Here is a 139865-nt window from a genome sequence, read left to right as displayed (position 1 = left end):
CATCGAGAATGCCTTTGCGAGAACAAGCGAAAAGCAGCTGAGGCTGACTCAAGAGAGCGAGGTCAACATTTTGCGGAGCGTGATCAATGTCGATGCTTTCCGAGAGGCACAGATGCTACTTTCCGCGAATAGGCATCTGCCACTGAGCTGCGCGACGTGGCCAGAGTATCAGGCACTTTTGACCGCGATCAACCCCGCAGTCGAGGAGTTCCTCGTCGACTCTAGCAACACGGTCGCTTCGGATCTAGATAGGGCGTACGATACGCATCAACAATCCGTCTGTCGGTGGCTCGAAGGCGCTCGGAGTCTTGTGCATATCGCAATGGATGTATGGTCTTCTCCTCAACGCAAGGCATACATCGCTGTTCATGCGCAATGGGTCGACGAGGCATACAAGCCTCGCAAGGCATTGCTGGGATTGCCAAACCTGCGACGGTCGCACGCGGGCGCAGCGATGACGCCGCACCTACTGAAGATCATCCGGAGATACGGCATCACACAGAAACTCGGCTATTTCACCGGAGACAATGATGCGAAAAATGACACTTGCCTCCGTCAACTTTCTGCTGATTTATCGCAAGAGCATGGGCTGACCTTTGATCCGATATCGTCTCGAACACGATGCGCTGGCCACATCATTAACCTTTCCTGCAAGCCTTTCTCTTTGCGACCAGCGAAAGTGCACTTCAGGCCGCCGTTGAACAGGCGGACGACGAACTGAATCAAACTACTGTCGCAGATGCCTTGCATGACCACCTCCATTCAGAATCTACGCCAAGAACTCACGCCAAGCGCAGGAAAAGAAATGATACTGCCGGTTGGCGGAGCATCGGTCCAATGGGGAAACTTCACAACATTGCTGTGTTCATTCGCAACTCTACAATTCACAACGATGCATGGGACGACATTGCGGGGAAAGCCCTCGGTATCGACAACATCACGCGCTGGAACTCGTGGTTCAAGCTGCTTGATGCCGCCATCAGCCAGGAAGGCCCATTGTCGGTCTTCGTCAATCAGTATCATCGAGAGCTTGAGGACGACATCCTGACTCACGATGACTGGCAAGTATTGAAGATGACACACGAGTTTTTGCAGCCGTTTCACCAGGCCACCTTGGAGCAGCAAATGGCCTGGGCTTCAATAGATCAGGTGCTAGAGAACATGGACATCCTCTTCGTGCAATTCGAAGACGCAAAGGTCAGTCGTAGACTCTGCAAGTATTGCCTTCGGGCTGAAGAAAAGAAGCTCAACTTCGATGCAGGTCAAGTATGCCGAAAACGCCCACATGGTAAGCTCGATTCACATGGGCTGGTGGGTTCTTTCAAAGTATTATGAAGAAACCGACAAAAACCCCGTGTATGCCACGGCACTTCTGCTCCATCCAGAAAAACGGCGGAGGTATCTCGACCGTCATTGGGCACCAGAGTGGCGGCAGACAGCCATTGCTGCAGCACAGCGGCAATGGGCGAAGTATAAGGACAGACCAATTTCTTCGGAGAGAACCGTGCGACCCAGTTGTGAAGCGCGAGAGGTCGCTTCTTACGAGCGCATAAGGCAGTCAATGAGTGTCCTGGATGAACCTGGCGATGAAGACGAGTTTGAGAAATTCATCAATGCTCCTCCGAGACATATGCTGACTGCCAATCCGCTTGAATGGTGGTGTCGTGAGGAACAGAGAGCCGAGTATCCACGCTTGCATCAGATGGCTCTTGACATACTCAGCGTCCCAGCGATGTCGGACGACCCGGAGCGGGTGTTCTCTTGCACAAGGCGGACACTTTCTTGGGATCGAGCTCGACTTTCCGCGGACAGGACTGAAAAGCTGCAATGCTTGAGTAATTGGGTGAGGAACGACTTGATTCGCAAACTGTACGTTGCGGTTGATGACGAGATCATGGATGTGGGCGGCGGCAACGGAGACGGAGACGAGCATTCGACGTTATATTAATAATTATTGATAAGCTTAACAATACATATCAATATAGCCACACTCTTAACAATACATAACAATATGCCAAAAATATGTATTTATTTATTATTGCAATGTCTGATTGGGTGGTTTGGAATAGATGAATCTCAGAAACAGTCCGCCACCTGCAGCCTGCACTCGATCAGGTGCTCTTTCATTCTTATCTGCTTTCTCCATGCCTTCAGCTCTGCAGCTAGCCCGCTGTTGCATTTCTCCATTTCTTGGGTTATCAGGTTATGAGGCGCAGCTCAGTTGGCGTTATATAAAACAGCATTCATCCTCCTGATTCATGTTATGTAACTTTTATTCAAGTTCAATTACTTTGACTCTGAATCTTCACTACCGACAAGACTGTCATTATGCGCTTCATCCCATGTACTGTTCTGGGACTTGCCGCCATTGCGCTTGCAGGCGGTGGTTCTTCTGTGAAGAATACTGCTATTACGCCTTGTTCATCTGGTTACAATTATTGTGGGTGGTATCTCCAAGATACTCTAGGTAGGTTTTTATCCTAGCAAATAAATGGAGACATTCAATTCTTACTTTGACGAATGAAAGGTTTCGTTGTCAACGACAGGAACGCTATCTATTACTGCGCTTCTGAGTACAGAGTGCAGCAAATTGAGCATTGTCAACGAGGTTGTGCTGGTCCAACTGCCCATTGTGCCTGACGGAGAGAACGTTTTCATGTCACTGGATTGGGGATCTCATGAATGGTTCTGATCAGAGAACCCAAAACTATCCTGGCGTGGGCCTTCCTTTCAACTGAATTCCTAAATAGATGAATGCAAATGCAAATTTATACATAAATTACGGGATGGCTCCGGATCTTGCGAAGAGAGATAATAAAAGTGGACATAAAAGTGGATAAAGGGACGTTCGAAGGTCGAGTATCATCCGATCAGAGGGTATGTGAAATGCATGTGTTCATTGCTCTTTTTCTTTTTCCTTTATCCGTCTAACCCTCCCCTTTTGTATCCCTCTATGCCTTCCCTAAGTTAATATCCCGTTTTCAGGTATAGTATACTTCTATCAGCAAGAGGGCACTTCTTGTCGAGAAGAAGGTCCGAACGAAGTGAGGCCTCTAGGTTTCTCTAGGTAATACAGCTTGAAACCAGGTAAGAAGGGAAGTCTGCAGACTGTTATTTCTTCTTCCCAGACCACTGAGGGGTCCGGAGGATCTCCTATTCGAACGGGGACCTTCTAAGGAGCCCGGTATATCTCTTACTGGCTCGGGGACCTCGAAAGATTGAACTATTGATCTAATAGCTAGAAGAGCTATTTGATTGGGGAGATGGAGCTGAAGGTGCTGACGTAGATGACTTACGTGGCCTTCAGTAAGTGGCAAGAAGTGCCCTCTTCCTGATAGAAGTATATTATACCTGAAAACGGGATATTAACTGAGGGAAGGCATAGAGGGATATAAAAGGGGAAGGTTGGACGAAAAAGGGGGAACTGGACAGAGCAATCAACACATGCGTTTCACACACCGTCTGATCGTATGATACTCGACCTTCGAAAAGTCCCTTTATCCACGTTTATCCCCACTTTTGCTCTCTCCTTCGCGACAGTCGTACCTTCACAGACGTCTTCCCTTTGTAGTTGTTGAAAAGTAGGGTCACGATCCAGGCTTGAGGGACCAAAAGGAGTGAGATGCAAGGAGGATGACTGAGCTTCTGCTGGAAGAGACTGGTTGTCTTTAGAAGGTTCTAGGTCATGTCGGATTTGTCAGCTATGTCTGTATAAGACGTAGCCTTCCACTCTTCTCAAGAACAAGAAAAAGAAAAAAGGAGATGTTTTTGACCTCGCACTTCGCGACAGCTGTGGCCCCACACCAAGACCAACGGGTAATCTTTTTACCAATTTTAGGCGTCTCCAGATAGATCATCATGACGTACCAAAATGTGTAATCGTGCCCGAAAGTGGGGGCGGGCACGATTACTGTCCTCGTAACCACGAAGGCTGCTTCACATCTTCCGACAACCGCTCTACCAAATATAAGTCGAACTCGCGACTTGTCTCCGTGGGCAATCGAAGCACAATGGATACAGTCAGCCGCATCAACAGGTTCGTCACATGCACGTCGTGCGGCAGAATGATCATGGCCAGGGACCCGCGCGTGGTCGGGACCACCAGCGGCCCCGGGGTCGTCACCGGCTTCTGGGGCGGGAGCACGTTCCACCTCGTGGTCTGCAGCTTGTGCGAGCACATCGGCGTGCTCCAGGTTGTCACCGGGGTGGAGGTCTACACCGACTACCCGTTCGCGAGTTCCACGCACGTGGCGACGACCGTGGTCAAGGCCTCCGACGCGTACATGAAGGCGTGCGACATCACAGGCTCCTTCGCGAACCTGGGCGACTTCATGGACAAAGTCCCGATCGTCAACAGGGACGCGCTGGAGAAGAGCTTCCCGTACAAGACCTGGGTCAACTACGTGTCCATGAGCGACAAGAGCCTCCCGACGCTGGGCATGCGCCCGTACATGATCACGAACTTCCTCTAGACGATGGTGCCATCGGCTGGGGGCACCGGTGTCGAAAACCACGACGCGGATGATCATGTTGACGACCACGAGCTGGATCATTGGCGGTGGTTAAGCCACTCCTCGCCAAAGAAAATAGTTTCGCAGCAATCAAAGTGCGCCTTCTTCCGATGACTTCTGTGGCCACTTTCTGTATAGAGTTGTCCACAAATGCAGAGCACGGATGCCATGATAGCAAGCTCCGATCTCGTATCCGTGGTCGAGAGGAGACTCGCACGTGCTGGAGGGGGTCGCTAGTCGCGCGAGAGAGTATGTGTGATTGAATGAGCGTCGCGTGAGCGTTGCGCGGACGGGGAAACGTTCCGTGGAAGGGAAAATGTTGCGTGGAAGGGAAAATGTTGCGTGGAAGGGAAAATGTTGCGTGGAAGGGAAAGCGTTGTGCGGAAGGGAAAACGTTGCGTGGAAGGGAAAATGTTGCGTGGAAGGGAAAGCGTTACGTTGCTGGGAGAAGTGAGTCCAAGCCACCTCGTTGATCCTAGCCCGTTGGCTCGTGAGCTTCGGCGGGCCGCAAGTGCCTGCATGCTGGCCAAAACCCAGTGCGTGACATGGCGCTACGCTACCCCCAGAGCACTGATGTTGACGACCCGTCAGACGAAGCACACAGTCTGCGCGGCACGGCCGGTGCTTCGCGTACTCGGGTCTACCCCCGCCAGCCAGCCCGGCACCACAATCAGGGACCTGTGCCTGCACCACTGCTCCTCCGACTCGCACGTCGTCGACGCTTTCCTCGGCCGCTGGCCCTTCGACTCGCTGCTGTGGCGCCATCTCTACCTGTCCATGCAGCCCCTCGTCCTGCTCTTCCGCAACGCCGTCGCCCGCGACATCTTCGCAAAGGACTGCATGATGATGCGCCACGGCTGCCACACCTTTCCCATATGCGGCCTCCTGCTCCAGGCCACCCAGGCCTTTGCCTGGGCCGTCGACCAGCCCTTGCCGGACGAGGCCCGCCCCTACCTCGAGGGCTGGACCAGGGAGGAGTTCACCCCCGGCGACTTGCCCGTCAGCTTCGCCTTGCCGCAGCAAGACGACATCAAGGACCTGATGACGGCCGCCCGCGGCGACTCCGCCAACGAGGACGAGCTCGGCTCCCTGATGCAGAGGTGGGCGCTCGAGTAGGCTGGCGCGAGTCAAGGCGGCGATGCGGCTGTTTCGAGTCTGTCTTATTGATGTAACTACGAGGGGCGAATTTGAGATCACCAAGCAAGGGGACCGGCTTTTCAACTCGCCCTGACCTTGCGACGCTATATACAAAGTCAACTGCTTTGCAATACAGGACACCTGAATTGATCCTTACAATACTGTATTCATTCCCTCAAAACATTTTGAAGCTCTTCAAGGGCTGTTCTCTTCGAACATGAATGAGCCTTGCGTCCATTGACAAATAGGAAATAGGACATAGTGTAGGAATGTATCTATCTAGTGGTGTGACCAACCATGGTTGGCACGTGACCCGTACGGTCACGTGTGCGGCTGAGGGCAGCGTGCCCCCTTTCTCCACGCTGGCCTCTGCCTCCTTAGATAGAGAATCAAGACGAATACAACATCAGGTTAACCCTAGTACCGTCTCATTGCAGCAGCTGCCGCAGGTGCCTACCCACACTGATCAGTGACCGGCCCACGCCCGTCACAGACAGCTAAGTAGAAGAGACAAATTCCTCAACCTTCGAAGGTGCTATAGTCCGCGTCACTTTACTGTGGCCCTGAGTAGCGCTCAGAAGAAGGTTATTTGTGCTAAGAACAAGGAATCTCCCGCTGGTTTGCCCAGCCGCGCGAGAGTCCTTCCAACTGTTGATTACGATCGCCCGCTAGTTTGCCTAGCCGTGAGCACCGGAATCGACAGGCGACCACATCGCAAACAACTAGTAAGAACGTTCGACCCTTGACGTTAAGTAGCAAGATCCCCGTCAGTTCAGTCTGGCCGCGAACGACCTACTTAGTACGCGACGCTCGACCTCCTATTAGCGACAACTCGTATACGAAGAGACCAATACGAACCCCACATCGTCTCATTCATTTGATCACGATAGCCCCGACCGCCCGAGCTATGTCCCCAGAAGCCCAGCTCGAAGAAATATGCGACCAGATGCAGGCACTAGACATCCAAGCATCCGCATTCCGACAAATTAATATCGACCTTTGGGACAACGATATCACACACGACGAAAAGGACAAGATCGCAGTAACGACATATGTGGCAAAGTTCATATTCATCGTTCAATCTGGCAGTGATCAAGGATACGACCTCCTTGGTTACTTCCAACAGCATTTTGAAGAATGGACCGAAGACACATGGGACCGCGCCCCGAATGAATACAAGAGAGCCCTCAGGAAACTACTAAGGAAAAGAGGTATCTACACAGGTTCACAAAGGGGAAATTCGCAACACAATTTCTCATATTACAAACTATCGAGAACCCACAAACCTGGCCAGAGCAGGAGTTTACGGAGATGGTGTTTGATGAGAGGACTGCTGCCTTCAGGAGGCAGACAGCATTACTAGGATCAAATGCTTCCACTAATCCCCATCCGTCTCAACCTCCTTCACCATCAGTTACGCCCTTAGCAGCACCTCATCAAGGTCTTAACGAACCACAACCTATTAAGACCCTAACGAGCCCTCCTAACGCACCTACTCCTGCTCCGACTATCCAAGATAAACCTGCTCCGACCTCTCTTACTATTCATCCGACTTCCTACCGCTTCCAGAACCCCGATCTCGTCCAACCCGTCACCAACCCCATCCCCGAACACTTATCCGGCCCTGCAACCTTTGGAGAATACATGAAACTCCCCCCGGATAACATCCCGAACGCTATCGTCGATAGCGACATCCAGCAGAAGTTTATGAAGACCTGGAACAAAGATCGGAACTACACAGGAGAGCCGTACGATCTCCTTGATGATAAGCTCCGCCTCTTCTTAAGCAACTGCTCTCATATCCAAGTGAAACCGTCACAATTTCACGCACTCTTTCCCCGGATCCTTGATGGAAGAGCCCAAAGATTCTATCTTGATAAGATCACATGGGCTACGACGTTCCGACAAGCGTATGATATCTTCAAACAACACTTTGACACGGAAGTCAACCATGTCCACTACCATACTGACTGGACAACAATAACCTTTAACTCCATCCGTGCCCAAGATGCTTCGAAGACCCCCCACGAAGTGCTTCAAACCCTCTTTGATAAGCTTCAGCTCTGCCAACGAGCCCTTGGCAGGAGTACGGAGGAGACCTTCTACTGCGTACAACGCTTATGAAAGCATGCCGGAGTACCCGAACTCCAATACGCTCTTTTCAAACCCGCCGATAACGTCGAGCACCTTCTTGCAGATCTTCGTGCATCCGTTGAAACCCATCTTGCCCTCATAACAACTTCTCAATTTCCCTTGACTTTGCTGGATCATTCGATCATAACGATCCACGCCATCAGTACTACCTCGACCGTCGATACAATAACAACCGCTCTCGAGGCAGATACGGATATTCAGGTCAACGACCCAGCCGCGGATACGGACAAAGCTACAACCGTGGAAACTACCGGCCTCAAAGCCGTAGTAACTACAATCCTAGCTACAATAACCGCAACTGGACAAAGAAGTGTTTTGTTTGTGGACAAGAAGGCTGTTGGTCAACTAAACACTCTACGGATGAACGACAAAAGGCCAAGGACCAACATATCACTCAATGCCACTTCATAGGTGTACAACTCACGGACATCGGAGGCTATATTCTAGACTACGAAGGTCATGAGATGAGCAGCTTTGATGACACTGAAGATACATGGGAAGAACATGACAATAGCACCAACGATCACCCGGAACAATGGCAAGCAAGCCAAATGCTCTGTCAACAGGCATTCAATCATTTGATCACAGGAGAAGACGTCTATCAGACGGATCAAACCGTTGTTCCAGCCTCGCAATTTATTATTGAAGATCGCTATTCAAGGGATAGATTCCAAGGTATCATGATCGACACAGGTGCAGCAACATTCTCCACAGCAGGATATTCTCAGTACATCGCCCTACAACGAGAAGATCCTTCTGTAGCTCTCGACAGCTCTACATCCGGCCAGGCCTCCATCAAATTTGGCAACGGCGACACGATTAACTCCCTTGGCACAGTTGCCCTAAAAACACCCCTCGGAAGGATCACGTTCCACATCCTTCAAACCCCAACTCCTTTTGCTCTGCCTTGCTGATATGGATCGACTTGGTATCTATTTCAATAACATCACAGATACCATCAATTGTAGTAATCATTGTACTAATCGCCCTACCAGCATCCCAGTCATCCGCAAATGGGGACATCCCTGGTTCTTCCTTACGAAAGATGAAGAGTCTATCTCGTTTCTTACGGAAACAGAGATTCGTACACTTCACCGACGCTTTGGACACCCAGCAGTCCCTAGGCTCCATCACCTCTTGAAGCAAGCCGGGCACAGTGACGTCTCGATAGACACATTAGAGACTATCTCTAAGTTCTGTCACCACTGTCAAATGCACTCACAAGCCCCACGCCGCTTCAAGTTCACCCTTAACGATGATCAAGAATTCAACTACGAAATCATCGTTGATGTGATGCACCTAGGAACACCACAACGCCCTGTTCTACACGTTGTGGACTCAGCTACTGCTTTCCAAGGAGCCAGATTTTTACCGTCAATGTCAGCTAAAGATACATGGGAGACCCTCCGGACCCTCTGGATCGACACGTATCTTGGACCTCCTGATACCCTCCGTCACGATGCAGGAACTAACTTTGCTTCTCTCGAATTCCGGAACGAAGCAAAGATTATGGGGATCAAATGCTCTCAAGTACCTGTTGAGACGCATTGGTCCATTGGAAAGATTGAACGCTATCACGCACCCCTCCGACGCGCCTTTAACATCCTCCATGCTGAGATTGGCCACACCACTTCCGCCGAAACAGTCCTTCAAATGGCTGTTAAAGCAATCAATGATACGGCAGGACCTGACGGTCTTGTGCCTACGTTGCTTGTTTTCGGCGCATACCCTCGCGTATCTACAGACTCGCCCCTTCCGCTTCCACCCTCAAAAGATCGGAAGCTATGCAGAAAGCGATGAAAATGCTCCGCCAACTCTCGGCAGAAAGACGAGTTAAGGATGCCCTCCATGCACGCAACGGCCCGAGCACGACAGAAGTGCTATCCTCCCGCTGCAAAGTGAAGTTCGCGTTTGAGAGAGAAAGACGGTTGGCAAGGACCCTTCAAGATTGCATCGATTGATAGCCATAACATCACCATTGACACAGTCAACGGCCCCAAGTCTTTCGATCGACCCTTGTACAACCGTATCTGCGTGATGATACCACTCTTTCCGACCCTACACACGACACAGACCCTCAGGCATTCGTTCAGATCTTAATGAACAACCGGCTCAAGACCCCGTTAAGACCCTAACGGACCTGCCTGCCCGACCCGAACCCCGCCCCCGCAAGAGAGGACGCCCACCAGGATCAAAGAACAAGCCAAAGGATTTGATCATGATGGCCTGCCGTAGACCAGAGCTTCTTGACCCAAAAGGAGGAAGATGCACAAGCTCTTTCCTCAAGCTACGGTCTGATGGCATAATCACCTCTCCTGGTGACCCTTCGAAGAATCCGATAACAAAGAGATTACTGACCTCGTTGGCCGCGGTGTATTCCAATTTGAACGATACGATCAAATGACTCATGGAAACTATAGAATCTTTCGCTCTCGAATGGTTCGTGAAGTCAAAGGAATCAACACTAAGCCCTACGAAAAGTCTCGACTTGTTATTCAAGGACATAACGACTTTGAGAAGACCACCCTCCTGACGCAATCTCCGACAATTCAACGCGTTAGCCAGAGACTCATCCTCGCTATTGCCCCGGACTTCTTCAAAACTACGGCATAACCCTCTCCCTCCGTGATATCACTCAGGCATACCCGCAATCCCAGACCAAGCTTTCCGGACCATTCTTACGTATTTGCCCACGGAACTACAAGGCAAATACCCTAACGGAACAATTATTCGTGTTATTAAGCCCTGTACGGTATCGCAGAAGCCGGAGTCCATTGGTTCCGCACATATCAGCAGCATCACCTCGAAAAGCTGGATATGTCTACCTCCACCTATGACTCCTGCCTACTGATTTCGAATACTGGCCCTGACACGCTCGGTATTGTTGGAATGCAAACTGATGACACCTCATCCTTGGAACGAACAACTTTTCTACCCGTGAAGAAGAAGAGCTACAAAGGCAGAATTTCGTTCCAAGCCCAAGACTGACATCACATACGGAACAACGGTTGACTTTAATGGTGCAAGACTGACGTTGCTGAATAATAACCCTTAAGAAAGGATCCCTTTTACTTCAACAGAAGGGACAAGCAGCAAAAATGACCACCATTGACCCTAAAGCAATTGATCGTCACCAGCGCTACGTTGAGGAACGAGCGCGAGCCTCATACATTGCTTCAATTGCTCAACCGGAAGCTTCTTTCGATGTTTCAGTCGCCGCCCAAGTACAGACCCCTGAGGATAAAGATTACGCAATTTTGAACAAGCGACTGCAATGGCAAATGGATCACCAACTACGTGGCCTCACGTACAAACCAATTGATCTAGCTACTGCAAAGCTGATGGTTTTCACCGATGGTTCTTTCGCAAACAACAAGGACTTATCCTCCCAACTAGGATTCGTCATTACCCTCGTTAACGAGACAAACCACAAAGAAAAACAGTTCGAGATTAGTGGTAACATCGTACACTGGAGTTCAACAAAGTGCAAACGTGTTACCCGTAGCGTCCTAGCATCAGAGATCTACGGTATGGCCAACGGATTCGACATAGGCATCTCCTTGCGATGACTATGAAGATAATTACGGAACGACTCAACCTTCCTCCTATCCCTCTCATCGTCTGTACGGATTCGTACTCTCTACGAATGCCTAGTCAAGCTCGGTACGACGAAGGAAAAACGATTGATGATTGATATCATGGCCCTTCGCCAGTCATACGAGAAGAGAGAGATAACAGATATTCGTTGGATCAACGGCGCAGACAACCCAGCAGATGCAATGACGAAAGCATCACCAAACCGAGCCCTGGAACGCTTCATCGATACCAATAGTCTGACAATTCGAGTCGAAGGATACGTACAACGTTCCTAACCGCTCCTTATACCTATGATCAAATGATTGCTCCTATCAGGAAGACCCTTCACTTCTTCCCAGATATCTACAGCTAAGAACAAGACGTCGGACCCACTTTTGGCAATAATGACACACCCCTCACGGCACATTCCTTCACGGCCTTAACGCTACTATCCTTTAGACCTGTTCAAGGTGTTGCTGTGCTTCTCACAGCAAAAGAAGAGTTGCCTGTGTAGGAATGTATCTATCTAGTGGTGTGACCAACCATGGTTGGCACGTGACCCGTACGGTCACGTGTGCGGCTGAGGGCAGCGTGCCCCCTTTCTCCACGCTGGCCTCTGCCTCCTTAGATAGAGAATCAAGACGAATACAACATCAGGTTAACCCTAGTACCGTCTCATTGCAGCAGCTGCCGCAGGTGCCTACCCACACATAGTGTCATGCACACACAATAGGAAATAGGACATAGTGTCATGCACACACACAGCTATGTGAACCACCTTAATATAAAACAGGCATTCCTCGTCTCCAGATCTTAATTTCCAGAACGCGGCGTCTGTTGTGTCCCCAAAGCAGGGCTCGACCCAGCTCCTCCCCAGCACACAGTCCACACACAGAGCCATCAACCCGCAACGTCATGTCCGACTGTCGACCGGCTCAGCAGCAGCACCCGCAGCACTCGAAGCAGGCAAGGCCAGCGCATAACCCGCAGCAGATGGCCTATTTACCGCATGTTCGTGTCACCAACATTGCCAGCGCTGAGGGAGATACCAGGGACTGCTCAGACATCCCAGTAATAAATATATATTTATTGATAAGGGCATATTTATTGTTAAGCTTATCCATAACGATAACAATACAAGTTTTCCTTATCAATAAATTATCGATAACATAATAATATGGGGTCTTTTGGTTCCAGCACTCGGCTCCGCGTAAAACTCAGACTGATTCCAGGAAGAATCTAAACGCAAGCCGGCAAGCAAGCTTCTCCATGGTTCAGATCCGTTTTTCACATTTCAACAGAAGATTAATACGCTTCTAGAAAAACTGTGAGGCCCTCCGATTCACAATCGCTTGACATACCTTCTACCAAAGTAATATTCTCTTCCGAGTCCGCCAAGGCGCCCGGGATCATTCAGGCTCAACATGGCTTGCTTCTCCTTTGTGAACCCGCTTCAAAGTCTTCCTCCGTCATGCCTTCAGAGTGGGCTTCACAAGCTGCTAGCGAACCCTCCAAGCCTGAGTTATCTCGTCTCCAGCACACGCGTGATGCAGTCAAAAGGAGAAGGCTGAGAGCCAGATCCACATGGGACGATCCAGAAAGGGTGTTTTCTTGCGCGAGACGAACGATCTCGTGGGACCGTACCCGTCTTTCTGCTGATACAGTCGAGAAAGTGCAGTGCCTAAGCAGCTGGGTGAAGAATGATTTGATCAGAAAGCTCTACGTGGCAGCAGATGACAAGGCAATGTCAATTTCGAGGCATACCGACAATGAACTCGGTGACGCAAATCTATATTATTAATAATTGATAAACTTAACAATCGATATCAATATGGGACTTGGCTTAACAATACATAACAATAAGGCAAAATTATGTATTTATTTATTATTGGGATGTCTGGGACTGCTCACCTCACCTTCCCCGCCGCCACCGCGCAGGCGCATGGGCTCGTTGTCCATCTTCATAGGCTCGACGGGGCGCTGCAGAACGAACGCAAAAAAAAAACAAAAAAAGGGGGGGTAAGCACAGAAACTTTTAAAAAAAAACATTGTTGAGAGTAAAAAGGCATGGAAGGAGCAACGCCGCGGCTGCGCGGGATCCTCCCGACTCCCGTGTCTTGGCAACGTTTCAACGTACCGGCTTGTCGGTGCTGGGTCGGGATCCTGGAGCGGCGGCCGGGGCCGGGTCCTGGGGCATCTGCATCTGCTGGGTGGAAGGCATGACGGAGGCGGACGCAAGGCGTAAAGAGACTGGAATATTTACAAAAGTGCGTGGGAAAAGTGTGAGGGACTGGGTGGGGCGTTTATAAAACCACGGACACTGCTGAGCCTGTGGCGTCGGCACCACGGGACTGCATAGATGTACTAAATCACCGATGACCGGAACAGCTCCGTCTGCTGTTGGCCTCTCAACAAGTTGCAACCCGCCGTTATTTTATTCGGCTGCTGTCACGAAGAACGTCTCTCGGTTGAGTCAGCCAGGTCACCCATGGGTAGCTAGGCCGACAAGGGAGCTGACAACCAAGTTTCACGAGAAGGCTGGAAAGCTTCTATTAAAGACTAGAGCATCTTTAGTCGAGGAGGCTGGGGGTTCCCAGCCTCCCTTAACCTTATACTTATACTACGAGAGAGAGATATAAATAGGGGCTTGGATTTAGGGCAGGAAGAAAGGGGCAGAGACACGGAATATACAATAACGACACCATTTCTACATTATATGCCCTTTCTGCTGACTTTCTTCGTGAGAACTGCCGCTGCCGATGATGGCCAAGTTAGCTCTAAACCTTAGCGTCCAATGGTGCACCACCTTTGCATTGCAGCACAATTGCACTCGGTAATGGTGACGTCAACTATGACCAGCCTTGGGCGATCAATACATGGGCACCCTGGGGTGCCTAACACTCGTCAACACCGTACTAGTACAGGAGAGGCAAGCTGGTCGGGGCTTGCGCAAAAAGCCTTGGGGAACGAGGTTGGCTAGGGCAGCTTGCGAGGGCAATTGAGATGTTTTGAATGGAAACGGAAACATCGAGTGCAAATGGAGATTGGTCACATGTCCCTGCGGGGGGCGGGGTCCTGCAGCTTCTTATGGACTGGCACCATTAAAGGCATGATCCTCTCCAATCCCAGCAATTGACCAACGAGCAATCTCAATCAAGATAACCGTGTGTTACCTGCATTAGCTAAGGAGTTTCTTGACGTAATCCTCCGACCCTGAGCAGAGATGCGTCAAATACATATCCTGCACTCTCACCCTCTGCAGGCAATTGAGAAGAAAGAGTGCATTTTCCCTCCAATCTGGACTTTTGCTGTCGCTGGACAAGCTTCAGACGAACTCAGGTTATCGAGGCGTCCAATCCAGTCTCATCGGGAACGACTGAAGATGCCTCCACCAACCCGAGTCTCGGCCCCGGCGCCTATTAAACCCTCTCTAGTCGCCCGGCAAGCACCTCCAGCCACGGTCACGGTTACTGCGCAAAGCACAAATCAAGATGGGAGCAGCAGCATGAGCGGAGGGGTCATTGCGGGAATCGTGATTGGCTCCATTGTCGGGTTCTTGCTTTTGTTCTGGATCATACGTTCATGTTCGAACCTCGGGGCTCCGCCCCAGGAACGCGAGTCTTTTTATCACGACATAGGACCGAAGCGCTATCGACACGACTCGCGCCGGCACAGCAGAAGACATTCGCGCGCCTCTGAGATTTCAATGCCCCCTCCCGTCATTATTCGAGACTGCTCGCGGAGTGGCCATAGACAGCCTACCCATACCTACGAGAGCGGGCAAAGAGGAAGACGTCACTGAATCAAGATATGGATGACGTGCGGTGATTTTCCGCCTCCGCCACGCGCATGGTGGTGGTCAAATACCGAGGTATGCTAATTGCAAATCTTTTGTTTTTCCGATTTATCACGCCATTGCACACACCTTGACTTGTGCCAGAACTGACAAGCTCCTTTAAGAAATTCGTGACTGGTCAAGGCTTGCGTACTCGAACAAGCTCTGCAGTGGAAATGGCTAGCCCGAAGTGATGGTTGATGCGTGATGCCGAGCCTGCAATGAAGTTATGAACCCATAATACGTAATAAATCGACGGTAATAGACACTGCCAAGATGAGTATAGTGGCTCAAACAATGTATAGAAGGTCTAGCGATGGGCAGATTTGTGTTGGTTGGTTGTATTCCGGGTGATACAGTGCCGTAGTTGCGTTGCGCACTCGTTGGATGGGTGCTGTGCAACCAGAAGCCGGGTAACATGTTGTCGCCAGGATAGTGCCAAAGTAAAGATGAGAAGTGTCAAACGACATTCCGCCCCAGTCGAGGAGGTGTCTCGACCCACATGGGCACCGTTCTTGTGTATATAACTGGGACCTTCGTCCCCTTGACTTGGGCAGTGGTTAAGACCAATTCGACTCTCTATAACCCTCACATGCATGGCATCTTTCCAGTTACATGTGACAAGAAGAAGGGGAAGGGAAGGTGTCTCGAAGCCGTTTGTGAGAAAACGATTAGGAGCCGAAACTTGCATTGCTAGCGTCCCGTTCGAGACGCACTTCAGCAAGGTTTGTTGCTGGTTAGTGTCTTGCCATACCTTGAGGCTTCTATCCGTAATCGTGATGTCAGAGTGCACCTCTTAGCGCAGGCTCACATGTTCGGCGTTGGCTCCGTCGAGATTCGTCCAATGAAACAAGCCTGCTTGATGGACACACGGTGGTGCGAGCTCGCGGGGTCCAAATAAATATGGGGCGCGACACGTACACGAAGTCCGTTTATGCAAACTAAAATAAGTTGCATGCACGATCGGGATTCGGGAATTGCACGGAGTTGACTCCGGCATATCCAACCAACGGGAGACTAGGGCCCCATCCGTGAATCCGAGGGCCAAAGACAAGAGCATTATAAAGGATCATTAGCCCCAGCTGATACCGCGAACGGCCTAACCGCTGCATATTTGGTCTAAAGTCTTTCGGGTAATCGCTACCTCTGTACTCCGTATAGTCCAGCCTGTCTTCGCGCTAGCCATCACTGACCGAAAACAATGAAACGTCTTGTATGTATCGATCCGCTTAAAGTGACGTTGCACAGTTAATTGGAAACCTCGATTATAAAATGGTCGGGAACATTCTCTTGCAGCAAGCGGGTGCTGTGGTAGCTGACAAGGATCAAAAATTCGTGAACATCGGGAACAGCCATATAATGCCAAGTGTTAGGTTATTTAGCCCCACAGACCCTGTGCTTCCATGCGGCAGCCATAATCCACTTGCAAGTCGATTAACATCCAAATGTCGATCGCGCTAGGCTGCAGAGGAATGCTTGACCGTGATGATGGCGGGGTGACAGCAAGGTGACAGGGTAAGATAGGGATCTGCGCGCCGCAAAACCTCCGGGGATATCTTGTCGCAAACGCCCCATCTAGCTTTTGGGCCCGAGTTGGCCGTTAATGGGTGTTAAATTGGTGGTGTCGGAGGCACTCTAGACACAGGCTAGAGGCTAGCTGCATCAGGGAGCCTTCGCAAATATCTTAATTGGCCTACCCAGCTTGTGATACATCTGCTCAGAGCTACCAATGATGAAGGCCGGAGTTAGTTCTGACTGCCATGTAGAACATACCCAACCCTCGCTTCTGTACACATGCATGGCGCAGTCGCTAATTGGACCAGCGAAGATGAATGCATTCCAGCAGATGCAGCTACCGGTAGCTAGTAGTGTGATTTACGCAATGATTTCCACCGTGTAATAGAAAGCGCTTGGTTCCACGAAACTGTCAAGGATAATATCCGTTTACACCAACATGTCAATATCAAGGACTGGAAATTGTTACTGTACAGGTACTTCGTCGCTAACTGTTAACCTTACGGCACATGCGGTGCTTTCATGCTCTTGAACGAATAGTTTTTGCCTGGCACAGAAGTCTATGTAGCTTCGTGTTCCCAACTATTTAACTGCTAGCTGCCGCACTCCATTATTGAAGCAAGCACGACTATCTTTCACCAAAGAGTATCTCAAAACTTCGAAGTCTGCCGTCCCCAAGAGTCTATATCTGCGCCGGTAAAAACAGGTGAATATAGCACAGGATGTGCGCTGCGCGACCGTCTCATCTCCCTCCCTGCCCGGGTCCGCCTCCTACGTGTCCGCTTCCTCCTCTGCCCGAACGGAGCTCGCTGGAGATTCACCTGTTGTGATGTGAGCTTATAACGCGTTCATCTTCCTATTTGATAACGTTCACTAACAACTTCGCCAGACAAATTGCGCAGCTGAGTCGGGTGGCCAGCGCTCAGGAGGAGGCAGAATTCAGCTGGAGATGATCTCGTTTAGGGGATGCATAAGGCCATGCAAGCCGTGCAAAGGCAGGAAGTGGTTCCTGCTCTCAGAGACTCAGGTCTCATGCATTTGGAATGAAGGCACTTGCCAATCCGCTCAATCCACGCAATCCACCATGACTCCCAGTGGATCCAATACATCCATCCACTACACTAAGGCATTCAGTGGATTATAATCTACCCACTCCACTCAGCCTGCCAGTGGATTGAGTGGAGTGGATTTCAACCCTGTGGAGGCAGATGCGAGGAAGGGCCAAAAGTCGTCTTTTATATTTCGACTGATAGTCTAAACCACAGTTTGCACTGCAGTCCAGTTTGAGTGTGACGGACGGACCAACAGTTCAGTCTGCGCACCTCAGGCAGACTGCTAGTTCAGTCTGGCGCAGCCAGACGGACTGCCAGTTTGGTCTGGCCAAGTCAGACTGACTAGTGGGCAGTCTGAGGCGTCCAGACTGACTGTTTACACTATCAGGAGCACTGCTTAAGAGGTGCGAAGGCTGCAAGTAGGTATGTCGCATTCAGGATACGTATGTTGGATAAAACGTGCGATAATGTCGCTGTTGAGCAATGTCATCGAACCTTCTAGATGACAACGTCTGTCGAGAAGAAGGTCCGAACGAGTTGAGGTCTCTAGGTCTCTCTAGGTAATACAGCTTGAAACCAGGTAAGAAGGGAAGTCTGCAGACTGTTGTTTCTTCTTCCTAGACCACTGAGGGGTCCGGAGGATCTCCTATTCGAACGGGGACCCTTTGAGGAGTCCGGCATAACTATTACTGGCTCGGGGACCTCGAGACTGAACTATCGATTTCATAGCTAGAAGAGCTATTCGATCGGGGAGATGGAGCTGATGTTGCTGACGTAGATGACTTACGTGGCCTTCAGTAAGTGGCAAGAAGTGCCCTCTTCCTGATAGAATGCATTTCACATACCATCTGATCGTATGATACTCGACCTTCGAAAAGTCCCTTTATCCACTTTTATGCCCACTTTTGCTCTCTCCTTCGCGAGAGTTATGAGCCCGGGAGAAACAGACCTGTTTCTGTAACTTCCGGTGGCAAAATTGCAACCTTGAGAAAGAACCCCTCTTCCCCGCACGCTTCACACCACCTCGGCTTATCTTCGCCACCTTTTCGGCCCCTACGGCAGTTGAAGATGTCGAAGACCTCGGCTATGGCGCCGACGAAGCGGACAATTCTAACTGAACCCCAGGACTGGGACCGTTGGGTCAAGGAGCTCCGAGCACGAGTGGATAAGCTTATCCACAAGCTTATCTTTCAAGATGGCTCTGAAGCTATGGAGCTACCTGAGCGCCCGACTTTTGACGACTTTGCACAAGGCGTTAGACAGTTTGTCAATCTAACCAGCGAACAGCAAAGAGCTTACTCGGCGGCACTTCATGAATATGAGGGCAGGCGTAAGGAATACCTTTACGAGACTAAGCTAATCACTGCAGCCCGTACAGCTATTACGGAGTCTATCAGCACTGCTAAACTAACCTCCCTTCGAGAAGGGGATACGCTTAGACAGTGGCTGCAGAAGCTAGAAGCATCGACTGCTCCTTCACGCGGCTTTATGACTGACCGAATTAGGAAGCAGTATTCGAGTCACCTTCGTACTAGTACTAAGACTAACATACTAGACTGGCTGACTAAGTGGGAAGAGATTATAGAAGAAGCTGACCTTTACTTCCTATCTGAGGCACTAACAGGCCAGTGGCTACGAGATATAGCTAGCGTCATCCGACCTCTTAGTGATGGATACGCTACTATCTTCTACGAAGACAGCCGAAGAATCGATGAAGAAGCAGCAACTGCTCAATATAGGGTCTATCAAGCTCTTCGACCAGACTCTATCGGAAGCACGCCTACTTTGGCAGCAGTACCACCTTCTTCGACTCACTGGACCTTTCAGCTTGTTGCTAGAAAAATCAGAGAAATTGCAGAGCAACAGCCGCACCAGCAGAAAGGAGGAATCAAGAGGTGCCGGCTTTCTAGCTGATAAAGAAACTGATGAAAACGACCCTTCTGAAGAAAGACCGAAAAGAAGAGAAAGGGAAGAAACCTGACACAACCAAAAACACTGAGAAAACCGATAAAACCGATAAAAACCGATGCCCTGCGTGTGGACGGATAAGTCATGTTCTTTCTGACTGCTGGGCTCTCTTCGAAGATAAACGCCCCTCGTGGTGTGATTCGAATCCTCGAATAGAAGAAAGGGTGCAAAAGGCCCTTGAAAATGACCCAGATTTGAGAAAGAAGGTGGAAAAAATCCGTCATGAGAAGGAGGCATAGCAACTACCGAAGAATCGGATAGTCGGAAGAATCGTTGGGCACGCAAACCCTGCCTTTGTCTTTAAGGCTAGCCAAACGACCGCCTCTAACGACTACCCTCTTCGAAAGTCGACTCTGCTAGACTCAGCAGCTTCTTTACATATTTGCAATAACCTATCGAAATTCCGGTCTTTTAGAAAAGCAAGAAACGAATACCTAGTCACAGGGATTCAGAAGTCCGGATCGAAGGTTATGGCAGAGTCAACGTTACGGTCACGGCCCTAGACGGGTCATTACGGTCTTTACGGTTAAAAACCGTTGCTTATTGCCCGAGATTTTCAGCAAGCCTGGTATCTTTCCAGGCTCTTCGAGACGAAGGAATCTACTGGGATACCTTCACAGAGCCCACAAGGCTAGTCTACCGAGACAAGAGACCGATTTGTATTTTATTTCGGAAATATCGCCAGTTTGTTCTCGATTTCCAGCCTATTCAGAAGGAGGATATCGAAGAAGCGGCTTTTCAAGCCTCTAAGCCGAGAAGAAGAGGCTCCGGGACCCAAGACCGACAGCGTCAGCAGAAGCTAGCCTTTGGCATGCCAGACTAGGTCACCGGGACCCTAGCTCTTTATAAGCTAGGATTACGAAAAGGAGTGCATATTCGAGGCCCAAAACCTACGAATGCCAGCACTGTGCTCAAGGGAGGGCAATACGACAGGTTTCTCGAAGAACCCTATTCGAGACGAACGTCAAGAGCCCTGCCAAGAGATTTGGATCGACTGGACCGAGCTTACCCCTGATTTCGAGGGCTATGTCCGTGTGATGTTCATCACAGACGCATATTCGGGCATGGTTTTCCCCTACTTCCTTAAGACCTATCATTCAAAGCACCACCTAGCCGCACTTCGAGATTTCGTTAGCTGGATGAAGCTTCGTTTTGACTACACGGTGAAAATTGTACGGTCTGACGGAGAGCTATTCACTAATAAGATTAAGAAGTGGCTACGAAAGAAGGGAATTTCAGCAGAAAAATCAGCCTCGAATACACAAGCCCAGAACGGAGGGGCAGAACGGTCCGGTGGAATTGTTATTGAAAGGGCTCGCAAGATGAGGATCGCAGCAGGCCTTCCTCACGACCTATGGAAAGAAACCGTGGAAGCATCTTGTTATCTACGGAATCGGACCCCTCGAGCCCCTAGGACCACGAACTCGATTTCGAATTCGTCGGAAGACTGGAAAACACCCTTGAGCTCTTTACGAAGAAGGATCAACCTCAACAGCATGCCCAGCTCAAGGCCTACGGCTGTAGGGCCTACGCTATGACTTCTGACGCACAGCTAGGCAAGAAGAAGAGGCAGAAGCTTGATCCACGGTCACATATAGGATACCTGGTTGGATATAATTCGACGAATATCTTCCGGATCTGGATTCCGCAACGAAGAAAGGTTATTTCGACAAGGGATGTTATTTTGACGAATTTACCTATTTTGATGGGAAATTCGAGCAGCCGCAGCTGCTTCCTAGCATCAATGACCTTATTCAACGCGTTGAGATACCAGAGGACCAGAAAATCAACCAGGAAATCCTTGACGAAGAATCGGAGCTTGAGAGCGTGTTCGACGAAGACTCGGACGAGGAAGAAGAAGAGGGACAGACCGACCCTACCGAAGAAGAAGAAGAATATAAGAGGGCTAGGGAGCTTGAAGAAGCTTCTCTTATAACACCTCCACTGACAGAAGAAGATCTTGAGGCAGGCTTCTTGGTCTCTCTTCCGGTTGCTACTCCTGAGGGGGTGGGGCGGTTTGGTGATCCCTGGAAAGCTTCCTTTTTATCAGCCAACGAGTCAAACAGATCTCATTCTACGACTTCTACCCAGGAACCACTTGATCAGACAGGGGTAGAACCGGAGATCGATCCACTGCCTATCTTAGACCGATTTAATGACTTTTATCCTACTCCTATAAAGGACGGGGTACACGGAGCCTTTACTGCTGGACGACTATTCAAGCCAAAACCAAGGACCAAGGTACACAAGAAGGACCTACCAGACCCACCAGAAAACACCAAGCAGCTAGAAAAGCACCCTTTTAAAGAGGAATTCGTTAAAGCCCAAAAGGACCATCTAGCCTCGCACGAAGAGATGGGGTCCTTTATCGAAGTTCCGTGGAAAGGGCTGCTGGCAAACAAGTTCTATACTGCAAATGGGTCTTTATCTATAAGACTGACAAGCATGGGTACCTTCAGAAGTGCAAAGCTCGACTTGTGGTCTGCGGCAACCAGCAGGAAAGGGGGGATCTACCGACTCGAGCAACGACCCTAGCAGGGATGTCTTTCCGGGCACTCATGGCTATTGCAGCAGATTTCGACCTCGAACTTGATCAAATGGATGCAGTAAACGCCTTCGTTAACTGTCCACTCGAGGAAGAGGTAGTCTTTATGAGGATGCCTCCCGGATTTAGCAAACCAGGCAGAATTCTTTTGCTCCGGAAAGCCCTATACGGTCTACGACGATCCCCTTTGCTTTGGCAACAGCACCTTACCCGATCCCTAGAGGAATTAGGATTCGAAAAGGTCCCACAAGAACCTTGTGTGATGAAGAAGGGGCAGTCATTGTCTTCTTCTACGTTGACGATATTGTCTGGGCCTATAAGAAAGAAGATCAAGGAATAGCTATGGAGGCTATGCGAGGACTGCAAGAACGATATAAAATGACATTGCTTGGGAGCCCCGCTGGTTCCTAGGCATACACATCCTTCGGGACCGGACTAAGAAGACGATTTGGCTAACGCAAGATGCCTATATCGAGAAAATAGCCCACAAGCTATTAGGACCGGACCGACTTTCCTCAAAGCTTCCAGACACACCAATGACAACAGAAGAGCTACTCCTTCTATTAGCCAAGCAAGCGAACAGGAAATTCATAGGTACCTACAGAAGGTAGGATCTATCCTCTTTGCTGCTATTTCAACGAGACCAGATATCGCCTTTGCGGTCTCTCGGCTAGCTAGACACAACCAGAACCCCGACGAAACACACCAGAAGGCAGCAGACCGGGTTATTCTTTACCTCTATAATACCCGTTCCTTTGGAATTCGCCTAGGAGGATCAATCGATAAGAGAGCCGATATATTCCTTTGCTCTAGTGATTCATCCTTTGCCGATAATTCCCTCGACAGAAAGAGCTCTCAGGGGTATATCATGACCCTGTTTGGCGGATCTATTGCGTGGAGAGCTTCGAAACAAGCAACAGTCACTACTTCTAGCACCGAGGCTGAATTGCTAGCTATTTCAGAAGCAAAAGAAGCTATATTCCTTAGCCGGATGCTACGGTCCTTATACCTTCAGATTCCGGACCCGCTACAGCTAGAATGTGATAATAGTCAAACGATACGACTGCTTGCAGAGACTAACGCGAAGCTATCAACGAGACTACGGCATGTTGATATCCACCGGCATTGGTTACGCCAAGAGACTCAAGAAGGAAGAATTCAAGTCCGTTGGGTTCCTACGGCACAGATGAAAGCAGACGGCCTAACCAAGGCACTCCTCGTCAGAAACTACAGAAATTCCAAGAGATGATTGGAATAGTTGACTTAAAAACCCGGCTTCAGCTTGACCCGGATGGAAGACCTACGAGACCGGATTCTAGTAAGACGGTTAGGAGAGAGGCCCTTGACCGCATAGGAATATTAGGGAGGTCTCCCGGCCACGACTACACGGTAACCTCGTTGAGGACCTATAACCTTTGGCTGTAGCTTTGACCCGTTGGGACGGCTCATAGCTAAGGGTGTGTCGAGAAGAAGGTCCGAACGAGTTGAGGTCTCTAGGTCTCTCTAGGTAATACAGCTTGAAACCAGGTAAGAAGGGAAGTCTGCAGACTGTTGTTTCTTCTTCCTAGACCACTGAGGGGTCCGGAGGATCTCCTATTCGAACGGGGACCCTTTGAGGAGTCCGGCATAACTATTACTGGCTCGGGGACCTCGAGACTGAACTATCGATTTCATAGCTAGAAGAGCTATTCGATCGGGGAGATGGAGCTGATGTTGCTGACGTAGATGACTTACGTGGCCTTCAGTAAGTGGCAAGAAGTGCCCTCTTCCTGATAGAATGCATTTCACATACCATCTGATCGTATGATACTCGACCTTCGAAAAGTCCCTTTATCCACTTTTATGCCCACTTTTGCTCTCTCCTTCGCGAGAACGTCATCTAAGCAGCCTAGGTGGCGATATCGCCACCGCAAGGCAGCAATGTAACTATAAGAAGACAGGACTTCTCACATTCATTTGGACAGACGACAATGAACATGTTTTGACTCTTACCCTCTACTTTCATTTCTTGCGAGACCAACAGTAAGCACGCTAAAATGGCCGCTGACCCATAGGTATCGTGGCCGGCGCCGTGGGCTGGAACCCGACCGCCGTGTAGCCTAGTCGCCCGCAGAGGGATAGCCGGACAAACCAGTGCTAATATACAACAATTTAGAATTACATCAGGGAGAAATAAATAGAACATAAGTAGAGACGGCGGGCATATTTCTGTCTGTACTTGATTTTTCTGCTAAATACCGCATGTGTGGGAATTCTGACTACCCAATGTATCTATCAGGGATCAGCTCAGGTATGCACGTGATCATTTGATCACGCGTACTGCTGAAGCCCCTGAGGCCCCCTTAGCCAAGGTGGCCTCTCCCTCCTTAGATAGCTAGACAAGACGAATACAACAACACCGGTTCACCCCATCTTTGCATGCAGAGAAGCCTACCAACAGCATGGATATTATGTAAGAGGACCGAGCGATATGTCTGGCAATACTCTAGTAGACGAGTTTCTGCAATCATCGTATGATCAGGCCGTACCGCATGGCGACAATCGGTTCAAAGCCAAGATTTCAATCACCGGCATTTACTATCCTAATCTTCGATATATACGGTATCTGACCAAATCCATACACTCACTATGAGCTCTTTAGCCTCTTCCGATGCCCACTCATCGGCCTCTTCCAAAGATCAAGCCGGTCGCTAAAAACATTTTTAAGTCTGGATTCAATTCTTGCAATCAGATGTCACGACCCCCGCCATTATAGAAGACGAAGTAGTTGAACTTTCCTCAGGAGATGTCGAAGCTGCTTTCGCCCCTGAATTTACAGAAGTCTTCGAAAGACCGCTAGCATTAGATGCAGTAGAAGTTTTCTGGTTTTTCGTTGACACGTCCCTAGGACTCGTAGATGAATGTGATTCCTTGGGGGTTTGTGAAGTCGTGAGCCTAGAGTGGCTTTGAGACAATGTGGTCGTCGGCGTTGGCAGCCCTAGCCATGCCCGGCAAACTGTAGAAGTGCCAGATGTCTCCGTGAAGTAACTCCAGGTCGCTGACGGTCTTAAGGTGGCAGTGTACGGAACATTGAGGACGTCGGAAGGGTAAATCAAATTAATATTTTTCTTGGGATTAAATTTTTGCAGCACGTTTGTTTCGACGCCCAAGTAGTGAGCTGCCTTTGCGGCTACGTCTCCGGATTTGACTGACCAGAAGGCCTGTTGGTCAGGGACACACGCGCTTGCAGTTGCCGCCAAACCGAGAATCGCTACGAAAAACATGTTTTGGCGATGAATGCTGAATTTGGTAAAAATTGAGGGGTTGTCACACGCTTTTATGCTCAAGAGACTTGCTTATACGGTGGCATATGCAGAAATCCTAGGACCGTAGAGTATGGCCATAATCGACTCTGTATCCTGTCCTATTATTCTTCTATACTCAGACTCTATACTCAGACAAGCTAGAAATGGCTTACTGTATTAAGAGAAAACTTGTAAATAAAAGAGTCCACGATCAAAAGAAACTGGATTCTCGAGAATGCGGGAGACTCCGGCACCTTGTAGGCAAATGGCTTCTCATTTTAAGAGCATACTGTATTTATCATACTGTGCAGTACCAAATTAAGAACGCTACCTAAATAATCGTAAAATCGTCAAACTTGCCCATCTTATTGATACCGACGTAGCTACCGTACTCAAATGGCCCAGCCTTCAATGCCTCTAAAAGCTGGACTGTACGTATACAGTATTGTACTGTCCTGTGCAGGGAGGTGATCAAGTCAATCCGGCTCTAAAGACTCGTAGGGGTATACGATACAATACATTACAAGGCCCCTGTACAAGTCCATATTCTTTATTGTCCTTTTTCAAGTCAATTTCAAGTGGCTCAAATTTCACATTGAAGAAAATATCTATAACTTCAGTATATGCATACATAGAGCACCGCCGACACACCTGCTAAATTCCACGATGCGATCCAATGGAGCAACACAGCTTTGCTAGCGTTTTTGTCCTCTGGAAAGAGACCTATAACACTCAATAAACTAGCCCCCAATGAGAGTGCCCCTATTTTGCATGGCGCAGTGGTATTTCCTGACTTTCACAGGGCCTGACCTGGGTGTGGGCCATGTCAGGCAGCAGTTCCCTCTGCTACCATGACTTGCCCAAAAACCCACCTGTGGATAGGCTTTAACCTGCTGATCTTTTCTGCCCTTCAAATATCCGCCTGCCACTGGAAAATGTACAGTAATATAATAGTGGGTGCGTTGCAATAAGGCCCATTTGTCACTCTTTGGCGATACCGCGTATGGCCACCAATACGCCGCAAGTTGGCGCATAAGACGCTACAATAATTCCACCCTCATCAATGTACTGGACAGCAGGAGATGGGTGGGTGCACCGTGGCAACTGTATGTATGTTTGAATGCAAGCCCACTCCTCTGCATCTTGTACACAAAGGCTGTAGTGCATTCCGACCAAGGATGATACGCCAGACGGGCGTTACCATATCGCAGCCGCAAAAGGGCATGCCGTACGAAAATCCTAAAGCCGCGAATTGACCCCAAACGTCACCTACCAGATGGCGTCGTAGTGGCAGAAACAAACCCTGGAGATCCTAGAGTCACGAATTTCGGGGCAGGAACAGCAGGCCCAAGGTACGCGAACAATCATCGAGCAATGGATGTCCTCAAACACAACAAGGAGATCCTATGCTGCGATGGCAGCGGGGGGATCCGATTGATCCTAGCCGTATACGGTATGCTGGCCGCGAATAGCGCTACGAGGGTATATGCTGTTACGGTGCTTATCCCCGACCAAATCCTGTACTGCTCGGAAGTTATTGCTTACATTACGAAGGGGGGGCAGTCCCTCGTGCTCTCCCTTATCATTCTTCCCATTTGTAAGGAAGTGGGTCTACTAACCATTTCTCCATATCCATCGTCCATTAGACACTCATTATCAGCGTTATGTTCGCCGCGGTCAAACACCCCCGCTCTATCGAAGAGTATAAGTAGAATCCGTTGTTCGTATTAGCTAGTATCCATCGTGTTTGGCAATAACCCATATGGGTTTAACACTCTATCGCAATAGACAATGGGGCTATCCGTGGCCGCGCATGGTGGTCCATCTTAGCCACGGAGTCATCCTCGCAACGATCACGTTATCGTGGCCAGTCACCACCTTCACTATCTCTCCTCTCGAGCCACCCATTTATTGTCACTTCGTGGGTCAAGGAGTCCGCAAACTAAAATCTCATTACAGAACCCCAGGGACGCTTTGTAACAAAATTGCATCGTTGAGCGGAGATGGAATTAGCATTGGATCTCTTATCAAGGGTCGTTTTTAGTGGCCCTGATGGAAATGTGCCCGTATGGGTATCGATTGCGTCCTCTCGTTCGCAACTGGCTTTGGTATAATGCCTATGCTCATATACCTTAGGAAACTTCGGCAAACCCCACTGCTCGTCCGAAAAAAACTAGGTACCGCTAGAGGGTGACATCCGTAGCCTTGGTGTGAGCAGCTCTTTGGCATCTTTCTTTTTGCTCGCAAAGTCGTTCAAGTTCCCTTCGCTATTTTTCTGTGTAGTCTGGAATACGCTGTTGCTCAACAAGCGACCTTACTGGGCCAAGGCTGCCTAACCGGGCCAGGAAACCATGACGATATCACCTTCATTATCCGCGCAGGCAGAGCCTCAAGAAACCAGAGTAGTGAAGATCGACCATGCGCAGTAGATGGTCTCTGCAACACACCTAAGGAACACTATGCCACACAATTAAGAGCCAGGACTCTGTGACGGCACGCTTCAATGTGAGAGCGTGAACTTAGGAATTAGTTCGGCCATGAGTCGTTAAGCTAGCGAAGGTGACCTCGTTCTTTGAACAGCTCTATCCTTGCCACTAGACGAGGGAACCCCCTCTTTCTTCTCTTTATTTTGTCATGAACTTCTCACCAGACCTTTCTTTTGTCATGAACCTCTCACCGGACCCGTCTAGGTGAAGGGTGTAGCGTAAGGGTTACCCCGGGTTAATTGAAGCCCCTTTTGCAGTCTCCGACGACGGTCTTATAGAGACCTAGAGAATGGCAGACTCCATGCCGCGCCGGGACATCCGGCTGACGGTCACTAGGCTTGACACGGAGCGCCTCAGAGCCGATAAAATGCTGGATAGTGCTTGATTACATTTCGCGACTGGAGAATAGGGAGACACGACGGGATTATCTCCGGGGAAGCCACCACAACCTGTATCGATAACGTAGCATAGCACGTCCTGTGCCCCTAGGGGACCCGAGCAGCATCGCGGCCGTTGGACGGAAAATACATCAATCAATCAATCAAGCCGCATACAGGCAGGAACGGCTTCACCGACTACTAATCCCACCTTTCTCATTCAGACGAGACGTGAACGAGACGGAGACCGACAATCTGACAGCTCGGCTACGAGCTTGTCAGCGGGGAAGGTCGCCCTTTACGTAATGTCCTTGTATCCTTGATCGCACAGCAGGGAGTAATAAAGAGCGAACGGCCCCAAGCATTTCTCATCGTCGTCCGCGATTATCCCTTACATTGAAGCATTTGAACAGGTCCATCATGGCTAGCCAGGGACCCACCACTGAGGAGCTCAGGCAAATCCAGAGGCGGATAAGCGACATAATGCGCAAATACACGATGGAGCAGGAAGAACGCCAAATCTTGCTCAATCTTATCCAGAATGTGTCAAGCGCCAACATACAACTAATGTCTCAAAAGGTCTCGAAATCGAAGGAGCGCAGACGACAGGAAGAAAGTGCCACCATGGAAAAAACATTGCGCATATGAAGCAGGATCTCGCCGAAAAGGAGGCGGAGATTGGAAGGCTGTGGATGAAATTGGCCGAGTTACAGGAGCGTGAGAGGGAGTTGACGGTGCTATCTTGAAGAGCGGGCGACTAGGAATAGAGGTCGGGGTCTTGTGTGCGGCGGGCTTGACTCGTTAGGCGGACTTGCTCCAATGTTTTTGTCGTCATTTCATTAAGTTGACGAATTTTCTGAGCCCGATGATCCTCGACGAACAGTCCATGTTTAACAAGATACTTGGTGTAGCGTTGAGAGTTTCGTATTTGAAGCTTAGCTCGTTGTGCAAGCACCCGGTTCTCATCTTTCTTGAGAAAGTCGTTAACCACCGTCTCTCTGTATGTGTTAGATCCGTATACGTGTTCAAAGATGGACATCTGGTATATATTCAGGAGTTTAGAGGGGTGCCGAAAGATTTCCATAATGGGCGACACTTTTTGCACGAATTGATGCTGCATGGCTTCATCTTCCAATCCCTAGTCTTAACAAAGCTGGGTGCAAGTGCCCGATGAGTTCCTCATTTCCATAAGAAGTGTGCGGAATTCTGGAAAAATATCGCGTCGGGGAACACCGGTGTAGGAAAGGAGGGTATCGGGATCGTGTCCTATAATCTAAGGTGGCGGCGTGAATAATTGCAGCGGAATCGTACCGGAAAACTCCTAGTTAATGACTGCGAGACTGTGAAAGTCATCGTCGACGAGGATGTTACCATGTCTGAGATCCGGGTAGGCGAGTATGAATGAAGGGCTGGGCTCTTTGAAGTCGATGCACTTGGGTATCTCCTTTGATAGTCTAATGTGAATAGTTCTATCTTTGCTTGGTTGAGGCTGGGCTCCTGGATGGGTTGCTGAATCGTCTCTGATAGAAAGTTTTAATGATAATCTGTAAATTGCGCCGTGGATGTGAAAATCCCTGGGATGGCCAGCGTTGCGAAGCTTCCTGTGACTCCGTTATTAGCTATTAAAAGGAAGGGGCTAATTATGGGATTTGCTTCATCGATTGGATTCGGCATCAGCGAGCCTGCCGCAGAAAACTCAAGATTGCGTAGCTGCCTAAGAGCATTAATAAGATCAATATATAGATTCCTCTTTTATGGTTTTGTAGTATGCATCCAAGTATTAATATCAAGTTGCCGCCCGGATATGAATTCCATAATCATAAATGGTGTTGAAGCACCTTGCACCAACGTGTCGTCTTCTCCGTATGCGTGGACGCAAGGGATGCGAATCGAAGTGTTACTTTCGATATATCTGCGTGGGTGATTTCGTCACCAGAATTCCATCGAACAGGTGATGAGATAGCTCACCGCATCGTAGCCACCTTACTCAAGAGCTTGCCCCATGCATCACGAACCATAGGCACGATTGGAATCCTCAAAACCCACGTCTTTCGTTGGGCTCGAAGCGAACAAAGAAGCAGATGTTAAAGCTGCCTTGATTCTCATCAATGATGCTGCAAGCTCCTCCTCCACAGTACTTAGAGGCCACATGGCAGACGGCATCCTTGTCGATTAGTTGGATGAATGCACCGTTCTTGGCTTCAACTTGCTCCTCTGTGAGGGGGAAGAAGATTGAAGCTTCTTGTTCGATCTGAGCGCTGGATACCTGACTGTCTGTGGCAGCGGGGTCGTTTTCCTTGTCCTGGCTTGGTGGTGTCGATGGCAGAGTCGATGGCAGGCTGTCCGGGGAGTCAAGTCCAGCTGACTCGCGAGCTCGAAGGCCAAGGAACAGCCTTGCCAAACGTGCGGACAGTGACTTGACGAAAGAAAAGTGGCGCACGGCACAGTCGTATGAACTGTGCGGACAATGACGTCCATTGCGCCTGGAAAAAGCGTAGTGGCATGGATGCCATTGTCTTGCTCGGCTGCCTCTGGTAAACTGAATGGAGGGAGTCGAAGTGTCCTTTGCTTAGGCAGGAGCTACCCCCGGTCACGAGATCCAAAGCTACGGAGCTACATCTGTACTATCTTAACATTTCACAACTTCTATGGTAGCCCAATTTGTTAGTAAACTGAGGTAACGCTCTTTACGCGCGGCATTTCATTGGACAAGTGACCTAGTCGTGGCTTCTCCACACTCAAAGGGCGTGACGGATAAAAGCTTTTCCGAGTAAGGTACATCTGTACTTGCTCGCTACGTCTGACCCACTCGTGAACCCAAGGTGTTGAGGGGAGTAATGCAACCTCGAAATAAGGGGTCAGCCGAGTCAGGGCATGACTGCAATTACCCCCTGACCAAGGCATCGCCTCCTTAGCTATGGGACACCTGAAGGACTTGAGTCAAGTACAGAAACTTGTCAATTCACCCGAATAGAGGGTCGGACCGGGTATCTGTACAAGTATAAAGGGAACCTTCTGTCCCAGTAGCTAGGCCGTGACATGCATCACTAAATACACATATTTGATCCCTTATGCTTCTTCTGTGCTGTCAGCCGAGTCGCTGACAAATAGTCATGCAACTGCATCAAAATGTGGAAATAAAATAAGAAGGCATATCGGTAAGGACAGGTCACGCAAGGAGATAGGTGTTCACTACCAGTCCCTTCGCCGCCACTTGCCCCGACGCTTGTTTTCCGCAGCAAGGACTTGCATTGTTGGAGGCTATTATTGCAAGCAGTGGAGACATTCTCGGCTAGAGCCGCAATCACTTAGACCTCGCATTAGAGTACGGTCGAAACGGATTGTACTTCATGGTGACATTGATAGATTTGACTGAATGCGATTGCCTTGTAGTAATGTTTCTGACAGCTTATCTCAACGTTAAAGCCGACCGTGTTGTCACCGCCGGAGGCTGCTTGGCCGGGCTGAAACGCGTTGCACCGTTTGTGTTCGGATCACGCAGGTGGGCAAGTATGTGGTCTTTACGCGACTTGGTCTCCTAGGAGCCCCGATTCTCTTGCCGGTCGGGAGCTGCTGTATCGACCGTCGCCTTTTTTACCTCTTGCGAACCATGCGTAGGAGACATCCCTGCCACCCATTCCTCCGCTACGTCCCTTTCAACATCTTTCTTAGGTGCTGCTGATTCCTGAATCAAAGGCAGCAAATTCGGGATGCACCGTTTCAAACGTTGGTGGCTATTTGAGATCAGTTGTGGTCTCCGTCGCTCAGATCCTCGCGTATTTGCGGTGCGTTCCATCGTCAGTTGATTCATACTGTACCTACTCTTGTCGGCTGAAGACTAAATTCGTAATATCGGAGCTATTTAAATGCTTGTATGTGCAGTCGCTGCTGCTGCGGCAGTATATCGTGGTTATAGCTGAGACTGGATATGCTGCGGTACAATTTACAGTGGTCACAGTTTGTCTCCCGTTCGTCAGCTTCACGACTTGTATCGTTCCGGCCGGCGAGGCCAAATGCCTTGCAATAGACTGTCTATCGCCCCGGCATTCGAGTATGGAACATTGGTTTTCCATACCATCTGACACCCCCCTTTTGCTCGCACCCCCGTTATGCTCAGCAAAAAAGCCACCTCCCCATACAAAATCGACCAACTTTACTTACACAGCATTCGCTCAATTGAGAAGCAATTCACAAGAGGTTGTCTTCAGAGTAAATGAGAATAGCTAGAGATTCATTTTAGATGGTCAGACGGGTACCCCAGCCCTCATGGTCCGTGACACCCTAGCATCGCAAAATGGCAATTTCAACCCCCAATCTTCTGCCGCATCCCTTCTTCTCCTCACTTGTTCGCCCTCCGCCACCTACCCCTTATGGCTTCAAAACGGCGTCGTTCGGTGTATACAGAGGATCTGATGGCTGAGGCAATTCTCGATATTACGGACAACGGTCTGTCGCAGCATCAGGCAGCTGAGAAATGGGCAGTGTGTCCATCAACCAAGTAAAGCAAAATTTGACCCCTTTGCTTGACTTGGTTGATCGGACCCCTTGCTTTACTTGGTTTGCTTGACGAGAGGGGCTTACTTTGCTTGGTTGGTTGATGTTGCTTGACTGTATTTCCTAATTTGGCTGCACGATGTACCCCGCCTAAGACTTTTGGCACTATCGCACGGAGGATGAGCTGAGGAAGCATGAAGATCGGGGACTGAACAACTCTTGATTCTCTATCTAAGTGATGGTGAGAAGTTGGCTTCTTATACTTGTGACGTTGGGTTGAGTGGCGATGTCGCCACCCAGGCAGCCTAGATGACGACGTCATCTAGAAGGTTCGAATCCATCACTAATATGGCATTACAAACTGCCACGACCTAAAATATAGGCTAACTGTGCGAATAGGGGAATCAGACTGTTGGAGGCTGATATACTCTGTGTGACAGCCGCAAACTCTCAACGTCACCGAGTCCAACCCCTACCAGACTTGCAAACAAATAAATCGAATTACTGGAGCATCCAATTTGAATTTGATTTGGATATCATGAGGGCCAATTTGATTTGATTTGAGTCACAGAAATCTCCAGTGAATTTGATTTGATTTGACTAGAAGTCGTCCGATTTGGATTTATTTGGCAATTTGAATAACTCCATTCTTTTCCCAAGATGATATACACTGCGCAGCTCCGATCAGATCGGCTTTCAGCCGTCCTCTCTGCGCCGTGACCATTCTGCCCGGCAAGACTGAATATACGTTCTGGTTCGGAAGACATTGCCGGAACGGAAAAGAGGTCAATTGCCATCCGCGACAGGCGCGGATATTGACGTCTGCGAAGAAGCCAATATTGGATAGGATCATCTACCAAGCAATCGCCAGGGTCGGTTGCTACAACCCACTCCGCGTACTCATCTCGCATGGCAGACGCTGACGGGGCAGGCCGAGTACTGAGCTTCCTGATCGAGGCCATGAAGTCATCTAGATCCGTGGTCTTGCGAGAAACTGTGGGCTGTTCGGGTATCGCATCCTGCTCCACGGTGAGTACACGATACTCCTCCCACAGTTCCCGAACAGCAGCCTTGCCTTTGACCAGCCAATCTGGATGCTCGGCCCACTGCGATTCTATAGTAGACCAACGGAATGCAGGGTGAAGAACAAGGGCTGCGAGGTACGCTGGACTATTCTCGGTGAGGGTATAGTATTCGTCCAGCTTCATCCACCCAAGATTACAGCCGATGCGCAGATACGGTTCCTCGTCCCGCTCGTGTCGGAGTTTCGAGTCCTCTAGATGTTTCAAAAGCCACTCCATCGTCAAAAGGACCTCCCAAGTCGCTCCAACTTTCCCCTCGCTAGGGCGACCTTCCAGGCGCTTCGTGGCTATTTTGAGTGGACCCAAAATGGCCAAGTACTCTGCAATCACCGACCAGTCCTCCGCAGACATCTTGTCATCGACTATCGCGGGCTTCTTTCGACTCCTCTTCGGCATCGGCCTCATCCCATTCTGAGTTCTCCGTGACACATATTCCTTCCACTCCGTCACTTCCGCCTGGACAAGTGAGTCAAGTGCATTGCGGAGCTTGTAGCCTCGCTCCATCATGGCCTCGGAGGAGTTCCAGCGAGTAGCGTTATCCAGGATTACATCGTAAGTTGTTTGATCCTCAAGACTCAAGGCAATGTTCTCGATTGACTGCAGCTTGTGGAGCTTCTCGATTCGCTGCCCAGACCTTTGCACCCAGTGGACGATGTTATGTAATTTGCCTATGGGGCCTTTGCGTCTCCAGAGATTCATGTCATCCTGGATCTCTTTTTCGGCTTGACAGTCCTCCTCAAACGCATCGACGTTTGCCCCGAAAAGGATGGATCGAGCGACGAGATTGATGATATGACCAAAGCAACGAAGTCGCCGATGCTGCTTCCTGAACTCCAACTCAGTGCTCAGACGGTCAAGGCAGGTGTCGTTGCTCTCCGCATTGTCTGTCACAAAATACCCAACGCGGTCCTCAAACCCGTATTCGTGTATTATCTCGCTTACACGGTCGGAAAGATTTTCGCCGCTGTGACGACCTTCGATCCGCGGTAGGCCGAGAAGAAATGTTCGAAACTTGCCTTCGTCGTCAAGGAAGTGGACCGTCAGGCCGAGTAGGGACGTGAATCTGCGAGAGGACCAAGCGTCGAAAGAGACGTTAATGCGGCTCAGCGAGCGACTCAGCAATTCTGTCACGACGCCTTTATGACGATTGAAAGGCCGTATAATCCATTCGCGGATTGTGCTATGTGTTGGAAGACTTCCCGAGTCGACGACAGCCCTGTTCGTATATGCCATCAAGTCGCGAAAATACGGGCTCTCGAGCTTGTGAAAAGGAATGTTGTCACAAGTCACCCAGCGAATGAGCAATTGCTGAAATCGAATGGGATCGAACGACGCCGCAAAGGCATTCATCAGAGCTTGTTCCTTTGGCTGCCGGGGGTCCAAGTCAATCATGTCGAGCAAAGTACGCTGCTTCTTCATCTGAGGTGGCATCGGTCCGTCCTTGTTGATGCGGTGAATTTCTGCCATATGGGCGTTTGCTTGGCTCGTGGCTGCGGCGTCATACATGTGCCGGATGGTCGCCTTTTCTCGATGGCACGTCTTGCACAGCCAAAATCGATGACCAGAGCTGTCTTTCTCTATATCGTACCCGTGCTCCCATACCCAGCTCGTTCGCGGCCTTTTACGACGCTCGCTGATGGAGTAGCCCGACACACGATTCCAATCGATACCTTCATAGCCAATGTGGTCGACCGCAAACGATGCGTCGTCGGCGGTCTCTCCCGATGGATCGACTGCACTGGAGCCCTGGGAAGTGTTTGCAACGCTTGACGGAAAATCACACATCTCATCCACCGGTGCCAAGTTGTGCCCGGCATTCAGAGATGAAGTCATATCGATGAGTGATGCGCATGCATACAAAGGCCGGAGGTCTACTATTCATAGCGCCCGAAACCAGACGCGCAAAGACGTGAAATCACGATGAGCGATTCATAGAGCAACTGGTGTGCGTAGGGATGCGCGCCAAGAAAAAAAATTGCGCGTAACGCGTCTCGGCAGAGATAAGGGTCAAACGATAAGCTATCAAATGTGGAAACTTGAAGTGAAGATTGGCGACGTCGCATCGAGCGGCTTCGATCCCCGGAAGCCTACCCTGAACTTATCCAAATACCCGTTGGCGGGGCCCTTCGCACCTTCCTTTGTCATCACACTTTCTTGGCATGCAATTGTTAAGAAAGTGGCGCAATTTCTACCAATTTGCTTAACACGTGCACGACAACCTCTGTAGCCGCGCTCTGCGCTGGCTTCGGCTGCGGCCATGGCATCTGCCACGAGCTCGCATGCCAGCTCGGATCCCTTTGATCTGGGTGCTCATACCCCGCCTAACCTTTCTCGCTTAGCCCGTGCATCTCAGCTGCGAAATAGTTCTCCCATTGTGACCCGTCCCATTGGTCTCTCTTCAGCATTCCGGCGGCCGGCAGCAACGCCGTCGTCGCCCCTCATCCGCCTGTCCAATGCCGCCGCTACGGAAGGAGCGCGGCGTGAACCGTCCGAGCCTGCCCGGCACCACCGAGACCGACGTGCTCCAACCGGTGTCTATCATTGATGCAGCTAACAAACTCGCCGGCGACGAAACCGATGCCCACAACGCCAAAATGACGGTTTTCGGGCCTTCTGCGAATCATTCGAGCAGACTGCGAAGCAATTCACATCTGGTCTCGAACACAGCTTCGCAGAGCACTTCTCCAACCGTTTTCTCGACCTCTGGAGGCAGACGCCCTCCGATCTCCGACTCGCATCTGCGCCGACGTACAGCAGCGTGGCCGCCGGTCGCACCGCAAGCCAGCGGCCATGTGGCCACTCTCCCACGGCCGCTGCAGCCCCGCAACAAGAGCCACAACAGCCAATTTCCCGTCTCCAGGGACGACCAATCCCCGCCCCGCCGAAAGAAGACCTCCGGGTTTTCGTGCGACTCCCGGCCGAAGCACCGGCGAGGGACCACAATAGCTACGCAATCCGGACCCACATTGCCGCCAAAGTCGGCATCGACCTTCACCAAGTCCCAGCCGCTTTCAAGGTGAACTCCGGATGGGCCATCAGAACAACAGATGCGACCATTCGGGATCTTATCGTCCAACGACAGTCGGAGTGGTCCCAAGACATGGGCGCGACAGATGTAGAAATCAGCCAGAGATGGTACACCTACGCCGTGGCAAACTGCCCCTATATTCTTACCGACCTACAGGGAAAGAATTGGACTACGAGCCAGCCGCCAAAGATGAAATCGCCTGCCAGACCGGCCTCAAACCCATCAGGGTGCGCCCGCCAGGCGCAAGCCGAACGACCCCTGACCTGTACCTTGATTGTGTCATTCCTCGAACCGACTGATAAGCCCTGGAGGCTGTTTGGATCCAGTCGGCTCGCCCAATACATTGAGAGATCTAGCCTGCCCAGCCAGTGCGACAAGTGCTGGGACTTTCACGCCCGACACACCTGCGACCGACAAGCATCCTGCAAGCGGTGCGGACGGCGCGGCCACGACGCGGAAGCTTGCGTGGCCCTCGAGCGGTGCGCGAACTGCCTTGGGCCCCACGCCGCAGACTTTGCGAAGTGCCCTGCGCGCCCGAAGCGATCACACGGCGTCATTCGCCGTCTGACGAGAGAAGAGAAATCTCGCGCCCGAGAGCTGGGCGCTCAACTGTCCGCCCGGCGAAAGGAACAATACGAAAGAGTAGAACGATCCGAGCAGCCCGAACGGGATGCCACCTGCTCGCCGGGTGGTGTCACCGAAAGACAGTAACGCCTGGGCCTGACAGGAAGACCGCCTCGGAATCGACGCACCTCACCCCCCGACCTCAAGTGCTGCCCGGGACGACGGACAGCAAGCCCAACCTCATGACGAAGCCCCACGGCGCGGTAGCGAATCGACCCTAAGCTCGACCAGGACCGTAACCCCGCCTTCCGTCATGATGGCCTCGGCACCCGAACCTCCGGGTGGAGGCCAACGACACAGATCTGCTTCTCCTACGAAGAAGCGACGCATCATTGAGGACTCTGTCTCTCCATGACGAGATACCCACGCACAAATCAATGTGGCAATAAGACTCTGCGAGTCTTCCAAGCGAACGTGGGCAAGATCTCGCCGGCGCACGACTGCGCCCTTGCCCTCGCCGATTCCGAACATTACGATGTGGTGCTCCTCCAGGAGCCATGGACAGAAACAAAGGGCGGCCGATGCCTTACCAAAACACATCCCGCCTACGACACCTTCTCCCCGGTTGACAGCTGGGAAGACAATAGCACCCGACCCAGAGTCATGACCTATGTCCGCCGCAGGCCTGGACTGATGGTAGATCAGAGGAGGCCCGCGGCAACTCGTGACATTCTTTGGCTCACGGTCAACGACATCACTTTGGTCAACGTTTACCGCCAACCGTCATACGACGAGGCCCTCGACATACTACTCCAATGGCCCGCGCCAGACAGATGTCTGGTAGCAGGCGATTTCAACGCCAAACACCACAGCTGGCAAGCCGGCCGCATCGAGGGCCGCGGCGAGGCTGTAGCTGCATGGGCGACAGCCAACGGTCTGAACCTGCTCAACCCGGCTGACGTCCCGACAAATCCTCATGGCAATACGATCGACCTTGCCTTCTCTAATATCGCCTTGGCCAATGCCGTGGTGGAAGACCATCTTGCCACCAGCTCCGACCACTTCACGCTCAGCACTACCCTGCCTGAGCTCGCTGTAGCGCCCCCACCCACTGGGAAGGTTCGCCTTACCTCTGACGAGGAAATAAGACGCTTCGTAGAGATGGTTGAAAACGGCGTGGCGGCTATCGAGCCGTCAACCGCTTCCCCTCAAGACTTGGATTCACTTGCCTTAGCAGTGACTAACCTACTTCAGTTTGCCGCCAAAGCTGCAGGCCGGTCGGTCCGCAAGGGCGCACGCAGCGCGCCCTGGTGGACGGAGGAATGCTCCTTGGCCGCGGTGGAGTATCGCGCAGTGAGGAGAGTCTACGCTCTCGGTTTCGGCCGAGAGGTTCAGCTCGCGAAAAGGAATTTCCAGAGAGTCGTGCGGCGAGTCAAGCGCCGTTACTGGCGCGATCTGATTGACAGCTTCACGGACAGTGCGTCCGTCTTCAAGGCGGTCCGTTGGCTGAGATCGCCCGGTGCTTTCCAACCACCGCCTCTGCAAGTGGATGATACCGTCTATGAGACCCAACTAGACAAAGCCAACGCCCTGCGACGAGCAACGCTCGAACGTCGCACTTCGCAGGATGACATCACGGATCCGTGGGTCCCAGTGGACACAGCGAGGACGATTCCTTTCGCTCAGAACGTTTCCCTGGAGGAGGTCCGTGACGCGACCCTTCGCACGGGTAACACCTCTCCCGGCTCCGATAACATTACGGTCAAGATGCTCCGTGCCGTCTGGCATACCATTGGAAGCCTCGTCCACAAGCTGTATCAGGGCTGTCTCGACATCGGTCACCATCCTAAGCCTTTCAGGAAGCGGAAGTGGTTATGATCACGAAGCCGGGGCGTCGGAACCTGTCAGAGGCCCGCGCCTGGCGTCCAATCTCTCCTCTCCTGTCTGGGCAAAGGCCTCGAACGGCTTATTGCGCGCCGTTTGGCGTGGGCATCCGTCCACTATGGTGTCTTGCACCCACAACAAGCTGGCGCATTGCCGAAAAGGTCCGCTGTTGACCTTGTCGCCGCATTGGTACACGACATCGAGGAGGCTTTCTCGCGCAAGCAGGTCGCCACACTCGTGACAATGGACGTCGAAGGCGCCTTCGACACTGTCCTTCGTAGCAGGCTCATTCTTCGCCTTCGGCAGCAAGGATGGCCTCGGAATGTCGCTCGTTGGGCTGGCTCCTTTATGCATGACCGAGCAGCACGTGTCCGCTACCAGGATGTCATGACACCCTCGTCACCCTTGCAGTGCGGACTGCCGCAAGGATCGCCAGCTTCTCCCATACTTTTCCTACTATACACAGAGCCAATCTACCGCCTGAGCAACCCCAAGGGGCGCTTCGGCTATGCAGACGACACTGCCGTCCTTTGCGTCGGAGACTCCCTGGAGGAGACTGCCCACAGAGCGTCGAAACATGTTCACGAACTCATGACATGGGGCACCGCGAACGCGATAACCTTCGACCCCAAGAAGACTGAAGTCATGCACTTCTCCCGAACTACACCGAGGAATGCACCTCCAGTCTTCCATGGCGAGGTAGAAAAGCGGCCAGGCTCAGCCATGCGGTGGCTCGGCATCTGGCTTGACAGCACCCTGACGTTCAAGACGCACGTCGAGAAGTGGACTGCCAAAGCGCAAGCAGTGGCCTACCATCTCAAGGGTTTGACAAATACCAACCGCGGCCCCTACCAGGTGCGGTCCGAGAGCCGTCCGCGCCTGCATCGAGCCGCAATTGTTCTTTGGGGCAGAGGCGTGGTACCCGGGCATGACCTGCCCGCGATGGAATAAGCCGGCAAAGGAAGGGCCATCAAGAATACGGCACCTCATCCGGCGGATGGACAAGTCGCTCAACACGGCCATGCGAGCCATCCTCCCGGTCTGGAAGACGACGCCGCTCAGCGCCAGGCACCGGGAGGCGGGCATACCGCCAGTTTCGCACCTGCTCCAGGCGTGTCGAACGCGCTTCGCAGCCCGTCTCAAGTCCTCGACGAAGCGCACCCGCTTGCGGTGCGAACGAAGCCGATCCGGGCCCCTGTCATCAACAGGGCCATTAAGTTAAAATACCAGCGTCCACGACAACCTTTCCGGACCAGACTGCGTCGCACTGACGAGCTGCTCCCAAGGTGCGCCAGGCCAGACCTTCTCGCACGTAGGTTCGCCAGCGACCAGCGTGGACCCTGCAAACTGCGCCGAAAGAAGAATCGGCGGCAAACTTCGGCGAGTGGCTCCAATCAGTTGCTCCACGGACAGCAATCGTCTACTCGGACGGATCCCTCTCCCGGAGGGAGCCGCGGGTACGGCTATGCGGTACATCAGGATGGACTCACCGTCCTCAGCGGTAACGGCCGTCTTGGGCTTGCTGAGGTCTTTGATGCCGAGGCGAGAGGCTCCTAGAGGGTCTGCGTGCTGCGTTGAGCCTCCCGGCTGCAGACCAGATTGTCGTATGCCTCGATAACCTCGCGGTCGCGACGTGTCTTCAAGGCATGCCATCAGATTCCTCCCAGAAGGAGTTCCTGGAATTCCAGGCCTTGGCCGCAGAACATGGTGCCACTGAGATCCGCTGGATCCCCGGCCACACCAACATCCCAGGTAACGAGCAGGCAGACGCCTTAGCAAAGGCAGGAACCTCTCAACCCGAGCCTGCAGACGCTCTCCCGACGCTGGCATATCTGCGCAAGGTCGCTAGGCAGCGACCAAAAGACGCATTCAAAGCCTGGTGGGAAGTTTCTGCACCCCAACAGTACAGGGTCCTCGACCTCGATGCCACGACTGGCTGCCCGCCAGAACTTACCATTCCACGACCTCTGCTCCACCATCTGCTCGCAGCAAGAAGCCACCACGGGGACTTCGCTGATTACCACGAAAGGTTGAACCACGACGATGCGCGACTGACGTGCTCATGTGGTCGACGAAAAGAACCAGCATCTCTTCTATTGCCGGAAGATCGCGCCGCGACATCGGATGAGGTTGGCACCCTCACCGAGCGCGGCGGTCAACCGAGCAATAGGCAGAGACTTCGACCAGTTCGTCAAGGTGGCGAAGGCAAGCTCGTTCTTTGGAACGATCTGCCCTCGCCACTAGGCGGCAGCAACCGCTTTCCTCCTTCCCCCCTTTGCACACACACCCATTCTCTCTTACCCGACTCGGCCGGGCGGAGGGTGCTCTCGGAACCGGCCCTGTGAGGCCAAAACGAAAGACATGGCTGTCGCGCCTGAACGTCCCGCTGACGGGCAGCAGGCTGAGCAAAGAAGCGCCTTTGAGCCGATGAAATGCTGAATGGTGGATTGTTTACGTTCTGTGGAAGGGGCAGAAGACGCGGATTGGTACTCGTTTCGTTTCGCGTATTGTGGGCCTACTCCGCGATAGTAGACTTCCAGCAGCTCAGCACGTCCTGTGCCCCGTCTCGGGGACCTGAGCGACCTAAAGGTCGCTGGACGGAAAATACAATAATAATAAGCGGGGCCCTTCGGGAGCCACTAAGGGGACAAGCCCCTTAGTTGGGGAGCTAATGTGTGGACGCGCCCCGAACCCGTGCACGCGGTTTATGCAGGCAATTGCGTGCAAAAGTCAGCCCACGCATTCCACACCTGTCTAGGCCTAATAAAAATTGGTCCATCGTGTACAGCGATTAAATCATGGTATATGAAGCAATTGATTATCTGGATTCCAAGCGTTGTGCGCAGTTGCATGGCGTTGAGGCATGCATGTGTTGCTGTTGAAACGTGTGGCCGCCCTCTTTTGCCCCGTTTGACCCCTATACCTACACTCTCCCTTTATCCTCACTAGATTAGCTATTTAGCCAATTTATATATCAATTAGATCTTAAATCGATGCCCTTTCAATATAGCTGTCTCGAATAATAGCCTCAAGTCTCTTCCAACCTGGCTCGCGTGGCGTAGGCGTGCCCGGCGGCGACGATGACAGCGAGGGCTCCGTAAGTGGCGGCGATGACGATGGTGCTCGTTGTGGCAGCGGCGGCTGTTGTGACGATGTGGTAATCTCAATAGACCCCTCTCTCTCAATATGAGTCCATTGAATTGACTGCAACGGTCTTTCTGATGCGCAAGCTGCGGCCACAGCCGCTTGCTCTGCTGGCGTACCGTCGGCCTTCACGCCAGGGCGCACAAAGCGGCGTGCGGGTTGTGTCTATCGTGAACTTGTCTGCCGGCTTGAGGAGGCGTGCATACATCTCTTCGCTTGTCTCGAGGGCAAGATAGTCATCGCTTTTCCCCTTCCAAGCGAGCCACTGTTTGATCGTGAGTCTTCTTGCCTTGCCATTGATCACTTGGAACTTCTCGTTACGATATTGCTCGAGTAGCTGTTCCCTCTCGCGCAAGGCTGACGCTTGTATAGAAAGTGCCCTCGCTGGCCTTGACAGCCTTGCCTTTCCGTGTACGGGCACTCATCTTCTCGATCCTCTGAAGGCGGTCTTTATAGTGTTGGTTGAGATTCGTCCTCACAAGAGCAGCTTCCGTGACAGCTCGAGAGGCTATTTCTAGTCCCTTCCGGGTTGGCGAGCTTAACATATTATGATACCGATGTCGTAGCTGCTGCATTGTATCGGCTGCTTGTTCGAACCGTGTTTCTGGTGGAAGCAGACTAACAAACGCTGGGTTGACTGCCTCACGAAGCTTGAGCTGTTCTGCTAGCATCTTCTTAACGGCAGGCTCGTGGGTAACCGGGAAGATCATCACATCGTCACAACAGCCCCCGCTGCCGCTGCAAGCGTTGTCGTCATCGCCGCCTCTTACGGAGCCCTCGCCGTCATCGTCGCCGCCGGGCACGCCTACGCCCCATGAGCCAGGCTGGAAGAGGCTTGAGGCTATTATTCGAGATAGCTACACTAAACAAGCATCAACTAAGGATCCAATTAATATATAAATTAGCTATGTAGCTAATCTAGTAGGGATAAGGGGAGAAGAATTAGGCAAGGGGGTTATATAGGGCAAAAGGAGGGCAGCCACCCACTTCAACAGCAACACATGCATGCCTCAACGCTATGCAATTGCGCACAACGCTTAGAATTCATATCATCAAATGCTTCATATATTATAATTCAATCGCTCTACACGCTGCACTAATTTTTATTGGGCTTAGACAGGCGTGGAATGTGCGGGCTGACTTTTGCAGGCAATTGCCCGCATAAGCTGCGTCCACGGGTTTGGGGCGCGTCCACACATTAGCTCCCCAACTAAGGGGCTTGTCCCCTTAGTGGCTCCCGAAGGGCCCCGCCAACGGGTAGTCAAATATCCAAATAAATTCGCCCGCCATGATTTGATTTGATTTGAATACGCTGCAGGCCTATTTGATTTGATTTGAATTAGTCCAGAGGTGATTTGATTTGATTTGATTTGGATATATTTGATTTGATTTGAATAAATTTGAATTTGATTTATTTGTTTGCAAGTCTGACCCCTACGATATCCACCAACCACGATAGGCGACAAGATGCTCAACGTTGAAAGACATATGCGCAGACAGGATGGAAGAATTCGGGTTTTCATCCCGGGCTTCGGCTATAGGGTTTTTCCTGTATTGGTAACGAATAGAGGCTCTAGGGCTACGGCCGGCTAGTGTAATAAACTACTACTACTACTACTACTTCTAGTCATATTTTGTATGCAGAAGCGTTCCTCTAGCTAGCTCTGGTACCTTCATAAGGTCCGGGAGGTGATGCGGGAATATCGAGACTTAGGAGCGGGCTAGTTAGGTCCGCCGGCGGGCCTGGATACGGGCTGCTGTTCCCGACCCGGGCGGCAGAGAGATGGCTGGGCTTTGCTCCATGCTGGTGGCTGTAATTCCAGTGGGGCCTAGAATAAGCACAATAGCACAAGGTATTATGCCATAGAGGTTGCAATAACGATGCGCTCACTCGCACTACCTGCATGCGAAACGATGTAGAGTGAGATATTTGGGCGGTCTGTTAATTCTCCTTTAAGACAAGTAGCATTCTCAGCTGACGCCTAAGCGGCACTTGCATCCTGTCGAGGCAGGTGAGGCGTTTGCACAGTTCAACTCGGTGCCCATGCGTCTCATGCTTGGCTGCCTTGGGTACATGGATACTGAGGATGCCGCCGTCGATCCCGGCCGCAACACCATCTTGCTAAACACGCGCCGGAAACGTCAAGGTGCGGTAAAACTAGCCAATGCTGAGCTCCGATGCCCAGTACCTGACTTCATCACGCTCAGCCGCACCTGTGGCAGTCCCAGCAGTAGTCGGGGTCTCTTGCTTCCCCTGCTCGGTGTCCTGCTCGGTGGGCCGTGGGCAGGCGCCGTGGCATAGCGTTGTCCAATAACGTCCCGACCCGCCAGAGTTTGGGGCTGGCAAAACTCAATGACAATGTTCTTTTCTGCTCTCCGGCAAGCTCCCTGTGCAGCTCAAACGCGTCGTCGGCAAACGCCCTTTTCAGTACATATACGAGAAACCTCAATATACATGAACATGCATGCTCTAGTGGCTCAGGAGCCGTGTTTAGCTCGCCGAAAGTAGTGCACAGATTGTCAACGGACCCCTACCATCATCCCAGGCAACAACACTATCTAGTTCTAGAACATGTGATTCGAGTAAACGTAGCACGGTGCGCAGGGGGTTTCTCGTCATCATTTATACAGTCTCTGTCCGGTGAAGGATGCCCAATCCAGCATGGGTGGTGTGACTCAAACGGGGCATCATGCAAGCCATTGTCCTCCCAGAGGCTTCACTTCCGTTCCCCGTCCGGTTCTTTGGCTATCTCATCGCTGCGACATCCGAGTTAGCACCACGGCCTCAATTCTTGGTCCTCATGAATGAATGATGTGACAAAAAGGGAGTTAGGGGTAGAGATTTTGGACCAACATGTGCTTGGAAAGCCAGCCAAGATGCTGCTGCTGCTCGGCAGCCTTGTTCTTGAGCTGCAGGAGCTTGTGCTTCTCACGCTGGCGAATGGTGTAGTCCTCACTAGCCCTTTCGCGGCGCTGAAAAGCATCGCTGCGCACGTGCGGTTAGTCTCCATTTACTGCCCAGCCGATGACGACGACTCCTGTCCTGCACGGGGAAACTGGCAAGCAAGCCCCGTACCCTTGACCACCCGTCTTTGGGGGGGCGCCTGTGTCCCCCTGGGCCATGGCTCGGGCAGTTGTGGTGATAGTGGCAGCTCCGAGGGGACGCATGGCAGCCGTCCTGGCCAAGGTTGTACGGAGCATTGCGGGCGGCGATGAGAGGGAGAGTGCGATGAAGCTGTGCTTTTCGCCCGTTGGACTGATATGGCGTTGTGGTCAGCGTGGCTAACAGACCGACAGACCTAGACCGGCCCCTTCGGTCTGTCGGTCTGGGTTTATCGTGGCTATCCGTCTGTCGGTCTAGGTCTGTCTGGGTTCGAGGGCCAGTCGGATTGATGGTCTGACGGTCTGATCGCCAGATGCTACAGTAAGGGTTGCGTTATCAAATTACCAGAACAGAAATGCATTTCTCTGGTTATAGATATTGCTACGCTACCAATCCTCGCATTAGCCAATGCTTCTGAAGCTGATCGGCCTCGACTATTTCAGGCGATAGCCGATTGCGCTCGTCTGTTATCATCTTCTTTGTCTGGCTAAACACTCTCTCACACTCAGCACTCATGCCTGGAATAGAGAATAAATCTAGCGCCATTCGATACAAGACCGGATATTCCAGTCGATGTCGATTCCACCATTCAAGAGGATTTGCAACGTCAATGTCTTGGGTGTAAATTGGCCGGGTCTGGAATAAATCAAGTTCACTTACTGCCTTGACCTTTTTCCGCTGCGTACTTAATGAGCTGATTGATCTTTTGCCAAACGAGCTGTAATCGTTGTCAGCATCAGCTTTCTCGGAGTCATCATCCAGAAATCCAGCTTGAGCCTGGGCTTCAACCTCAACCTGTCGTCGGTATTTATCGAATGATTCGGCCCATTCGTAGCATAGAGAAGATAGCAATTTCCGGGAAGAAGACTTCTTATAGAAGGAAGCAGTTATTAGGGTAGCAAGAAGGATCAAGTGACTGGGTCCTCCAGCTCTTTTTTTCCATTCTGGGTGCTCTCTAGCTACCTATATATAACATATCTTTAGGAACTCGTAGAAGCGTTCTAGCTCAATCCAGTCCGAAGCGTTGAGAAAGTCGCTCGTCAGGTCGCGGTGATCCGGGTCATTCGGGGGTTTTTGCCAGCGAGATTGAAAGAGTTCGATGGCGCACCGCAGCTCGAGTGCTGATGCAAGCCGCCAGGTTGTCAGCAAGTGGAAACAGCTATACATACACGATAGAACTCACCGCGTTTGATCATCATGTATATTGAGTTCCAGCGTGTCTTGCCGTCGACAACAATCTCTAAGGTAAAGATCGGATCGTCACCGGCGAGCTCAGTCTGCAGACGCCGGAGAACCTGTCGTCGTTGATCTGTTCGGCGAATGTAGGTAGCAATGTTGTGAAGTCTGCCGATAACCCCCTTCTTCGCCCAAATGTCAAACTTGAACTCATCAGTAGCCCCACGCAGCTCTGCCTCGAATTTGCTGACGTTCGAGCCGAATACAACGGCTCGAACAACAAGGTTGATGATGTGGCCTATACAACGTAGGCGGCACCGACTGGCGTCCATTGGAAACCACCTGGCGAGCTTCTCCAGGCAGGTATCGTTGCTCTTGGCGTTATCAAGCATAAAATATCCAAGCTTGGAGCCTAGCTCGTACTGATCTATCACCTCCTTGACATGGAGGGCGATATTCTCGCCGGAATGGGGACCGATCACGCGGGGCAGCCCAAGGAGAACGTCGCGTTTATTGCCTTCATGGTCAACAAAATGACCAACGGTTCCAACGTAATTGAATGCATTTGAAGCAGTCCACAAATCAAAACTGATGTGAACTGAGCTCTTCGCTTTCTTGACGAGACCAGCGATGATCTGCCTTCGGCCTTCGAAGGCTCGGCGAATCCATGAGCAGATCGTGGTGTGATGCTCCGGAAGCAGCCGACTTGCAAGCTCTCCCCCATTCGCTATAAGCCATCGAAGCCGCTCGCTGGATGCTTGTCGGAAAGTGACATCTTCCACTATGATCCAGTCCACAAAGCGAGATTTCCATGCCTCCTCGTCAAAATGGGAGCCAATCTGGAAACCTAGACTGGCTTGTTGCGATGGAGGACTGAACGAAGAAGAGGTGGACGCAGCCGCCAAGGTAAACGGAGTCTTCAATTGAGAGACGCGCTCACGGGATTCAGTTATTTGATGCTGACGAAGTAGGTGTCTCGCGGCGTGAGACGTTCCTGATGAGGCGTATAAAGCTGTCGAATAGCTCTTCTTAATGTGGCAGATCTTGCAGAGCCAGTAGCGTACTCCCTTATGTTCTAGGTTGGCGCCATATCTGTAGATCCATGACTCTTTGATCCTCGTGCCCACGACCCTTTTGTGACGAGGTCTCCTTCTAGCGCCAATAAGCCGTTTGCCGCAGTGTCAGATATTCTCCCAATCAATGACGAATTCCCATCGCGATGCATCTGCATCGTCTAACGTGGCCTCGGACGCAGCAGGAGTAGCTTCAGGACTGTCATTGGTCAAAGTGGCACGTGAGTGCGAGGGGAAAGACTGTTCAGACGACAAGGGGCTCGTATTTCTGATAGAAGACATGATGATAATCTCCGACGTGATGGGAGTGCAAACTATCTCATAGATAGATGGGTGATGATGTTTATTTCGCCATTGACGATAGACGGATAGGTAGACGCGTAAGACGCAAGTCGCAGTCACAAACGCGGCTTACTATGTTTACAGCACAAAAGGCGACGGGCCAATGGCATCACAGGAACACCAGCTTTGTTACGTCACTTCAGACCACCCAGACCACCCAGACCACCCAGACCGACTGGCTGATCCGGTCGGTCGGTCTGTTGACAATTGGCCGTCGGTCGGTCTGCGGTCTGCTAGACCACCTTCAGACGGTCTGTCAGACGGTCTGTCTGTTAGCCACACTGGTTGTGGTTGGACAAGATGCCGTGGTGTGGTGCAAACAAGAAAGGCTTGTGTTGCTAGAGAATGAGAATGAGCTGACGGTTGAGGACCAGGTCCGGGCTAATAAGCGGCGGCCAATACATGGGCGCCCGGGCGCCCAAATAAAATTGCGCGCCCGGGCGCGCCACTAAGAACCGCAGACCGTCATTGGCCCATGCACACACGTATCGACCTCTGTTCACGCGCTCTGTCACTGTACCCTAAACCGCGACAAAAGTTCAAAACACGTCGCGTCCAAGAGAATGAATTCAACGGGGCCGACGACATTTGGCGATGATGCCCTCCCTCCGGAGGGCACGTACGAATCACGCGAAACTCTACTCAGCGCCATCAATTCTTGGGCAAAACCGCGAGGGTATGCATTCACGACTGGAAAATCTACGAAGACCCCTAACGGTCGCGTCAAAATCGTGTTTGCATGCGATCGAAATAAGCTGCCGCCGAGGACATCTATCGATCGAAAACGCCGCACTTGTAGCCGGAGAGCTGGATGCAAGTTCTCAGTACTGGCCAAACAGTCATTGGATGGAAGCACTTGGGTCCTTAGCCATCGACCAGACAAGGAGTGCGCCCAGCACAATCATCCGCCGAGTTCAAATGCATCTGTCCACCCAGCGCATCGCCAGCTCAACGAGAGCGATGCTACAATTATATCAAATATGACGACTGCTGGTGCTGCTCCTCGAGATATCAGAACTTACCTCCATAATAATTCTGATACCCTCGCGACTCAGCAGGACGTCTACAACCGAATTGCGGCAACCAGGAGAGATCTGCGTGAAGGCCAAAGCAGTATACAAGCGCTCGTTGACCAATTACATGAAGAGGGTTTCCAGTGTCAAGTTCGACTGGATTCAGACCGTCGGCTTACAGCCATCTTTTTCGCCCATCCAGACTCTGTTGCCTACCTCCAATGCAACCCAGACGTCCTGTTGTTAGACTGCACCTACAAGACGAATAAGCACTCCATGCCGCTCCTCGACATGGTCGGAGTTGATTCTTGTCAGCGTTCGTTCTGCATTGCATTCGCATTTCTCTCGGGTGAATCAGAAGAGGACTATTCGTGGACACTTCATCACCTTAAATCTCTGTACCAGCACGAGCTTCCTTCTGTGGTCTTGACTGACCGATGCCTCGCTGCGATAAATGCGGCTGCAACCTCGTTTCCTACCTCCAAAGCACTGCTTTGCCTCTGGCATGTCAACAAGGCAGTTCTGCAGTACTGTCAACCTGACTTCGTACAAAAGCGTAGCGAACCGAGCGCTGAAGCAGAAGATGCATGGGACGAATTCTACCGATTTTGGCACTCGATTGTGGATTCACCAACCGAAGCGTTATATGAAGAGCGGTTGGCCAAATTTGAGCTTAAGTACGCCAAAAGCTACCCCCGGGCGGTTGGGTATATTAAACTATACTGGCTGGAGCCGTACAAAGAGAGAATCGTTAAAGCATGGGCAGACCTGCACTTACATTTTGGCAATGTTGCCACTTCGAGGTAGTTCGCCATGGTTTGCATCGTGATTCAAGGCTAACGTTTGCTTCCTAGGGCCGAAGGAATTCACTCATTGATCAAATCATACATCAAGACATCCACATTCGACCTCTTTGACTCTTGGCAGGCCATGCGGCATGCGATCACGAACCAACTAAAGGAGCTGAATCATATACGAGCGTCTCAGCAGCTACGGACCCCTCTAGATGTCTCCGGAGAAATGTTCGAGGCCGTGCACGGTTGGGTGTCACACCAGGCTCTGCGCAAAGTGCAAGAGCAACGGCAGTTACTTTCAGCGCCTCTGAAATCCCCTTGTAGTCAGTCTTTCACTTCCTCATACGGACTACCATGCTCTCATACCTTGAAGAAACTTGAGGATGCAAGGCAGTGCCTTCTGCTCGAGCATTTTCATCCTCACTGGAACCTAAGGCAGGGCGTGGATCGGCCACAGCCGATACTTGAACCACGTCGAGTCCCAAAGCAAGGTACTCAGACAATCAGCCAGCCTAGAACGAGCACCAGACGAGAACCCTGTGGATTTGAAACCGTCCAGTCTGGCAAGAAAGATCCCCGTACGTGCAGCAGATGTCACGAAATTGGTCACATACGGTCCTCAAGAGCATGCCCTCTAAGGTTCCAGGAGCTGCTTACAAAGGCAGCACCGGAAAAGCCCGTGCCGCAGCCGGACGCAGCATCAGTTGCCGTTCCGGCTTTTATTGATCCTCCCCCAAGTGTTCCGGCGACCCGAGGGGCATCATTGCTCGGGGCTACACTAGACTCTCCTGCGGAAGCTGTTCGGCGTTCTCCCGCTGCTGGACCAACCCCATTTGTGCCGCCCTTAGTCTTACCTACTATACAGGATTCCCTTAGAACTGTCCACTCGCCTGTCGTTCCAGATGGTCCGGTTGGAACTGTGCCAAGCTCTGTTGAAGGAGAGCCAGTGGCGCAACAGCTAAGCCGTTTTCGGGAGCCCGATCTCGATTTACCGCCGAGGTATGACTCTCCACAAGCCATATATGGGAGATACGTTGCCGCGAGGAGCGCGTGGTACGCAGCGCAGCCCACTGGCAATATCAAGACCAATCAGCAGTATCGCAGGGCAATGGGGCTCCCACTCAGGTACGACAAGCAGAATTATGAGTGGTGTCTGGACTACAAACAGATGTCCAAGCGCTGTATCGGCTCAACAGGATCAAGAGAATGGACGAAAGAAGAGATGATGGCGTATTTGGATTGGAGCAGGGCGGAGGATGAACGCATTGAAGCCCAAGTGGTCAAAGAGATGGGAGATAATCCACTGGCAAACAAGAGAAGAGGCGTGAAAGACATCTGGAAGAGCGTTGCAAGGGACAGCAAAGAGCAACAAGCCTTGCATTCGACCGCCGGCTCGGTAGAGCGGTGCATTGTAGTCAAATTGTAGACAGTTTATCTTAACAGCCTCTACTGTGTGCGGACTACATACTTAGGAACGTGCGTGTACGTCTGCTGTTGCATGGGCCAATGACAGTCTGCGGTTCTTAGTGGCGCGCCCGGGCGCGCAATTTTATTTGGGCGCCCGGGCGCCCATGTATTGGCCGCCGCTAATAAGCGGCAGGTTGACCATTTGCCATGGGGTTTCGGGACGTGGACCCGCCCCAGGCGTCACTCTCCCTTCCGGCAAATGCACAAGGTGGCCATACAGTTGGAGGACCAATTCTCCACTGCGCAAAAGTGCAACAATGACACTGTGTTTCTGAAGCAGGACTTTGTTACTGAATGGGCCATTTCATGCGCAGGGTGATTCATAGATGAAACGCACTTCTTCAAACAAACAAGGAACACGGCCGGAAACAGAGCCTGATTCAAATCGTGACTGTGAAGCTAGTTTGCTCCATGCAAGACCGGACAGCAGCGACCAACTACGATTCTCCCCATTCCGGCCTTTCTTGCGGCAGTACGTCGACTACACTGCAATCGGGGACAAGATGGCCGCCTTGGTCGACGAGTGGCAGCTGGGCAAGCTCACTCTGACCGAGACGGGCCCTGCGGTGCGCAGCCTGTTCCATCGCTACAACTGGCCCGGCAGTGCTGCAACCGCCATCCCGACTGCCTATCGTCAGCTTTCGGCCACCAAGGCGCGCATCGAGACGCTGAGCGTGGTGGTCCGCTCCTGCGCGAAGGCCAAGGACCTGCCCGATGCTAGCTTTGCCGGCCAGCAGGAGACGTACTTGAACATCTCTGGTGAGGACACCCTCTTGGATGCCTGTCGAGGCTGCTACGCCTCCCTCATCACGGACCGAGCCATCAATGTCCCGTGATCGTTTAATTTGCCAAAATGGATCCAAGTCTTCCTTCTTCAGAGGTTCGTCTTGAAGAGCCAACTCGAAGAGCTTGTGAGCACATGGCAAGCAGCCATATTTGATTGAGCCTTTGTAGAGTCCGTAAAAGGTGGCAACTTCTTCTTAGAGGAGTGAGTTGCTTGCATAACCCAATACAATGATGGGCATCTTGCAGGCCCCTATTCTCCTTTCATACTCGCATATCATCGCTGTGGCCTCGAATCCTCCTACAACACGATTGCCTAGTGCTTGCCTGAGTAAGGGGCAGGGAGTGGCCATTACCAAGATGGGCATCTGGAAGTCCATCAAATCACGTCAAACTTTCTTCTCCTTGACTGCCTCGGCGGCTTCTAGTCCGTTTGCTGCTACCATCACGATGTGGTGATATTTCTGAAGTATCTTGACCGCAAGCCTCTGGTTGGTTGTACCTATTGTCTTCGGCCAGTACCTAGGAATTCCAGTGTCCTGATATTCTCGGTAATAGCCGGCGTTGCCCTATTCTCCAGCGCGGGAGCTATGCTCGCGTCCAAATCAATGACTTCAGGCCGCCCACTCCGCCAAATCTCTAGCAGAAGCCTCTCGGGTCGAAGAGCGCCATGCTGGGTTTGGTCATCAAATCTGGCTGCCTGATGGTGCTGTCGAACAGCGTCTCAAATGCTTGGAGCCGACGCGCCAGCTGTTGGTGCTCCAGTACGATGGCCCTGTTGCGCTGCTCCAACTGCTGAATGTATTCGGTCGCTTCTGCCAGGACGGTTCCCTGTCGATCCGAATCCTGAGTATGTTTCTCGCCGGGGCTCATGGAAACCTGTTTCGACTCACCTTTCTCACCTTAGGGGCATCCTGCTGCCCAGGGCCGCACTCGGCGGCGTCCGTCCCCAGCGCTGGAGGCTGTAACGCGGGCACGGCGTCTCGAAGCTCGGCGATCTTGACTTTCAAGTTGGTCCGATACTTTCGTTCCACTTCATTGTGGGCAATTCTGTCGGCCGGCCGGGGCTTGACCGTCTCCGCCAACGCGTGTTCGGGCGGTTTCTTGGACATTCCAGGTTTCGAAGCCGCAGGGCGCTTCAGTGGCAGTTTCAAAACCGCCTGCTCCTGCTCCTCCTCCTCCTCGTCTCGAGGGGCGACCCCGGACGACGTGCCCGTTGGCGCGGTTTCCATGGTGGTGGAGGGTGGACGGCCTGCTCTCTGCCCAAACTCGGCCGGCGGACGCGCCCCCAAACCGGCGCCAAAGCCCAGGCCGAATCCGTTGGGGGGGATGAAGCTGGCGGGCATCTGGCCCGAGTTCAGAGAAATCTCGAGAAGGCGCCGCTGCTCTTCCAGGCTAAGGACCTGATTCATGCCGCGGGGAGGTGTCCCCCAGATGTCTTGCCGCATCTGCCTCGGCGTTTCCTCCAGCGCCGGGTTCAGTCGCAGGCCGAAATGGGCTCTGCCGCCCCTAGTCAGGGACACCAAATCGTCGATGACTTCGTCGTGAGATGGCTGCGGAAGCGAAACCGAAGGGGGAACGGGGAGCTGGGATTGGCTTTCCGTACCCGACGGCTGATCGCCGATGTGTTCCACATCAGGTATGTCTTCATCGTCGGAGAGAGCTTGGTCGTCATAAGCAACATCATCAATGAAGTCCTCTCCAAAAGGCGCCATGGCCGTCGAGTAAAGGCCACTGCCCAGGCCGGGCATTGTACTGGTCACCGCACCTGTTCTGTTTGAGAGAGTCAAGTCAGCAGGGGTAACGGGGTTGAATTCCTCGCATCGCCTTTACTTTGACGCTTGTCAAGAGAGAAGACGGGATCGAGGCTCACCCATTCAGACCAGTGGGATCGTTGCACTTAGAGTAATCGATTTCGAGGCTGCCAATATTATCAACATCGTCGCCGAAGCGAATCCAGTAATCGATGGAGTCCAGTATAGGGGCTCCTGGGTCATCCTTGACGCGCTTCCTATCGTGGGAGCTTAGTTCCGGTCGCCGAAAACACTTTAGCTGGCGTGCCGCGGGCGAGAGCGAGGTTCTGACTTGGAGACTGGTCGAGGGCACAGCGGGCCGGGTAAAGGATATGTCGGTGAAGGCAGCGATGGTGGGGTCGAAGGAAGGCATGGAGTCGTCCGAAGGGGCGGACAAGAACTCAAAGGCGGTGCTCATGAGAGAGCTGGAGGCGGGAGTCGATGCGTCTGCGAGCTGCTGCTGCTGCTGCCGCTGGTCGTAGGCCGAGGGCCGATGGCAACCGGGAAAGACCATGGATGGCGACGGCTGGTTCGTTGGGCCTGTTGTTTGCTGCGCGCAGCCAGCATCGTCTTCCATGGTCAGGATTTCAGAAGGGTGGCGAGGGCAGCGGCGCGGTCGAGCGTCTCTGGGTACTGCGAGGCAGTGGTCAGCTCTTCAGGGAGATCAACAGGGAGACGAGGATGAAAGTATGGGGCTGCGATGCCAAGGATCGTGAACGGAGGCGAGTATGCCAGACGGTCGGAGGGATGTAGATGTAGGTACCCACAGACTTTATGACTTGATCTAACCGTACCAATTACGTGGGCTTTCGGCCCATGGGATTGCCGTCGCGTGCAACCTTGGGGTTAGTCCTCATCAATGTATCATATCCAGGCATCAGTGTGCTCTTGACATTCCGCCAGCTGTTCTGCCTTTTTTAATACTTCGTCTTGGATAGCTAGACCCCGTGTTCCTTGGTTATTAACCGACCTGCGGACGCTAAACTCGGGCTGGCCTTACTATAACTGGTTAAGAAATGGATAAGAAAGAAGCAAAAAAACAATAGACTAAAATGATACTTATTAGAAAATTACTTAGAGATGATTTAGACTACTTTTCTAGAATTCTAATACAGGTATTTATTAAAATATCTCTGCTTTTAGATATTGCATCGTCTCTTAGTAATACGAATAAACTGGCTACCCGTGCCACGCCCCACCTTTATTTGGAACTCGCGAGCTCGCACCACCTAAAGGTGGTGCTCACCACCAACATACCCACACCACCACAATACCCAGAATTTCGACTCCCCGACCTAGAATCGCTTCAACCACCGCGTACCACGCTCAGAATCGCATACTTCCACTCGTTCTAACCTCCCTGAAGCCCTCCATTGCCGTGCCTTTTTTGCTGCTTCCTCAAACCATCGCTTGCGTGCGTTATGCGCCTTTTTCTCCGCGCCTTCAACTACCTTCCTTGCTCTAGCAATCTGATCATCTTCCCTTTGTTGCACCATTTCCCGTCCTTGGGCTACCGATAACACTCCTCCTGATTGTAACTTTATATTCTTCATAGCCTTACGTTGTTTTTGGATCCGCTCCGCCATTTTGGTTCGTCCCAAGTCCCTTTTTGTCTGCACGAGCTCTGTAGCCAGAGATAGCGATCCCCGAATAAATCGACTGAGATCGTGAGAAAAGTCGGGATCCAGGCTTTCATCGTCTTCAAGGACCATCTCTAATTTGTCCGCTACCTTGTTTATTTGTCGTAGAGTCAATGGTGTCTCGAAAGGTGAAGAGTGTGGTCCTGAATTGGGAGGAGGTGTGGGTGTCTTGGCTTGACGAGCTTCCAAACATTGAAGTACGACTTGTGGATTGAATGGAAAGATTCCTGTCTTTCGAAATGCAGAGCGTATAGTACTCTCCTTGAAAGCTTGCAATCGTACTTGTTGAATGCAGGAGAGAAACTCAAGCTTGGTTATGTTGATGAGGCCATCTCGAACCATGACATCTAAGGCCTTGGCGTGATAATGCTTTAGTGGCTGGAAAACCACAACGTCCAACGGCTGAAGTATATGCGTGAGATTCGGTGGCATGCCGAAGGGAATAATATCGTGGTTGTCGCAGTATTCAATGAACTGCCTGGTATGGTGAGAACCATGACCATCGAGAATTAGAAGACGCTTCGAGCTTCTTGAGGTTTTTTCCGAGTGCTTGTCAAAATGCTGGAGCCACTCCAGGCTGATCACGTCGTTTGAGTAACCAGTAGGTGTGGGTCGAATAACTGTGTCAGGAGCCAGCTCAGGTATTTGATACCATGAAGCCATGTGCATCTGGCCAGCGAGTATCAAAATGCCGGAACAACCTCCCCATTCGCCGAGATAGCTTCGATCGCAGTAGCAGATTCCCGATTCTCAGGAATGCCAAAATAATGAGCTCTCTTCCGTTTTGTCACAATCAGCTGGTCTTTGCCAACCCCGATGCGAAAACCAGTCTCGTCCATATTCCAGATGTCCTCGGCAGGTATACCATTGTCTTCCACGACCTGCTGAAGACGCTGGAAATACTCGTTAACTCGTGTAATATCCTCAGAGACTTGGCGCTCTGCATGAAGCTTCTTTTGGCGCTTTTGAAGTAGCCGTGGCGTTTCAAGAAGCGAGAAGTCAGTTTAGCCCCACGGTAGGAGCGCCACTCTGGCCAGACCGCTCACGCAAGATGCAGTTTGCCGCGTCAGTGACGAACTCAACGCGTACCGCAAGGTTCACATTATCCAAACGATCGATATAGCGACACAGGGCCTTCTCTTCTGGTTGCGAAAGCCTCGTGTTCCTGGCTCGCTGACCAATTTTAGGAGGTCGGCCTTGAAGACGGCATCGCAATCGATCACGTGTTACACCGAATTCTCGCGCCACAGTTGCGACTTTGGCACCAGGAAAATTTTCAATGTGTCTAAGAGCGGCCTGTGTACGTGCTTCCATTTCAGCTAGCGACGAGACCGCGAATTGGTTGAGATGTAGGGATGCTGAAGTCGGACGGTCGAAATTCTGGGTATTGTGGTGGTGTGGGTATGTTGGTGGTGAGCACCACCTTTAGGTGGTGCGAGCTCGCGAGTTCCAAATAAAGGTGGGGCGTGGCACGGGTAGTCCGGGTAGGGAAATGGCAAGATTCCAAAAAGTTGGGACCAAACCCATCCCCAGAAAGTGGAACCACGGGAGACAACGTGGAGCCACCTCAAGCCTGCAGTGGATCCCGCATAAAGCAGGGGTGGGTGCCGGGGCTGAGCTAGCTTGCACAACCGAAGTCTACACCACGCTACAATATGTGGTCTTCGATCACGGCTGTAATCAGAGCTTGAACATCATGCGAGTTTGCCCAATTTTGGGGGGAATTTGGCAAGTGGAGGCGTAAAAACGTGTATTATGATAGTAGACAAATGCAGTATTTGAAGAACGAGCACACCGTTCCGACGAGTCAATTGAATGCCGAGTGTCCGTCACACCGCAGGGTGCCTTGCGCACCATTTCCAGGATAGTTCTCAGCACATCCTGGTAATCTATAGCCTAAGTAACCCTCGTGGCGTATTGGTCATACGCTTGGGAGGCCGCCCTCGTGGCGGAGTCGGTTCGAATCCGACCGGGGGCACGACCTTTGGGCCCGGAGGTCGAGACCGGCAGACTACCCGTGCCACGCCCCACTTATTTCGCGTTCGTTCCTCACCAGCTCCATAAGCTGGTGCTGGACACCGCAGTAGCCAGTACACCGCAATAGCCAGATTTTTCACCGTCTGCCTTCAATCTGCTTTGTTCCACCCACGTCACTTCGTTTTGCATCAAGGAACATGGAAGCGCGTATTCTAGAAGCGATGCAATACATCGGCGATGTCCCTGATGCAAAAGTCGCCAATGTGGCCCGACAATTCGGTGTTCCACGCAATCGATTGCGTTACCGCCTCGAAGGCCGTCCTCCTAAGGTAGGCCGACCAGCCACGAACATGAAGTTATCGCGCCCAGAAGAGGCAGCATTATGTCGCTACATCGATCGCCTTGATAACGTGAACCTTGCGGTGCGCCCTGAGTTCGTCACCGACGCGGCAAATAATATTCTGCGTGAGCGATCCGGTCAAGCCGATTTAGTTATCGGCAGCAAGTGGACCTCTCGTTTTCTAAAGCGTCACGGTTACTTCAAGAAGCTCCAAAAAAAGCTCCACTCGGAGCGTCAGACATCGGAGGACCTCACAAGAGTCACCCATTATTTCCAAAATCTCCAGCAAGTCATCCAAGAGAAGGGCATACCACCTGAAGATATCTGGAATATGGACGAGACAGGATTTCGCATTGGGTTGGCAAGGATCAGCTGATTGTCACCAAAAGAAAGCGAGCTCATTATTTTGGTATCCCCGAGAACAGAGAATCTGCCACTGACATCGAGGCAATCTCAGCAAGCGGAGAGTCCATTCCACCTTTCTTGATTCTGTCTGGACAGATGCATATGACTTCATGGTATCAAATACCGGGACTAGACCCCGACACGGCCATCCGACCCACGTCAAGCGGTTACTCAAACGACGAAATCAGCTTGGAATGGCTTCATCATTTTGACAAACATTCGACAAAGACCTCGAGAAGCTCGAAGCGCTTGTTAATTCTCGATGGCCACGGCTCCCACCACACAAGGCAGTTCATTCAGTATTGCGACCAACATGGCATCATTCCATTTGGTATGCCTCCAAACCTCACGCATATACTCCAGCCCCTCGATGTGGTGGTTTTTCAGCCACTGAAGCACTATCACGCCAAAGCACTGGACGTGATGATTCTCTCACGAAGAGAGCAGGGCAAGGGGCATAATGTTTTTAGGGTGCATGTGTTCTCCTTCTTCTTCCTCCCTGTCTGCTGTACCATTCTCCCATTTATGCCCATTGCCCTCTCTTCTTCAGTCTTCCATCTCCTTCCTTGCTGACTTACTAATGCATAGGCACCCTCTCTCCGCGTCAGCGTGCCACGTCATCCCACTTTCATCTTGTCTCGTTCCTACACCTTCAGCTAGCTATCAGGCTTCAGGACCAAGTCTTAGACCCTTCTTCTCGACACACCCCCTTAGCTGTTGCCTATCCCTAGCAGAGGAACAGATACAACCAGACTTGCAAGGGCAACCTCAGTTGAGCCGGGCTAGTGTTCGTGTAGGTCGTGAGACGGCCTCATTCGGTGTTCCCTACAGTCCTTGATCTTGTCCTTCAGCGCCTCCAGCCTAGCCTCCAGTCTCAACCTTTCACCAATCTCTTCAAGCCCAATCAGCCGAAGGAATTCCGCTAGCTTCTGCTTTGGGAGAGCTTTTGTCAACCCATCGGCTCGCATTTCAGCTGTTGGAACCCAACGAGGGCGTATTCTGCTTCCCTGCACTTCCTGACGTAGCCAGTGTTGGTGTATATCAACATGCCGTAGCCTGGTTGACAACTTCGGACTTCCTTCTTCTAGGAGCCTTATAGTCTGCGTGTTATCGCACTCGACTACCAACGGCGACGGGATTTGTAGTTGCAAAGAACGGAGCAGTCTGCTGAGGAAGATGGCTTCCTTTGATGCTTCTGAAAGAGCGAGCAGCTCTGCCTCTGTGCTTGAGGTAGCCACAGTAGCTTGCTTTGATGCTCTCCATGCGACAGAGCCTCCAAATAGGGTCATGACATATCCCTGGGAGCTCTTCCTGTCGACTGAATTGTCTGCAAAAGAGGAATCGCTTGAACAGAGGAAAATCTCTGCTGCAGCCGGCTTTCTGCTGCCCCTTTTTGTGCTTCCGGAACTTCCGAGGCGTAGACCATATGATCGTGTGGCATAGAGGTATAGGATCACTCTGTCTGCTGCCTTCTGATGTGTCGGGCCTGGATTCTGATTGAAGCGGGCTAGTCGGGAGACTGCAAAAGCGATATCTGGTCTTGTTGAAATTGCTGAGAATAAGAGAGATCCGACCTTCTGAAGGTAGCTATGCTTGTCTTGGTCTCTTGCTTGGATCGGTTCTGAAACGAGTTCTTCGTTTGTGGCCATTGGGGTGCTAGGAGGCTTTATGCCTAGCTTGTCCGGAACATACTTATGAGCGATCTTGTCGATATAGGCATCTTGCGTCAGCCAGATCGTCCGACTAGGTCGGTGCCTAAGGATACGGATCCCTAAGAACCACTTTGGTTCCCCTAGTATGCTCATCTTGTATCGTTGCTGCAGGCCGGATATAGCTTCCGTGGCGACTTGCTGATCCCTTTTTCGATAGGCCCAGATGATGTCGTCGACGTAGAAGAAGACGATGACGGCTCCTTTCATCATGACGCATGGTTCCTGAGGGACTGTCTTGAAGCCAATCTTCTCGAGGGATGCAGTGAGATGCTGCTGCCAAAGAAGGGGAGAACGGCGAAGTCCGTAGAGGGCCTTTCGTAGCCGTAGAACTTTACCCCTCCTCTCAAAGCCAGGGGGCATCTTCATAAAGACGACTTCTTCTTCCTCAAGAGGACAATTTACGAATGCGTTGATCGCGTCCATCTGATCAAGCTCAAGGTCGTATTCAGCTGCTAGAGCCATCAGGGTCCGGAATGACATCCCTGCTAACGTTGTGGCTCTAGTCGGAAGGTCTCCTTTTTCTTGCTGGTTCCCACAGACCACAAGGCGGGCTTTGCACTTCCGAAGGATCCCGTGTTTGTCAGTCTTGTACACAAAGACCCATTGACATCCAAGAACCTGTTGTCCTCGGGCTTTCTTCCGAGGAACTTCCTCAAAGGACCCCATCTCTTCGTGTGAGGCTAGGTGGTCTCTTTGGGCTTGCATGAATTCCTCTTTGAATGGGTGCCTTTGGAGCTGCTTCTGGTTCATTGGTGGATCCGGGAGATCTCTCTTGTGCATATTCTTCGGGGTCGGTCTGAATTGCCTGCCTGCTGTGAAAGCTCCATGGCATCCGTCTTCAACAGGGGTAGGGACAAAATCAGCGAATCGGTCAAACAACTGGTCTTCCTGGTCTATCCCTGTCTGGTCCGATGCTTCTCGTGCTTTTGAAGGAGGGTCGTAAACACAGCGGGGATATCTGGCGAGAAGGTCTCGTTATCCACCCTCAGGGGTAGCAACAGGAAGCTGAACTGAAAATGCTGAAAGAGTGTCTTCTTCTTCTGAAGCTGGAGGTGTAAGAAGAAGCCTCTTCAAGTTCAAGGGCTCTCTCATAGTCTCCTTTTTCTTGTTCCTGGTCACGGTCTTCTTCGTCTTCAAAGTCGTCATAGAAGTCCTCGATATCTGATTCGGTATCGGTTTCTTCATCGAGGGCTACTTCTTTTGCTTGTTGATCTTCGGCAATTTCGATCTCCTGGACAAGCTCGTCGATGCTATCTGAGAGCGGCTGTTGAAGGAGCTTTCCATCAAAGTAGGAGTCTTCATCGAAAATCACATCCCTTGTTGAGATTACCTTCCGTAAAGAGGGAATCCAGATCCGGAAGATATTCGTTGAGTTGTATCCGACAAGGTATCCAATGTGTGCTCTTGGATCAAGCTTCTGAAGACGCTTTCGTTTCAACTGTGCGTTTGAAGTCATCGCGTAGGCCTTACAACCGTAGGCTCGAAGATGGGCAAGCTGTGCCATTTTTCCAGTAAAGAGCTCAATTGGAGATTTCCATGACTGGCTTGCACCCCTCAGGTCAGACGGCACTTTAGGCTCTCTTGGCGTTCGGTTCCGTAGGTAACATGCTGCTTCCACAATTTCCTTCCACAGGTCGTGGGGGAAGCTTTGAGGCAATTCTCATGACTCTAGCCCTTTCTATTGTTACTCCTCCGGATCGTTCGGCACCGCCGTTCTGAGCCTGGGTGTTTGGTGCAGAAGGTGCAGCTGAAATTCCTTTCTTTCGAAGCCAGGATCGAATCTTCTTCGTAAATAGCTCTCCGTCTGACCGGATTATCTTGACAGCAAAGCCGAAGTGCTCCTTCATCCAGCTGACGAAGTCTCGAAGGGCGGCCCAGTTGTGTTTCTCTCTGTAGGTCCGCATGAAATAGGGGAAAACCATGCCTGAAAAGGCGTCCGTGATAAACATCACCCGGACGAAGTCGTTATGACTGCGGGAAAGGTCGGTCCAGTCGATCCAAACCTCATGGCAGGGCTTGTCCTCTCTAACGGGAGTTCTTCGTGACACCTGCTTTCGAGCTTTTCCTCGGGCGCAGTGCTCGCATTCAGCAGTCTTCGGGCCCTTTATTTTGACTCCTTGTTGGAGACCTAGCTTATGAAGAGCTAGTGGGCCCAGGGTGGTTTTCCATATATGGAAAGGTGTGCAATCCATACTGGAGTATCGCCCCACATTTATTGCAAGTATTGCAATACACCTTTCCATTCTTGGTCCGTGCGCATCCCGCAACAGCTCACCTATATGGTCTCGGCAAAACGTGCCAAACACGACATGAATCAATGAAAAATCAAGGAACAGTTAACGTGAACGTAATGACAGACGACCGGTTAAGGGGATGCCAAGCAGAAATTTGCTCCTTTTGCAGGAAACAGGCGTAGAAGTTGAGCCAGGATTTTACCCAAAATCTGGGGACCCGCCACCACCCTCGGCCCCTTGCAAGATATCGTTCTTGAGCCAATGCTTTAAGCATTCTCCCTTTTCGACTTGTTTCGCGTCCAATTGGGCTCTTTCCCATGAGATTGTGCGACGCGCCCCTGAGAACACCCGCTCAGGTTCATCACTCATCGCCGGCATTGATAGGATGTCTATGGCCATTTGTGATAGCTTGTGCCATCGTTTTCTCTGTTGCTCTTGAAGCCACCATGACAAGGCCGTCGTCGGCGTAATGTCGTACGGATCACATGAAATGTAATCTTCGTACTCGTCCTGGCTTGACGGTCGAGTGCAATTCTGCAGGTTCCTTGAAATGCGATCAAACGCGTCAAGGTCCTCGTCATCATCGTCATCTAGTAAATGTTGCGAGAGGGCGCCATCCACAGTGTCTCGGTATGTGAGCCAAAGGTCTTTGACCTGTTTGAACGCAGGTTTTGCCACTTCTTCTTCCAATTTGCCTGGATGTATGTTGTGCGATAGCTGGGATGAAGGATCAAGGCAGCTGCATAATAGGGCGATGCTTCTGTCTTGCTATAATATTTGTCAAAGACTTCCCACCCTCGTTTGATCCTAAAGGACAGCTCGGTGTCTGATTTGTACGAGACCTATTGCACCATCTCAGCGCTTGCACAAGGAGATCAGAGGAATGGAAGGCATGGTACCAGGGCTTCATCAAAGCATCGGATCAAGACGTCCATCGTGAAGAGCACTTTGTCCAGGGTCGCATGATCCCCTTGTGTTGCTAATGTCGCTCGGGCGAACGGTTGAAGGATCTTCTCAATTATTCGGAGCCGGGCCCAATCTTCCGGCAATAGAAAATCTGCAGAAAGATCTTCGAAATGATTCTTGGTGTAGGTGTCCAGAGCGCTGGCAGTTTCCTGCTGAGTGGCAACATGCAGCATTTGATACCAGCTATTCCACCTCGTACGATTGTCAAGTGGAATGCCCCTCTCAGCGAGTTCCATAAACTCTCCACTGCGTCCTGATGAACTCCGGATGTTGACAACCAGGTTGTGGAGCTTACCAAGTGGTCCAAGGCGGCGAAATTCGGTGCGCTGCCTTTGAACTTTTGCCAGGTCATCTGCGTCTTCGCATATTTCGCCCTCTTTCAAGTCAATAGAATTCTGGAACAGGAAAGCTTGAACTGCCAAGTTGATAACGTGGCCTAGGCATCGGAGGCGGTGAACTTCAGGATCCCATTTGACGCCCTCTTCCTTGAGATACGTGCTCACTGCCCGGCAGAGGTGTCATTCGTGCTCGAATTATCCCCAACGATGCTTCCAAGGCGTCGCAGAATACCAAAGTCCCGCAAGATGGGAAGAAGTGTAACGAATTGCTCCCCCGGAATGGTTCGCCACAGGCCGAAGTGCAAGGAGAGCTTTCCGTCGTGCTTCTTGTGCGTGGTCAACAAAGTGGGAGCAAACTCCGAGAAGAAGGAGCCGATTGGGGGACGTCCAAATGTCAAGCGAGAGGTGAACCTTGGATTTTGCTGACTGGAGCTTCATTCGCACGATATCCTTGGCCGACTGGAAATGATTGTCGATAATTCGTGGAATAGTCGAGTGGGCGGAAGGAGATAGTCCTTCGCGACCGGGTTCAAGGTCGAAATGAAGAGGTGAAATTCGCGGGATTCGACAATTCGATAAGGAAGGTTTCGTGCGACGATCAGCAAAGCTAAGGCTTTGTTTATCTTGTCTTGGTCCAGGTAGCGTTTGAAGACCTCCGACTCAATCTCCGTTGTGCGGCCCAAGTCCCGTGCTTGCTGGTAGAGTTGCTCAAACCCTCAAAGATGGACGATTGAAGAGGAGTCAAATCTTCCACGACTCGAATATCGTGCTTTCCTCCAGATGTTTTCGAAAGTTAGTGGTAACTGAAGTTCTGTACGGGTTTGTCTGGGGACAATGACTGCAATAGAGAAGGCGATTTCGGCCCTTAAACTCTTCCTCCCCCTCTGCTGCAACGCGAGCATGCTTCCACGTTGCGATAGCCGCTTTGCCTCTTGTATTGCGAGATCTTGATGTCGTAGAGTCCGACAAAATAGATTCAGCATCGAAGAAGGATAACGTACTTGCAGTATCCATAGTTCGACAACTGACTCGTCCGACGCGTTGGTGCAAAATGGTGGGAAAGCGATTTGTGTTTGTGTGGGAATTAGCGGTGTTCAAGGCCCTCAGACCCTGGACGATGGCGCTGTAGGGGTCCCGGTCAGTGGCGCAATTTGGCCAATTATCGACTGAGTATTGAAATACTATGGATCCATATCCATACCCTGTCCATGCCATAGTATGGAAAGGGTATTTCCATACTTGGGTATGGAAAACCACCCTGAGTGGGCCTGGATGACCGAGGCGTGCGTGCCAAAGATTGCCGTCTCCTTGGGCTGCTGGACGAGGGTCTCTTGTGCTGTCCCGCGTTACAGCTTTGAAGATTGCTTCTTCGTTGAAGTCCCCTTGCCAAATTGGGTTGAATTCGACAACAAACTGATGATGCTTTCGAAGAAGGATACCAATGGTCTTGTTTCGCTGGACTAGTCGGGTTGGCTTAGAAAGAGTATCCCAGTGGATTCCTTCCCTCAGCAGCTTGTCGAATGAGATCAGGCTCGTTGAGAATCTCGGGCAGTAGGCAACATTTTTCAGTTTGAGCGTTCGGTAGGATCCATCAGGCATAGTCATCTTGTAGGTGACTTTCCCGTATCCTTCGATTCGAACCTCTGATTCGCCTGTGACAACATAGTCTTTCTTGGCCTTCTTGAAGGAACGGAATCGGCTGAGATCGTTGCAGATGTGAAGGGAAGCTCCCGAGTCAAGAAGGGAAGACCGGCGTAGAGGGTAGTCCGAAGAGGCAGCCGTAGTTCCTGACGAAAAGACGAAGGCTGGATTCGCTGTACCAACTATTCTTCCTCGTAGCTGTAGTTGCTAGTTCCGACCGGCCTTGATTTCTTCAATCTTCTTCTGAAGGTCAGGGCTTTCGCCAATTACTCTTTTGATCTTGTCGGCGATCCGTTTTGGAGCCTTTCTTGAATAGCTTGGTCGGCGGTCCTCAAAAACAAGCCAGCAGTCCTTAAGTTCATGGCCGATCCTCTTGCAGGCTGGACAGCGGTCTTGATCTTCATTTTCTTCTTCGTCTGATGAGGGGAGATGTCTTTCTCTTCTTTCGTGTTCCGTCTGCTTGAAAGGCGCCTCCTCTTTTTTAGAGGTCGAAGGTGCTGACTTGGGCGTTGTTCTTCGACCAACTCTCGGATTTGCCGGGCAACTGACTGGAAGGTCCATCGTTCTTGTGGCTGATTTCGATCGTGAGGCGTTTGACGACGAATGGAAACATCTGATCGCGGGCGTAGCTCTTTGTAGACTCTGTGCTGAGCTGCAGCGGCGTCTTCATCCAGGACTTTGCTGGCGTTCTTGAACGAAGTAGCAGTACCGTCACTAAGAGGTCTTATTAGCAGAGCAATGTCTCTCAGCCATTGTCCGGTCAGTGCTTCAATAAGGAAGTATTGGTCAGCTTGTTCAATAATTTCTTCCCACTTGGCCAACCAGGAAGAAACGGTCTGCTTTGAAAAGGACCTCAGGTGGGCAGTATATTGGCTTCTGATTCGGTCAGCCATAAACCCTCTCGACGGTGCAGTTGAGTCCTCGAGCTTTTTGATCCATTCGTAGAGAGTTTCATCCTCATGCAGAGAGGTTAGCTTTGCTGGGCTAATCGACTCGGTAATGACAGTCCGAGCAGCTGTAATCAGCTTGGTTTCATAGAGATACTCCTTGCGAAGACTCTCATATTGGCTAAACATGGCTGCATATGCTCTCTGCTGCGCTGGGGTTTGTTCAGCAAATTCATTAGCATCAGCAGCAAAATCCGTATAAGGAGGACGAATGGGGGGTTCCAGCGGGCTGTTGTCTTCATCAAATAACAGCTTGTGAATCGTCTTGTCAGTATGAGCTTTTAGTTCTTTGATCCACTTATCCCAATCTTGGGGTTCCCGTAGGATCGTCCGTTGGGTCGAAGTCCCTGTCTTTGTCATCTTTGCTGACGGAGGGGTGGGAATAGGTGTAATGATCAGATGATCGGTGCTTCTTGCAGCAGCCGGAAGTTACAGAAACGTCTGTTTCTCCCGGGCTCATAACTCTCACGAAGAGAGCAGGGCAAGGGGCATAATGTTTTTAGGGTGCATGTGTTCTCCTTCTTCTTCCTCCCTGTCTGCTGTACCATTCTCCCATTTATGCCCATTGCCCTCTCTTCTTCAGTCTTCCATCTCCTTCCTTGCTGACTTACTACCCGTGCCACGCCCCACCTTTATTTGGAACTCGCGAGCTCGCACCACCTAAAGGTGGTGCTCACCACCAACATACCCACACCACCACAATACCCAGAATTTCGACCGTCCGACTTCAGCATCCCTACATCTCAACCAATTCGCGGTCTCGTCGCTAGCTGAAATGGAAGCACGTACACAGGCCGCTCTTAGACACATTGAAAATTTTCCTGGTGCCAAAGTCGCAACTGTGGCGCGAGAATTCGGTGTAACACGTGATCGATTGCGATGCCGTCTTCAAGGCCGACCTCCTAAAATTGGTCAGCGAGCCAGGAACACGAGGCTTTCGCAACCAGAAGAGAAGGCCCTGTGTCGCTATATCGATCGTTTGGATAATGTGAACCTTGCGGTACGCGTTGAGTTCGTCACTGACGCGGCAAACTGCATCTTGCGTGAGCGGTCTGGCCAGAGTGGCGCTCCTACCGTGGGGCTAAACTGGACTTCTCGCTTCTTGAAACGCCACGGCTACTTCAAAAAGCGCCAAAAGAAGCTTCATGCAGAGCGCCAAGTCTCTGAGGATATTACACGAGTTAACGAGTATTTCCAGCGTCTTCAGCAGGTCGTGGAAGACAATGGTATACCTGCCGAGGACATCTGGAATATGGACGAGACTGGTTTTCGCATCGGGGTTGGCAAAGACCAGCTGATTGTGACAAAACGGAAGAGAGCTCATTATTTTGGCATTCCTGAGAATCGGGAATCTGCTACTGCGATCGAAGCTATCTCGGCGAATGGGGAGGTTGTTCCGGCATTTTTGATACTCGCTGGCCAGATGCACATGGCTTCATGGTATCAAATACCTGAGCTGGCTCCTGACACAGTTATTCGACCCACACCTACTGGTTACTCAAACGACGTGATCAGCCTGGAGTGGCTCCAGCATTTTGACAAGCACTCGGAAAAAACCTCAAGAAGCTCGAAGCGTCTTCTAATTCTCGATGGTCATGGTTCTCACCATACCAGGCAGTTCATTGAATACTGCGACAACCACGATATTATTCCCTTCGGCATGCCACCGAATCTCACGCATATACTTCAGCCGTTGGACGTTGTGGTTTTCCAGCCACTAAAGCATTATCACGCCAAGGCCTTAGATGTCATGGTTCGAGATGGCCTCATCAACATAACCAAGCTTGAGTTTCTCTCCTGCATTCAACAAGTACGATTGCAAGCTTTCAAGGAGAGTACTATACGCTCTGCATTTCGAAAGACAGGAATCTTTCCATTCAATCCACAAGTCGTACTTCAATGTTTGGAAGCTCGTCAAGCCAAGACACCCACACCTCCTCCCAATTGAGGACCACACTCTTCACCTTTCGAGACACCATTGACTCTACGACAAATAAACAAGGTAGCGGACAAATTAGAGATGGTCCTTGAAGACGATGAAAGCCTGGATCCCGACTTTTCTCACGATCTCAGTCGATTTATTCGGGGATCGCTATCTCTGGCTACAGAGCTCGTGCAGACAAAAAGGGACTTGGGACGAACCAAAATGGCGGAGCGGATCCAAAAACAACGTAAGGCTATGAAGAATATAAAGTTACAATCAGGAGGAGTGTTATCGGTAGCCCAAGGACGGGAAATGGTGCAACAAAGGGAAGATGATCAGATTGCTAGAGCAAGGAAGGTAGTTGAAGGCGCGGAGAAAAAAGGCGCATAACGCACGCAAGCGATGGTTTGAGGAAGCAGCAAAAAAGGCACGGCAATGGAGGGCTTCAGGGAGGTTAGAACGAGTGGAAGTATGCGATTCTGAGCGTGGTACGCGGTGGTTGAAGCGATTCTAGGTCGGGGAGTCGAAATTCTGGGTATTGTGGTGGTGTGGGTATGTTGGTGGTGAGCACCACCTTTAGGTGGTGCGAGCTCGCGAGTTCCAAATAAAGGTGGGGCGTGGCACGGGTAATGCATAGGCACCCTCTCTCCGCGTCAGCGTGCCACGTCATCCCACTTTCATCTTGTCTCGTTCCTACACCTTCAGCTAGCTATCAGGCTTCAGGACCAAGTCTTAGACCCTTCTTCTCGACAGATTCGAGACGGCCTTGTCAATATCACGAAGCTCGAGTTTCTTTCTTGCATTCAACAAGTACGGTCGCAAGCCTTCAAATCAAGTACGATTCAATCCGCGTTCCGGAAAACGGGAATATGGCCTCTCAATCCGCAAGTGGTGCTGGAGATATTGCAAGCTCGTCAGATGCAAAGGACGCCCACTCCTCCCCCTCGTCCAGAACTATTTTCTTCACCATTCGAGACGCCATTAACTCTTCGGCAAATAAATAAAGTAGCAGATCGGCTAGAAACCGTATTGCAAGAGGATGAAGATCTAAATCCCGAGTTTTCTCGCGATTTGGGTCGCTTTATTCGGGGTTCCCTATCTTTGGCCACCGAATTGGTGCAGACCAAAAGGGATCTGGGAAGGACAAAATTAGCTGAACGTACCCAACAACAACGAAAAAGTGTGAAGAACGCGCAAATGCAATCGGGGGGAGTCTTGACGGTCGCTCAAGGGCGAGAAATGGTGCAGAAAAGGGAAGAAGACCAGGTCGCCAAAGCTAGAAAGGTGGTCGAGGCCGCAGAGATGAAGGCACGCAACGTGCGCAGGCGGTGGTTTGAAGACGCAGCAAAAGGCACGTCAATGGAGAGCATCTGGAAGGCTGCGACGAGCGGAAATTTGTGATTCTGAGCGCGGAACGCGATGGTTGAAGCGATTCTAGTTGGAAGAGTCAATAATCTGGCTATTGCGGTGTACTGGCTACTGCGGTGTCCAGCACCAGCTTATGGAGCTGGTGAGGAACGAACGCGAAATAAATGGGGCGTGGCACGGGTAGCCCATCCTGCCTTACCAAATGGGGAACACAGCCTCTAGGGGCCTGGGTCATCCCTAGCGGGGGCGCTCCCGTCATTTACCGCCGCCTCAAGCACCCGTGTGGGCGACATCACACGCATGCCCGTCACGTCATCAACGGCGGCATGCGGACGACCTCGCCTGATGGTCGAAAATTCCTCGGGCCGCCTGCGCAGCGCGTTAGCCACGCAACCAACACCTCAACAACGCCGCAAACTCTCAACGTCACTGAGTCCAACCCCTATGATATCCACCAACCACGATAGGAGACAAGATGCTCAACATTGAAAGACATATGCGCAGACAGGATGGAAGAATACGCGTTTTCATCCCGGGCTTCGGCTATAGGGGTTTTCCTGTATTGGTAACGAATAGAGGCTCTAGGGCTATGGCCGGCTAGTGTAATAAACTACTACTACTACTACCATGATGGAAAGAGGTCCCTTATCCAACCTCACTATTAGTTCGCACCTAGATCGTTAAACCGTTTCACGACATGTCCCAGATATGCCACTCAGCGGTTTGGGTGCCAATGGAAATTACATTTGGCCGATGCGAACGCCGCCGACAAGGAAGGTCCCACTCTTCTCATCAAGTCATCCCAGTAATAAATAAGTAACATGAATTTGCTGTGTTTAAATGTGTAAACACAGCCGGCCTAGTTCTGGTCCTGCTGGTAAGCCTTGGTGATGTCACACACCCTGGCCCAAGCATCCTTCTTGACCTCTTCGATGCTGCGGTCGGCGTCGATGCTAATGACGTCCGTCTCGTCTTCAGCCGGCCGCTCGATGATTTTGAATTGGCTGTGAACCATGTTGGAACCCATGTAGTGACCCTGTCGCTTCGTGACCCGCTGGAGCAGCGCCTCTACGGGCGCGTTGAGGAAGATGAAGTGAACGAGGATTTCGTGGTCGTAGTAGGCGGCGACTCGAATCACATCTCGATACTTGCGTTTCAGGGCTGAGCAAGTCATTATGACACCATCAGACCCACGATCGATTTGACGCATAGACTCGTCGCGGAGGGCGGTGAGCCAGTCCCAGCGGTCTGCGTCTGTAAGCGGAGTGCCGCTGCGCATCTTATCTAAGTTCTCTCCAGTGTGGTGCTTCGTCGTCCATTTGTATTAGTCTATTCGTCGCCCTCAAGCAACTCGCAGGACCTCAGCAAGTTCGTACCGCATCGCCTTCAATGTAGGGCATGTCGAGCGCATCAGCCAGGTACTCGGCCACTGTCGTTTTACCGCACCCGGCTGGGCCGTTTACCAACCAGATGTGGTAATGTTTCCCCGCCCGATCATTCGTATGTGCCGTGTCGTCGATGGTCGTCGGCGGCGAAGCCTTGGACGAGGCCCCTTCGAAGGGAGTCGCAGATGCCGTGGTGTCGACGATGACCTGCTCGTTGACAGGCACGGCCTTATCGTACAAGAACATTTCTCCAGTAGCAGAACTACACCAAGACATGGATCGCTATGTTTGGGCTTGGCTCTAATGCTTGGTCGGGAAGAAGGTGAGAAGGTCGTCTTTCGAGCAATTGGGAGTGAGTCGAATGGAAGAAATGACGTTTCCGGACTTGTCGTGACAAGACTAAGAGGGGCAAAGCAAAGGACACGATGTCCTGGCTTGGTAATGCGCCCAGGCTCATGGTGGACCAAGCTCACTCGCTAATCGGTAAGCTATCAAAACCCGCATGCGATGGATGGCTGTTGTTTTGCATTGTCCCCAGTTTTTGGCGACGAGATGCCGCTATACAGTACCTCAGGGGCTTACAGAGAGGTACTGGCCAAGGATGTGTGGGCCGGAGCCCGCTCCGAAAGTCTGCGATGGGCTACCCAAAAAAGTGTGTGCAGCTCTTTGGCATCAACTTTGACGTCACTATTACGATATGTGAAGCAGCAAATGCAATTTCGGCACCCATGGGTCGCGTTCGGCTACAGGTTCGTTCAGCTCCCAGGCGGAGCCGGCCGTCGTAGCGCTCTTAATTTGTCGGTCGTACTACTTCGTCAAGATTGCGTAGGTCAGATGTAGGCATGCATGCAGTGTAAGAGGATTAAATAGAATCTGCCACACTATACCTGCATAAAGCTACGCGGAGAGAATCCGGAGTCCTCGGTCCGCAGTACCCGCACGCGGCCAGCAGCGAACCTGCAGTCGTCGAGGTTGCGATAATTTGAAGCATTTTCTAGCCTTGACACACTGAAGCTACAGCGTTCCTTAGCGGATGCATACCCTGTTACAGGCCACTGTCGCTAACCGTAGCGACCCAGCCCCTGCAGGACGCGCTGGGGCACTTTGGCCGTCAAGGCCCTCGTCATTCTATCAGACGGGTGTTCAAATTTCCTGTGCCATCGATTTTTCGCTACCACCGACGTCAACTTGCCTCGACGTACGTCTGCGTCCCTCTTTCGCCTTGCCTGCCCTTTCGGATGGCCTTGAACAATTTGTCCAAAGAGCTGGGTCCACGTTCTTCGTCCATTTGCCTCGCCACGATATCTTCAGTTAAGCCGCCCAACTGGACCCGCCTCCGAACCTCATCGACGATGATCTTGCGCGTGGAAAAGTAATTCTTCTCTGCAGATGGCCGCCATCGAGAACCCCAGTCGCGCTCAAGAGAATCCACAGAAGGCATTTCGCCCCAGCCCTGCCGCCAGAGACGCAGCAGCTCCTGTACAGATTTGACAGAACGGGGGAGCTTGAAGCTCGGAGGTTCGCGCGGCCCAGGCGGCTCGCCATGCGCTCCCCCCTGGGCTTGCCCCTGGCCCGCTTACACCATTTCCTGCTGCTGCTCTAGAGGGAGCGGAGCGTATGTCGGACCGACCGCCTGCGAAGGGTCTATCTCGGACCCGAGGACCGCCTCTCGTGGAGCGCGGCGCCTCTCTTGATGAGCTCCTGCGACCTCCGCACGTTGACCTGCAGCACTTTGGCCAGGGCTGAAAGTGACGGTGTAGGTCGCCTGCGCAAACTCATGCAACTTGGTACATAATTCGTAAGAAGCCCCCAAAAGGTCTAGATGTCTTCGCTCGGCTAACTGCTCGGCTGTGACCTGTTGAGTCAGTACTGTGCGCAGCTTCTCCGCTACCGACGGGATCGCTTTTTGAATGATTGTGTATGGCTGTCTTCGTGGTCCCGTGTGCACGTGTGAACTTTGCTGGCGAACGCTTCAAACTCGGGGCAAGAGAAGACCGGATCCTGGAAGATAGGATGGTCAGGGTAGGACTCGCGAAAGAAGACCGCGTCCTGCAGGAGCACCTCTCGAAGCCACTCCAGGAGTTCCAAGAAGGCGCCGGCGGCCATGTTCTGTTCCACCCCGAGATCTAAGAACGGGCTACTGTGGGCCTCTTTCCATTTGTCGAGTTGAGGCCAAACCTGCACGAGTAGCACCACAGGCGGCCTTACGGTGGCCCGGGGTACGAAATAATACCTCCGAGTCTTCGTCGAACACGCTCTCAAGCTCCGATTCTTCGCCAAGGATTTCCTGGTTGATTTTCTGGTCTTCTGGTATCTCAACGCGCTGAATAAGCTCATTGATGGTAGGAAGCAGCGGCGGCTGCTCGAATTTCCCATCAAAATAGGTAAATTCGTCAAAAATAACATCCCTTGTCGAAATAACCTTTCTTCGTTGCGGAATCCAGATCCGGAAGATATTCGTCGAATTGTATCCAACCAGGTATCCTATATGTGACCGTGGATCAAGCTTCTGCCTCTTTTTCTTGCCTAGCTGTGCGTTAGAAGTCATGGCATAGGCTCTGCAGCCGTACGCCTTGAGCTGGGCATGCTGTTGAGGCCGATCCTTCTTCGTAAAGAGCTCAAGAGGTGTTTTCCAGTCTTCCGACGAATTCGGAGTTGAGTTTGTAGCCCTAGGGGCTCGAGGGGTTCGATTCCGTAGATAGCAGGATGCTTCCACGGTTTCTTTCCAAAGGTCGTGAGGAAGGCCTGCTACGATCCTCATCTTGCGAGCTCTTTCTGGGCCTGTGTGTTCGAGGCCGATTTCTCCGCTGAAATTCCCTTCTTTCGTAGCCACTTCTTGATCTTATTAGTGAATAGCTCTCCGTCAGACCGTACGATTTTCACCGTGTAGTCAAACCGAAGCTTCATCCAGCTAACGAAATCTCGAAGTGCGGCTAGGTGATGCTTTGACTGATAGGTCTTAAGAAAATAGGGGAAAACCATGCCCGAATATGCGTCTGTGATGAACATCACACGGACATAGCCCTCGAAATCAGGGGTAAGCTCGGTCCAGTCGATCCAAATCTCTTGGCAGGGCTCTGTGAAGGTATCCCAGTAGATTCCCTCGTCACGAAGAGACTGAAAAGATACCAGGCTTGCCGCGAATTTCGGACAATAAGCAACATTCTTTAATCGTAAAGCCCGTAATGACCCGTCTGGGGCCGTGACCGTAACGTTGACTCTGCCGTAACCTTCGATCCGGACTTCTGAATCCCCTGTTACTAGGTATTCATTTCTTGCTTTTCTAAAAGACCGGAATTTCGATAGGCTATTGCAAATATGTAGGGAGGCGGCAGAGTCTAGCAGGGTCGACTTTCGAAGAGGGTAGTTGGTAGAGGCGGTCGTTTGGCTGACTTTGAAGACAAAAGCGGGGTCTGCGTGCCCAACGACTCTCCCGACTATCCGTACCTTCGGTAGTTGCTAGGCCTCCTTTTCGTAACGAATCTTTTCCACCTTCTTTCTTAAATCTAAACTGTTTTCCAGGGCCTGTTGTGCTTTCTTCGTAAGGTCTTCATTCTTTGCGCACCAATCAGGTCGGTCTTCTTCAAAAATTGACCAACAGTTCGGTAAATCATGACCCTTAAGTGTGCAGGCGGGGCATCGTTTTTTATCGGTTTTCTCAGTGTTTTTGTTAGAGTCAGGTTTCTTCCCCTTTCTCTTCTTTTTCGGTCTTTCTTCAGAAGGGTCGTTTTCATCAACTTCCTTATCTGCTAGAAAGCCGGCACCTCTTTTAATTCCTCCTTTTTGATGATGCGGTTGTTGCTCTGCAATTTCTCTGATTTTTCTAGCAACAAGCTGGAAGGTCCAGTGGATCGAAGAAGGTGGTACTGCTGCTAACGTAGGCGTGCTTCCTAAAGAGTTCGGTCGAAGGGCTTGATAGACCCTGTGTTGAGCAGTAGCTGCTTCTTCATCAATTCTTCGGCTATCTTCGTAGAAGATAGTAGCGTATCCGTCACTCAGGGGTCGGATAACACCAGCTATATCTCGTAGCCACTGGCCTGTTAGCGCCTCAGTCATGAAGTAAAGGTCAGCTTCTTCTATGATCTCTTCCCACTTAGTCAGCCAGTCTAGTAGGTTAGTCTTAGTACTAGTACGAAGGTGACTAGAATACTGCTTCCTAATTCGGTCAGTCATAAAGCCGCGTGAAGGAGCGGTCGATGCTTCTAGCTTCTGCAGCCACTGTCTAAGCGTATCCCCTTCTCGAAGGGAGGTGAGTTTAGCAGTGCTAATAGACTCCGTAATAGCTGTCCTGGCTGCCGTGATTAGCTTAGTCTCGTAAAGGTATTCCTTACGCCTGCCCTCATATTCACTGAGTGCCGCAGAGTAAGCTCTTTGCTGAACGTTAGTTAGGTTAACGAATTGTCTGACGCCTTCTCCAAAGTCATCAAAAGTCGGGCGTATAGGTAGCTCCATGGGCTCGGAGCCATCTTCAAAAACAAGCTTATGAACAAGCTTATCTACTCGTGCTCGTAACTCCTTGACCCAACGGTCCCAGTCCTGGGGCTCCGTCAGAATCGTCCGCTTCGTCGTCGCCATGGCCGAGGTCTTCGACATCTTTAACAGCCGTGGACGGGCCGAATAGGTGGCGAGGATAAGCCGAGGTGGTGTGAAGCGTGCGGGGAAGAGGGGTTCTTTCTCAAGGTTGCAGTCTTGCCACCGGAAGTTACAGAAACAAGTCTGTTTCTCCCGGGCTCATAACTGTCGCGAAGGAGAGTGCAAAAGTGGGCATAAACGTGGATAATGGGACTTTTCGAGGGTCGAGTATCATACGATCAGAGGGTGTGTGTAACGCATGTGTTGATTCCTCTCCTCCGTTGCCCATTATCCGTCCAACCCTCCCTTTTTATATCCCTCAATGCCTCCCTAAGTTAATATCCCGTTTTCAGGTATAGTATACATTCTATCAGGAAGAGGGCACTTCTTGCCTCTTACTGAAGGCCACGTAAGTCATCTACGTCAGCACATTCAGCTCCATCTCCCCGATCAACAGCTTTCCGAGCTATAGGTCGATAGTTCAGTCTCGTGAGGTCCCCGAGCCAGTAAAAGAGATACCGGACTCCTTGGGAGATCCCGTTCGAATAGGAGATGCTCCGGACCCCGCAGTGGACCACAAACCTCCCTCCTTACCTGGCTTCGAGCTGTATTACCTAGAGAAACCTAGAGGCCTCACTTCGTTCGGACCTTCTTCTCGACATCAATGATGCAGGAATATACGACATAATCTGACACGAAGTCGATTGCATATGGACAAACTGGCTATGTCCGTACTCTCGACGAACTTCTGTGTCCTCTATCGCTACCATCGGTGGTTTGGAGCACCAGGACCCAATACAACGACGCGAGCCCTGTATCAAAACACGGTGGCAAATAACAGTAACTACAGACGCTCTATTTCAGCGTCGTAAAGCATTAACTGCCCGGTCGATTATCCTGTGCCGGGCCTTGCCGCCAAAGACAGTAGCATCAGAGATGCTAGGAATACCAATCGGCTAATTGCTCCAAACCATTGCAAACCATGTCCACGATTCGTTGGCAGTCGTTCTGGCCGAGATTGATGAGACTGCCTGCAGTACGCTATATTCTTCTTGAAGTCACCATGATTATGATCGCAGTGTTTAAGTGAAAAACCATCGGTGCGGTTCACCAGTTCTCGATACGAAACTGATTCGGGCACCAGACGACTGCATCAATAAAAGGTAGACGAGAAGAACAATATTGGTCCGAAAACGACGATCTTCGCCTCGACAGAAGAATCTGGCTTGACGCAGTGATATGTAAAGGCGCCTCTTGGAAAACCGAAAAGTTGAATAAGCTGTAGCTATGAGTGTACAATTATAGGGAGTGTATTGATGTTAGCTCTTATAAGACTTCCTAACAAGCTACTTTGCCAATGAAGCCCGGGGAAACGACTCAGTACTAAAATCACAGTGCTGACGTCTCCTGCCGAGCCGCCGCGTCTTCAAGAACATTAGCTGATCCATGTGACGAGAGGGCAAAGCCCGTTCTACTTCAAGTAAGATCCCTGTTCTATATGTAACAGAACCAGCACTTACGATGCCCCCTGCACTGCGTTCTCCCCAGCGGTAAACCCGTCGGCGTCGGCTGTAAGGCGCACACAACTAGACAGAGAGTGAGGAACGGGGTCAATCATTCAATTCATTGATCTCTGACGAGCTCCATCAGGGGCTATGCAACCCTACTTTTATAACCACGAGATGCCTCCCAGCCCTGTACTTTTCCCTGAGAAGTCACTCCAGCCAGTGGTTGGAATCAACCAGCCATCTACATGGGTCAAGCACTTTAGGCGCGTGAAAGGCTAGCCTTGCCGTCAAGTGAGTGACCTGGAGCGCCAGTAACCTAATGAAGCGTTCCCTATGGATTGAGTTAGAAATCGACAGACACACACACTCTGCGAGGATCGTGGGATCATGGTACGTACAAATTCTGGATTCGGGTGTCTCTATCGCCAATCATCAGCACCCAGTGTACTCACTTCGGCGATGAGACATACCCCTCTTGCCACCCATTATATTGCCCTGCCCATTGTTCCTTCGGTCTAGTCGTAGCTAGTTAGTCTCGTACCTCGCCTTCTCGGAAGGTCGACGCACATTTCGACGCTGAACTGCGCACCGCCGTCTGCGAGGCCCTGGTAGGCTCTATTGGGAGAGACAGAGCTGCAATCGATGTTAGCAGTTGCAGCTGGTATCAGTAGAGGTAGCAAACCTTGAGCCTATGGGGCCTCCGTAGGCCACCCTACTGAGGGCAGCGAGGATATCCGAGGAACGCCGGTCGTGGTCCCGCGTATGCGGCATAGAACGTGGTGGATGGCCAGGCCAGCCGTGGGAAGCACTTGCGGAGCCGGGAAGGTCGATTGGTGGGAACCCATCTTGGTCTAGGTGAGATCTCTGGGGGACAAAATGTTGGACTTGGTCGCTTTTGCGTTTCTGGCCCTGGCGGTTCGACCGTAGCCGTCCAATCGCAGCGCCTTGCTGAGGATAAAACATGGCCGACACAGGGCACGGAGTAATGCTCAAGGAAGATAGCACAGAGTCCTGACACCAGAGAGAGGATTGAACAGCCTGCGCGCACAGCTAACCGCTCCGACCTCCCTTTTATAGCCATGTTTGTCCCCACAGCGCGGTTCCGAAGAATGACACCCTTCGCCGTCGGAGAAGACATGCAGACGGCCCTGCGCCCGCACTTTGTTATATCCCCTCTGCGATGTTGTCTCGCGAACAGCCCCCAGGCTTTGGAAATCCTGCGCGACTGCCACTGCTTCGAGCATGGGATCATGGGAACGCTCTATTGCCTAGGCTTATATCACTGCTTCGTTACTTATATGCGTTAATTCCACGCATCACAATGACGCTCCAGCAAGTGAAGGCTCGCAGCATCCATCCAAAATGCCTACATGTAGGTCAGGGGCGGTTGTCTGATTCGATTCAAGGAGATAGACTGGACCATCGACCCCTTGGAGAATAACAATAAGTTACCTACGCGTATACATTGCCCAACTTCCGCGTCTTCCCATCCATCTACGAGCTACTGTGTATCATACCGCGTCATTATGTCTTCTAGTAGGGATACCAGCCCCGTGTCGTCTGTACCGCAGTCATTTGCATCCCGCCCACACCCCACCCCACCCCAGTTAATGACAGTCATGAGGCTACTCCTGCCACGTCCAAGGCCAGAGCAGACGAGACAGATGCTTCACAATGGGAATTTGGCATTGATTGGGAGAATATCTGGCACGGCGGCAAACGACTTTTGGGTGCCAAAATGAGACTTCGTAACAAAAGGGTCGTCGGTACAAAGATCAAAGAGATGTGGATCTACAGATACGGCGCGAATTTGGAGCATAGCGGAGTACTTTACTGGCTTTGCAGAATCTGCCACGGGAAGAAGAACTGAACTATTCGGCAGAGAGCTTGAAATTCGGCTACTTCCGGAGCATCACACCACGATCTGCTCATGGATTCGTCAAGTCGTCGCGTCCGGTCTCGGCTGGTACTTTTTCTCTTCCTGCAGGCCGCTATTGACATGAAACCTAGAACGCAAGGGCGAGACCGTGACGACTAGCAAAAGTGCTGCCACGCACTAGCGAGAATGGCCTGACAGCCTGATTTACTACATAAAGGTCTGATTATTTATCGCAAGTCCCCTAGACCTGTACACTAGAATGCAGAGCAACCCCCGGTGGGTCACCTCATTCGTTACGCCGGGCGACCAAGTTCTGCGGAGCAAGAGAAGAAAGCCGGTTAGACATAGAAGCGGCGTATATGCCGAATGCGGGCTCCGTGAGTTACTACGGGAAGAACGGCTGCGTAAACGGGATGTCTTTGTCCAGGTCCATCAGTCTGCCATTACGGGCGAATCGCTTGCCCCAGGCTAGGCGCCTGCTCGTCGATAACATTACCCTCAGCACCGTCACTCCAACGTAGCAGCAGGCCACGCCAGTGTTGCCCTCAACATCGGTTTAGAAGGGACTCACAAACCTCGCAAAATCAGGACGCACGGCCAGCATACTTGTATAGCTTTTCCTTCGGTGAGCTACTTGCTACCTGCACTGTTGGCCTGACGAGTGCCGCATGATGGTGCAGAGGCACGATCCAATCATGGGTGCATGCAGGCCACCACCAACACCACCGCTTGGCATGGTCTGGAGCATCGCCCGCGTCAGGTGCATGGCATCTGTTGTCCGCACCTGCGGACTGGAAAGGATGAGACAACGATCTATTGATGCCTGCCTGTCTAGCTACAGATGTGATGATGATCCGGGTCTATATAGACTCAGGCGATGGAGTCGCCGTATCCATGGAACCTTCTAGATCCGGCTGGAGTCCTCCAACAGCATCACATGTTTAGATTGCATAGCAGCCGCCTTTCCCAGGTCACCAGAAATCGGAGTTTTGATTCCGTAGCCGATGCAGTCCAATGTCAGCCAGCTTTGCCTGGTCTTATCATTTGTCCAAGGGGTGATGCCTCTCGGCCCCCCCCAGAAAAGCTATTTGTCCAACTGCCCAGTAAGCATCTCAGCTTTGCATTGGACCAGAAGGATTTGGAGACTCTTGTCGGCTTCGGATGGTCAGTTGACGGTATGCGCTCCGCTCATAAAGCATGATTTACACAATGGGCAGATGCTATGTTGCTTCAGGAACCATTTCTGTATACACTCCGCGTGGAATATATGACCACAACATAGCTGTCGGATCACGTCGACGTCTTGTAAATTTTCCAAGCAAATGGCACTGCGCGATTCGTTTTTGGCATATCAGCCTGGCTGCTTGACCCCGAAAAAAGGGCGGTTTAACTCACCAGACGATGGTGCTTGTATAATAGCGAGGTGGATTGGCAAAGTCTTGGATGTCGCTTTTCAATTTTCCATATGTTTTGGTGGATGCGACTGCATCAAGTTTCTTGATGTCCCTTGGCGCCCCCACAGCCTCTGCATCGTCGTCGGCGTCTTGCTGCGTAGTCGGGCTACCTATGCAATACCTGCCTGGACATCAACACCTACCGCCACAGCGGATCAAACTGCGAAATTACTGAGCCCGATGGAGGACAAACACACCGTAGAATCAAGAACAAAGCCACCAGCGACACGACGAGGGCCCCAGTGCCGATTATTATGAACCTAGGAAGCGCCGATGAAGGGTTGTCCTCAGCAGAAGTGGATGAGTTGGTAGCCATTTGAGGAGGTGGTGGACTGATTTTTCGGGTCTTTAGACCAAAGCTTTTTTTGTTGCGACTATTCAGTCATGACAGTGAATGCTCACCTTGCTGTCACCCGCCATCATCACAGTCAAACCTTCTTCTGCAGCCTAGGCCCCTAGCGCGATCGACATTTGGATGTTGATCGACTTGCAAGTGGATTATGGCTGCCGCATGGAAGCACTGGGTCTGCGGGGCTAAATAACCTAACACTTGTCATTATATGGCTGTGCCCGACGTTCACGAATTTTTGATCTTTGTCAGCTGCCAGCACAGCATCCGCTTGCTGCAAGAGAATGTTCCCGACCATTTTATCATCGAGGTTTCAAATTAACTGTGCAACGTCACACTGGGCGGATCGGTACATAGGAGACGTTTCAATGGAGTAATCAAACATGCACTCCTGATTTTCAAACATGCACTCCGACTTAAACCCCATTTGGAAGAGAGCCCCACCAAAATTTGGCGCGGCGCGTTCCCAACGCCGTGGCCGCCGCGGCTGCCGCCCGGTCGCATTCAATCAGCATTTAATTATCACCAACGCTGGAAGCTGCGTTCCTTGGAGTCGTTCAAATATATCAATACGCCCGGCCCGACCTATTTTCCGATATATATACAATGTGCACACCTTTGACTACCGCCCGTGAGATCAATCAACGCCGTGACTATGACTGTGACGGTGCCGGAGGATCCGTAGGATCCGTCTGATCCGTCTGACGCGGCGGAGGACGAGGCACGTAAGGGACGAACGTATGCCCGGCCTGCCTACCAAAATTGTATGGCGCCGTGTCCCCTCTGATCCCCTGGCTGTCGGGCAGGCTCCCTTGCCGTCCCTTGCGACTGTACCGGCGGCTGTGCCCACAGGCAGCTATCGTGATGTCCCTGTGCCGAGGGGGGCGGCCCCTGCTGCCACTGTGAGGGCGTAGGTGGCATCGGGTAGACGTACGATGCCGCCGGCGGCGCCTGTGTGTATACAGGCACATGTGTTGTAGGCGGTGGCATTACGTAGTACCCCCTGTGAGCCCGGCGGCGCCTGTGGAAGTGAGGGCATCGTCTGTTTGTATTCATGTTGCGATCGGTCGAATTCATCGTGACGGTTGTGCGGTAGGCGGCGGCGGCGGTGGCGGCGTTGGTGTGGTGTGCTGAATAGTTGGTGATAGCTTCAAAACGATGGCTTCAAAACGAACGAACGTGTGTGCAGAGGTGGCCTCGGGCGCCGGCGGCAAGCCGCGGCGGCCACGGCGTTGGGAACGCGCCGCGCCAAATTTTGGTGGGGCTCTCTTCCAAATGGGGTTTAAGTCGGAGTGCATGTTTGAAAATCAGGAGTGCATGTTTGATTACTCGTTTCAATGTTTTCGGTCGATGAAAACTAGGCTAGCGCGAAGGCAGGGCTGGACTATACAGAGGCAGCAATTACCCGAAAGAGTTTAGACCAAATGTACTGCGTTAGGCCGTTCGCGGTATCAGCTGGGCTAATGATTCCTTGTGATACTCTTGTCTTTGGCCCTCGAATTCACGTATTGGCCCCTAGTCTCCCGTTGGTTGGATATGCCGGAGTCAACTCCATGCAATTCCCGATCGTGCATGCAGCTTATTTAGTTTGCATAACGGACTTCGTGTGTGCCGCGCCCCATATTTATTTGGAACTCCCGAAAAAATGCTAGTTCTGCGCTAGGTAAGACGTGCAGTCTGACATCACAATTACGGATAGAAGCTTCAAGGCTATGGCAAGACCTTAACCAACAACAACTCGAACGGGACGCTGGCAATGCAAGTTTTGGCTCCTAGTCATTTTTCTCACAAACGGCTTCGAGACCCGCGTCTCCCACCGTCTCTTCCCCTTCTTCTTATCTTTGATTTGGCACTATCCTGGCGACGTCGCGACGACGTGTTAACTGTTAACCCAGCTTCTGGTTGCACAGCACCCATGCAACGAGTGCGCAACGCAACCACGGCACTGGATCACCCGGAATACAACCAACCAACGCAACTCAGTCCATCGCTAGAACAGGCGAGACCAATTTTGACAGAAACCTTAATACGAAATACCTCGACTTATTGAGACTCGAGCATTTCGACCGTAGGTGATGCGCTAGTTGTATGCTATTGGCTTCGACTTTTATCATCGCTGTCGCCAGCCCAGCATATGCCCAACCTCGATCTGACAGGAATCCGAAATACCGGCGTTAATTCCCATTTCCCAGTCTTTTGAAAATTGAAGCTGGGCCCCGCAATGGCAGGTCTTCCGGCCCGGCGGCCCCACCAACGGCCTCCGATGCCACGGCACCAGCTCCCCATCCTGACTGGCATGAACGGGCTTCCAGGCTTGAACGATTGAAGTTGCTCCGACGCGAACCAAGAGTAGGTGCGCACAGCCCCATACGTCAGTGTACTGCCTAACGAGTTGTACAGTGTACTCGAGTGGGGCCAGCACTCACGAGTATTCCGAGCATCCAGTCGCTGGGTCCAGGGTCGTCTTGGACTGCGAGGGCGGCGGTGTTCCCTCTTACTCTCCCAGTACTTTCGTCAATTTCGGAGGCATCGGACGAGGAGGCCGCGGTGGGAGGTCATACGGCCGCAGCAGGTCGGAATGAGTAAGGGCCACTCTGGGTGATAAATGGGTGAACAACAATAGTGCAACGAGCGGATATCCGGACAATAGGTCCATGTATTTCACGTTTTGGGTTTCGAATCGTCGCATAACGTGTACAATAGGCTAGCCCTCTATTCTCGCGAGGAGAGTACGTATTGTCGCTGAAGTGCGCCCGGGAAGGACGCTGTTTGGCGACGCAAGTTTTGATCCCTGGCCATTTTCTCGCAAGCGTCTCCGAGACCCCACGTCTCCCACCTCAGCACTCGCAGGGAGGGCCCGCAAACGCACAGCGCTCGTGTTTGTAGGCGGTCTGCCTAGTCCCGCCTCTGCCCGCGAGCCGGACCAGGCAGAAGGCGCTAGCGCCCTGTGCGCTCTTGGCGCGTTCGCCAGATGCCTGCTTGGAATCATCAACCTCTCTGCTTCCACGCCCCATCGAGGCCCACGATTAGCAGCAGAGCCAACCAAGACTGCCCGTCGTGTCCCGGCACCGGCCTAGCCGGTCAAAGAAGTGGTGGGGTATAATGGCCGGCCTCTTGTAAACACATTTCGGGGCCCATCGAATCTTCGGCCTGCCACGTTGAGGCGGCCCGCGCCTTGGCCCCTCCACTGCGTCCTGTGCCGGCTTCGTTGCCTTGAACGGCAACGGCGTCTGTACCAATCCGCCCCGTGATCCAGTGCCGGTGGGCACCCGCGGTGGCAATTGCGCTTTGCCATAAGCTTCCGCCACAGCCCTCGTTTCGTCCTGAAAAGATGTGTTCCACTGTGCCACGCCGTACGGTGCGACGACGACGACGACGGCGTGGTGTTTCCGCGTTGTCGAGAATGAGCAGCCAGCACGGGTCCGTCTCGATTCGCTCGCGTACGGCCGTCAGCAGCTCCTACCCATCCAGACTGCCCGCCAGGCCCAGCCTCTTCGCAATAACCTTGTAGTCCTGCGTAAATGTCGTCTCATTGTCGGTGTGGACCCAGAACACTGAGCAGGCCGGGTCGCGGCTCCGGCGGTAGGCATACTCGAGAGCGATCTGTGTTTTGCTATTTTGGTCGGCAGACGCAGTCTAACCTGGCGGCAGACTTACCCAGAGCCGCAGAAGGCCCGAGAGCCAGAAATCAACTTGAATCTATATTGCAGCATGTTGGCTTCACCGACAATGCGCTCCGCTCAGTAAACAGGCGATGAGATCAGGTTATGTATTCAGCGCGGCGGCTTCAACCGTCCGCAGCTAGGCATCCACTCAAGACCACACCGCCAGTCGTGTGAAGGGAAGCATCGCAGCTACTGACACCGGACACCACGTGAAGGTCTGCTGCTTCGTCCTGCTGCTTTGCGAGGCAGCATCCGGTGTGCTCACCGGAGGCTAGGGTCTAAGCACCAGCAGGGCATGAAAGCTCCTGGCAGGTATAAACCCTCGCAGAAGGGCATTAGCTCCGGCAGGGCATGGCAGCTCTCCGCAGGGCATGAGCTCCTGGACTGCGGTAATGGCCGAAGCACTTATGGGCTCTCGCAAGGTGCAGAGGCACCTCGCAGGAAACGAGTTCTGGACAGTCGTGAGAGCCGAAGCGCCTTTAGCTCCATCAAGGTGCAGAGGCACCTCGGGACACGAGCTAACGGTAGGTGGGCAATGGATGGCCATGAAGCGGTATAATCCACTTGGCTACTGGGAAAGCCCCCTGAAGCGGTTAGAAGCCACGTATAATTCACGTGGCTACTGGGAAAGCTCCCTGACGGGGTTAGACGCCACGGGCCTCGAGCTGTCGTAGTAACTGGCGCGTTACAGATATGCTGGTATCCAAGTACGTCCCTAAGAGTGATCAGCTGCTTCAAGGGTACGAATTGCGAACATGGCATACGTGACATTGGTAAGCTGCTTATCGGTGGTGCCCGCAATTGCGTCGTAATTCACTTAGACCACGTGACCACTTATCGCCCGCAAAACGCCGCCCGTGAAATCGTGTGCAGGACGCCTGATAAGTGCATTTGATAAGTTCCCACCCGACTTATCGGGTTTCCGGCCAACCCAGCCCAGACATTCGCCCCGTAGGAAGGTTGCCCGATCGACCGAGATGGCCGCGGACGACTCGTACACGGCAGCTGACGAGCGCGCCGTGCCGCCCGGAGGGCGGGCATCCAGGCGAAGAAGGACGAACAGCCGGCGAACACGGCGCGGAGTTACGCGGCGAAGCAGCGGGAGTGGAAGGCGCGTCCCCCGGCCGGTCCTCCACTTCGATCCCTGTCACGTACGGCCCTAGGCGGCTAACAGACAAATACGTATAGGCCTGGTGCCATACGCCTCGGGCTGCAGCAGACGGCTCGCTCTATAGCTGGCCCGACGGCGAGCTCGTAACGCCGGACAAGCTGGCGGCGTGGCTCAAAGAGGATATCCTGTTACGACGCGTTGTGCCGCCGCAGAAGAAGAAGCCGCGCGCGCGGGGTAAGGTTAGGGGCAACGGCAACGGCGAGGCCGTACAGGTACGGCAACAGCGTGAGCAGGAGCAGCTCGAGGCCGCGGCCATGGCAGAGGCCGAAAGCCTGGCCGAAGCTTTGGAGGTCCCCCTGGCCGAGGCCGCCGAGCTGCTCGCTGACGACCGCGAGGGCTACGTGCCACCCACAGGCCTCGCGACGGCTGCAGTAGACCTTACCGAAGGGTCTTTGCTTACGAGGGGCACTATCGACGCCTATATCGCGGCCGTTATCGAGCTATGGAGACTCCAGGTGGCTCACGGCAACGCGAATACGGAGAATCCCCGGGGCGCCGCCGTACGAGGATTCCTTGAGCAACGGGGCCGGCAGCGGGGAAGCACGACCGCGCCTCCTTTAAAGACCGCGGAAGCGACGGGATCCAGGCCGGCTACCTCCCGATGAATGGCTTCGGATCCAGGATCTCCTTCTCACTGGCGCCGCGTATACGCAGCAAAACCTCCGTACGCGAGTCGACCTCCTCTTCGGCCACTACTACCTCTTACGGGGAGAACCGCCGCAAGATGGAGCTTGCAGACCTATCCCTACTCGACTATCCGCCTTCGGAGGCCCGACCCCTGTGGGTGCCTGGTAAGCCTTTTACGGGACGGCAAGCTAAATAAGACGGCGAGGAAGGAGTTTATGGGCGCGCTCCGGCACAAGGACCCCTTATTCTGTACTCAAGGGCCCTAGCACAGCTCTTCTTTGGCGCTGGCACGTCGCCGGCGAACCACCCCGTCCTTCCGGCGCCGTCAGGACTGGTATCGGATCAAGGTCCTCGTCGGGCGGGACCGCGAGCAGGAGCTCGTACCCGACGCAGCTACAAGAGACCTGGCGTATCTTCGGCGCTGCCGGCCTTATCGCGTCGAAGAAGACGCACCTCCCGCGCAGGGTGGGCGCCCAGGACGCGGAGACCCATGGCACGTCGCTCGCCCAGATCTCGCAGGCCGGCCGCTGGAACCAGAGCGTGCTCTGCCAGGCATATCTTACGCACCTACCGCGGCAGTTCATGCGGATCGTCGCCGGCTTCTCGGCCTCCCCGGGGGACTACTTCCTCGCGCGTGCGGCTCACGAACCCCCGTACGTCTTACAAAAGCAGCTGTGGCCGTGGATCGAGGAGTGGGAACCCCGCTTTGAGGCGCGCGCGCGCCGGCAATGCTGGGCAGAAGGCGGTCTCGACGACGACGACCTAGCCGCTGACGGCTTCCTTAAGCTTATGCGGCGCCTGCGTATAGTACTTCTGCAGGACCTGGCCGTCCTACAGCTCCGCTACCCGTCGCTACCGTTCTTCGCCTACGCCCCTTTTAGCGGGCCCGAGTGGGACGAGTTCGCCGTCGCCGTGCGGTCCACCGCGGTAGGGGCTATGGAGCCGGTAAGCCTGCTCGTACGACGCGCGCTGCCGGAACTAAGCGGCGTCATAGAGTGCACGCGGGAGGCCCTGTTACAGAATAGTCAGCGGCTCGCCATCCGGCTTGAGGCCCGGCTGGACGGGATTCAGGGCGGCCTCGATGCCCTCCTCCAAGGCAAGGTCCCTATCACCTTTACCGGCTACTTCGGAGCCGGGTCAGCAGAGGCGCTGGCGCTGGCCCCGGCCCCGGCGCCGTCAACAGTACCTACCTTGAATCTCAATACAGCTCCGGCCCCGGCCCCCGCCCCAGAGCCTCTGGTACCAGGCATGCCTATCGTCACAGCCCTGGCAAGGGTCTTTACGGTGGGGGACGTCTGGAAGGAGTGGGAGGAAGGGTTTGCAGGTCAGAAGGCCGTACGGGAGCTGGAAGAGACGTGGGGAAGCCGCTGGCGCCCGGGGAACGGGGTCAGAGTGCAGTTCTGTCGTCGGAAGGTGATCTGGGACGAGCTGTTGGCCCGTATGGCGTCCGGCAAATGCAAGGAGGCGGCCGTTGCAGAGCTAGAGCTGTTACGCGCCGGCCGAAGCTTGAACCGACTCGTCGACGAGCTCAAACAGTGCCGACGGCGGGGCCAGGATCGGGGCCAGGGCCAGGGCCAGATGCGGGTACAGGTAGGGACCCCCGTGCCCGATGACCCAGGTCCAGGCCCGAGACCAGGTCCAACTCGAGGTCAGGGCCGTCGGGGGCGGAGGACCCGGCTGGGAAAGCGGACCGCCCCTCGTCGACGTAAGCCAGCCGCCTCGTAGAGTCTTTATACATATTTATATCCATGTAACTAGACATATTTTTGAGGATCAAAGGGCCGTAGGATCAGTGCATTACTATCTCGCAGTTCCTGTAGCCGAGCCTAGCCCCCCATTACCCATTCGCGGCGCTGCAATGCAAATATCTCGACGGACAGCAGCCTATACGGAGTGCTCCTCGACCAAACGCGCCGCCGGAGTGTAGTAGTCCCCCAGGCCCCGGAATGGCCTCGATTGAGCTGCTGGCCGTGGAGATATTCGCGTGCGCGCCGCCGGGCACTTATCAGATGGTAGATGTGTAATCGCATACGATTTCCCGAAATTACTCCGCAAATCGACCCCACGATAAGTCCTGCTTATGGCCTACAATCGAGGCTAGGGACAGGGGGATGGGGTTGAATTGGTATGGGGAGGAGGTGCAGGTGAGTCATAATGGTGACTGTCCTCTTTTGCCTACTGTTTCCCGGAAATATCCTGAACTGGATAAGTAGATGTAGGTGGCCGGATCTTCGCGACTGTAATGGCCTCGCCCCCCGAAGCTTTACGTAATTTGACCGCCGGAGTCCGCTGAAAGTGCTCCCATGGCGTCATATTGCCGTGGCCCATTTTGGACTTGCATTTACCACCGCCAGGCGACAGGCAGCTACACATCAGAGGTCTGCTCGTCAAGAAGCGGACAATTCAGCAGCTCAAAGGACGCTGGCAACGACGTGAAAAATAACGATTAGACACAGCAGATGTCCACATCGGCCTTACAACAGTGGGCCGGGCATGTCCAGAATGCTTTTTCGCTTCTTGCCAATCCGGTGCCTATCTCTAGAAAGCAGCCCTAAGTGGATAGGCGGACATGAGCGGTAGGATCAGCGCGAGCTCGTCAATATTGGTGCTTTACAGTACTGTATTACAAGGCACAAGTAAGATGAACCGCTGGTATACGATGGCGTTTCTCCTCCAGCGACCTATTGTCATGCCTACTTACTAGACGTAATCAATACGGCTAGAGGTATAAGCACTGAATAACTATTAAGGATGTTAATGGACTGATAATTAGGCGTAGATAGACTAATAGGAATTGGTTCTGTGCTGGAAGGCCACGGGCATGTCCGCAGATTCGGCTCATTGTGCGTGCTACCCTGGGCTGACCGATCACTTGTTGCCTAAACTTGTTGGCCCTAATGATTTGTGTCTCGCTGCTGGCATGAAGGCAGGCTAGCACGCGTGCTATTGGGTCCGCTGGGTGGGCAATGGGGACCGACCTCGCGCAGAACACACCATCCAATGTCGATGCAGCAACTGTAATAGACTGGCAACAGCTTATCCGATAGTCACATAGAGACTCTTTCACCAAGCTATAAATAAATTTCTCCTGCGTATATTGTCTCTTTGTTATATTCTATCTCGCCCCAGATGCTTGCCAGGCGAAGCCCACGCCTGAATTTCGCCGGGCCGACCAGTCGTTCACAGACTTCAGGAAGCAAGTAAGGGGCTACCAGCTAATGATCCGCTCAGGTATAGATAGCGACATAGAAGGCGCAGCCTAACGCGAGGTGTGCCACGATAGTACTTAAACGCACCAGGCGGAGGAGATTAACCTGGGCGGATGTTTCTTGTTGTGTTGGAGCAGACGGGACTGTCTGACACTGCACGTCGTTTACTGTGAGTCGATGTCAGCAGACTGTGCGATCCACGATACCGAATCTAGAAACTCCAGATAGGATCACATGATATACTTGGGCGAGAATATTACCTATAAGACCACGAGCCCCATCCCGGCTACACATGGCTCTCTCTTCTAATCCCCCATATGTACTTTACCCTCTCCCTTCGTTATACTTTTCCCTACAGCGCCATGAATGCGGAACAAGCAGGCTACGACAGCCTTACCAGTTGGTCAGCCCGAAACACAGAGGGTCAAGAATTTCAGCCATATATTCACGAAGCCAATACCGACGACTCCGGTAGTGATTCTCTACTTGAAGGTCACATTAGCTGGGAGGAACTAGCCTTACATAGCGAGGTCTTTGAATCCTGGGGCATACCAGCGGACAATGGAACCGATCATGGCGGCTCGAATGAACCTGCCACTGCAAGCACTACTTGCACATGTGCCACGCTCTTTGCTAAGATGGACCGCAAGATCAGCGACCTATGTTGCCACGAGCTCAACAGAATTCGAAGGCGGCTGGCCGCCATTAGCTCTCGTCTCAGCGCCTTAGAAGCTCAGGCGGCCCAACGGCGGCCAGACCAACTACCACAGGGGCCATTAGGGCGATTGCCGGATGAAGAACCACGCGCGCATCGCCGAAGTGGTGGAAGACCTCGGAAGGCCGGCCCAGAGCGGACGAGCGGAGCCGCGAAAGCAGTGAACACAGTCAAGCTCTTGCGGGTTTGGCTGGGACATAATCACGGGGACAGAAGCCATGAGTATACGTTTAAAGGATCAAGAGAGCCTGCCGAAGGGTACTGGAGGTCTGACACAATCGGTGCCGACACGACGCTCGAGGGAGCTCATTTCGCGCTAATGACGGACATTCTTTCATTGGAAGTTGAGATTAACAGCGGCAGCCACTTTCCCATAACGTTGCAATGGAACGATAAGAGCGAGGTCTTTGAAGGGCAGGATATGCTGGGGGAAATGAATCTCCTTATTAAGTACTGGGAGGTGTTCGAGATGCTCTGCAATCCCTATAAGGCATGCACGGAATGGCAAGTCTGTTAGGCGTAAGTGAGCGCAGCTCGTTTTCAGCGGTCTGCCGATCATGCGTTCCATAATGAGAAGAATAATTTGATGCAGATATTAGCGGAATGTTACTTTCTGCAAACAGTGTTGGGGGACTCGGGCAGAGGTTAATCTCGCGAAGGAGAGAGCAAAAGCGGGCATAAACGTGGATAAAGGGACTTTTTGAAGGTCGAGTATCACCCGATCAGATGTTTTTTTTTTATCTCTCCCTCCCCCGTTCAAGCAGCCCCTTTTATATCCCTCCACGCTTCTCCCAAGTTGATATCCCGTTTTCAGGTATAGTATACATTCTATCAGGAAGAGGGCACTTCTTGCCACTTACTGAAGGCCACGTAAGTCATCTACGTCAGCAACATCAGCTCCATCTCCCCGATCAAATAGCTCTTCTAGCTATGAAATCGATAGTTCAGTCTCTCGAGGTCCCCGAGCCAGTAATAGTTATGCCGGACTCCTCAAAGGGTCCCCGTTCGAATAGGAGATCCTCCGGACCCCTCAGTGGTCTAGGAAGAAGAAACAACAGTCTGCAGACTTCCCTTACCTGGTTTCAAGCTGTATTACCTAGAGAGACCTAGAGACCTCAACTCGTTCGGACCTTCTTCTCGACAGTTAAGGGATAAATAAAGTAGCCGTGGACGATGAAGCGGCATTGAACTATGAAGCAGGATAAAGCTTTGTGGGATGACGACGTCGCTGCTGCTGCGACTAAAGAAAGTAATGTAGACCATGCAACCATAGTCCCTTGAAAGCACGTCTGCATAAAATTATAGCGTCTACTCAGTATGCTTGTGGAGAAAACTGCTTGTCAAATGAACGGCCACACCGTCCACCTGGGCATATCTCCGTTAGCGATTCTTTGCGCTTGCGCGGCTACGGAGTAGAGTGTATTGAACCCCCAAGCGCCAGACCTGAGTTGCCAGTATCATCATGCCCGCATGGAGGGCTATAAACTGCGTATTCACTAAGCGAAAGTATAGGGCCTCCCTGTGTTTTACTGAATACCATACGAACGTAGCCGCCAGAAAATCGATGACGGAGAGATTTACAAGAAAATCCGAGAACTATAAGTCTACAGACTCCTTACTCGGAGTATTGCCTTGGCGTTTGGAGTGGAACACCAACGGAACTGAGCTCATGGCTGCGAATATGGCAGCCGTAACCGAGCTCACAAGAGGGCATGAACAAGCATCGACCGACTTTTTCTGCCTACAAGATCCATTCCGTGTCAATACTGCAACGGAAACGGCGGCAAGCAGGGTTAAAATGCGATGCAAAGCCTCGTGAGACTCTGTCGTCGGAATGTCGTTGGGTTACGACATACCGAGCGAGAAGATGTCTGAGTATGATTCGGCTAGCTCAGCTTTGGGCAAATTACGGAGCCTTATATCGTGTCGCCTGTGCTCGGGTTTTTAATGGCTGGACGTGGCGCCGAGGAAGCGCTACTGATGACATGGCGTGACCAAATGCGGAGCTAGTTGACTATTTATGCACCGTAAAGCCGGGTTCGAGGTTGGGCGACGCTACGACGCTTTATCTGTAGACGGGGCAAAGCGGACAGTGAGGGCCAAAGTCGCCAATTGGTCAAACGCTCTTGGAACGTCTCGGCTATCCATTACTTGGCTCTAGGCCATTAGTGAAGACCAACAGCCAAAAATGCATATAAGGCGCCGTAGACTACGGTAAGAAGCACTACAGGCCGCTCAGTAGTTCATGCTACTGTAAGCCCGCCAAGGGAGCTCAGACTTAGCCTCGGACTCCTTGCAAAGCGGCGGGGCCCGGAATTCCACTTGTTGGTCAAGCTTTGGCCGGTCTGTTAGCACCGAGCCGAGTAGCTGCACGATTCTACGACGTTTAAGAGATCTGCTCGAGGTCTTCGGATCCTTGAAATTTCTTTGACAACATCTTGTGACTCGCCACCTTAATAATCTACAGCCACTCTCAACATGCCTGACGACCGCGATGGGGACCACGGTGAAATAGATTGGGGCAGCGACCCTAGTGACCTCCTTAGCCAGGGCGACTGCGACGGAAGCAACATAAGTACGTTTCCAACCAACACTCCAACGAAACAATACGAGAGCAGCAGAGGTAGTTTTAAGATTACTAGAAGCTCGACTGATAATTTCTCAGCTCCAACTGCTACCGGCGCGGCAAACCTCAGCCCCATTATCCCGGACGATAATGCTGCTGTACCACAGAAGAGAACCATGCAGCAATCTAGTACACCACAAAAGCGTCAGTGCAATACAACTACGCCATTACGGGCCGTAGGAGCAATCCTGCATTTGAAGTCTGGGGTGGATTTTACGTTCCGGCGGGATGTCCGATCCCAGTTGTGGGAAGACCAAACTCGGCATGCCTGGCCGATGAGGTCACTGATGGCTTGCCTCGACAGCCTCTCGGTGCAAGTACGGGGGAAAACCGGAGATATTTTCGATCTGCAGTTCCATGGTGGTGCTTGGGAAGGGAGTGATATTCGGAGGGAAAGATTCTCATTAGATCGCCGCACAGTTTCGCGGTTGATAAAGGATGGGGCTTTACTATAGCGGAGTGTTCATCGAACCCTTGAAGAATAGCCTCTGTAGGGAGTACTCGGTCAAACGAGTCCACGATATCTGTTGATTCCTAGAACGCAGTGCTACTCGTAAATACTCGAGCTTTACTTAGCCTCTCATTTCAAGCACTGTCTACGGAGACTTGTCATGGTAAGCGCGGGCCTCGCTGTCCCGCTCCGAACTCCTCCTCTTCCGTCTTTGTCTTTCCGTCTGTCTCCCTTTAACGAGCCAATCCGCCTTCACTACTTCACTTAGCATAGGAGTTCATACAGAATTCAGCGAAAATTAAATGTTAGCTCTCAAGTGTAATGGGCACAGTACGATAATGCCCCTTAACTATATGTCTTTAACGGGATGGCTGTGTTCGTAAGTGAGGCTCGTAAACGAGCTTTTCCATCCTCACCAATGTTCTCCACCCACAGAATCTTACCAGTTATATCAATTACAATAAGTAAATACGATTTCAGGTGCCTGGTAGCCATAGAAAAGTTGAACAGGCTGCAGAGCTTATCGGACGGAGGATTTGTATTATAGCGGTTATTGCATACGATTTAATGCGTGACTTGCAGCAAGTGGACGCTAGAGCAGGCTAGAGCAGAGGAACACCGCGTCCTTGGACTTGTGTCGCCGCCAAAAGAGGATCGACCGCATCCACGTAAAATAAGCGTTTCACGGCCAGTGGGGAAGATGACGCCTGTGTGTCGGCCATTGGATAGGAAGTCTCGGTGATCTACCGAACAATCGCTCAGCTTCATCTCGTTCATTACAACAGTGACATCGCTACTTCAGTGGATAAGAGACGTAGTCTATCCCCCTTAGTCTAACAGGCTGAAGACTGGGATCATGGTAACTGCAAATATATAAACGCCATGCCATTGCCTCACCTGCTCTTTCCTCATCTACGTCTACATACAGCTCGATTCCGACATGAACGTCAGATTCCACGAACCCTTTGATGCCAATGCATACAGAATCTTGAAAGAGAAAAGCGCCAAGGGGAAGGCTGGAAGAGCCACCGAACGTTTTTTCGTTAGCCCTCACGGGACCGGCTGCGGCACCACATTTTCCGCCAAATACACGGATATGGTCAACAGTGGCGGAGAGTCTTCGAATCCCGACCCTCAGCGCGTTTCGGAGGTGCCTACTCCAAGCCCGTCTACTATTACAGTTCAAACAGAGGCGAATTCTACCAGCAAAGGTCCTGCTCTGCCTATTCGAGCCACAAAGGCCGGGTAGCTAACACTTGGCAGATGCAGAAATCATTACCTCTGACTTCGAGGAACAGACACCGGAAGTATCGTGGACCGGGCCTTCCACGATTAGAGCAACAAGTCCGTTTCAAGAGCGTGCTCAACTCTCTCCAGTAATCCGATCACCGCGTCCGGCCATCTACTATACGGAACGGCATGATGTCGATGCCATGAGCTCAAATGTTACGTCGCTCAAAGAAATATGTCATAAAACTGCAGCTCATGCCCAAGCTACGCCGGCAGCCGCTGTTAATGCGTCAATGTTGGAAACAGGAAGTACGGCACAAAGCTTATTAAGGGTACTGGAAGAGGCTAACTCGTAAGTCAGAAAATGGCGCTACCGCGTCGCCTAGAGAGTATAGTAAAAAAGGTTCATCTAGCTTGCACAACTGGCACAATCCCAGTCCGCGGCGCCAGGCCCCCCTCGACTCCCAGAGTTTGGGCATCCCCAGTATAGAGGGCTCTCTAGATATAACCGCAAACCTCGAGCCGACGAGCCGGCGGTCGTCTCCATGGCTACCTGCGGCTGACAAGTTTGCCGTACGCGATGGGAGCTTTAGCAGCAGGACTAATTTGGAGACTAGTGATTCCGCTTCTGATGAAGACGTCCATGACAGCATTGAAGTTGCACCGCCTCCGGATTTAAGAGACTATACCGCCTACATTAGGGCTGCAGACGACGCCGATGGTGAGACCCCACCAGGAGAATGGGAAGCCCTCCGAATTATTGGCGAAGAGCGCATTAGTGGAAAGCTGCACTACATGATAGAGTGGAAGCCAAGTCTCGTGTCCGAAGACGATGCGGGAAATGCGACACAGCTGATAAGAGAGTGGAATAAGCGGAAGGCCCGTATTCAGGCCGGTGTGCAGAAGAGAAAGAGGCAGAAACGGATGTCTATAGCGGATAATAGGGTTATGTAGTGCAGTAATCATGCACGAGGATTTGACGAAGGACTGTGCACCCATTCTGGCCGCGATTAATGAGACTGCCTACGTCCAAGGCAGCTGTATACTATGTTCTTCTTGTAACTACCACGACCATGATCGCAGTGTTCAAGTAGGACACCATCGGTGCGGCCAACCAGTACTCGATACGAAACTAATTCGGGCACTGGACGACTGCCTCAATAAACAGCAGACGAGAAGAACAATATTAGTCTGAAAATGAAGATCCTCATCTTAAGAGAAGAATCTGGCTAAACGCCGTGATAAAAACAGGCGCCTACTAGAGACCGAATAGTTGAATAAGCTGCAAGCCATGAGTATGGAATTATAGGGAGTGCATTAATGTTTGCTCTTATAAGACTTCCTAACAAGCTACTTTGCCACTGCCAACCGAGAAAAAGACTTAATACTAAAATCAAAGTGCTAACGTCTCTAGCCAAGCCGCCGCGACTTCAAGAACATTGGCAGATTCGTGTGTCGAGAGGGCAAAGCATGTTCTACTCCAGTAAGACCCCTGCTCTACATGTAGCAGATCCACCACTTAAGATGCCCCCTGCACTACGTTCTCCCCAGCGGTAAACCCGTCGGCGTCGGCTAGTCTTGTCGCCAAGCGAGTGACCTGGAGCGCCAATATTCTAATGAAGTATTCCCTATATATTGAGTTAGAAATCGATAGACCAGATGTACACACTCTGCGAGAGTCGCGGGTCAGGGTACGGACAAATTCTGAATTCGAGTATCTCTATCGCCATCGTTAGCATCCAGTATACTCGCTTCGGCGATAAGACATACCGCTCTTGCCACTCAATATATTGCCCTGCCCATTGTTTCTTAGGTCTAGTCGTAGCTAGTCAGTCTCGTAGGTCGCCTTCTCGGAAGGTCGACGCACATTTCGACGCTGAACTGCGCACCGTCGTCTGCGGGGCCGTGGTAGGATCTATTGGGAGAGACGGAGCTGCAATTAATGTCAGCAGTTGCAACTGGTGCGGGTAGGGGTAGCAAACCTTGAGCCTATGGGGCCTCCGTAAGCGACACTACTCAGGGCAGCCAGGATATCCAAGGAACTTCGGTCGTGGTCCCGCGTATGAGGCGTAGAACGTGGTGGGTGGCCGAGCCAGTCGTGGGAAGCACTTGCGGAGCCGGGAAGGTCGATTGGTGGGAACCCATCCTGGTCTAGTTGAGATCTCTGGGGGGCGAAATGTTGGATTTGGTCGCCTTTGCGTTTCTGGCCCTGGTGATCAGAACGTAGCTGTCCAGTCGCAGCGCCTCGCTGAGGATAAAACATGGCCGGCACAAGGCACGCAGTAACGCTTAAGGGAGATAGCAGAGAGTTCTGAAACTAGAGAGAGGATTGAACAGCTTGCGCGTACAATTAACCACTCCGACCTCCTTTTTATAGCCATGTTTGTCCCCACAGCACGGTTCCGAAGAATGGCACCCTTCGGAGGAGACATGCAGGCGGCTCTGTGCCTGCACTTCGTTACATCTCCTCCGCGAGGGTGCCTCGTGAATAGGCCCCAGGCTTTGGAAATCCTGCGTGACTGCCACTGCTTCGAGAGTGGGATCATAAGAAGGCTCTATTATCTAGGTTCATATTGCTACTTCGCTACTTATATGCGTCTATTCCGCGCCTCGCAGTGACACTCCCGCAAGTGAAGGCTTGCAGCATCCATCCAAAATGCCTACATGTAGGTCAGAGGCGGTTGTCTGACCGGCCAGCGTGCTGAACCTTTCGAGCCTAGCGTAGCGTTCCTCAATCCATGATCCATGGTAGTAGCCTGAATCCATGATCCCTGACAGCAGCGTTCCTAAATCCATGATCCATGACAGTCGACTGAGTAGCCCCACCCCTTACACCATGGAGGTTAGCTTGATCGACGTCGGCCCGCCGCCGTTGGTGGTGCGGAAATAAGAGGCGCCCGCAAGATCAGACGATCATAGGATGCAATACTACAAGGAGCGGAGGCTGTCTGTCGCCATTTTTTTATGACTGGCGACATGGACGATTATGTAGCATAATCGAGCGAATGGGCGCTTCGCGATTGCCTAATCGCAACAATCTCTTGCTGCATCCTCCTACCACCGGGGATGGCGCCTGTCGTTCAATTGGCTAACCTCAGCCCCTTGAGAAACCCACAAATTAGGAGGCTCTTGGGCAGATGTCCCTTCAACTTCAACTGTCATCTCGTCGGTCACTGGTCGCTCACACGGATAAAACTAATAAGGACGTCGGATCAATAAGCCTACATTTAGTTACTAATAAATCCCACTATGGCTGAAGCCTCGACAATCCGGGCTGATATAAATAGCTACGTTATACTAGTCATGTTTCTCGCATGGCTTTCAGAGCCGCTGCTTACGTAGCCTGTATCTGCTGCGTTGCACCGTACTGTGGGGCCGGTGACCGGCGACCGGCGTTATGACCGTTAAAGGGCCACCGCGGTCCGGGCTCGGGCTAAGCTCCATACCGCTCCGGTAGGCGGCATCCATGTGATAGTAACGCATTAGGCGCGTATCCTACGAATGATCGACTCTTTTATTGTACGAGTGACTGAGGCTGCTCCGACATTCTCTACTTAAGGGGCTGTAATCCGCAAGCAAACTGGGCAATACGTCGACGCCTCTTTGGATCTATGACTTGGCATGTAGTTCCTGTGAAGACAATTATAAGCGAGTCACATGATAGTGCCTAGATGCTCAGTGCTGCAGCTCTCTACAGAAATCCGCCTTACTTCCGGCCACCTCAATGCTTGTGGATCCTCGGCTCCGCAATCTCCGGCCCGAAGCAATTTCCGCAGCTAGCCCGGCACCATGCGATGCAACCCCCGCCACAGAACAGGAGACCCCGCGCTTGGCGTGGATCTGCGTCGATAAGGTGCAACGGTTGTTGTGGCATTATCGCCGATGATTACAGTAAACACAGCCCAGAGCCGCGAAGTTATTCTTTAGTGGACGAATCAATCTTCGCCGGCCGTGAGGGTTGGTCGCCCACCACGTCTCGGCCTCTCACTTGCAACAGTAGGTGCGGGTATTCTGCGATCGATTCTCCCACTGAGGGCAGCCTCCTTGACAAAAGTGGCTTGAGCGAGCTCAGGCGGAACATGGCGAATGGTGGGGCCCTGAGCTGTGGGCGCGGTCGATTATCCGATGTCAGACAAGTGGCTCTCCGCCGTGCGGCTCAGTCAACAGTAATCCACCCTTAAAGCACGGAATAGCAGGGCAGCAGGGGAGCTGCGCAGCGCAATCCGGCCGCAGCGCCCAGACCAGCATGGTGTAGACCTAATCCTTGCCTCTACATGATCATAGTAATCGCATCGTGTCCGTTTTCTGCCGACAGATTGTACAGTCGTACAGCCTGTAGGTTAACGCATCCCCCCCAACTCCCCTTAGTGGCTATAGGCCAGGCCCCAGCATCGACCTAAAATGGACGGTACACGCCATGAAGCGTCTCCACCTAATTAGCAGCCGTTGATACTAACACCCCACCCCTTATGGATAATAAAGGGTGGCTGCGATGCAACCCGAAACTGACGCGGAAATAGAAGACAATTCTCTTTTCCTGAAAAGACGACACACTGCCGCTTCCAAGCCCTCCGTCCCCTATTGTATGGACTGCACTTGAGAAGGCCGAGCGGTCCAATATGGGTCGTGTTCAAGAACGCAGCATCAAGGAGAAGGCTAAGGCTCGCAAGAGCGGCCCAAGTGTCCTGCAGAAGACAAAGGACATAGGCGTCCTGGCGAATGTTTTCGCCGCCACAGTCCATTGGGACCCGACGCACCGATGTCATCGTGTCGCTGTCCATCTTCCGGAGGGAGAAATAGTGCCAGATGTGAACAGCTTAGTAGGTGCTACCACAAGCACCCGCAGCTCCAGGCTAATCTTGGCATAGATAGCAGATGCCTTAGCAGAGTCAGCCACGCAACAACCACAAAGACAGAGCCGCAGACTTCTCCAGTCCGCTCAATCCAACCGCGGCAAGGAACAGCAGCTGGCCTCGAGGCGGAACGCGAGGAGACGACGACGGTGCTCATCGCAATCACCGTTCAGCACGCCAGCTGATCCATATGTGTTTCCCGATACAAGCGCAGATGAGGCGGGGTCGGACAGCAGGAGCAGGGCTGGTGGCTCTGCTCGGCACAAATGTGGCGTCTCGGGCTCAGTCGGCGCGGCCGAAGGGGAGGAGCCACGTGACCTGCAGCATGCGCCGGGACACAGCACCGACCGAGCATTGGCCCCAGTTCTCACTTCTGTCGAGCCTAGTGACCCGTGCCAAGGCCATGATTCTATCGCAATGAACATAAAACAACCTGAAAACAGCATGTCATGGATAGGAGATGCCTCATGGGAGAACGTCGACATAAGCCTCCTAGATAATATATTTACAGATGACCACACGGCAGGAAGGCTGTCTGCCACGGAAGAATTACGAAAAACACAGGCGGAGTCTAGTGGTCTGCATGAAAAGAAGACTGCACCAGCTCGTCCAGTTCCTGGACTGAAATTTCGACGCCTTGCTCGAGATTCACTGATGTTGCTAACGGACATTTTGTCTTCACAGGCGAAGACAGCGCCTTTGTCTGGATAAGCTCCTGAAAGAACCCGTAACAGATACATAGACAGAAGAACTAAATACTAATCGCTACGCGGGGATTTGTTTTCTGCGTATATCATTAAAAATGGACTCGATGCTCGTTATATAAGCTATGCACTGATGGTACTCTTTTTTTTGCCACCGTTCTGCATGACGTGGGCAAGCCGACATTAAAACATCGCTGCTACATCGGGGGCGTAGTCTGCTCTCCTACGAGGTAAATGTAATGGAGACGCCGACAGCGTGAACGTGACGGGCGGCTGCTTGCCTATTGAATGTTGCTATTCTGTCTGATCTTGAATTTATTGTACCTTTCTTTGGCCTAGCCCTCGCTGCACTTGTTTTACTATTGTCTCCTTTGAGCGATTCGTCGCACAGATCATAGAAAACCGCCTCTAATGCCTCCATGGCACGATTACTGATTGTCTCAGATGCCTCGCCATCTCATCATTCCAGGTGCCTTGCGGACAATGCGACGTTCGGCACGCCTACAGTATATCGACGTCTGATTACACGTAGCTTATAATTCGCCCATGAAAGCATTAGAGGAGATTCTCTAGTGCAGCGTTTCAAAACGCAGGCACCGGACATTTCATGTCAAATTTTCTGATGGCCGGGGTCGTACAGTGATAGGAATATCTGCAACTCGGCTGCGGGCAGCTTTGTCTAGCCTCGAAAAAGGCACATGTGCTACACTACACGCCTTGCTACTGTATTGAGAAGCGTTCCGTACCCAGTGGAGCTCACACCATGCAACGACTACTTAGAGGCAAGGAGCCGCATGTCGCTCCATGAAGCCAAATCATTGCAGGTTCAACGATGAGAAATTTCAATCCGCTTTTTGTAATATGCTCGATCTTGACGCGCGAGAAGAGAGCATTAGTAGAACATACTCTAGCATCATATGTATCACATAACATTATTAAATGTATCCAGACGGTGGCTGGCGAGGCAAATACATTGACAAACCAGACAAAAAAAAGCAAAAATAAGCTTATTCGACTCTATTTGCAAAACAAACCCCAAAGAGCTGCTAACACTGAGGTTGTGAATGTTATCAACCTTTAGTAATATGTCTCACCGAGATGAACAAATTCGTGCCGACAAATATGAAGCGCGGAATACGTATCCAATAAGACAGCACTAAAGGAGCAGTCCATTGTAGAACGGCATCACACGATACGATGGGCTGCTGTTCGTACCACTACTGTGGTGCGCATATCTACCTGCCTGAGCACCTTTACCCCTGTGTATTTGCTGCTTGACTTGACAGCGCAATTCCCATGGTCGACGACTTTGTACGCATCCCCAGGTCGCTACGAAACGACATAGACTTGCGTCAGTGTACACCCCAGCAATTGCCATAATGAGGCGACATGGGCGGTAACTTTTACGCAAGTCGCTCAGAGCCCAACTCGAACTCGAGCTCGAGCGGTGCAGACAGAGCGCCATCGACTCGAACATGAAATGTGGTATTGGCGAAAAGGCCGGAACTGGCGCGTAGTAACTACACTGAGGCATGGGTCGAGACGGCAAAGTCTTGGAGCTGGCTCCGAGAGCGGGTCTCTCTCGGTTATCGTCGCCCTCGAGTATCAAGATCGATCATACGTACATGTCCACCACTGACGCATTGCCCAGCTTGTATGCGGATTTTAGCACCCTCAGGTAGGATAGGACCGTACACCCCACGAATGAATTCAAGAAGGCCGCGGCGTCCAAGGTACAATGTAGTCGCATTCGGGATACTCTCACCTTCCTTCCAAGCAAAGGCTTTCCCCAGCAAAGCCGAAGGCGTGGAAAACCCCCAGTAGGGTTTATGACTATGACAAGTTAAAAGAAGAGTATATCTAGTGTGGCGGCTGGTACTCGGAGCAAGTAAGGTAACGATAGGCCATGTCGTGAGAGCCTTCGCCCACACAAATTAGCTAGCCTGAGATGGCCAATCTATATAGACAATTGAGGGGTTATGCCCACAGTGACGAGCGCCGAGTCCTGGTGGGCCTGGATGAGAGCAGGTGAACAGGGGCCCAAACAAACCACCCAATGACAATACAACGCTAGACAAGTTCAGCCCAGCTGAGAAGTTACTGATTCGTCGACGGTTAGCAGCTCCACGCAATCAATGGATTTAGAGTCAGCTATCACGGGATGGCGTCGATCTTGAAGCAGCGAACTAGGCTACTGCAACCGAAAGCGCCGCCTAGCGCTTGTGAGAGGCGATTTCTTGTCTCAGAAGGTCACAGTAGTGCTCTCCACCAAAGACGACATAGGAAAAGGCCTAGTCGTGAGCGTCACCGACTCGATTACGCTCAATTCCTCCAGCACCTTCGGAAGCAGCCACAATGTCCACTAGAAACTGAAATCACGCCACTAAAGCAGTGTAACGCTCTCGGCTACTGGTTCCATGTCAGGCTACTCAGACATGGCTATGCTGAGGATCTCGAGCACGAGAAGGCCATTTACCAGCTTTGGAGGCGGCTCACAGTTTATACATACCCGTGTTTTGGGGGCAATTGACCCGCGACGCATGCTTAAGATTACTAGTTCGCCTATCGCGTCTACGTGATTTACATGACATGTTTGTCCTGGGGAGAGTAGTGCATCTATCTAAGCACATGCGAGATATAGAGAGCAGAGAGCTCAGGGAAAAGGCTCTGCGACCGCTGCGCGCGATACACGGAGCGCGAGTGGCCATTTGGCGGCAAACATGTTGGTAAAACGTATTTCTTAGCGTCTCCTCGATACCCATTGCCGCAGGAGGTCCCGAGCAAGAGGGATTGGAGGTCCGAGGCATCCAGTCGCAGCAAGCCGGCGGATAGGTTGAGCATACGGCACTAATTTGCTAAGGTGTTTTTCAAGCAGATTTAGGTGATGGGCGTTATTGTGCGACAGCTTTACGTTTGCTGCCATTTTGTAGTAGTGTCGTTCAGAGACTCTTTGACATTGGCTAGTGGAGAAAGCGTACTTAATAGCGTGGTTCGCATCAGATAAAATGTGTTGCCTTGGCCCAAAGTGTGACCGTGGTACTGATTTCTAAGTCGCCATAATTGGCCGTGTAATGTGAGGAGACTGGGTCGTTAGCTGTTCTTCGAGGACATAGTCACCGTCACGATGCGCCTTGGAGTCGCCAAGGGATTCAACGGAATACCGCGGTTCTTTTTGCGGTTGGAAGTGGCAGCTTTGTGAGCTTGATTCATAAGCATCATGGCAGATCCTTGTTCACCTGTACCAGACATGCTTGATATGTATATTCCTGCTCGTAACACAAGTATTGCAGTAGTGGATGATATGTCGTAACTGTACGCGCTGGCCCGAAATTGATCGAGCTCAATCTGTCCCAAAGAATTTTGGCAATCTCAAATCCGAGCCTGACAGCTGTGGAGCCTCCTATTACATGCGCGTGCTGACTTGGAAGTGGGGGAGGAGGGGGTCTCTTCTATATACGATATGGACATGTATACTTATAGCCAAACGTTGCAGTGAAGGGTTATCAGGGGAGGAGCAGTGATTGTAAAACGTACAGAAAATTTGATACAGTACTAGTCGCTACCATCACACATAGTGCAGTATGCTGTTCTCCAACAAGCTATCGTGCTGGAGTAGATTTTCCTCAAGTTCCCAAGTAGGGCTCTCATAGCCCCGCCACTTTATCCCGACGTAAACATTGCCAGTTACTGATCGGTAGTAACCAATGGCTGCCTCAATTTCACTGTCGGACTCTCCGTTGCAGAGACGGGGACGCTGTCGGATTCCTTGCCATGGTTTCAAGTGATATCCATCGTCAAAGACCCAGAGCAGGGACTCCGACTCGGGCCAGTCCCAGAACTGACCATCTGCGTTTACTGCTCTCACCCCATGGAAAATCCACTGACAAATTTGGACAGAATATAATACTTTAATTATCGTGACCATGTGTGACCATGGCGTTTGGACCCGGTGCCCTTGGTAAGAATGCTGCGGCGTGATTATCTTCATGCTTTGTGAATACGTCTCAGGCGTTTCATTTCCGCTACGTTTTTTCGAAGCCATCTAACAAGATATTAAATGGAAGCCAAGCAGCAAGGATTATCTAGCAAGACGATAGCAGGACAACCCCAACGAACGGTTGAAGAGCCGCAGTATATATAGTACGTCCCCATCAGCCAGCTTTATTACGCCGAAACTTATAGTGTGCATTTCTGTATCAAGAGTCGTCTTGAAACCAGTCCGTGTGCCTTAATTTTAATTTGGAGCAATTACTGCTGCTATAATGTATGTATGTAATCACAAATTACCCAAACATCACCCAGTTGTGGATCTAACTTGGCAGGCGCCGCAAGCTTCCCAACAGCCGCTTGATTACGCCGGACGATTTTTTGAGTATGCCCAACAGGTTCGTCCCTGCCGTAGTCACTACTTATGAATTGGTATTTGCTCTATACCTGCTATGGTCGACATCTTGAGGTAAATGTACCGACGCCTACCTTCCCCTTTCCTACCAACCTGGCTAGCAACTGCGGACGAGTCGAACTCTGTCATAGCAATATGCAGACAAATGAACGTCTAAAAAGGCTTATTTTCTCCCCAGTTAAGTTATGGATTACGTAGCCGCAGTAGCTCGCCGACCTATACACGTGTTTCTATATATATAGAGCTATTCTGAGCTATGGCCAACAATGTGCGAGACACCCTAGCCAAGATGACTTTCCTGAAGGTGGGACTGTGCTGCCACAATAAACAGCTTGCCAATGTCACGTATGCCATGTTAGCAATTCGTACCCTTCAAGCAACTGATCACTATTAGGGACGTACCTGGATACCAGCATATCTGTATCGCGCCAGTGACTACGACAGCTCGAGGCTCGAGGCTTCTAACCCCTCCAGGGGGCTTTCCCAGTAGCCCAGTGAATTATACGTGGCTTCTAACCGCTTCAGGGGGCTTTCCCAGTAGCCAAGTGGATTATACCGCTTCATGGCCATCCATTGCCTACCAACCGTCAAAAACGTCGTACCCGACTCCGCCGGTGGACAACAGTTCGTCTGCATTCCTAGCTAGAAAGCTGGCCATATATATTTCTCTCCTACTCGTGTTAAAAACGGCTCTGGCATAAGAGTTTGTCCCTTCAAGCAGATTTCTCTGGATCCTGAAACCACGTCGTAACTGTATCGTGGATCAATTTCCCTGAGCTCGGCCATGTTCTTATATATCCCTGATTCAGGATTAACAGCATGTGGTTCATTTCAGTCGGCGGATAGACAGAGGTAGGGCTTAGTTACCTAGCCAAATCATGCCTTATCCCTGCTCACCATAGTTGGTACATTTTCTAGAGACTGCCTGTCTTCGAAATGCCTGCCTAAGGGCAATTTTGGCAGATTAGGAGAGCTCAAATGTGAGATGAAGGGATTTTCGGATTAGTTAGCCTTTGACATTATATGAATTAATTGTAAAGATTCGCTCGTTCCTACTTCCGTACTCGGCAAACACTCTGATTTGAGCTTTTCCATGAATAAGGGGCTGGGGCTGTTGAAAGAAGCTAAGCTCGATGCGATATTTTCTAGAGATAAAGCTATATTGGGCCGGGTAGCCTCCGAAGAGAAACAAAGCTGCTTCAAATCACGACGGATTTGTATTGGCCACCTAGAATAGAATGGAGGCATCTCAGTGTCAGACACGGGAAGAAGGTCTCGGAGCTCTAGCTCCACGTATTCATAGATAAGATACACCTCCTCTGTGATCATGTGTAAAGTTATAGGTTCAGGAATATTCACTGCGCAAACTGCAGGTATCGGCGGAAACCAGCAGTCATGCTTTGGTGGTACTACTATACCACAAATAGTTGTCTACTTGTGTTTTGGCTGTATAGTCTAATCAAGACGTGCCGTTGCTACGATGCTAACCGGCTGATGTGCTGATAATCGGACGGTGCATATCCACGTAGCCGCCACAGACGCTTTAACGGCGACGTCCTTGGTCTGGCTAAGTTTACGCAACCGTTTATCTTGATATCGTCGAATACGGCAGTGTAGACTAGAGCGGGGTTTTGCGTTTCGTCGGCATGTGGATATAGATCTAATCTTATAATAGCAGTCCGACTCATGCGATGAGATCAGTGAATGGCAGTATCCCTCGAGCAAATGTAGAACTTTGCTGTACAACCGTGCAGTGTAGATCCCAGCAAACTTTATCATCAAACAGAGACGACAAGTAAGGTATAATTACTTTTCATGTTATGGCTTCCGGCTCGTGGTAGCACCTACTAAACTGTTCACATATAGAAGTGTCCCCATCCTCAGGAAGACGGACGGTGGCATGGTGATACACGAACATGACTCGTGTTGAATTGCTGTCAGACAGTAGTGTCCCACACATGGCACGATCTGAATGGCATCAGTCAATTGATGAGGATTATCTAAAGAACAAGAAGCGAGTGAACGAACGCACGGAATTGTGCAGTCCTTTGTACGCAAATGAAAGCCTTGCTGCCTGCCTACACATTAGCTGTTGCCTGGCAGGCAACAGCTGCGTTGCGTAGTAATATTGCCACTTTCATGAATAATCATTCTAGGTAGGGTTAATATGCGACAATTGCTGTACCTTCTCAAGCGCCACCCTCACGGCAGCGGATCTAGGGTCTCGAAGCGGCATACTGTTGACGCTTCAAGAAAGTAGATGTGTCTTCCCTGTCCACGCCAGTTGTCGAGTTCGCAGTACACCCTTCCCTGCCGCAGTGGCCATAGAGATGGGGTGTCAGCATGGCCGACTGCTCTAAGATCAGTATACACTTTGGCTTTTGCCCTGCAACGGCTAGTTCTGGCTTATTGACATTTCTTCTTAGTCATATTTTTCCGACCTCGAATGATGCGAGTCTGTAAGCGTCCAGGCTGGCGTACCCTCGGCGGGCCAATGGGCTGCTCCTCCGAATCTGTGGTGCACCAGCAAGGCGCATCCACGTACAGTTATTCAGGGGGGCAGGCCTTGGACCTTTTATAGGTACCAAGACCTGCGCGTGTTAACAGCTACACATATAAAAACCCCTACAAGCTGTTCACAGCCACAGTAATAGCTACTTCTACTTATCCCTGGTCTTAGCCGCCTATACCGTCTTCGGTATGCCCGAGGCCTCCCTTGGCCACCGTTATCGCCGGCACCCCTTGGTGTGTGTGTGTATTACTCCCTCAACACCACGGCGCTAAGGGACTTACGCCCCAGAGCCCACTTCTTCGTGTGACTGTTTGTCCTCTTTCATCCGGTCAGCCTGCACCATTTATGCGGAGGATGGTCCCCACATGATGACATTACGGTCAGACCTTAAGTACAGCATGGTGGAATTGGGTTGGCGCTGCTCCTCCCCTACAGCCTGTCCCTCCTCGCTCCGTGCACTGACTACTTGTCACCACGATACACTCGAATGAACCGCACGGCGGAGAGCCATTTGTATGAAAGTGGATGATCGGCCACGCTCGCACAGTTCAGAGCCCGCCGGACTGGGCGTGGTCGCAATTGGGCCGGCCAAGTCGTGGTTAGCTCGCCTGACAAGGTGCCGTTTGGACAGTAAAGCCCTCTGACCTTGGTCATGCGATACATAGCAACGTGAGGGTCCAGGAATGTCCTCAGAAACTCAATTAGGGACGGCTCTCACACTGTACAAGGACCTGCCGCCATGGCACCGGGGTTGCTGCTGCACCACGGTCGTTTGCCCTGAACGCGCTTCTTCGTACAGCCATTTGCCACCTAATCACTTTCCTCTACCCAGCTCCATGCTCCCTGCGACCACCAGATCCTACGCTGCGTACAACTGTGCTCCTCTGCCGTATTAAATGTCACTGAGCTCGCCTCGCAACAGCCGAAGCCACACCTTACCTCCGCCATCCACTATTCGCTATGTCCCAGTCTGGTCTCATTCAAGCTATTTTAGCAAGGAGGGGCGCGGCGGAACCGCAGCAGCATCAAGCACGAAATGCGCCCGCGCGACTGTCGCAACATGGGATCAGGAAAGCGTCGAACAGCGGCATATTGTCGCGACCAGCAAACAACAGCCTTTCAAACCCTTCAAGTAGCTTTGCGGCGCAGCAGATGACTCGTCATGCGACTCTTTCGTACGCAGACGCGCACGGCGCGGGCAACGTGTGGTATAACGACTTGCGCTGTACTACTCCGTTAGGGTAAACTGCTGACACGATCTAGGGCAGCAGAAAGCGGCGAGCTTAGTTCTTTCCAAACGAGGCTCTCCAGGTCAGTGGCATGGGCAGTGGGGCAAGCTAAACCGGCTGCTAAGTGCCCTTTTCAGCTTGGAAGATTTGGTATTGCTCCAAGATTCACGGTCAGTCGCCGCCCCAACATCGCAGACAAAGATGCACGAGTCAACTGACCAGTTGCTAGAATAAAGGAAGCCCAGCGAATGTACGTCGTACTCTTTTATTCAAGAACACAGTATCTTATTACGACTCTAAAAACAGGGTCAACGAGCTATTGCAGAACAAGGACGAGTAAGTGTACTCGACGCCCTTGATACGCAGCAGCGCCTAAATGTTGTCTAGAGATAAAGATAAAGTGCAAGAGGCATGGGACAGAATTAGGCTATTAGTAGAGACGTATCCGCTGCCTGGTCAGGACGCCGTTGATCCAAACCTTGCATATCCGCCGCTTCCCGGCGTGTAGCATGGAGAATGATAGTTGATGAGCAGGGTACATATCTCTAAATGGCTCATTCGTATGCTACTCCTCCGAGCGTTGACCCTAAAAGCAAAGATTTTCTGCCCGAACCGTCGGAATCTTCGTTCAGTCCGGTGCAACATGCGTGTCAATCACCACTGTCTCTGCTAGGACTTAATCCGTCCGCCAAGAATGCGGTTGAGGGTATACTCGCATGCAGTCACTCGCTTAGGCGATTCGGTGCAGAATAGTGGTGGTCTAACACCCCATGGGTTCCACGACGGCGCTGAGCGTCGGCCGGCTGCGGCGCTAGATACGCTGCGTACGGCCCGTTTCCTGAGTACTGAAGAGCTGGGAGTATGTCGCCTTGTTCAGGCCGTAAAGTAGCTGCTGATGGGGATGCAATACCATTGGGCAGATGAGTTTGCTAAAGCGGTCTGGCTGGCGGGTCCCGGCGGATCGGATCGTAGTGCCCACCGGATCTGATACCCGGAAAGCTTGCGGCTTAGCGGCGGCTTGCCGCCATGCTGTCGCTGTGGACAGTGAATGTCCCGTGGAGCTGCCCGTAGACGTAACAGAAGCAATATAAACGCATCGCCCTCAATAGTAATACTAGTTTGCACCGTGGCGATAATAGATCGCGAGCAGGAATGGGCTCATTATTGCTGGCCGCCAGGCCGGGCAGCTGAACGGCATTTGGGTCGAGTTTCATACCTCCTATTAGCATTTTACGTTTATCACCAAGATTCGTGACACGAGGGACGATGTGCTGGTACAGGATGAAAGGCTTACCTACAGCAGTCATGGCCTGCATGCTTGGTTCCAATGGCGCAGTGGTCGATCAAATTGTATCACCACGAGTAGTTAAATGTTTGATGTGCGTCAATTGACGGCCGGAGCGGGCTTGGATTTGCTGCCTAATACGGGTAATCTCGGCTCGCTGGAGTTGGAGTATAAGTATGGCCCCTTACTCTCCTGCTCTGATGCTGATTCCTGTTCTTGACAGTCCCAATCATTCATTCACCTCTCGTAATGGCGCCTCACTGCCCCCAATTCCGCTCAATAAACAACAATCCATCTCTGTGTTCTGCATGGATCAAATCTGAGGACCGCTGCTGCCAGAGACAGATCTCTGCTTCTGATAAGAAGAAGAGAGACGACCTCTTGCTCATCTACCAGAGAAATTCGCGCCACTTGAGCATTGAAATGGAGCTGTTCCGACTTTTCTTCTGTAATGGTTGGCATCGTCCTGGAGGGAGATATCCCATCAACGAGTCGGCGCGAGGTAATATCGTTCTACTTTTACAAGCAGAAAATACTCATCCGGCGCAACCGCGAGGACATCATGATACCGCTGGCGCAGCGGGGTGGGAAAATAGCTCATCCGTAGCTCGTCTTGCGGGGAGAGACAATGGGCGTGAGGCTAGGCAATCTTCACCTGCACAACAGCGTCAACCACCTGCCCTCTCTGAGATGCTCTCAACGAAAGGCCCACACGAGCAAGACAGTGGTAATACTGCCTAATCACTCGTTCACCGATTGAAGCTTACCAAGGACACAGAACGTACAACGCCATTTGCTGATACGGAGGCTCCTTCACGACAGCGCAGACAGCAAGGCAGTTTTGACGACAACCGTGGCTACCGCCGGAGCGCCAGAATCCAACAGCAGCAGCGTGCGGCTCCTATTCCCGCTTCGACAGCAAGTCCCCACCCGGCACTTCTTCAAGGTGACGAAACCCATGTTGCACCTTTCATTACACGCCGTAGTCCAAGACGACTACCGGCTCGAAACTTTGCACCGGCGTCGGTCAGGCGCGTTGATCCCAGACTTTCCCAGGCGGTCGAAGTCACGAAGGAGTGCCCAATTTGCAGAGATGAGCTTGCCACTGCGCAAAATGTGGCTAGATGCCGCAGCTGCAGCAATGACTATCACATCAAATGTGTATTTACTTGGCTCTCAGCTAGCCAGAAGTGCGCCACCTGGTAAGGGTCCTCAGTTGTGAAACCTTGCCCTTCACTAACATCGAAGCAAAGCCGGATGGAGGTATCTCAAGCAGATATAGATGGACTCAGGGACGTCACTGCTGTCGGAACCTATTGGCGTGCAATAGCTCGTTGCTGAAGTTCGTCTACTCGGCAAGGCTCAATGGCAGCAAAGAATTGGCATCCCCTTAGTCCAGTATAAAGGAGCGCACTCTCTATAACCTGTATGTGCGGCGATATTGGGCCGTCATTTATCCGTCACTAGTGAATGTCATATCAACTCCAGTCCGAAGCCGATCACTGTTTACTACTTTTACGAACCCGCGTCCTGAAGTATCTAGTCCCTCTCGACTTCATTACTCGCGGGTATCAGTCTGACCTTATGTGCCACTGCCAACTTGCCTTCATTGAAATGATTTTGTTCAGCGACGCTTCTTTGCTTGCACCGTGTCCCGGCGAGAATACTCTCCTCAACAGCGAAACGTTAACTGTCAACCCGTGACTTCATCACAGAAAGTTCGCCTGCGGCTAATCCTGCCTCGTCATTCCGCTCCCGAGTAGTCCAAGCGACGAGACTTTTTCCCAACATGGTTAGACTCCTCCCACCTTAGCGAGCCAATACAGTCACGGACCTCGTGCCTTCAAAGAGGCACGGACCTGCCCCTCTGTAATTGTCGCTGATTGGGCCACAAGACGATTATGTGAGCAGCCAAACTTCAAAAGGGGAGCCAGATTCGCAGTCAAACTGCAAGCGTGACTACCAACTTGGCTACCAGCTTGTCAAACCAATAGGTCCGCAGTGTCATTTGAGGAGCAAGAATTCAATGAAAGGCTGCGCAAAATCGTGCATCTTGCTCAGAAAATTGATATAACTATTGTTCTTCCGGGATAGTGGCAGCTGCTGCAGGAGTAGGGCGTCCTGGCCGTTGCGCGACATAGCATTTGACTACAAGCATAATCGCCAACTATATGCCTTGTCCAGGTCTCTCTCTCAATAGAGTATTTCTCTAGCGCCATTCTGAATCTCTTCAGCCGTCTGGTTGTCGCCCTCCTTCAGTATGAATTAATACGCAATATTGTTATAGTACTTGACGACAGTGCTCCGCTCTTAAAGACATTGCAAGCCAGTTTCTTATACCTAGCGTATCCAGCGAGAGGCTATTCAGGCCCTTGGCAGCATTCCTGTAGTGGCCATATTTGCTCGAGAATTTCAATCCGCGAAAATGCGTATATATCAGACAAGGTACGAAACATATCTAATGTGGCATCTGAATCATATCTAACCCACCCGCCTCATGCCTCAAGCGGCACGAGCACGAGTGTATTTGTATGAGCTCATGTAAGCGTCATTAATAGCTTGCAGTAAGGACGAATAGTTATGATATATGTATTATCAAGCTATAAAGGGTCCTCTATCGATACATGGAATGTATACAGCCTGTTAATCTTGTCCAAATTTCTCTCGCTATTGGCTGCTTACAAATATGGACTATCACTCGGACACAAGGCTTTCCTGTTGAAACTGGCTCATATTATGGGCTATAGCTGGTCTCAACATTCAAACAAGCATCCAACCCCGCCATCTAGTGTCCGTGCCCTTAACGACTTCCAATATCCACCATCCGCTACGGTCGACCTGACGGCCCATCGAGCGACCTAAATGCGAAATGCCACTGCTGGGAGGGCTGCTACGGCAAAGCGAGCTCGTCCAGGCACAGGGAAGGAAAGATGCAAAAATGGGTTATTTCTATCTCTTCGGACGTAAAATATGTGCCTTTTTGTTCGCTCGAAGTTGTTTATAGATCAAGTCGAGCGAGCGTGTCCTCGACCGCCTCTTTTTCTCGCGTACTGCCATCGGCATTTGTATCGGACTGTTCGTGACCGGCATGGCCATCGGCCACGTCTTTCGAGCATATGCGAATGCCATGGCGCTCCGAGTTAGCGCCGCGATGGCGACCCTGGTCGCCAGCAACGGCGCCGGCAGCATGGCTCTTGCCCAACCCATCGCATAAGTCCAACTCGTTCCGCAGTGACCTGAGGCTGCGCATAAAGTCATCTACCGCTGGAACTGCGCTCTTCAAATGGGCAGCAAATACATAAGGGTGAAAGTTTTGAGGCAGGTGAATGTGCACGCCGCAGCAGTGACACGACGAGTAGCTCATCGTATCGTTTACTGCCGTGCTGCAATGGACTGCCCTGTCCGAGACGGACTGCCGCCGAGGGCCTTTATCTGATTTATATTTCCGCGCTCCGTAGTCGTCGATGCCGGTCTTTTCGTCTCGGTAGGAGCTGCCGCTGGAGTTTGACGCCAAAGACCCCGATGTGAGTAGTGGCTCTCCGGCACCGTTGTCTTTGCACACGAAATCGCGCAAGTTCCTTCGCTGTCGACTTCTATGCCAACGCTGTCGTTGCTTTGCCAGTCGCTGTCTGGATTTGTTCAGTGGTGGTGAACGGCACGGTGCCGCAGAATTATGTTTACCTGACGCTTCTTCTTCTCGCACTTCGAGACCAAGCATGTTGAAAAAGGTGAGGTTGGACTTGCCCATAGTTCACGCTTTATGGATGTGATTTCGCCGACCGATATATGGCTGGTCGCCTCGGAGTTCTCAGGGTACGGGCCGAACTGTCAGATATGCATGCTTCTAGATATACCTTTAATCCGTTTAGTGTACAAGCCCTTATGTTGACACTGCGCATAGTCGCCCACAGCCGGTTCCCCTGCGTGTGCACGCCTTCAGCCGTCGAACACCTTGCCCTAAAATGGCCGCTGCCTGGCGTTCGGTTCTGGAATGGTGCTCTACAGTAGGGTGCAAATGACCGATAGGAACTGCCCTAGTGCACTAATGGCCGTAAGGTGTTGCGCGAGCAGCAATGCAGTGGCCTCCGGCCAAATGCCGACTTGCAGCAACTTCGAGAATACGGGCACGATCTCCTCTCAATCAACGCGCAATCAAACTTCCGTACGTGTCGTAGGCGTGCCGTACACCGTAGTGCCCGTAAAGAAATTGTACCTGTCGCACCAGTCACCAAAAGTGGAGGCCACCTCCGCTAGAGGCGACCGGTACAGTAGTATCATGGTACATGTAGACACCGACAACAGTACCTGGCGGCAAAATGACGCGTATAGCTGAACAGCTGGCAGTCGCAACGATACTGTAGCGATGACGACGGAATGAGCAAAACAAAGTTGTAGGAGTACCGGCTCATTGTACCATTTATAGGGCCTAATGCTGATGACCAGCGGCGAAGGTCTCAATGGGTTCGAAAGAGACATGGTGGAAATTTTTAACTACATCCTCTGCGACGAACAGCTTGAGGAGGCAAAAAAAGCAAGCACTGCGAGAACTAGGGCCAGGACTGGTGGTTATCCAGGGCACAAGCGAGACATCTTGGGCTTGGTCGGTGCCGTGAAGCCATGCGATTTGAAAAATGAGACTGGACACCTCACTGACAATACAAACGGTTCCTATAACCAATTCTATCGATCCCGCTGAACCGCGTCAGAGACATGATCTGGTAACGGCGAACGTGAGTCGCCCCGAAGACGATATGCCTTGAATACGAGACACCACATGGGCGGATTTGATGCAAGCTTCTGATCTGTTCACAAACGACAACAGGGCAGGGAGGCAGTCCGTCACCTACAAATTACGCAGTACATAGAAGGATTCCAGTTATCTGGCTGAAAAGAAATCTGTGCTAGCTCTTTCAGAGCCCGGAACGGCAAGGTCTCGCGAAGAGAGCAGGGCAAGGGGCATGATGGTTTTTAGGGTGCATGTGTTCTTATTCCTCCTCTTTCCTTTCTACTGTACCATTCTCCCATTTATGCGCCTCGCACTCTCTTCTTGAGTCTTCCATCTCCTTCCTTGCTGACTTACTAATGCATAGGCACCCTCTCTCCGCGTCAGCTTGCCACGTCATCCCACTTTCATCCTGTCTCGTCCCTACACCTTCAGCTAGCTATCAGGCTTCAGGACCAAGTCTTAGACCCTTCTTCTCGACACACCCCTTAGCTGTTGCCTATCCCTAGCAGAGGGAACAGATACAACCAGACTTGCAAGGGCAACCTCAGTTGAGCCGGGCTAGTGTTCGTGTAGGTCGTGAGACGGCCTCATTCGGTGTTCCCTACAGTCCTTGATCTTGTCCTTCAGCTCCTCCAGCCTAGCCTCCAGTCTCAACCTTTCACCAATCTCTTCAAGCCCAATCAGCCGAAGGAATTCCGCTAGCTTCTGCTTTGGGAGAGCTTTCGTCAACCCATCGGCTCGCATTTCAGCTGTTGGAACCCAACGAGGGCGTATTCTGCTTCCTTGCACTTCCTGACGTAGCCAGTGTTGGTGTATATCAACATGCCGTAGCCTGGTTGACAACTTCGGACTTCCTTCTTGTAGGAGCCTTATAGTCTGCGTGTTATCGCACTCGACTACCAACGGCGACGGGATTTGTAGTTGCAAAGAACGGAGCAGTCTGCTGAGGAAGATGGCTTCCTTTGATGCTTCTGAAAGAGCAAGCAGCTCTGCCTCTGTGCTTGATGTAGCCACAGTAGCTTGCTTTGATGCTCTCCATGCGACAGATCCTCCAAACAGGGTCATGACATATCCCTGGGAGCTCTTCCTGTCGACTGAATTGTCTGCAAAAGATGAATCACTTGAACAGAGGAAAATCTCTGCTGCAGCCGGCTTTCTGGTGCCCCTTTTTGTGCTTCCGGTACTTCCGAGGCGTAGACCATATGATCGTGTGGCATAGAGGTATAGGATCACTCTGTCTGCTGCCTTCTGATGTGTCGGGCCTGGATTCTGATTGAAGCGGGCTAGTCGGGAGACTGCAAAAGCGATATCTGGTCTTGTTGAAATTGCTGAGAATAAGAGAGATCCGACTTTCTGAAGGTAGCTATGCTTGTCTTGGTCTCTTGCTTGGATCGGTTCTGAGAGGAGCTCTTCGTTGGTGGCCATCGGGGTGCTAGGAAGCTTTATGCCTAGTTTGTCCGGAACATACTTATGAGCGATCTTGTCGATATAGGCATCTTGCGTCAGCCAAATCGTCCGACTAGGTCGGTGCCTAAGGATACGGATCCCTAAGAACCACTTTGGTTCCCCTAGTATGCTCATCTTGTATCGTTGCTGCAGGCCGGATATAGCTTCCGTGGTGATTTGCTGGTCCAGTTTTCGATAGGCCCAGATGATGTCGTCGACATAGAAGAAGACGATGACGGCTCCTTTCATCATGACGCATGGTTCCTGAGGGACTGTCTTGAAGCCTAGCTTCTCGAGGATGCCGTGAGATGCTGTTGCCAAAGAAGGGGAACGGCGAAGTCCATAGAGGGCTTTTCGTAGCCGTAGAACTTTACCCCTCCTCTCAAAGCCAGACGGCATCTTCATAAAGACGACTTCTTCTTCCTCAAGAGGGCAATTTACAAATGCGTTGATCGCGTCCATCTGATCAAGCTCAAGGTCGTATTCAGCTGCTAGAGCCATCAGGGTCCGGAATGACATCCCTGCTAACGTTGTGGCTCTAGTCGGAAGGTCTCCTTTTCTTGCTGGTTCCCACAGACCACAAGGCGGGCTTTGCACTTCGAAGGATCCCGTGTTTGTCGGTCTTGTACACAAAGACCCATTGAAATCCAAGAACCTGTTGTCCTCCGGCTTTCCGAGGAACTTCCTCAAAGGACCCCATCTCTTCGTGTGAGGCTAGGTGGTCTCTTTGGGCTTGCATGAATTCCTCTTTGAATGGGTGCCTTTGGAGCTGCTTCTGGTTCAATGGTGGATCCGGGAGATCTCTCTTGTGCATCTTCTTCGGGGTCGGTCTGAATTGTCTGCCTGCTGTGAAAGCTCCATGGCATCCGTCTTCAACAGGGGTAGGAATAAAATCAGCGAATCGGTCAAACAACTGGTCTTCCTGGTCTATCCCTGTCTGCTCCGATGCTTCTCGTGCTTTTTGAAGGAGGGTCGTAAACACAGCGGGGATGTCTGGCGAGAAGGTCTCATTATCCACCCCCTCAGGGGTAGCAACAGGAAGCTGAACTGAAAATGCTGAAAGAGTGTCTTCTTCTTCTTCTGAAGCTGGAGGTGTAAGGAGTGAAGCCTCTTCAAGTTCAAGGGCTTTCTCATAGTCTCCTTTTTCTTGTTCCTGGTCACGGTCTTCGTCTTCAAAGTCGTCATAGAAGTCCTCGATATCTGATTCGGTATCGGTCTCTTCATCGAGGGCTACTTCCTTTGCTTGTTGATCCTCGGCAATTTCGATCTCCTGGACAAGCTCGTCGATGCTATCTGAGAGCGGCTGTTGAAGGAGCTTTCCATCAAAGTAGGAGTATTCATCGAAAATCACATCCCTTGTTGAGATTACCTTCCGTAAAGAGGGAATCCAGATCCGGAAGATATTCGTTGAGTTGTATCCGACAAGGTATCCAATGTGTGCTCTTGGATCAAGCTTCTGAAGACGTTTTCGTTTCAACTGTGCGTTTGAAGTCATCGCGTAGGCCTTACAACCGTAGGCTCGAAGATGGGCAAGCTGTGCCATCTTTCCAGTAAAGAGCTCAATTGGAGATTTCCATGACTGGCTTGCACCCCTCAGGTCAGATGGCACTTTGGGCTCTCTTGGCGTTCGGTTCCGTAGGTAACATGCTGCTTCCACAATTTCCTTCCACAGGTCGTGGGGAAGCTTTGAGGCAATTCTCATGACTCTAGCCCTTTCTGTTGTTACTCCTCCGGATCGTTCGGCACCGCCGTTCTGAGCCTGGGTGTTTGGTGCAGAAGGTGCAGCTGAAATTCCTTTCTTTCGAAGCCAGGATCGAATCTTCTTCGTAAAGAGCTCTCCGTCTGACCGGATTATCTTGACAGCAAAGCCGAAGTGCTCCTTCATCCAGCTGACGAAGTCTCGAAGGGCGGCCCAGTTGTGTTTCTCTCTGTACGTCCGCATAAAATAGGGGAAAACCATGCCTGAAAAGGCGTCCGTGATAAACATCACTCGGACGAAGTCGTTATGACTGCGGGAAAGGTCGGTCCAATCGATCCAAACCTCATGGCAGGGCTTGTCTTCTCTAACGGGAGTTCTTCGTGACACCTGCTTTCGAGCTTTTCCTCGGGCGCAGTGCTCGCATTCAGCAGTCTTCGGGCCCTTTATTTTGACTCCTTGTTGGAGACCTAGCTTATGAAGAACTAGTGGGCCTGGATGACCAAGGCGTGCGTGCCAAAGATTGCCGTCTCCTTGGGCTGCTGGACGAGGGTCTCTTGTGCTAGCCCGCGTTACAGCTTTGAAGATTGCTTCTTCGTTGAAGTCCCCTTGCCAAATCGGGTTGAATTCGACAACAAACTGATGATGCTTTCGGAGAAGGATACCAATGGTCTTATTTCGCTGGACTAGTCGGGTTGGCTTAGAAAGAGTATCCCAATGGATTCCTTCCTCTAGCAGCTTGTTGAATGAGATCAGGCTCGTTGAGAATCTCGGGCAGTAGGCAACATTTTTCAGTTTAAGCTTTCGGTAGGATCCATCAGGCATAGTCATCTTGTAGTTGACTTTCCCGTATCCTTCGATTCGAACCTCTGATTCGCCTGTGACAACATAGTCTTTCTTGGCCTTCTTGAAGGAACGGAATCGGCTGAGATCGTTGCAGATGTGAAGGAAGCTCCGAGTCAAGAAGGAAGACCGGCGTAGAGGGTAGTCCGAAGAGGCAGCCGTTGTTCCTGACGAAAAGACGAAGGCTGGGTTCGCTGTACCAACTATTCTTCCTCGTAGCTGTAGTTGCTAGTTCCGACCGGCCTTGATTTCTTCAATCTTCTTCTGAAGGTCAGGGCTTTCGCCAATGACTCTTTTGATCTTGTCGGCGATCCGTTTTGGAGCCTTTCTTGAATAGCTTGGTCGGCGGTCCTCAAAACAAGCCAGCAGCCCTTAAGTTCATGGCCGGTCCTCTTGCAAGCTGGACAGCGGTCTTGATCTTCATTTTCTTCTTCGTCTGATGCGGGAGATGCTTTTCTCTTCTTCCGTGTTCCGTCTGTTTGAAAGGCGCCTCCTCTTTTTAGAGGTCGAAGGTGCTGACTTGGGCGTTGTTCTTCGACCAACTCTCGGATCTGCCGGGCAACTGACTGGAAGGTCCATCGTTCTTGTGGCTGATTTCGATCGTGAGGTGTTTGACGACGAATGGAAACATCTGATCGCGGGCGTAGCTCTTTGTAGACTCTGTGCTGAGCTGCAGCGGCGTCTTCATCCAGGACTTTGCTGGCGTTCTTGAACGAAGTAGCAGTACCGTCACTAAGAGGTCTTATTAGCAGAGCAATGTCTCTCAGCCATTGTCCGGTCAGTGCTTCAACAAGGAAGTATTGGTCAGCTTGTTCAATAATTTCTTCCCACTTGGCCAACCAGGAAGAAACGGTCTGCTTCGAAAAGGACCTCAGGTGGGCAGTATATTGGCTTCTGATTCGGTCAGCCATAAACCCTCTCGACGGTGCGGTTGAGTCCTCGAGCTTCTTGATCCATTCGTAGAGACTTTCATCCTCACGCAGAGAGGTTAGCTTTGCTGGGCTAATCGACTCGGTAATGACAGTCCGAGCAGCTGTAATCAGCTTGGTTTCATAGAGATACTCCTTGCGAAGACTCTCATATTGGCTAAACATGGCTGCATATGCTCTCTGCTGCGCTGGGGTTTGTTCAGCAAATTCATTAGCATCAGCAGCAAAATCCGTATAAGGAGGACGAATGGGGGGTTCCAGCGGGCTGTTGTCTTCATCAAATAACAGCTTGTGAATCGTCTTGTCAGTATGAGCTTTTAGTTCTTTGATCCACTTATCCCAATCTTGGGGTTCCCGTAGGATCGTTCGTTGGGTGGAAGTCCCGGTCTTTGTCATCTTTGCTGACGGAGGGGTGAGGATAGGTGTAATGATCAGGTGATCGGTGCTTCTGGCAGCAGCCGGAAGTTACAGAAACGTCTGTTTCTCCCGGGCTCATAACTCTCGCGAAGAGAGCAGGGCAAGGGCATGATGGTTTTAGGGTGCATGTGTTCTTATTCCTCCTCTTTCCTTTCTACTGTACCATTCTCCCATTTATGCGCCTCGCACTCTCTTCTTGAGTCTTCCATCTCCTTCCTTGCTGACTTACTAATGCATAGGCACCCTCTCTCCGCGTCAGCTTGCCACGTCATCCCACTTTCATCCTGTCTCGTCCCTACACCTTCAGCTAGCTATCAGGCTTCAGGACCAAGTCTTAGACCCTTCTTCTCGACACAAGGCGGCGCTTTGTTCGAGATTTATTGATGTTGCTAGATAGCTTTTATCTTCGCAGACGAAGAAAGCCACCTCATCGGGATGTGTTGCCGATAGAGCTCATAAGAGCTAATAAGTATTTATATAGTGGGTCGTAGCTGGGGATAGCTTGCCTGATATAAAACCATGTACATAGACTGAGATCTCACTGCGTCTCTAGTGTCGAGCATCTAATTGGAAACAAACAATTCTCTGAACTCTGTAGACAGCTCAACTGGGACACACAACAGCCCAAACAATACTAGTCGGGCTGATATTCCAATTCCCTAAACTCGAAATCTTTATGTAGATAATTGCGAACGGCTCGACGCAAACTATCACGCACGGCCCCTCCAGCGGACACTGTTTTATATCGATTAGCGATAGAGACACATATGGTCATTTTGGCCGCCAAGGAGCACTTACCGAGAACAAGCGTCTTTCCATATGGCCCTCTGATCAAACTTGCTGATGCCTTGTCGGCTGTACATGAGGAATGTGCCGTTCTCAAATCGCTCTTTGTATTAAAAATAGGTGGCACATGCTCCTCCTGGATAACTCGCATCCTGCCTGAAGTAGAGTAAGCGACATTTCCGGTGGCCTCATTTTGGATGATAGACTGAATATCCGCTTTCCCTGGATACAAAGTATAACGACCATGCTGGCTTGCCTCCCTCTGAATGTCAGTTTCAGTGTAGACGGATATATACAGGATCTGCAGACAGTCAATATGGAAACAGAGTAGACGGAGATACACTTACATAGCTCTTTTCAGATCGGTCTTCATCAAGTATGCTATTGATAATCGGCCCAACGGCTTGGCGAAGATCTACATGCAGTCAGTATGCATTTTAAGCAGTTGAACCATTACATAGCCTACGTATAGTGTGCCCCTGCCAGATCAGATGGATTCTCTTCGTATGGCCTTTCCTCTCTTTGTATCCGTGCCATAGTTTCCTGAGGTATGGGAGCATGGGCACTATGCCAAAGCCGGTTGCGAACAGGAGGACGCAATCGAATGTCCATACTGGCACACAATTTCCGTGAGGACCACTAAAAACGACTCTTGACGAAATGTGTTGCGCCGATTCTACCTCCGCTCGGCGATGCAATTGTCTCGTAAAGCCTCCCCTTGGTTCTATGGCGAAATCAATCGTGGTTTGTGGTTTCGATGACCACGAAGTAACGATAAACGGGTGGCTCGAGAGGAGAGATACCGAAGGTACCCATAAGTTGAGGTATTGACCGGCTTCGATCGTGACTGGCCGGGATAACTTTATCGTGACCAGGACGACTCCGTGGCTAAGACGGACCACCATGCGAGGCCACGGATAGCCCCATTTTTTATTACGATAGAGCGTTAAACCCAAATGGGTTATTGCTAAAACAAGACAGATGCCACTGAATATGAACAACGGGCTCCAATCATAATCTTCGATAGAGCGGAGATGCTTGACCGTGGCGAACGCAACGCCGGTGGCGAGCGTCTGATGGATACGGAGAAAGAGTTCGTAGGCCCAACTCCTTATCAATGGGATGGAAAGAATCACAAGAGAGAGCACGAGGACTGCCCCCTATCTTAATGTAAGCAATGATTATCGAGCGAATTCATGGGAACAGGTCGGGGGTAATTACTGTAAGAGCATAAACCCTAGTAGTGTTATTCTTGGCGAGCATGCCGTGTGCCGCCAGGATCACCCCATGGAAAAGTATGTGGCCCGCCGCCATTAGGCCACAGGAGCGGTGTATACGCCTGAAAGTCTCCAGACGGATGCCAAATAAGTCAGAAAGAAAGCTAAGGTGTGGTCCCAAGAAAACAGGAGCTATGTTGGCAAGTCCCATATTTCCAGCACGTCCAGCAGCTTGCGCCCATGAGTTCACTCCGTAAGCGAGGCTCGCAATGTTCCCACCGAGATAGACCGTATGAGCCCCAACAGTTGCTATTGTCCATGGACCAAGGAAAGCATGACGGTCAACGAGGTGTCGATAACCTATAGTTCTCGCTGCAAAGACGACAAGGCTTTTCGAGACCACAATGGCGTGCGGAGCCACTTTGTTAGCAAGGAAAAGGGTGAGAAAAACGCCAAGCACACAAACAGCATAAATTTCCGTGGGCTTCATGATATTTGCACCGGAGCCGACGCCAATCTTCGAGAAGGGTGCGGCTCCTGAAGAGAAATAATGGGAGTCTCTCCTAGGCACAAGCCCATCAAGGCTTAAGCCGTAAGAGCCCTAGTGGACTTTGTCCAAAATAGAGCTGTGCTGACCAGCGAAACATGTCTCGCTCCAGGAATATAATCCGAGTGTCTTTTGAACAAACAAAGAGCAATGACAGCTGAAATCACTCAATTACAATGGTCAGCCGAGGCGCCGAATGCTGTCCTGATGTTCTGATCTATTGGCGTATACGCCAAGAGTACAGGAAAAGGTTGGCGCTCGGAGATCAGGCTTGGGAATTAGAAAATCACCAGTTTTCCTCGGGTCATGCCCGACAATGCGCACGTCGGCTCCTGAACAACGAGACCCTGAGGGCAGCATTCGACCCGATTCTTGAAGTTCCAGGCCTGAGAGGTGGTATGAGGATTAGCACCCTCCACAAATTATTTGGAACCAGGTGCCACGAGGTATGCTCCCTGTTCACGGTTTCAGACTTGATAAATGACCAGACCTTAGGAGGCCGCAAACTATCTCGCTCACATTGTCGCCACGTACTCCAGGATAGTACAAACCAGGGGAGCCATGGTCAAGCTGGCCGCTGAAGACGTGAGAGCGCTGGAGCTAAGATGCCCAAAATTCTGCACGCGAGACTCCGAAGAGATTAGGAGGGCAACTTACCGCGGTGAAATTTTCCGCTCTTTTAGCGAAGCAGAGCACGAGAAAATATTGAACGACATTGTCTCATTTGATTATATAATACCATCTCTGCGGACGTTTTTCCAGGATATCTACCTTCTCGATGACTGTGCTACAAGTATCAAATATCTGCTAAAACCAAATAAAACAACAATTCGCACTGCCCTTCAGTACAACTTCAGAGCACAGAGTCTCCAACAACAGCAACTGGCGCGAGGAACAGCATCAGCCGTGTCCTTCGACGAGGCAGTTCAATCCTTGTGGATATTCGCCCTGCGGAACTTTCTCAAACTACCCAAACCATCAGCAAGAAGAGATGGTAGACTTCTTGCAAAGCCGTTAACAGAAGAAGCGCACGAAGCAATAGTGCATAATTTCGCCAAGTTAGCCCAAAATCTAGGGTTTCGTTCGCCAGAGATCGAACGTCTGGCGCAGGCGCCAGACAGCTCCGAGGACAGCCAGGGATCCGAGCTGGGTGGTGACTTAACGGAACAAGTTCGTCTGATTGAGCATCACGACGTCGTCCCAACATATTTGGTGGTAAGCAGCGAGGACAAACCGAAACTACAACGACGTTGCGGTCGCCCAAGATACGAAACGTACAATCAAGCCCGGAAGTTTCTGAAAAAGACCTTTTTGCATTATAATTATGGCGGACTTGAGATTGACGGCCCCGATATTACGGCATTCTTCATCCTACGATCACAGTACCTCGCCTTCTTCAATATGTCTAGTCAGCATTGCCAGCACCACCAAACCAAATCGCCCGAGGTCGAACAGCAAAACCTGACCCCCGAAGAAGTAACATTTCCGCCAGCCGTCGGGCAGAGTATCTTGCCGTCGAGAGAGGATTCGGATTCGGATTCGGATTCGGATTATTCGGACGTTACTGTCGTGTCATTTAGTACTGAGAAGGACAACGAGGCAAATAGGCTCTCGGCGACGAGGGGAGACTCCGCCGCCATGACAGAGGAAAATCAGCTCCAGGTGCAGCAATGTACTGTCCAGGTGGCTTTCAAGACGTTCAAGGAGGGCATATTCATCACAGTCACAAAAGTCGACGCAGGGGACCCTCGCGCGATAGCAGCTACAGCAAGGGCTTTAATAAGGGACGAGGGGATGAAGCTCTTCTCGGTAACGTTGCAACCCATTACGGTCGAGAAATGTTTTGAAGAGGCGATAGACTCTGGACTGAATACCATCATCGTCCTTCCCGCAAACGATTTGGAAATGTCGGTCGCTCTTCGGCGGGCTGCTGGTCGGTTGCGTCCAGAGGAGTGGTAGCTGGCCGATACGTTTGCGCAGTGCGCAAATCCATGACCACATAAGCGGTGTTGCCATGCTTTACCTATAGCTGACTTCCTCCCGCCTGGCGTGCAAAGCCAGACAGGATTGGCGAGGCCGCTTGAATCGATCAAGTCTAGCTATTGTTTCAGAGAAGAACGTTCAGTGCGTAAGGCTGGATTCGGCTTATCAGATCGAACAAGAAGCTGCTGGATCAATTTTCAGATGGCTCTAGGTATATGATGCGCTTTGTAGCTTCCCGTGGGTCGCATTGCATCTTTGTCCTACTGTTTGAGTGGCTGGCTAGTAGTCTTTTGAAAATTTGGGGCTTCCATCATAGGCACGGTAACTCCTACATAGCTGGTTTTGGGCTAGCAATGAGATCTCACATGCCCCCTCACTTGTTTGCGCTGTTTCAGTGGGAGAAGGAGAATAACACCGCAACTCGCAGGGACAAATCAGCGTAGAAGTGAGCGCCGTACCCATCGCCACTATTGTCTGCGGCAAATATTGGCTTCGGTTTTGTACAACAATAGCCGTTTGTGAATGGGTAAGCCACGTAGCCAGTGAACCGTGGGGTGATGGACGACTCACTTGAGGCCGCCATCATGGAAAGTTCCAACATCATTGATGTAGTACGGACTAAATCAACCGGGCCAGGGTCCAGAAAACGCAACAAGAATGCAATAGGGTGTGGATAAATGTACTGTAGCGCTGCTTAACAGCAGCGGCGACTAATTCGGCGCCAGTACTTTGCTGTAACGAAGGCTTGACTGAAAATTACAACTTCAACAAAGGCACATCGCGTGCGTATTCACTTTTATTGAGAATAGTGTAGTCTGGAGTAAATTTGGTATCGCCTAGGTGTTCCAGTAGCAGAGCATCCCACTATGACTCTGGGGTTGCCCCAGCACTTCATAATTCGTCAAAAGAAAGACACTTGTACCGCCCGTGCTGGTCAACGCTACGCCGAGCAATCTTCCTCATTCATTTGTCTTCTTGAGGTTAGATATGCTTATTTATCAACTATATACGTCTTGCAAGATCACCCACAGACTATTTGCGGAGTATTTGCTGTCGCTTAGCAATGAAACAGCGAGCGGAACAGTGGCAGGTGCGAATGGAATATCGTCAAACATCGACAGTCAAGGCTCAAAAATGTGGCATCCGTCAAATTTTAATTTTCAAGACAGTTGGACGTACTCAACGCGATTCTCTGACGACCAGCTGCCATAAAGAGCGCGCATGCAATCATGGCTCCACCCTAAAGCTACAAACCTAAAGCGCGAATTTCATTGCTAGCACGCAAACTTCTCAAAAATAGTGACTGGAAAGCCATTAGTCGAACCGGCCGACTAGCTCGGATTTAACAAGCGAAGCCTCCTGATGATCTTTTTCGTCGACCACCTTGGCTCTCACCGGTCGTTCTGAAACTAATCCTGGCGTGAGGCTTTTAGCCAGTCCCTCAGTTCTACCCCCATTGGCTCTAATTCGATCAAATCTCCGCTCCATCCGTACCGCTGTTTCGATGATCAAGCGGTCCGCCTTATGCCTCTTTGTGCTTTGGTTCAAGATGACGTGGTCGCCGTACGTAAGGCTATCCTTCCCGGGGATCTTCTGCGGGGCTTTTGGATACAGATAATCTTTCGCAGCGCCTCGTCTTTCCCATGACTCCGGTCCGTTATTGTCCTGCCATCTCACCTTGATAAACATATTCCTTGAACTCGACGTCCACTGATCTTCAGCCAACGATTCCATGCGGCCAAAACCTGGGACATCCTTCCATGCCACACCTACGATCTTGTATATCGTACCTTTTTCAGCAGAACGACCGACTATCAAGGATTTTGATTCAAAGTTGGAAGATGGATTGCGCAGAATCTCGGAACTAAATCCCTTCCCAATGTAGTGGATGGAGTAGCGCGGCGCAGACTCGTAACCATGGCGATAAACTCCATAATAGACCCCCCAACCACCCTTGAAAGCAAATTCAAGCTTGCCAAGAGCTTGGGACAATGACATATCGTCAAAAGCACGGACGAGTCCAATATTGTCGTCATCACCATCATCCTGGGGCTCTTCTCTAGAAACAAGGGGCATGTCGGGCTGCAAGCCACTATTCCACTCCGATGGCTGTTGCTGTTCAGACTGGGTCCTAGACGAATGACCAATTGTGGCTCCGGAGTTTGCGGGATTTTCCTCTACGAATAAGCCTTTTTCTTGTGTGATGCTCGATGGTTGCCCTTGTACCTCGGTGCCGGCTTCTTGGGTTTCGGTTTCGGCTCGTTGCTCATCGATGTCTAAAGGTGACTCAGTATCTTCATCCAGCATCATAGCATTATCTCCATCCAGCTCCATAGCCGCTGATTTGGCGTCATCAACAAGCTTCCTTGTGATTTGTATCTGACTCTTAATATGTTGCTTCTCTTTGTCATCGGCATCCTCGTATTTCTTCTCGAGGTTTCTGAGCTGCTCTTGCAACTGGTCCTCTTTCTTTTTGGCGGCTTTTTGCGTCAATCTTTTACTGCTGATGCCTGTACTGCTGATGCCTGCGTTTGCCGCAGATGCGCCTTTCCGAACTACAGGGGTTTTTTTCTGGGGCGCCATGGTGGGTTTGCTGAAGATATTGCAACTTACTAGGAGAGATGAGGCCCATTACTTATATGTGTAAGTATTATGAGGACTGCGCTGCTTCGATGACTAGTTTCTGGTCTGAGACTCTTTGCGACTGTTAATCTACAATGGGTCCAAACTATATAGTGTTCAGGTAGAAAACAAAGTGTACTGTAAAAGCCAACACGCTCAATATGCACTCGATGTGCACTCGATGTGCACATGTCCTGAACCTGGCAAGCCCTTTGTCCATAAGTGGCCTGATCTTAGAAGAAACGGAATGGTTAATAAAGTGTGATCAAAGTCCCTTGGATGCATGATACGTCTGCGATATGCAGTGATGCCACAATGCCAGAAAACAATCGTCGTCATGATTCCAGCAATGTTGGCCAAGCCGACCACACTGAACTCGTGACTGTAGAAAATGAACCAGTAAAGTACTTATCTAAGTATGACGAACAGATCCTTCACATTGACAGGGAAATTGAGCCCTGGTTTTTCATCTCCGCTGGTATTTTTACCTGGTTACTACTAGCAGGATTCCTGATGTCTCCTTCGACGTACGCTTCTATGCAGGAATCTAGCGCTCTCCAGAAGACTGGACTAGTAGGAAAGTCTGTAATGACCGCCGCCCGCAACGTTCCTCTGATATACATAGCTTGCTTTGCTTGCCTAATTGCAACGGTCGGGCTGGTGATTCTTTGGCTCAAGTGGAAGAACAACATCATTTGGGTTAATCGCTACTTGGTCGTGTAAGCATACAAGCCTATAATGATATGGAACCATACCTCCGTTGCCCTAACATTTCAAAGTCCAACATTGATGCATTCAGTCATGGGCTTAGGATCGAGTCTTCTAAATGTCTACAGCATGCAGGATGGGCAGTGGTCTATTACCGCAGTCGTTACTGTTGTCGTGATAGGGTTGTGGTTTGTTCTATCCATAGCTCTGTTCATTTTGTACGACCGCATCATGATGCCTGCGCTAAAGAAGCAGCGCTGGTTGCCTGTTGCTGAGGAAAGGTAAGCGCACCGATGTTTATGTCAGAGGCCACTAAAGCCATGCTATGCTTGAATGCTATATTATTATGGTCTACCCTGGGCTTTGTTGAGGTGGGCTTAGATCCACTATAGATTGATGAAATATTATTACATTGGTACATTTCTGTAGTCTGGAATACGCTGTTGCTCAACAAGCAGGCGACCTAACTGGGCCAAGGTTGCCTAACCGGGCTAGGAAACCATGATGACATCACCCTCATTATCCGAGCAGGCAGAGCCTCAAGAAACCAGAGTAGTGAAGATCGACCATGGGCAGTAGGTGGTCTCTGCAGCACACCTAAGGAACACTATGCCACACTATTAAGAGCCAGGACTCTGCGACGGCACACAGCAATGTGACAGCGTGAACTTGGGAATTAGTCCGGCCATGAGTCGTTAGGCTAGCGAAGGTAAGCTCGTTCTTTGAACGGCTCTATCCTTGCCACCAGACGAGGGAACCCCCTCTTTCTTCTCTTTCTTTTGTCATGAACTTCTCGCTGGACCCGTCTAGGTGGAGGGTATAGCGCAAGGTTAACCTTCGCCCGCCCGGCTTAATTGAAGCTACTTTTGCAGTCTCCGACGACGGTTTTGTAGAGATCTAGAAAATGGCAGACTCCAATGCCGCGCTGGGACGTCCCGCTGACGAGCTACTTTTCGTGGCTGGAGAACAGGGAGACACGACGGGATTATCTCCGGGGAAGCCACCACAACCTGTATCGATACGTAGCATAGCACGTCCTGTGCACCTAGGGGACCCAAGCAGCATCGCGGCCGCTGGACGGAAAATACATCAATCAATCAATCAAGCCGCATACAGGCAGGAACGACTTCACCCACTATTAATCCCACCTTTCTCATTCAGACGAGACGTGGACAAGACGGAGATCGACAACCTGACAGCTCAGTTACGAGCTTGTGAGCGGGGAAGGTCGCCCTTTACGTAATGTCCTTGTATCGTTAATCGCACAGCAGGGAGTAATAAAGAGCTAACAGCCCCAAGCATTTCTCATCTTCGTCCGCGATTATTCCTTACATTGAAGCATTTGAATAGGTCCATCATGGCTAGCCAGGGACCCACCACTGAGGAGCTCAGGCAAATCCAGAGACGGATAAGCGACATAATGCGCAAATACACGATGGAGCAGGAAGAACGCCAAATCTTGCTCAATCTTATCCAGAATGTGTCAAGCGCCAACATACAACTAATGTCTCAAAAGGTCTCGAAATCGAAGGAGCGCAGACGACAGGAAGAAAGTGCCACCATGGAAGAAAACATTGCGCAAATGAAGCAGGATCTCGCCGAAAAGGAGGCGGAGATTGGAAGGCTGTGGATGAAATTGGCCGAGTTACAGGAGCGTGAGAGGGAGTTGACGGCGCCATCTTGAAGAGCGGGCGACTAGGAATAGAGGTCGGGGTCTTGTGCACGGCGGGCTTGACTCGTTAGGCGGACTTGCTCCAATGTTTTTTTCGTCATTTCATTAAGTTGACGAATTTTCTGAGCCCGTTGATCCTCGACGAACAGTCCATGTTTAACAAGATACTCGGTGTAGCGTTGAGAGTTTCGCATTTGAAGCTCAGCTCGTTGTGCAAGCGCCCGGTTCTCATCTTTCTTGAGGAAGTCGTTAACCACCGTCTCCCTGCATGCGTTAGATCCGTATATGTGTTCAAAGATGGACATCTGGTATATATTCAGGAGTTTAGAAGGGTGGCGAAAGATTTCCATAATGGGTGACACTTTTTGCACGAATTGATGCTGCACGGCTTCGTCTTCCAATCCCCAGTCTTGACAAAGCTGGGTGCAAGCGCTCGATGAGTTCCTCATTTCCATGAGAATTGTGCGGAATTCCGGAAAAATATCGCGTCGGGGAACACCGGTGTAGGAAAGGAGGGTATCGGGGTCGTGGCCCATAATCCATGGTGGCGGCGTGAATAATTGCAGCGGAATCGTCCCGGAGAACTCCCAGTCAATGATTGCGAGAATGTGGAAGTCATCGTCGACGAGGATGTTACCACATCTGAGATCCGGGTGGGCAAGTACGAATGAAGGGCTAGGCTCTTTGAAGTCGATGCACTTGGGCATCTCCTTCAGTAGACTGTCCAATGCGAACAGTTCCATCTTTGTTTGGTTGAGGCTGGGCTCCTGGACGGGTTGCTGAATCGTCTCTGACAGAAAGTTGCAATGATAATCTGCAAATTGCGCCGTGGATGTGAAAATCCTTGGGATGGCCAGCGTTGCGAAGCTTCCTGCGACTCCGTTATCAGCTATTGAAAGGAAGGGGCCAATTATGGGATTTGCTTCATCGATTGGATTCGGCATCAGCGAGCCTGCCGCAGAAAACTCAAGATTGCGTAGCTGCCCAAGAATATTAATAAGATCGATATATAGATTCTTCCTTTGTGGTTTTGTAGTATGCATCCAAGTATCAATATCAAGTTGCCGCCCGGATATGAATTCCATAATCATAAATGGCGTTGAAGCGCCTTGCACCAACGTGTCGTCTTCTCCGTATGCGTGGACACGAGGGATGCGAATCGAAGTGTTACTTTCAATATATCTGCGTGGGTGATTTCGTCACTAGAATTCCATCGAACAGGTAATGAGATTGCTCACTGCATCGTAGCCACCTCACTCAAGAGCTTGCCCCATGCATCACGAACCATAGGCACGATTGGGATCCTCAAAACCCATGTCTTTTCGTTGGGTTCGAAGCGAACAAAGAAGCAGATGTTAAAGCTGCCTTGATTCTCATCAATGATGCTGCAATCTCCTCCTCCACAGTGCTTAGAGGCCACATGGCAGACGGCATCCTTGTCGATTAGTTGGATGAATGCACCGTTCTTGGCTTCAACTTCCTCCTCTGTGAGGGGGAAGAAGATTGAAGCTTCTTGCTCAATCTGAGCGCTGGAGACCTGACTGTCTGTGGCAGCGGGGTCGTTTTCCTTGTCCTGGCTTGGTGGTGTCGATGGCAGAGTCGATGGCAGGCTGTCCGGGGAGACAAGTCCAGCTGACTCGCGAGCTCGAAGGCCATAGAACAGCCTTGCCAAAGGTGCGGACAGTGACGACAACTGTACATGACGAAAGAAAGGTGGCGCACGGCACAGTCGTATAAACTGTGCGGACAATGACGTCCATTGCGCCTGGAAAAAGCGTAGTGGCATGGATGCCATTCTCTTGCTCGGCTGCCTCTGGTAGACTGAATTGAGTCGAAGTGTCCTTTGCTTAGGGAGGAGCTACCCCCCGGTCACGAGATCCAGAGCTACGGGGCTACGTCTGTACTATCTTAACATTCACGACTTCCATGGTGGCCCAATTTGTTAGCAAATTGAGGTAACTTTCTTTGCGCGCGGCATTCCATTGGACAAGTGACCTTGTCGTGGCTTCTCCACACTCAAAGGCATGAGCATGACGGATAAAAGCTTGTCCGAGTAAGGTACATCTGTACTAGTTCCCTCCGTCTGACCTGCATCAAATGTGGAAATAAACTAAGAAGGCATATCGGTAAGAACAGGTCACTGCGGGGAGATAGGTGTTCACCACCCGAAGCAAGGCCTTGCATTGATAGACGCTATTATTGCAAGCAGTGGAGACATTCTAAATCACTTAGACCTTGCATTAGAGTACGGTCGAAACGAATTGTACCTCATGGTGACATTGATTGATTTGACTGAATGCGGTTGCCTTGTAGTAATGTTTCAGACAGCTGATCTCAACGTTACAGCCGACCGTGGTGTCACAGGTCCCGGGGCCGGCTGACCGGTCATCCGGTAATCGGATTACCGCCCCGCCCCATGCAAAACCATGTCGTTTTCGAAGGCCCGGCCCTGCGGGGCTGGCGTTTTCTTAGTCGGATTACCGCCATCGGACGGCAAAATCGAAGGTCCACGCCCGCGGGGCCCTGCGCGAGACCTTCGATTTCGGTCTCGCTCACGCGCGTTGCGCTCCACCTCCTCCCACCTCCCTCCACCACCTCCTCCATTGCCACCGTCGCGACGGCGACCGCCTGCACCATGTCAAACGCGATAGAGGATCCCCGGGTCAGGGCGGCCATTGAGCACTACCTGTTAGATCTGGAGAACACCCAGCCGAAGAATACGAAGCGAAATTATCGTCCCAAGCAGGAAGAATGGAAGGCAAGCCCGCATGCGCGCCCTGCAATCTTCATGTAGATCCATGCATTGACTGCCTCACAGGAGTGGTGTCAAGCCAACTGGCCTGCGATCCCGGACGTTTGGCCGGCCTCGGTACCACAGGGCCAACAGCTACCGGGAGACCTGGTCGATGAAGGAAAGCTCTTGCTCTTCATGAAGGAGGTAGTGGCATCACGTCCTCCAAAGAAAGGAAAGAGGGTCGCCGATGAAAGAAAACGACACCTCGAGGCTCAGGAAGCCAAGAGGGCCGTGAAAAGACGCAGAGCACCATCAGGTAACAGATGTTGATCACGGGATGTGGTCGTCGGACTGAGCCAGCCCATCATACTAACACCCAGCTTCCCCCAGCAGATACCATCGTTGTAGGCGGCGGAGGTAGCGAATACGAGTCAGACTCCGACTTGGAGTTGTATGAGTCCACGCTCAAACTACAGTATAATACTGTACGGGGCTACGTCTCGGCCATACAGAAGCTTTACGACGAGCAGAAGAGCCGGGAGTCAATCCTGCGGCCCGGCCACAGGAGTGGCACTGAAGGCGCTCAAACGCAGCATTCTTGCAACGACTTGGAGCCGGAAGAGGAAGGAATACATGGACAGGGGAGTTGGAACTCTGAGAGATGTGTATGCGCCGGCGCAGATACCCGACCACACCAACGTGGCATGGTCCGAGAGGAGAGAGATCGCCTGCGCCCTGAGGACGCAGGTGGACTTTCTGCTCGGGAACCACATGCTGCTGCGGTCCGGCAACCGCCTGCCGATGGAGTTGGCAGACTGCTTTCCCTGGACTTACCCAACGAGGGCTTCAAGGCCCAGGGTATACCACAAAGGCGCTGGTTGTCGTGATGAACTGTGGGAAGACCAACCAGCACGGCCGCATGGAGTATGGATCTGCTTTGCGGCATCGAGATCCGCGATCTTGTCTCATCGGCGCCCTCGCGTTCTGGCTTTTCTGGCGCTGGCAGGTAGAAAAGGCGGAAAGGTTTCCGTCTTCCAAAGAAGCGAAGACTGGTATGAAACGAAGGTGCTCCGCCGATCGGCGAAGGAGCCTCAAGGTAAGCGTGATGGCATTCACCGGAATCCCATAACTCAGAGGTGCATCGACCCTTTCACTCACCGAATATACAGCTCCGTTGTCGGGCCAGACTGCCCGAGAATGGACGTCCAGGTTCTACAAGAAGGCCGGCATCAAGGTCTCCAAGGTCAGCCACGCGCCTAGAGTGGCGGCGACGCAAAACGCCGACATGGCCGGAGTGGATGAAGGCCAGGCATGTCATCTGCCCTAGGCAAGCCGCCAACCCCCTGGCCTGGGCTGACCCGAACTATACAGATCCGCCGAGCCGGTCGTTGGAATAACGGAGACCAAATGACCGGCTGCTATCTGACTTCCTGCCTTTCGAATTCATGAGGGCCGTGGCCGACTTTGACCCTGAATGGTCGGGGTCTTATTTCGTGCCCCGGGCCACCGTGAGGCCGCCTGTGGTGCTACTCGTGCAGGTCTGGCCTCAACTCGACAAATGGAAAGAGGCCCACAGTAGCCCTTTCTCAGATCTGGGGTGGAGCAGAACATGGCCGCCGGCGCCTTCTTGGAACTCCTGGAGTGGCTTCGAGAGGTGCTCCTGCAGGACGCTGTCTTCCTTCGCGAGTCCTACCCCGACCATCCTATCTTTCAGGATCCGGTCTTCTCTTGCCCCGAGTTTGAAGCGTTCGCCAGCAAAGTTCAAGACACATGCACACGGGACCACGAAGACAGCCATACCACGGTCATTCAAAAGCGATCCCGGTGGTTGCGGAGAAGCTGCGCACAGTACTGACTCAACAGGTCGCAGCCGAGCAGTTAGCTGAGCGAAGACATCTAGACCTTTGGGGCTTCTTACGAACTATGCACAAAGTTGGATGAGTTTGCGCAGGCCACCTACACCGTCACCTTCAGCCCCGGCCAAGGTGCTGCAGGTCAACATGCGGAGATCGCGGAGCTCATCAACAGAGGCGCCGCGCTCCACGAGAGACGGTCCTCAGGTCCGAGATAGGCCCTTCGCAAGCGGGCGGTCCGACATACGCTCCGCTCTCTGAGCAGCAGCAGGGAATGGTGCAAGCGGGCCAGGCAAGCCCCCAGGGAAGAGCGCATGGCGAGCCGCCTGGGCCGCGCGAACCTCCGAGCTTCAAGCTCCCCGTTCTGTCAAATCTGTACAGGAGCTGCTGCGTCTCTGGCGGCAGGGCTGGGGCGAAATGCCTTCTGTGGATTCTCTTGAGCGAGACTGGGGTGCTCGATGGCGGCCATCTGCAGAGAAGAATTACTTTTCCACGCGCAAGATCATCGTCGATGAGGTTCGGAGGCGGGCCCAGTCGGACGGCTTAACTGAAGATATCGTGGCGAGGCAAATGGACGAAGAACGTGGACCCAGCTCTTTGGATAAGTTGTTCAAGGCCATCCGAAAGGACAGGCAAGGCGAAAAGGGACACAAACGTGCGTCGGGGCAATTCAACGTCGGTGGTAGCGAAAAGTCGATGGCGCAGTGATTTTGAACACCCGTCTGATAGAATGACGAGGACCTTGGCGGCGAAAGTGCCCCAGGCCGTCAGGGGCTGCGTCGCTACAGTCAGCGGTAGTGGCCTGTAGACAGGGTATGCATCCGCTAAGCGCCGCTGTAGCTCCAGCGCGTCAAGGCTAGAAAATGCTTCAAATCACCGCAACCTCGCAACCGACAGGATGTAGGACCTTAGACAGGGTGCATTCTGATCGCACAAACGCAGGCTATCCAGTCGAACTGGTTTTGTCGTCGTCGGTCCCGGCTTTCGCGCTTTATGGCGCTCCGAAGATGACATCAACCCGGCAGAGGTGATGTCAAGGGCAAGCGGGTAATCGGCGGTAATCTGCGGGGTAATCCGCTGACCGCCCACCAAAGCCGGACCTGTGACATCCACTTGTTGTCACCGCCGGAGGCTGCTAGGCCGGGCTGAAACGCGTTGCACCGTTTGTGTTTAGGTCACGCATGTGGATAGGTATGTGGCCTTTACTCGACTTGGTCTCCTAGGAGCCCCGATTCTCTTGCCAGTCAGGAGCTGCTGTATCGACCGTCGTCTTTTTTATCTCTTGCGAACCATTCGTAGGAAGCATCCCTGCCACCCATTCCTCCGCTACGTCCCTTTCAACATCTTTCTTAGGTGCTGCTGATTCCTGAATCAAAGGCAGCAAATTCGGGATGTACCGTTTCAAACATGGGTGGCTATCTGAGATCCGTTGTGGTCTCCGTCGCTCAGATCCTCGCGTATTTGCGGTGCGTTCCATCGTCGGTTGATTCATACTGTACATACCTACAGTACTCTTGTCAGCTGAAGCCTGAATTCGTAATAACGGGGCTATTAAATGCTTGTTTGTTCAGTCGCTGTTGCTGCCGCAGTATATCGTGGTTATGACTGAGACTGGATCTGCTGCGGTACAATGTAGAGTGGTCACACTTTGTCTCCGTTCGTCAGCTTTACGACTTGTATCGTTCCGGCCGGCAAGGCCAAATGTCTTGCAATAGACTGTCTATCGCCCCGGCATTGGAGTATGGAACATTGGCTACCCATATAATTAAAACAAACCAGTAGGTAAAGTGAGCATGTACAGCAGCAATGGCCGACTGTAACGAGTTTGAACATTTTGCACGCGGCGCATTTCCATGTGATTCGCTTCCTCTAGTACATTCCGCCTTAAAGTCTCTTGAGCGACGGTATCCGAATGCAGAGGATCCCATCCCAAAGACTAGCACGCAATGGGAAGAGTACGCTCTTCGAGTTTCAAATAGCCCTCCGGCAAACTTGTCATCGTCGCTGTTGAAACTCGCCAGCGGGGGAAGTCTTGACGTTGAGATAGTAAGGGAATACCTCGAACTTCTCCGGCAAGACGTCAGCTGCACCAAGATTTTCGACGTGCGGGATCTGCGAGAAGGCGCAAGTATCGCCGCTAACGAAGGCTCTCAAGAGCCAGTGATTATTCCGTATCATGGTGACAATCAGTGGGCCTTTGCGGTCGCATACGACGATGTCATTCACTGGTACGATAGCAAATCACGCGACGTACCTATATTCTCCGCGAGTGGCTCCAGAAGTGTTGTCACGAATTGGACGGGTCCTAAATCAGATGCTGCTAATTCTGGCGTTGTTATGCTTTTGGGTATTCGGTGCCTACAGAGGGGGTTCCCACACCGCAGTCAACGCGTCGCTGAAGGGATGGTGTCATCTTTCCGCTCCTATGTTTTGGTCGAGCTTCTTTGCCAGAAGCTAAACCCAGCTGTGGAGGATTTTGAGCAACTCCTAGCGCAAGAGAGGGAAAATGAGTCACTTTTCTTCCTCGATGCAACCCACGGTATGGACGAAGACTCCCAGCATCCAGCTGTTGCCCCTATCATGCCTCCAGAATCCGGCACATCCGTCATGGCGGCATGTTCACCAGACTTGAATCTGGGTTCTGAACAAGCACACCGCGTAGTAGGACCACAAAGCTTACGTAGCGCCCCAAGTCCCATTTGTCACGCACAGCCACGCCCATTATTCCCAGATAATAGGAGGGTCATACTCGATCATCTCAGCGAAGCCGTCCTAGCCAATAGATCTATAGGGATGTCGGCACATACCAACTTGGCAGTTTTGTGGCATTCGGTGAAGAGGGGCACGTTGGGCAGCGTCTTCCATGAAAGGTACCACGCAGTATTGTTTTATGATCAAATGAACCGACTCGACGACGACGGTGCATTAAAAAAAGCAATGAGTAATCAAGTCGACCTGCAGTGCATGAAAGCCATGAGGTCAGTGCAGTCACAGTGCAAGTTCTGGTACGACCTGTGCAACGTGTGCGCGAGCTGGGAAGGGAAATATACGCTCCTTCTGGCTCTCCCGGGCACACCATCGATTCGAGGTATGCGGAACGCAGAGAAGCGGCGAATTATTGCAGACATCCAATCTCGGCTTGACGAAGAGTCTGACCCCTTCAAGCGCTGGCTCCACCAAGCACAATATCTTTGCGCCGCCATTGTTAACCAAGAGCTCCCAGAAGAGAACTTAATGATTGACGTTTACCATCTGAAGTGGCATGAGACAATAGGGGACAATGAATATAGGGCATATACCAGTGTAGATCCGAGGTTCAAACTACCGCTTCCACGGTTAGCCACCGCGTACTAGTGAGACCATGCGGTAGTTAGCATCTAACGACACTGTGTAAGCCTTAGGAAATGGTAGTTGGCAGAAGCTAGGCCTAGCATCATCTTACCCCAAAGCTTAAAGGTTAGAAAATCTTAAAACAGCCGATATTTTGAGAGGCCGCATATGTCCGAAATACGAGAATGCGCAGATATTTCAAAAGAACAAGCGATTCTGGAGATGATGTTGTCACCTAGAAGGTTCGAATCCATCTATAAGAGCTACCTGCTGTTTGATGGGCAGCACAGTAAATAATTGCCCTGATATTGACAAGTGTGATGGATGCAACGAGGCCTCGCCAAGGAGCAGAGCATGAACGTGTAGAAGCAGGAAACTACTGTGCGCAGACGAGATCAATCGAGGCGCCATTCAGGAACTAAAACCCTATGTTTCAGACACCCTTTCGAAGTCCGTGTTTCAGTGCGAATACAGCGCTCGGCTTCATATGGCGTCCTTCCTGGACGCTGGTAATGTCAAGAAGAAGGGTCTAAGACTTGGTCCTGAAGCCTGATAGCTAGCTGAAGGTGTAGGGACGAGACAGGATGAAAGTGGGATGACGTGGCAAGCTGACGCGGAGAGAGGGTGCTGATGCATTTTGCATATGAATGAGATGAAGTGGGATGGATGTCTCTCCAACTAAGCTATGACTGCCTCATCCTTATGTAGGAGGCAGCCAGGTCGGACTATCTAGGTGATCCGGCCGGTTTACAAGGCAGCCACATACCGATGCCTGCTCACACGGCTGCCTGTTTCACACGGCTGCCTGTTTCACACGGCTGCCTGTTTCACACGGCTGCCTGTTCACACGGCTGCCTGTTCACATGGCTGTGCGTGCTGCAGCCGGTGTCCTTGATGCTTGGTGCCGTGCCCAACGCTCCAGTGTGCGTAGGGACACGCAAAAACGCATCATAATGCCGGCCTCAAAAAGAAAACTCCACTGTCCTCAGTGACTGCCTCAACAGAGGCTACATGTCAGAACTTTCCGATCGTCCCTTTGCTTTGCTGTTGCGAACCACTCGCGGTCCCGTCGTCTGCCCGTGGAACTCATCCAGGGCCTTTGACGATATCTCTTCCTTCCTGACCCACTGATCATGCATGCTGCCCCATCCTTTCCAGTGGACCAAATACTCCGTGACGGGCTTCCTGTTTCTTCCAATCTTCCTGACCCGTACGTCAAGAAGCTTGTCAACTTCGTAGAATTCGCCTTCCTGGTCCGTAAAGTCCTTTGTGGCTTCTACTGGTCCGGGGTGAGCTTCCTCAAAGCAGCCTTCGTGAGCTGGCTTGAGGTGGTGTATTGAGATCACTGGGTGGACCTTAATTTGCTCTGGAAGGTCCAATTCACAGGCCAGGTCTCCAACCATCCTTCTGATCACAAAGGGGCCTTCCCGCTGTTGTGACCACTTCTTGGGCGGCCTGCCTGGCTGGTGATATCCTACCGTACATTAGTTCATGGGCTGAGGTCTTCGTGCTGGTGTTGTAGGCTGTGTTTAGATGCCACTGCAACGAAGGAATAAGGGTCTTCCAGTCAAGGTTGGGGTCCTCAATGTAGGCTAGTCGCAACGCTGTTTCCACTGTCTGATTGCGCCGCTCGGCCAAGCCGTCAGCCTGCGGATGATATGCCGTTGTCATGCTGATTCTGGTGCCAAAGGCCTTCCAGAGCCCTTGCCAGAAAGCAGAGGTGAATTTGCGGTCTCTGTCACTGACTATCGTGCGCGGCATGCCCCAATCACATAGCATGAGCTGCCTAGCTAGGGAGGCTGCCCAGTCCTTGGCGCTATACTTTGCATTGCCTGGAATCAGTAGGCATCGCTTGCTAGCTAAGCAAGTGACTGTAAGTAATTGATTAAAGGCATTGAAGCCTTCAATATGCCAGGGTGAGCCCATAGCTGAGACGGCAGGCATGTCTGTGATAAAGTCCATTGCAATTGACTGCATTGGAAGCATTGGGGGTCGATTGGGCAGATAGCTTCCAGCAAGCTGTTGTCGATCAGTCTGTCCAAGGCAGCAAGCTTTGCACTTGGCGATGTGCTTTTTCGCTTGCCAAGTGACGTTCCTGATTGAATAGGTTTCCAGCTCCTTGAGCATTCTTACAACGCCAAAGTGGTGCTTGTCATCGTGTGCCATTTGCATCAATTCGTGCGTGAGGCTTGCGGGCACGCAGAGACGAACATATCCATCTTTTCCTTCGTGATATAACAGACCCTGGTCCACGAAAAAGGGAATTCCTCTGCGCTTGATTTTCGCGATTTCTGGGGCCCTAAAGCTTTGACAGTGTTCTCACTGTCCTGGATCATTGAAGGATCTTGCGATAATGGGTATCAGCCTGATAGCCTTCTTTGAATTTGATGCGGTATGCTGGATCCATGATGGCCTCAGACGCAAGGAGCACATCGTCAAGCGCTGTGTAGTCAGGTCGTTGCCGCTCGATCAATTGGTCGGTCTCAGGGGCTGACAGCCTGCTTAAGGCATCAGGGATGAAATTGATTTTCCCTGGAAGATGATCAACCTGCAATTCGTACTGAGAGAGATAGATGGAGGCTACTACTAGCCGTCTGTTTGCTCTGTCCGTGCTTGAAGTGTCGAGGGAGGTCTTATTGACGATCTGCTGTGTGGCTGAATGGTCCGTAAGCACGATTAGGGGTTTCGTTGACGATTGGACCATTGTGCGCATCTTTTTGATAGCCCAGACTAGGCAGGCCACTTCTAATTCCGACGGACCATATGATCTCTCTGCGTTGGTGAGGGTGCGGCTGAGAAAAGCTATAGGTTGCATCGCTGTTGAGGAAATAGCTTGGCCAGGCTTCCATTCGTAACCT

The 139865-nt window shown here is 51.6% G+C and overlaps 22 protein-coding genes across 22 annotated transcripts; 13 read left to right on the top strand and 9 right to left on the bottom strand.

The window, feature by feature from the left end:
* Window positions 1-4010: 4010 nt before the first annotated feature.
* Window positions 4011-4472, top strand: HRG_01435 (uncharacterized protein; the record flags this gene model as incomplete). Its single annotated transcript, XM_044859906.1, has 1 exon — window positions 4011-4472. The coding sequence occupies one exon, from the start codon at window positions 4011-4013 to the stop codon at window positions 4470-4472; it is 462 nt and encodes a 153-aa protein (XP_044726306.1).
* Window positions 4473-5084: 612 nt separating this feature from the next.
* On the top strand, window positions 5085-5627 carry HRG_01434 (uncharacterized protein; the record flags this gene model as incomplete). The annotated part of the gene is made up of 1 exon (XM_044859905.1): window positions 5085-5627. One exon carries the CDS (start codon window positions 5085-5087, stop codon window positions 5625-5627), a length of 543 nt encoding a protein of 180 aa, XP_044726305.1.
* A 5273-nt stretch (window positions 5628-10900) lies between these two features.
* Window positions 10901-11371, top strand: HRG_01433 (polyprotein; the record flags this gene model as incomplete). The annotated part of the gene is made up of 1 exon (XM_044859904.1): window positions 10901-11371. The coding sequence occupies one exon, from the start codon at window positions 10901-10903 to the stop codon at window positions 11369-11371; it is 471 nt and encodes a 156-aa protein (XP_044726304.1).
* Window positions 11372-18848: 7477 nt separating this feature from the next.
* On the top strand, window positions 18849-21850 carry HRG_01432 (integrase core domain-containing protein; the record flags this gene model as incomplete). Its single annotated transcript, XM_044859903.1, has 5 exons — window positions 18849-19110; window positions 20682-21115; window positions 21163-21408; window positions 21468-21725; window positions 21815-21850. The coding sequence occupies 5 exons, from the start codon at window positions 18849-18851 to the stop codon at window positions 21848-21850; spliced, it is 1236 nt and encodes a 411-aa protein (XP_044726303.1).
* An 11780-nt stretch (window positions 21851-33630) lies between these two features.
* On the bottom strand, window positions 33631-35522 carry HRG_01431 (transposase; the record flags this gene model as incomplete). The annotated part of the gene is made up of 3 exons (XM_044859902.1): window positions 33631-33643; window positions 33835-35196; window positions 35266-35522. 3 exons carry the CDS (start codon window positions 35520-35522, stop codon window positions 33631-33633), a joined length of 1632 nt encoding a protein of 543 aa, XP_044726302.1.
* Window positions 35523-36469: 947 nt separating this feature from the next.
* On the top strand, window positions 36470-39486 carry HRG_01430 (endonuclease-reverse transcriptase domain-containing protein; the record flags this gene model as incomplete). The annotated part of the gene is made up of 7 exons (XM_044859901.1): window positions 36470-36547; window positions 36649-37751; window positions 37816-37871; window positions 38078-38727; window positions 38863-38961; window positions 39025-39109; window positions 39155-39486. 7 exons carry the CDS (start codon window positions 36470-36472, stop codon window positions 39484-39486), a joined length of 2403 nt encoding a protein of 800 aa, XP_044726301.1.
* Window positions 39487-39735: 249 nt separating this feature from the next.
* Window positions 39736-41526, top strand: HRG_01429 (reverse transcriptase; the record flags this gene model as incomplete). Its single annotated transcript, XM_044859900.1, has 8 exons — window positions 39736-39769; window positions 39959-40315; window positions 40404-40581; window positions 40626-40804; window positions 40855-40949; window positions 41160-41244; window positions 41342-41395; window positions 41486-41526. 8 exons carry the CDS (start codon window positions 39736-39738, stop codon window positions 41524-41526), a joined length of 1023 nt encoding a protein of 340 aa, XP_044726300.1.
* A 3827-nt stretch (window positions 41527-45353) lies between these two features.
* On the bottom strand, window positions 45354-45837 carry HRG_01428 (mitochondrial ATPase inhibitor, IATP domain-containing protein; the record flags this gene model as incomplete). Its single annotated transcript, XM_044859899.1, has 3 exons — window positions 45354-45393; window positions 45491-45622; window positions 45713-45837. The coding sequence occupies 3 exons, from the start codon at window positions 45835-45837 to the stop codon at window positions 45354-45356; spliced, it is 297 nt and encodes a 98-aa protein (XP_044726299.1).
* Window positions 45838-52107: 6270 nt separating this feature from the next.
* HRG_01427 (pyruvate phosphate dikinase, PEP/pyruvate binding domain-containing protein) lies at window positions 52108-52440 on the top strand (the record flags this gene model as incomplete). Its single annotated transcript, XM_044859898.1, has 1 exon — window positions 52108-52440. The coding sequence occupies one exon, from the start codon at window positions 52108-52110 to the stop codon at window positions 52438-52440; it is 333 nt and encodes a 110-aa protein (XP_044726298.1).
* Window positions 52441-53026: 586 nt separating this feature from the next.
* On the bottom strand, window positions 53027-54694 carry HRG_01426 (helix-loop-helix DNA-binding domain-containing protein; the record flags this gene model as incomplete). The annotated part of the gene is made up of 3 exons (XM_044859897.1): window positions 53027-53218; window positions 53281-54160; window positions 54261-54694. 3 exons carry the CDS (start codon window positions 54692-54694, stop codon window positions 53027-53029), a joined length of 1506 nt encoding a protein of 501 aa, XP_044726297.1.
* A 3324-nt stretch (window positions 54695-58018) lies between these two features.
* HRG_01425 (tc5 transposase DNA-binding domain-containing protein) lies at window positions 58019-58513 on the top strand (the record flags this gene model as incomplete). The annotated part of the gene is made up of 1 exon (XM_044859896.1): window positions 58019-58513. One exon carries the CDS (start codon window positions 58019-58021, stop codon window positions 58511-58513), a length of 495 nt encoding a protein of 164 aa, XP_044726296.1.
* A 12018-nt stretch (window positions 58514-70531) lies between these two features.
* On the bottom strand, window positions 70532-71303 carry HRG_01424 (shikimate kinase domain-containing protein; the record flags this gene model as incomplete). The annotated part of the gene is made up of 2 exons (XM_044859895.1): window positions 70532-70978; window positions 71049-71303. The coding sequence occupies 2 exons, from the start codon at window positions 71301-71303 to the stop codon at window positions 70532-70534; spliced, it is 702 nt and encodes a 233-aa protein (XP_044726295.1).
* A 937-nt stretch (window positions 71304-72240) lies between these two features.
* HRG_01423 (transcriptional activator of glycolytic enzymes domain-containing protein) lies at window positions 72241-75650 on the bottom strand (the record flags this gene model as incomplete). Its single annotated transcript, XM_044859894.1, has 6 exons — window positions 72241-72568; window positions 72638-72905; window positions 72953-73235; window positions 73291-73864; window positions 73891-74174; window positions 75465-75650. 6 exons carry the CDS (start codon window positions 75648-75650, stop codon window positions 72241-72243), a joined length of 1923 nt encoding a protein of 640 aa, XP_044726294.1.
* Window positions 75651-85177: 9527 nt separating this feature from the next.
* On the top strand, window positions 85178-88102 carry HRG_01422 (centromere DNA-binding protein complex CBF3 subunit; the record flags this gene model as incomplete). Its single annotated transcript, XM_044859893.1, has 7 exons — window positions 85178-85224; window positions 85517-85595; window positions 85673-86155; window positions 86242-86446; window positions 86554-87866; window positions 87919-87987; window positions 88094-88102. 7 exons carry the CDS (start codon window positions 85178-85180, stop codon window positions 88100-88102), a joined length of 2205 nt encoding a protein of 734 aa, XP_044726293.1.
* Window positions 88103-89853: 1751 nt separating this feature from the next.
* HRG_01421 (uncharacterized protein) lies at window positions 89854-90723 on the top strand (the record flags this gene model as incomplete). Its single annotated transcript, XM_044859892.1, has 1 exon — window positions 89854-90723. One exon carries the CDS (start codon window positions 89854-89856, stop codon window positions 90721-90723), a length of 870 nt encoding a protein of 289 aa, XP_044726292.1.
* Window positions 90724-96328: 5605 nt separating this feature from the next.
* On the bottom strand, window positions 96329-96776 carry HRG_01420 (uncharacterized protein; the record flags this gene model as incomplete). Its single annotated transcript, XM_044859891.1, has 2 exons — window positions 96329-96446; window positions 96496-96776. The coding sequence occupies 2 exons, from the start codon at window positions 96774-96776 to the stop codon at window positions 96329-96331; spliced, it is 399 nt and encodes a 132-aa protein (XP_044726291.1).
* A 15720-nt stretch (window positions 96777-112496) lies between these two features.
* On the bottom strand, window positions 112497-113246 carry HRG_01419 (uncharacterized protein; the record flags this gene model as incomplete). The annotated part of the gene is made up of 2 exons (XM_044859890.1): window positions 112497-113127; window positions 113185-113246. The coding sequence occupies 2 exons, from the start codon at window positions 113244-113246 to the stop codon at window positions 112497-112499; spliced, it is 693 nt and encodes a 230-aa protein (XP_044726290.1).
* Window positions 113247-122666: 9420 nt separating this feature from the next.
* On the top strand, window positions 122667-124064 carry HRG_01418 (uncharacterized protein; the record flags this gene model as incomplete). Its single annotated transcript, XM_044859889.1, has 1 exon — window positions 122667-124064. The coding sequence occupies one exon, from the start codon at window positions 122667-122669 to the stop codon at window positions 124062-124064; it is 1398 nt and encodes a 465-aa protein (XP_044726289.1).
* A 1338-nt stretch (window positions 124065-125402) lies between these two features.
* On the bottom strand, window positions 125403-126671 carry HRG_01417 (uncharacterized protein; the record flags this gene model as incomplete). Its single annotated transcript, XM_044859888.1, has 1 exon — window positions 125403-126671. The coding sequence occupies one exon, from the start codon at window positions 126669-126671 to the stop codon at window positions 125403-125405; it is 1269 nt and encodes a 422-aa protein (XP_044726288.1).
* A 2442-nt stretch (window positions 126672-129113) lies between these two features.
* On the bottom strand, window positions 129114-130850 carry HRG_01416 (phosphotransferase enzyme family domain-containing protein; the record flags this gene model as incomplete). The annotated part of the gene is made up of 4 exons (XM_044859887.1): window positions 129114-129933; window positions 130210-130272; window positions 130329-130663; window positions 130728-130850. 4 exons carry the CDS (start codon window positions 130848-130850, stop codon window positions 129114-129116), a joined length of 1341 nt encoding a protein of 446 aa, XP_044726287.1.
* An 875-nt stretch (window positions 130851-131725) lies between these two features.
* On the top strand, window positions 131726-133273 carry HRG_01415 (centromere DNA-binding protein complex CBF3 subunit; the record flags this gene model as incomplete). Its single annotated transcript, XM_044859886.1, has 7 exons — window positions 131726-131848; window positions 131909-132140; window positions 132218-132309; window positions 132506-132630; window positions 132835-132920; window positions 132994-133133; window positions 133196-133273. 7 exons carry the CDS (start codon window positions 131726-131728, stop codon window positions 133271-133273), a joined length of 876 nt encoding a protein of 291 aa, XP_044726286.1.
* Window positions 133274-133433: 160 nt separating this feature from the next.
* HRG_01414 (centromere DNA-binding protein complex CBF3 subunit) lies at window positions 133434-133938 on the top strand (the record flags this gene model as incomplete). Its single annotated transcript, XM_044859885.1, has 2 exons — window positions 133434-133672; window positions 133758-133938. 2 exons carry the CDS (start codon window positions 133434-133436, stop codon window positions 133936-133938), a joined length of 420 nt encoding a protein of 139 aa, XP_044726285.1.
* Between the last annotated feature and the right edge of the window lie 5927 nt (window positions 133939-139865).

Source organism: Hirsutella rhossiliensis, assembly GCF_020360975.1.
Source record: "Hirsutella rhossiliensis strain HR02 chromosome Unknown scaffold00001, whole genome shotgun sequence".
Lineage (NCBI taxonomy): Eukaryota > Fungi > Ascomycota > Sordariomycetes > Hypocreales > Ophiocordycipitaceae > Hirsutella > Hirsutella rhossiliensis.
Note: the sequence above shows the minus strand (reverse complement) of the source record. Positions and strands in the feature narration are given on the sequence as shown.